Here is a 142,679-nt window from a genome sequence, read left to right on the forward strand (position 1 = left end):
ATCCTCCAGGTGGCCAGGCACTTCCAGGCCCTCGACCCCAAGCTCAAAGTGGTATGTTCGCGACCGCACCCACGGTTCCGCTGCGACACCCGACACGCGTCTCCGACCACCGCATTTACCGCGACCTCGAACATGGTCCATCGATACTTGTCCGGCGACGCCGTAAAAGCGTTGAGCTGTCGCCCACCGCGACTGCGACGGTCGCACGACGGCGGAGGTAGGTGCAGCAGACGCCCAATCGAAAGACACACCCCACCGGACTTTGAGGGCAATGTTTTGCCGCGCACACTCGTTGCAACCGCAAATCGTAATCGGCGAGCGGGTCGAGAGCCACGTGCGGTCCGTCGGGTTATGCTCGCGGCTTGGAGAAAAGGCCGGAAGGAGGGAGCGAAGACTTCCTTCCTCTCCCGTATCCCAGACGCTGTCCTCGGACTACTCCATGGAAAGCCACTCGAGGGACCACGAGAACTTCGCCAACGTTTCCCGCTCCCGCCATCGGCGCGCCAAGGCGCTGCTCAACTTCGAACGGCACGACGACGACGAACTGGGCTTCCGCAAGAATGACATCATCACGGTGTGTGGTGGCATAACGACGCGCTGCCTCTTCCCGACGAGTTCACCCGCTGTTTACGGGTGGCGTTCGTGGACCTGCTTCCCTGCAGAAAATGTGCATAACTGTGGTCCAGGCACGTAGCCAGGATTTTGATTCAGGCGGGGCCCACCCATGACAAAATGCTGTATGAGGGGGAGGGGGAGAGGAGGTCCCAGCAAAATGGAAGATTTCGGGAGGTGGGGGGGGGGGGCTTGGGTTCCGTGGGTTCCCCCTACGTGCCTGCTGTGGTCTGTGGCAGGTTATGAAAAGTGGGGCATGTCCCTCCCACAAAGCTGTCTGCTTGCCACGATTGGTGGTTTTCTCCTCCCCTACTTTCGCTCTGCTGAAGTGGAAAAGGTGGAGGGCTTTGTGGGGAGCAGCTTGTCCTGATTTTCTTAACCTGCAACAGACTATAGGCATCTTCGTTTTCGGGTTTTTGTACCTCGCAAAAATTTGGGATAAAATTTTATTGTTTACAGCCAGAATTAAAAAAAAATATATTTTCTTCCGTGTTTTTTTTTTTTTTTTTTAGTATAGGTTATTTGTAGTGCTGCAACTTTAATGCCTGCAGATGACTTTTACAGCCACAAGTGTCTCTTTTATGAACAAGGTGATTTTAGCTAGTGAATGTTTATCAGAAATTAGGGAGCTCCTTTCACAATCATCTGTACCTCAGTGCTATCGCTCGTATGCATGTCTCCAAGTGGGTGTAAAAGTGATGCTTGAAACTGCTTTTTCATGTTGGGAAGATTTTGAGTTCCACCTGATTTTGCTAAAACTTGTTGAAGGTCCAAATGCAGGTGAAAATCAGTTATTAACCAGAAACAAAAAACTTGACATAAAGCCATTCACCATGACTTATGACAGAGGTCGGCAACCTTTGCAGCAGCGGGCCGAGTTGTCTCAAAGCCAGCATGGCAGAAGCATGTGGCAAGTCACGAAGGGGGAGGGGGTGGCTTGCTGGCTGGCAGGGGGGGAGCAGACGAAGAAGACGCACAAAGGATGTGAAGACAATCTCTGCCCAATTGGAAGGGCTCCTTGTTCCTGTGTAACCCCGTTTGAGGTCAAACGGGGTTACACAGGTCAAAAGGGTCCTCGAGTCTACATGACGAAGCAGCAGGGAGGGGGGGAAGGGGGAAGAGAAGAGGAGAGGAGGGGGAGGGGGGGAGGGAGAGAGGGGGGGGCTTTTCTCGTGTAGTAGCGGCAGCCGCACGAAACTTCGTTACGGGCCATGGGTTGCCAACCCCTGACCTGTGACATTACAAAACCCATAAAGTCCATGTTTCTGAAATCAATCACGTAGTTTAACATTTTGGACAAAACCCCGAGACTGGGGGGAAAAACGACAACACAACACTTTGTGTTGTGTTGTCCTTTTTCCCCCCCAGTCTCGGGGTTTTGTCCAAAATGTTAAACCTTCACCAGCTTGTTTGCGCCCTAACTTTTTTAATCACGTAGTTCTTGACAGTCTCACACCGGTATCATGCCTCCGAGTATGGCCACCTAGTGTGGAGAGTTTGGCTATGTTTGTACTGCACAAACTGACTGCAAGTGAGGTGTGTTGCGGGTTAACAAGAGCGGGACAAGTGTACTGTTCATCATCATCATCAGATTATTTGTCACTATCAGTTTGTTATCATGTTTTTCCTTTCTTGGGTGTCACCGAGGGCATCCAACAAGCTACTCCCACAATGTGCTCCGTCCTCGTCTCCACTGGAGACGAAGAATCATGGCCAGCGGACAGCTGTGTGGGAGGGGCTTGCCTCGCTGTTCTTAACCTGCAATGGACTGTAAGAAGTCGTGGGCTCTTAATACCACTGCCCCGTCGGATTATTTCAGATCATCAGCCAGAAGGACGAGCATTGCTGGATCGGAGAACTCAACGGACTGCGCGGGTGGTTTCCGGCCAAGTTTGTGGACCTGCTGGACGAACGGAGCAAACAGGTGATTCCTCCGGCAACTTTTTCGGGAACCAGGGCTTCCTTGGGATCGGATATTGCGAGTCATCGCTCCAAACACAGCCTTCAATCATTCGACCAAAGCTGAAGTCGTGACCACTAGCTTCATTCTCACGGCTATTGCCGATTGGACGGCAAAGCGTTGGATGTCTCCGTGTTTACTGCACCTTTCGAAATCGGAATAAGACGGCGTGACGTCGGACATCGCATTGACTTGGACAACTGTGCCAGAAAGGCCCAGAGTGTGCGTGCGCAACTCGGTTAGCGTAAACACAACACCGGCGCTTTCTTTTTGTGTATGTTTTGCTCCGACGAGACTCCAACCGCGTTCCCCTGAACGATAGACACACTGTTTCTAAGCCAAGCCTGCACATCCACTATTTCACGGAGCACGTGGATGGTCAATCATAGCATCGACAATGGAAACGAGGTAACATCCGCACATGAAAATGCTATCTGTGCAAATTGCATTTTAGGGGCGAAGCTCCTTAGGGTCTAGCCTTGTTTGTCCGGCGTCCATGCTCACATTAATGCCATCCCATCTGTCTTCTTAAAAAAAGAAAAAATGTTTGCGCAGTCGACAGGATTCGAACCTGTGCGGAGAGACCCCAATGGATTTCTAGTCTATCGCCTTAACCACTCGGCCACGACTGCGGGACGAGTAGGGGGCTCTGAGATGTGGTAGTAACTCAAGAGCTGGGGATGTCATGGATAAACGTTGCATGTAGCCGCTCAACGTCTATACAGGAGAGGGCGCTGCGGTCAAATGCATATATAATCGCGTTAAACTTTTCATGCATTGGCTCAACGTTTATAGACGAGAGGGCGTTGCGGTCAAATGCGTATATCATCGCGTTAAACTTTGCATGCATTGGCTCAACGTTTATAGACGAGAGGGCGCTGCGGTCAAATGCGTATGTAATTGCGTTAAACTTTGCATGCATTGGCTCAACGTTTATAGAGGAGAGGGCGCTGCGGTCAAATGCGTATATAATTGCGTTAAACTTTGCATGCATTGGCTCAACGTTTATAGACGAGAGGGCGTTGCGGTCAAATGCGTATATCATCGCGTTAAACTTTGCATGCATTGGCTCAACGTTTATAGACGAGAGGGCGCTGCGGTCAAATGCGTATATAATTGCATTAAACTTTGCATGCATTGGCTCAACGTTTATAGACGAGAGGGCGCTGCAGTCAAATGTGTATATAACCACGTTCCATACCACACATTCTCTTTCTGACATGGACCGTTGACTTACACGGTGGAGATGCGCTCCCACAGCTTCTAGTGGATCCAAGCTGATCCGCTAGAAGAACCACTGGCTCTGCATTTCAGCGACCATAAAGCAGTAATAATGAAATCGAAACGCAACCCGGAACTCAGCACTACCTATGAGCAATAAAAAAAAATCAGCATCATCAGCACTACCTATGAACAATAAAATCAGTATCATCAGCGCCACCAGAGCTCAGCTTTGCCCCAATCAACATCATTCACCATGTGGAGATGCGGTAATTTTTTTGCGTAAAATGTTTTTCCAACCTCAGTATTCGTCACTCATTTTACATAGAATGTGGTCACATTTCACCATATATTGTTACATTTTATGACAGCCTTTGAGTTGTAGGAGGAAAACGGGAAAAGATGTGAATTGCTTGTTTGTTCTTGCTGTTTTGCTTTGTTTTTTTGTAAGACAGGTGCAAGAGCTAGCAAGTTTTTATTGCACAGACGAAAGTTCATTTCTGTTACTTGACCAGTGACTTGAGTGGACAACAGAACTGACACTCCCTTTTTTTCTTCTTCCAGTACTCCAGCGCAGGTGACGACTCAGTGACGGAAGCCGTCACGGACTTGGTCCGTGGAACGTAAGTTGCTCACTCTGATTGGCCGGTCTTTTATGTAGTCCAACTCAACATGGCGGCTTTTTTCTGGGAAGCTCGCCTCTTTCTGCTTTATCAGAGACAGTGCCTTTGTGTCTGATTGAGCCACAGCTTGCCCAATTGAACTTGAAAGAGTGTTCATTACCATGAAAATAAGTTTTTTTTTGTGCTCTTCTGAATCTTTTTAATCCTTGGTTAATCTCTCTTCTTTTCAGCCTGTGCCCTAGCCTGAAGGCTGTGCTGGAGTACGGCATGAAGCGCTCTACTATCCTGGGTGGGACATGTCACCCCTGGCTCTTCATCGAGGAGGTAAGCATGACGACCTTGGAATCACCTTCACAACTTTGGGGATAACTGAACCATCTTTTTTTAGAGCACAGCTCTTAGGCACTTGTTTCCGGCCTGAGCGGTGTCGCCGTCGCCATCGGCGTAACCGCACGTTGCATTCTAGGACGTTTCCCATAATGACGTCACATGTGACGAGTGACGTCCCGAAGGTCACGAGTGAAGGTCACAACCTTCCCAGTGACCTTTACAAGGCCTTCCTTGAGTGATGTCACGAGAAAGGATTAAGGGAGAGGAAGAAGGAAGGAGGAGAGCATACCCTCCTCTTGATACCTTCCCTGTCCTCCTCAAGGGCTGCGCTCTAATTCGGCATTACAGGATATTGTAAATGTCTTTCATTTTTTTATGCGAAGTTATGTATGTATCATATGGGTGTTTTGAAATCTAATGCGATTACCGTAAAATCCCCAGAGATGGCCCACCTAAAATCGAGAGAAAATTGTCCGGATGAAAACAAGGAGTAGGCTAACTTTCGGTGTGCGACCAAGGAATGTTGAGAGAAGTGCTATTTTTAGATTGTTATCGCAGCGAGGGGGCAATGAAGGAGATGACTGTACTTCCCAGTCAGCAATGTTCGCTTATATCCTGCCTTAGCTAACTATACGCATTTATGCCAAGGTAATCTATGATCCGAACACTGCGATTACTAGGAGTGGGCTATCTTTCGGTGTTTAAAAGAAAATAGCAAATCAAGCCAACAGTAGAAGTGGGTTACCTTTCGGGGGTGGGGCATCTCTCGGGATTTTATGGTGTGTATTTTCTTATTTTCTATATTTTTGTCCATTAGACTGTTTATTAGCATTTCTTTTTTTTTTTTCTTTCGTGCGTAATTCAATGATAAGGCAAAAATTATTGTTTATATGTCTTGTGTACCCTAGTTCTATATAAATATTGCTTCTCTATCTGCTGTAGTGTTACTAGCTTCTTTTTGTACGTGTTACGATGACGAGGCGGAATTACGATGTACGTATTTACCGTGGTTTCCCGCTATAATCCCGCCCCGAGATTTGCAGTTTTCGAAATCGGTAAATAATTGCGAAAATCTTCCGAAAGGTTGTTGTTAGTGCTGCACATACACGGAGCACATATGTTTCGGAGGTTTCCTCTTTATAATCCCGGAACATCCAGAATCTTGAAGGTCATTTAGTCTCATTGATGCGACTCTTCTAAACGACATTGAAGATACAGAGGCCATATTGCATGCTTTGTTTGTACATATGTAGCGATGTGACTGCGGCTTTTTTGCGCTGCGGACGTGAAGGTCATTGTGTCCCTTTCGACGAAGATGCTTCTTGTGGGGCCATCTGCGGGCCATCCAACGACATCCGTCGCCTCGTTCAACGTTGCGAAACGTCAAGGTGCTGTCGTCCTTTTTCAGGTTGCCAACAAAGAGGTTGAGAAGGACTTCAACTCCGTCTACTCTAGGCTCGTCCTCTGCAAGACGTACAGGTAACCAGACCTGTCAACTTGCCACCCTCTTTTCCAGTATATTTTTCCTAGCTTTGTTTGCGACCCCAGTGGCGGCTGAATTTGGTCATAAGTAGTCTTGTGCGAATAGTGTATTTTGAGTTCGAAGCGAATAGTGGTTTTGGCCGAATATTTTCGATTCGAATATCGAATAGTTTTTTCACGCCTTTCACTACCATAGCATAATGCTTAAAGGAAAACCCAGCTAAACTTGTGAAGGTTGTTCCACTTGTTCATTTATAAGCCGTTTAATTATCTATATTTATGAACTGTGACCTCATAAGGTCTGATGTCTTGGGATGGCAAGTAAACGACGATTTACATAAAATGAATCCATAGAGATGGCCAACTATACCCAATTGAGTGAATTTACAAATATTGCTATATAAAATATTCTGTCTTTAATCTTGAGTTAAAAAAGAAAGAACTGCACGTGATGGACGCGGGTTATAAGGGCATCTCTGTCTAACATCGTATACTCTTGCATAACAGTCAGTTTAATTTTGACATTTTTACTACGATGAATATTAGCATACACAAAGTTTCCATTTATTTTCATATACAATCGACACGCGTGCACTGTCCCGCTTTGAATGTATGCTTTTCTTCAAAGCACGCAATTGCGATTTTCATATGTTTCCAAGTGTTTATTGCAGCGGGTTACCCTGTTGAGTGCACTTCTTACCAAGCACCGGTGTAATGCAGAGAAGCAACACCCGCGAAGCTCGCTTCCGCGGGTATTACTTCTCTGCAGTGCACCAAAGCTCGGCAAGAAGCGCACTCTACGGGGCTAACCCGCCGCAATCAACATTTCGAAAAACGCAAATAGTGCAGTTCTTCTCAAAGCGAATACCGAATAGTGTATTATTCAAAATTATTATTCAAAATTTTGAATATTCACCCAACCCTACTCATAAGCTGTCAAAACTTTTGAACTTACAGTGACTACCGTAGGAAAGCAGAAGCAGTAAATTGGTTTCGGGATATGGGAAACTTCAAAGCATAAACTTGCGCGCATATCTCCGTGCACTACAGTCACACCCGTTTATAACGAACAGCAGGAAACGCTACGATCAGTTCGATATAGCAAAACCCATTTACAACAAACTTTCCTGATGTGTTCGTTGTAAGGCGAGAGCTTCTCTTTTTTTCTCATCTCTTCGCTTCTGCCTTGTAACGTTACAACGCGCTATAAAGATTTCTTTTTTCATGCATGCAGTTTTGTTTTCTTTTAGCTTTTTTTTTTTTTTTTTTTAATTGCTTTTCTTCGTGGGTAAACACTTTGGGATTAAAAGCTTTTTTCCTGTGCATGCGTGCAGAGTGTATTTTTTAGCTTTCTCCCCTTCTGAATTGCTTCTCTTCGCTCAATTTTGTTCGCAATTTGAGTTTTTGGAATTTTCTTTCTTTCCTACTTCTTTTTGGAAGAAAGGACAGGACGGAAGACGATTGTCTGCGCGTTCTTGGAAGCCTTCTTGGGGGTAAAAAGTTTGATCTAGTCAATATGTTGTTCGTTATAAAAAGTCCTTTTTACATGCATTTTTATTTAAATTTTTCGTGAGTTCGATATTGACAATAATTCGCTGTACGTGGGTTCGTTCTAAACGGGTTTCACTGTGCGTTCATCTCTCGGTACCTTCACTCTGAAACTCTACAAGTGAGCCCGAGCTATGCTTCGACTGCCGCAATTCGGCCGGCTCCGTGGCCGCGACCAGCCAATTTAAGGAAGTTGATTTTCGGTCCCGCCGGACGATGCAGAAACCGACGTGCAGCGGAAACGGTTATTCTCCAATAAAGACGAATTTGATTGTTCGACAACAACGAAAACCATTTAACTGTGGGATTCACGCCGACGTGCTCACGCTTCCGTTGCCCCTCGAATTATGCGCACAAAAACGATCTTAGCGCCGAAAAAAAAGAAACGTGCAAAGATACGATAGCGAGCGCACCTATAAAAGCATCCTTTTCTCGTAGGCTCGACGAAGACGGAAAAGTGCTGACACCTGAAGAAGTCTTGTACAGGGTCAGTAATGTCTGCTGTCATTTTCTTGTCTGGCTCAACAAAACCCCGACCGAATACAGTCTAAGCTCATTACAACAGACCTGGTTATAACAGACATTTGGATATAACATACCGATTTGTGAAGTTCGGTTGGTTTTCGTCTTCATGCCATTGACTCAACTTCATATCTGCATACAACATACTACTTTTACAACAGACCAAAATTTTGGTCAAAATCGAGGTCTGTTATAACGAGCTTAGACTGTACCGATAGGAATGACCGGACGCCACGAGCTGTCCCAGGGATCCAGCGCCGCAGTCGTATTACACGCGACACTGCGTCCCTCCCAAAGGTAGCGTGACGCTCGCGTAGCATTGGATTGGCTGGGATGGCTGGTGCTCTGCAGTCCATCATAGGTATAGCGGTCTGATGTTATTTCGTTGTCTTGATGCGGTTGGCAACTGGGGATGTATGCACGTAGGTATAAGCAGTGCACACTCTCGAATTACTTCGGACGTGTTTGGTTCGACTGCTGTTTCATATTGTCGAGCTTTTATTTATTGTGTGTGTGCTATCACCTAGAATTCCGTGTTTTCAATATATATACCGATGAACACCGAAAATTAACCTCCGAGCCGGTTTTTTCTCAATCGGTGAAAACCGAAAAACACCAAAATTAAGCCTTGAAAAAAAAAAAAAAAAAAAAAAAAAAGCCAGCTTTGAAAAAAAATATTTTTACACTACTTTTTTTTTTTTTTTCCCATTGATTTGGAACACAGTTGTTTACTGAACTGTTTTTGGGGTTGTTCTTTTCTATCGAAACCACATTCCTTGCCCCATTCCCTTTTCTTATCTTTACCAGCATTACTGGAGAAAATATTAGAATTTATGACTTATAAGTTATAATATTTTCTCCGGTAATTATACAGTCGCCTTACAACACAAGCCCGATAAACACCAATTTCGCCCCGGGCACTAAAATTAGACACCGATAAGCACGAAACCAAAGGGAAAAAAACAAACACCAATAACCCCCGAATTTGAAGAAAAATAAATATCAAAAACATGAAACCCTAGTTATGACGTATGTATTAATTCTCTCTCTTGCCGAGGCAACGGTTTGGATTGGACCGATCTCGATCGCTGTGTCTTTGTTCCGCAGTCGGTGCAGTCGGTCAACCTGACACACGACACCGCGCACGCGCAGATGGACGTCAAGCTACGCTCGCTGATCTGCATCGGGCTCAAGTAAGTCTTTTTCTGCGCCTCAAGTTGCAACGGCTCAGAAGGTGTGCCATCTGCATACCTTTGCGGCACTTATCACCCGATCACAAAATGCCGAGTCACCGGTCTGTGGATGCATGTGCGGTGGCCGATTTTTCACAAAAGAGAGCAAGTGCACACGCCAGTGGTGTAGGCAGGAAGGCGGTGTCGGAGCCAAAACCCTTCTCGAAATTATTCCCTACCCATAAAAGGATTGCCAGCTATGCCACTGGCGCATGCTTGGGACCCATTGCACAGCCCACTTAGGCAAAGATGGCAGCACGGAGAAAGTGACTGGCTGTAAAGTCCTGTAAGATTGCCCACCTAAAATTAAGCGAGAAGTGGTGAAAACTATGTGGTGGGCAATCTTTAAAGGGGCACTGACACCCCAAAGGTCGTATTTATTTTTATTGTCTAAAACGATGCAAGTTGCAGTCATAGACACGCAAAAAAAACCGCATCGCGAAAAAAAATTTTCCCGCGCGCGCGCGCCTTTTTATTTTTGGCGTTTGATTTTCCCGCCTCTCGCCTCCTCGCTTCTTTTGATCGGTGACGTCAAAAATCAGGAAATTTAGAAGCTTTGTAGGCGACATCTCTATAACATTTAATTACGGCAATCCTAAAACATGTTTTTTAATGCAATTGCGAACGCACTACGGCCCTTCTTTTTGAAATACCAAAAATCGGGAGTTCGTTGTGGTGCCGTCTCCTGGATTTGTATCCTCCAACGGAAAACAGGCGACACCGCTCAAAACCGGTCCGCCTCAACGCCGCCGCTCGCTCCTTTCCTCCTCGCTTTGGGTCGCCATGGCAACAGCCGGGAGTGGTGAAAGGAAGTCGACTCTCAGGTCTCCGCAATTTTTGACGTCAAGGCACCGGTGCCGATCGCGCGGGAACTTCGAATTCGGCATTTGGAAATTGTTTTTTTACTTCACAAATACTGAATTCCCAAATTTCAAATTTTGAGGGTAATGTCCCGGCATCGTTTTCAATCGTTTCGGATAATAAAAAAAATTATGATTTTGATGTGTCAGTGCCCCTTTAAGACGCGACAGCAAACTTTCACAAAACATTAGTGATAAACATTGGGGCACCCTCCACATACCAGATGAAACGGGAACCGATACCACAGATCGCGGTCATGGCGAATTTGCGTTCCGCTATGCGATAAACACGCGGAAATCACTGCAAACTTCCATGTCACTGGAACAGATACTGCAGATTGCAGGCGCAACAGATTTGCGCTTTATGGTGCAATAGACACGTGGGAACCCACTATGAACCCGCTTGTCACATGTACCAGTACCACAGATTGCGTGGTTAATGTATTTCTTGTCGGACATATTCGATGGGAATTGGGGGGTGAGCAATGTTTCTGAAGTTTTGTCTTATGGATATTCAGCCGAAAAAAAGAATGGGTGATCTCTCGTGGGCGGGCGATCGTATGGGGTTTTACGGTACTGGAATATGGTCTATAAGAGAATTGCGAAACCTCAACTTGGTGGTGTTAAAAAATTGCTTAAAGGTGACCATAGATCCATCTATGTGCTCCCGCATTTTGTGTGTTTTTTTTTTTATTTGAATAAATTAGGATGTCAGAGTAGAGTGTGCCTGTCATGCACATCTCTCTTCCTCACTCTTTGAGCTTTATGCAATAAGCCTCTTTTGAAACCTGGGGGAGTTATGAACATCAGAAAAAAAATGCCATCTCGATACTCATCTCACCGATAGATAGATACACAATCCAAAGAATATGGTGTCCGTAGAAAAAATAAAGAAGTGGACAGGCGGGGCATTACACTGCAAAAGTTGCAACTTTCAATTGTAGGCTTACTTGAAGTGCACACTTACATCTTCTCAGTGACATCACGAAAGAGTAGCAAGATTTGCTGTGATGGCCGGTTGCGAGTACATACATGCTCTTTGTAGGAGTGAGTTGGCAAGCGTTAGAAACAACGGCCTCGGCGAGCCAAATGTGGTGTCCGAACGAGACACGTGACAGTGCACCGCCAGAGTGCGTGCCGGCGAAAAACCGTCACGTCTCTCGCCCAGGCAACCGGTTGGCTCGCCGCAACTTATGTCGTCTGTTGTTTTAGTCCGAGATGGAGCATAGACGGGTCTAGATATATGCGACAAACTTCGTTGTGTTTTGTTTATTTGTTTTTTTTTCTCCAGTGAGCAAGTGCTGCACCTGTGGTTCGAGGTGCTCTGCTCGAGCCTGGCGGTGGTTCAGAAGTGGTACCACCCATGGTCGTTTGTCAACAGCCCCGGCTGGGTGCAGATCAAGTGCGAACTCAGGTGAGTGCGGCTTACAATCCTCGATTGACACGATTAATTTCACCGGCTAAAAGAAAGGAGCGGCGTAAAGCACGGGAGAGTTTTAAAAAATCGCCGAGAAGGGGAAAAAAAAATCCTTCAGCCTTTCCACCCTGGTGAAGAAGGAAGACCAGCGAAGCTGTACTATGGTGGGACGACCTCAAGGACGACACCTAGAAGATGACGTCTAAGACAACCTCAAGGACAACTTCTAGGACGACCTCGAGGACGACGTCTAGGACGACTTCCAGGACAACCTTTCGGACGACCTTAAGGACGACGTCTAGGACGATCTCATGGACGACTTCTAGGATGACTTCTAGGATGGCACCTAGAGAAGTTCAGCCATTCCACTCTGGTAAAAACCAGAGTGGAAAGGCTGGAAAGGTTGCCGCCATCTATGAGCAACGGCGGCAACCAGACAACCGGCTTGCCACCGTCGCTCATAGATGGCGGTAGCTGTCTAGAGTTTTGTGTCGAGATTTATTTGGTGACTGACACGAAACTGGGGAAACTAGCCCTTAACAGCTCCGCTGTAAAATGACACACACATTCATTCCACCAAATGCGATGAAATGCAGTAGCTTTACAGAAGCATCATTAGTGAAAACAGTTCGGAAAGGAAATGGTACGGTGATGAAGTGGTTGTAATATGCCATACACACATTGAGGACGACAACAAAGACAACCTCTAGGACGACCTCAAGGACGATATGTGGGATGACGTCAAGGACGGCGTGAAGATTGCTGTCGCAATATTTCGCAGGGGGCCGACTTCCTGCCGCCTTTACATCCTTGACACAAATTTGACCATGACATAAATTACGATAAGCAAATCCTACCCTACTATGCATCTCCCCCCTCTGTTGCGTAGGAACAGGGACTGCGTATTAATGCTGTCGCACAGTCATTGCATTTTAAAACGTGTCTAAACCAGATGACTTTCTTCTCTTTTTTTTTTTCATTATTGCAAGTTTGATTGATCGGTTTGAAGGACGTCCAAGTGATCCATCTCTTCCCCTTCCAGACTGTTGTCGCAGTTTGCCTTCAACCTGAACCCCAACTGGGAGCTGCCGGTCAAGCGGGAACCCTCCCAGCCGCTTCGCGAGGGAGTCCGGGACATGCTGGTCAAGCACCACCTCTTCTCCTGGGACCTCTGACGTGGCGACCCCGTCCTACCTCCGGCCGTTTTCCCCGTCTCGGCAGCCATCTCACGATACCCGGGCGTTGCCGTTCGATCCGCGTAAGAGTCCGTCTCGACGGGTGCAATTGTTCCCGTCAAAAAGATAAGTTTACCTCTGGCTAGCTCTCTTAGAATGCGACGGAAAGAACGGCGATTTTTTTTTCCCCGTTTCCGTGGGATGCGTTTAACAGACTGTCGACCTTGTGCGTCTTGGTGGCCATCTTGCTACACCCAGTCGTGCGTGGCATTGCCGGGCGGCTAAAGGCTCGACACTGTTTGATTCTCGTAAAAGTCCATCTTGATAGATATATTTATTTCTATTGGAAAGATGCAGTTGAGTTTGCCATCGACCAAGTCTTCCGAGATGCAACGGAAACAGAAATGCAGAGTTTTGTTTGATAGCTTCATCTTCTTTTCTTTTTTTTTGGCTCTGTGGGACAAGTTTGCCAACAAGGTGACCTCGCCTCGGAAGGTGAAGTTACGTTGAAATTATTCGTTGCTGTCTTTGCCAGTGTCTAAGTTGGTACACCAACTCTGCTCTTTATGACTTTACCAAAAACAAATTTATGCGCGATGATCATAGGGGTTCTAACTCGGCCACACACCGCTACCGTTACATGCGAAGAACTTTGGTATAAACTTCCGCTGCTAGCGAAAGCGAAAAATAGGCTAAAATTGAGTTGGGACCCATTTACCCAAACTTGGGAGATATCAACGTTTCTTTCTGGACCCGTTGAGCGATTCCTTACATGGTTTTTACAATTTGCAACGCTGTCACTAATACAAAACGAGGCGGGTATGTGCCCTCGCGAGATACGCAGTAAGGAAACGTTTCGCTCTACCAATCATAATGTCAGATTTGTTTTCGAAATTAATGAAAACACAGTTACAGATTTTAGCCACACATATGGACACTGAAAATTCTTTGGACTGTGTTCTAGTTGTAACAGATGCCTTTTGGAGAGCAAAAAAAGACCGCTCTATGCTTCAGACTGACTGAAATTCAAAACTCTAACCAAAGTTTAATAAAAACAAAATTCCCCGACGTCTCGGGACCACGCTGGTCACGAGGCGACTGTGGGTCGGGCGGAGGAGTGAGCCGTTTATGTAGGCCGGTTGTTTCGCAAGTGCATGCTGTACCTGGGAATAACGTTCTGTGGTGTTTTGAGAGAAGCGAAGAGTGCACGCCGACAGCTTTGATCGGCGCTCAAGGTCGCACCTGTGCCCCTAACTTCGACTTGATTACCACACAAATTTGCCCCCGAGCAAAGCTGCGCAGGGTGCTGGCAGGTCGGTTTTCCCACAGTGCAACCCTATCACGAGGCAAAGCCAGCCACCCCAAAGTACTGTGGAAAACTGAAAACTGGTCATCACATTGCGAGAAAGGCGCAAATATGCCGAGTCGTGCTCGGCTCCAGTCATGAAGCATCCCCAGATCTGTAGATGTTGTGATGGAGGGAATGTGGGAAACTGGTGCTGTCTTTTTTGCGATCTGCCGACATTCCTACAGGACATTCCTTTTGTGCCGTTTTGCAGGCCGAATTTACGGAAGTGTGTCTGTGCCAGTTTGGCCGCTAGTCTAGGCTAGAGTCGCGAAGTAAGCTAAGCTCAAGAGTGACGTCGCTTTGGTCATTCTGGTCATCGGCTAACGTGGGACACGAGTTTTCTTTCTTTCCTCGTATTGCATAGACCCAATGCAATGTCGACTCTTCGGAGCAACTGCATAAATCGGTTTCTTCACAGATTGCGACGCAATTTAGCACAGAGCTGTAATTAGATGGTTATCTTTTTTGTGAAAATATGGAAGGATGAGTTTACCAGTGTAAAAATTTACTAAAAACTCATCTTTTATCATATACCATAATATCCTTGAGAGATGGCCCATTCCCGAAAGGTGGCCCACCCCTACATTTTGCTTGATTTTATATATTTTTTTTAACACCGAAAGATAGCCCACTTCTAGTAATAGTACGTAGTGCTGGGATCCATGATGGCCTCGGCGCGTAAATGCGGCTGGTTAGCTACGGCGGAATATACCCGATCATTGATGATTGGGAAGCAGTCATCTTTGCTTCGTTGCCCCTTGCCACAATAACAAGCTTGGAAGGGAAGCATGACCTAAAAATATAATGGTTTCAACTTTTCTTGATTGTGCACCGAAAGTTAGCTCACCACATATTTTCACCCGATTTTCTCTCGATTTTAGGTGGGCTATTTCTCGGGATTTTACGGTAGGCTAAGTGCATAAAACCAACGAACAAAACAATGAACCGCTGGCATTTATTTTGGCAAAATGAAGGAAATAAAATTTAAGCAAAGTTTTGTTCCGTCTCCTTCCACCTGTTTTTGTGTCGCAATACTAAACGCCACATTGGCCCAAAATGCCATTTGACGACCTTGCAATAAAAAGGCTTAGCTGCATGCAATTCCATATGAAAAAAAAAAAATGTTTTTCTGTTCTTTATTTAAGCAAGTTTATGTTTTTATGCTTTCAGATGGTAGATGAATCACCTACAGGCATACTTAGAGAAACCGATTTATGTCCTCCCTTCAGAAAGACACTGCACCATTGGATCCACACTGTGGTCGAGGCAACAAAGAGACCAAAGCAACAATGCCGGATTCCCCCGGATTTCGGAACTGTGCCCCTCGCCAACATATATGAATCTCTAAGCATCAGAATGGCGGTATCCACGAGTTGACCAGTCAATGCAAATAAACTGACGACCGCTGCGGCAATGTTAGACATTAGGGAAAAGTTGGCGATACCCTTGAGCCGAGCTCGCGACTCTAGATTCGACATTTCAAGATCATCCGGCAGACGTGCTTTCATCTATCATTTGGTTGACACCTTAGTCAACTCGTTCGCTAGTCAAATCCCGTATGAATGTTCCTGGTTTGTGTTGACGTATGAAGTGCAATGTTCATGTTGGGTTTCAATTTTTTTTTTTACGGTGCATGTTCAAGAAGGAGTTGAGGAAGATCACTGAGAGAATGACACTGTATTGCCCATTTGTTTTTCTCTCTTTGACGGACATTTTCGTGGCGTGGGTTGTCTTTGCAAAGTTTTCACTATGGTTCACTTCAAAATGGCCACTGTTTGAGCACTGTTTTTATTATTTTTAAAGCAATCCTTTTTTTTTTTTTTGTTTAATGCCTTCACATAGTTGTTTCATTCATTTCATTCTGCCATATCATTCCAGGGATATGCATTCCTCTGGAGTGAATTGTGTTCAGACTTCCATTGTGATACCAATGCCAAGAAAAAACTGCCGTTTGGCAGCTGCCATTTTGTTCCATTGCACAGTTCACCCGGCGTCACCTGACTGGGAAACCACCAGTCATTGCCAGAAAACGATAAGCTACGAGCTTGTTTATTTAAATAGGTAATTAAGTATTTAAGGGATAAACCGTAGCTTTAAAAAGACAGTCGGGCGACTAGCAGGTGGCAACCAAACGCAGAACGCTTGGTTCCTTGCGAGCAGACGACGTAAAGCGGATGTTGGCACTACAGATTCATCTTTGCCTCTAGTGCCGGTTTGCAAATTATCCTCTTCATACACACGCAAACATGAAATAAAAAAGAAAATATGGGAGAAATAAAATCTTTATGCAGTTGTTACAAGTTGTGAGAACTGAGAGAGCTACAGTAGTTTGTTACAACACAAGATTTGCAGTAGGAGCTCTGCCTCTGGCACAAGCTTTCTGCCTTTGATGACACTTCATTATCTGGCGAGCGAGGAGTACACAAAGCTTCACCTGCGGATCATATGTTGCAACAGGCTCAAATACAATAACATTAAAGGACCTTCAGATTTGTTAAATCCGCGGCCAATTACGATTGGTTGCCAAATAATTGTCATATTCCAGGCATTGCAGACTGTCACGCAAGTCATTGAAACTAGTTCAAGCGTGGCAGGACTGTGCAGCTCGTATTCATTGTGTGTACTCATATAAGGTAGAAGACGTGCAAGATAGCGCATTACGAAGAGGGTATTTTTTGCATCGCATGCGCGCCAACATCGAGAGAGTATATTTTTGGAGATGTTGCGCAAACTCCGTTGACCTAACCGATCCCCGCGTGCACTTTGGGTCCTCTTGTCAAATACCTGTCTTCCTTCGTTGCAAGTGCATTTGAGTTCACCCCAATAAAGAGTTTATTTCACCCCAAAGGAACAAAAAATGTGAGTTCTCATTTGCTTCGCACCTTTCCGTCTGATGGGTTGTTTGCAAAGTACAAATGGATAATCGTCAAAAAAGGCGAAATACGCTCAAAGATGGGTGCTGACAATGTTGGTTGTGCCCCCCAAATATGGCAACAGTGGGAAGCGTGGCCATGGGAAATGGTGTACACATGTACAGAAACTTACTGGAAAAAAATGCAAACCTTGTGCCTCGTTTTTTTTTTTTTATATATAACAAGATGCACAACTAATTGGCACCTTTCTAATAAATTGTGGTGCAATTCGTTAAAAAAAATGATTTAAAGGGTTTCTTCAAAAAGGCAATGTTCCATTGCGTTCACCCGGTACTATGGTGTGCAAGTACTTTCACTTTGGGAAATGGGGAAAATAATGGACGTTTCTCTCACTTACCCGATTGACCACCAGAGGTTAAATAATATTTTCAAGATGCAGGGTAAAAACACCTAGCTTGTACGAAGCTCGATTCCAACAAAGTTCACGAGAAAATGGTTTCAATCTACACTGTCCAGGTGGCACATGTCGAGCCCCAATGTCCTGCATCTCTTCATGCGTGTGCGGTGGCTACAACAGCCGTGGTAATGGAATAATGGTGGGCACGTGGCACCTTTTATTGAACGAGGCTACAGTTCACCCTGCGCTTGCTATCCGAGCACTTCCAATTTGTTTAAGAATGTTCGTCGTAACAAACGCTAGTTTCACTTTGCGCCTAGTAGCACCCAGTAATTCTCTGTGCAAAGTGAGCTCTTTCGCAAACTTGACTGCGAAAGCATAGCAGTTTTGTGTAAAGTCAATTCTTGTGGGCATCCCCTGTATTTTCTCCCTGACCACGTCAGCGAGTAGCATCTTAACTAGATCTCGCAGATGTCTGCAGTAAAGACGGAAGGATAGGCACGTAACCCTAGCTCAGCAGTATGCTTGTTTGTACGAAGACGCGTGCGTAAGAGGCACTTTCTAAACCCTCATGCCCATGCCTTTGTCTTCACTGCAGGTGCTTGCGAGTATAGAAACTTTAGTTCCAAAGCTCGTAGCAGAGTCGACGTAGGCAGAAATTTTTTTCGAAGGGGGCGGTGCTGGGATGTCTATTATTTGGGGGTTGGGGGAGTATCTGCAAGGCTTTACACTTCAGTGCTGACCTGCTATTCGTCATTGCCGAGGGTAATGTTCGCCATGTGCTTTAATGCGCTTGGCGTGCGTGGGGAATCGTGCGGAGGAGTTTTTATTTGCCGTTCTTGCCATGCAATTTTTTCTTTTAATTTTTTTAGAGCGCAGCTCTTAGGCGCCTGTTTCCGGCTTGAGCGGCGTCACTGTCGCCGTAATCGCGTGGTGCATTATGGGTAAATTTCTCCGCTGAATCTAGCGGACTAAATTTAGCGAAAAAATTTCCCCGCTAGATCTAGCGGAAAAATTTCCCCGCTAAATCTAGCGGAAATATTTCCCCGCTGAATCTAGCGGAAAACTTTCCCCGCTGAATCTAGCGGAAAAATTTCCCCGCTAAATCTAGCGGAAAAATTTCCCCACTAAATTTAGCGAAAAAATTTCCCCGCTAGCGGAAAAATTTCTCCGCTGAATCTAGCGGAAACTTTCCCCGCTGAATCTAGCGGAAATATTTCCCCGCTAAATCTAGCGGAAAAATTTCCCCGCTGAATCTAGCGGAAACTTTTCCCGCTGAATCTAGCGGAAAAATTTCCCCGCGAAATCTAGCGGAAAAATTTCCCCACTAAATTTAGCGAAAAAATTTCCCCGCTAGATCTAGCGGAAAAATTTCCCCGCTAAATTTAGCGGAAATATTTCCCCGCTAAATCTAGCGGAAATATTTCCCCGCTAAATTTAGCGAAAAAATTTCCCCGCTAGATCTAGCGGAAAAATTTCCCCGCTAAATTTTGCAGAAAAATTTCCCCGCTGAATCTAGCGGAAACTTTCCCCGCTGAATCTAGCGGAAAAATTTCCCCGCTAAATTTAGCGGAAAAATTTCCCTGCTAAATCTAGCGGGAAAATTTCCCCGCTAAATCTAGCGGAAAAATTTCCCCGCGAAATCTAGCGGAAAAATTTCCCCACTAAATTTAGCGAAAAAATTTCCCCGCTAGATCTAGCGGAAAAATTTCCCCGCTAAATTTAGCGGAAATATTTCCCCGCTAAATCTAGCGGAAATATTTCCCCGCTAAATTTAGCGAAAAAATTTCCCCGCTAGATCTAGCGGAAAAATTTCCCCGCTAAATTTTGCGGAAAAATTTCCCCGCTGAATCTAGTGGAAACTTTCCCCGCTGAATCTAGCGGAAAAATTTCCCCGCTAAATTTAGCGGAAAAATTTCCCCGCTAAATCTAGCGGGAAAATTTCCCTGCTAAATCTAGCGGAAAAATTTCCCCGCTAAATCTAGCGGAAAAATTTCCCCACTAAATTTAACGAAAAAATTTCCCCGTTAGATCTAGCGGAAAAATTTCCCCGCTAAATCTAGCGGAAAAATTTCCCCGCTGAATTTAGCGGAAACTTTCCCCGCTGAATCTGGCGGAAAAATTTCCCCGCTAAATTTAGCGGAAAAATTTCCCCGCTAAATCTAGCGGGAAAATTTCCCCGCTAAATCTAGCGGAAAAATTTCCCCGCTAAATCTAGCGGAAAAATTTCCCCGCTAAATCTAGCGGAAAAATTTCCCCACTAAATTTAGCGAAAAAATTTCCCCGCTAGATCTAGCGGAAAAATTTCCCCGCTACATTTCCTTGCTGAATCTAGCGGAAACTTTCCCCGCTGAATCTAGCGGAAAAATTTCCCCGCTAAATTTAGCGGAAAAATTTCCCCGCTAAATCTAGCGGAAAAATTTCCCCACTAAATTTAGCGAAAAAATTTCCCCGCTAAATCTAGCGGAAAAATTTCCCCGCTAAATTTAGCGAAAAAATTTCCCCGCTAGATCTAGCGGAAAAATTTCCCCGCTAAATTTCCTTGCTGAATCTAGCGGAAACTTTCCCCGCTGAATCTAGCGGAAAGATTTCCCCACTAAATTTAGCGGAAAAATTTCCCCGCTAAATCTAGCGGAAAAATTTCCCCACTAAATTTAGCGAAAAAATTTCCCCGCTAAATCTAGCGTAAAAATTTCCCCGCTAAATTTATCGGAAAAATTTCCCCGCTAGATCTAGCGGAAAAATTTCCCCGCTAAATTTATCGGAAAAATTTCTCCGCTAGATCTAGCGGAAAAATTTCCGCGCTAAATCTAGCGGAAAAAATTTCCAGCTAAGTCTAGCGGGGGAATTTTGGTCACGTGACCGGGTGGGGGAGGGGGTCACGTGACTTGGGGAGTCACGTGACCCCTCCCCCTAGGTCACGTGACCCCCCTCCTGACCACGTGACCTCGGAGGAGGGTCAGTGACCCTTTCCCCTATGTCACGTGACCCCCCCCCCCCCCCCCCCCCCCGAGAACACGTGGCCCTCAGTAGCCTTCCCTCCTCCTCCTCAAGAGCTGCGCTCCAATTCGGCGTTACAGGGAGCTGTAAAAGGCTTTCACTTTTTTTTTTGAGAAGGGAGCAGTTGGTGTCAGACAAGGGAGTCTTTGGTGGGGAAGCGAAAGTCTGGCTTGGCCCCGCCGGAGGAGAGGAATGTATGTCCATGTGTCCTATTTCAAGATGGAAGTTGGACCCCGCCGCGGAGTGTTTTCCGACGGGAGATGCCCCAAGCGTCGGTCGCGGGCGTCTGTTGTCCGCATTATCTTACCACCGGGCTTTCTAAAGTATGCCTCGGTTTTGAACGCGTGCAATATTGTGAAATTTAGACATTGTCCCTCCCCTTGATTGCAGATTTGGGAGTTATTGACGTAAAAGGCGAGCAACTAGAATGCACGGCCATCTGTGGGAAGCTGGTCGCTTGGGACAATGCAGTGTAGAATCTAATAGAGTGCTCCATCTGTAGACGTTGACCGGCGGCTTCACCAAAGCCTTGACACTCGTTGTTTTGGCAGTTTTTTATCATTCATTGTCTCCGGTAAATAAGGAAGTTCTTCGCCAGTTCGCCCGTTTTTACCCTTTCTTCGACCAAAGCCGCTCTGCGCGACAATGGCCAGTATATTTATTTTTTTTTGTTCTTTCGCCGACAACGTACAACATTTAGTACGAAATAAATATCTATTTAAGCAAGCTGCACTTGTTACCACTTGTCTTTGAACCCACCAGAGTGCTGCTAGCCGTACACAAACACCTGCTCCGAGTTGCGGCTTTGACCGTGGGTGGCCAGAAGGCAATTTCCCTTCCCGTGATGCATCGCTTCAAGCCGAGTGAATAGCTCCCAATAATATGCTCCAATGTCAAAGAGAAACCCTCAATCGTTATCATAAACAAACTCATTTAGCGATGCAATCACTTTTTCGTCTTCACGCGATGTGTCGACAGAAGTTGGCATCTGCTCCAACAGCGTCGGTGGCTGCTCCATACCAATATTTGCCCGCTACAGAAGGTGAAATATCACTTCCATCACTTATACTGAAACAGTATAGCAGCATTGTGACCAACATGCAAAGTCATCTTGCATGTGCAGCAGATAAAGGATGAAGCTATCAAGCAGGCACCTCAAAACGTGCGCCTGGAGAGGCATGAATGCAACGTGCAGAAAAATTCACCAGCCGCGACTATTAACGGCGTCATTTTATTAGTCACATGACAGACACGAGACAACCCCAACCCACAACATCCTTGCCCCCTTCATTAGGAAGCATGAGCTCAGTCTGCCCTGCATTCCACAAGCACCGCGAGCGCAGCGGGAGAACGTACAGTCAGTTTTGCATTCTATACATGTTCACGCACACAAAGTAAAGGAAACAGTTTACCGACGACAATAAAGTAGCCCTTGGCCGTTATTTACAACGAAAAGTAAAATACGCAAACAAGAAGCGGGCGACTCGCCCGGCACCGCCCTGCCCCAGTGTTGAAGCCAAAGTCCGTAGCAGCGAGACAAAGATATGGCGGTGCCGCTCCCATGACAGAAGCAGCAAACGATAGAGAATCGGCTACCAAGTGCTACGGCAAACTCAACAGCAATTCGGTGCCACCAAGGTTTCGGCGACCTTGCGCAGAACGATTTGTCGAGGAGTGGAGAGCTTCGTTTAGATAGTGTGGTCTTCGAAACCTTTGTACTGCAAGGCTCTCCAATTGCACTAATTTGTTTAACATTAGGAAATGAGCTCGTTGTGCCAGCTGTCAAGTTCATTTTTACATGTCAAATCGTTGGTTCAACGTTGTTATGCAAAGCTTCGAAGACGCATACGACACTGGCCGTTTCGTCGACGGCAGTGCAGCCACAGTCGAAAGGTCGCCCAAAAAATGATGCGATTCAAACACGCTTAAAAAAAAACTTTACACATTCAAGACGTGCAAGCCAGTGTCTACAAGTATGCCAATCCGACATTGAAAAGTGCTAGAACGTTCAACAGAAGTGGAAAAAAAAAACTGAAGCTGCCATCTCCCGACCATGCGTAGCTAAAGCACAAGCATCTGCCGCCAGCTTGAGAAAGCTGGCAAGCGTTGATTTCCAAAACTGCACAACTTTATACCTTAACTGGTCAGTAAAATGGCTGCCCCACACTTCGGTAGGGGTCCCCGTGCCGCCTGCTACAATGTACACAAAAAGACCAACATGGGGGGGGGGGGGGGGGACACACTTGCACGTTGATGTAACAAGGCAGGTGTCACTAAGAGGAGTCTGTCAGTATTGTGAAGGCATAACGTAACCTTATCTCACAACCACCGAGAAGAGCCGAGGAGTTAAACGAGGGTGGCAACATGTTCTATAGTTTACACCGTCCACTACCGTACTTCCCCAAACCCTCCCGTGTGAAAGTATAAGCTAATTTCGGGGCTATTTCCGACGTGGTTGCCAACACTGAGGCGGTCGACGTGTCGTCCAAACACATCGTTCCTGTACGGCGTCTCTCCCAACCACAAAATATGCGCACCCACAGCGGCTGCCAGGAAAACTGCTGCGTGCTTTTGTGGCAGCCCCCAGAACGATCGTCGACGCGACAGCCTCTCGCGCTCAGAACCCATCATGGTGCCGAGCAGCGTTGCATCTCAAAAACCAAAAACCCGCCTAAGAAATCCCGAAATACCTCTAAAAACTGCTAAATTTAAGTCGCACGCCAGAAATGACCGTTTTTAACGCAATGTTCCAACGTTTGTCCGCCCCTTCCCACCCCTATATCGCAATGGCATTGCAAGCGTTATTCTCACCCACAATTTTGATGAGGGTAAGCAAAAATGATAACCCCATAACTCTATCTTACCACAGAAATTGATATTTACCATTGACAAAAGCTGAGATGGAGAATATTTTACACCGCCAGAAAACACGCTTATGCGACTCTAGATTGACGGAAATCCCGCCAACTGCAAGACAGCAATTTCTCCCACTGGGCAACTCCAAAAACTGCTAAATTCAGCGGTAAAAACGCGGGATTGGCAACACTGGTGCTCGAGGCACGTCCGCAGGGAACCCCGAAATGGCGGCACACTCTCGTCGACCGTACCCTCCCTCACTGTGCTACGGGAAGGTGTTGCAAGCACACTCCACGAGTCGTCCACCAATCGCTGAAAGATGTCACCGCGACAAGGTCACAATTGTAGACGTTAGAGATAAGTCGGGCCCATGCCCGCACAAGAAACTAAGAGTCGTGTTCTACAGACCGACTAAAAAGAAACTCGTCGTTGAATGTGTTCCCACGCCGTGGCCTGCCAAACAAAGGAATCCCCAGCCCGTGTTTCGTTTCCGCTTCCGCCCAGTCGAAGAAGCTCCAGAAACTAGTCCGACCTCCTTAGGTACAAAAGCACCACGCAAAGGCGCCAGTTCAGCGAGCATGTTTTTAGCAACTTTCTTGTATTTTCCCAGGCTTCTTGCATTTTTTTTTTTTTTTCCCACTAGAGTCAAAATATTTTGCATTGAGACAGCCCGATAAAAGTGGTTAAAGGGGCACCGACACCCCAAAAGTCATATTTTTTTTTTTTTTTTTTTGTCTAAAACGGTGTACCGGGTCCCGGTGGCAACAGCACGGAGTCATGAAAGAAAGTTGGCTCCGCGCCGGTGCGTCAACGCACCGGCGCGGATCGCGCAAAAACTTTGAATTCGGCATTTGGAAATTGTTTTTTTTTTTTTTACTTCACAAATACTGATTTCCCAAGTTTCGAATTTTGAGGGTAATGTCCCGGCATTGTTTTCAATTGTTTCAGATAATAAAAAAAAATTATTTTGATGTGTCAGTGCCCCTTTAAGCCGTCGGAATCCTATCTAATCCTCTCAAAATGGTAGCACCCGGAAAACATACCAGCACACTTGTGTGCGGCGCCCCCAAGGTTTTAGAAGGGCGCCAGCGAAGGGGACACAGATAAATTGGCTCTAAAACAGATGTGGCAACAAACGCAGTCCTGTCTTGCTACGAATATGTTTCTTGGCCGACATTTCCCAAAAAGAACGCGGGATAGACCTATTCTTGGCCAAGTCGTTGTCACCGAAGCCGTCGTCAATTATGTGATTCTTTAAGAGCTCGTGGTCCGCGAAAGGGTTCAACTCTAGAAACCAATCGCCGCTTGCGACGCAGTTTCCAACTCGAAACAAAAATATCCATTCGCAAATCGAAATTCCGCGGTTGCGAGCAACCGTCGTCAAACATAGAGGAACACCTGCAAAACCAACTTTAACAATAGCAAGAAAGAGGAAAGGCCGGTTGACGAAACGGAGTACGACGAAATGGGCCGAGGCCCCGCTGGTCGAAGATGGGACGAAACTGGGTCAGGGTCCGAAGTTGCGCATCCCGACGCGAGAGCGCGGAGTAGCCCCGCCTGCCTCGCATTCGGACGGCGTGCAGTTGGAAGATCACTCCACGCTGGCCACCCTCATCCTGCGGCCGATGCACACCCTGCAACAGACAAAGTCGGGTTGAGTCGACCACGACCCGCGTTTCCAGAGCTCTAAAAACCTCGTTCTAAATCATTCGGTTACAGCTACAATTATCTCGACTGAAATTTAATTAAGCCAAGCAAAGATCACGTTTTTACTAACGTAACTACAGTGTGATTCAAGGAGAGGTCAGGCTCTTTAAATCGACCGCAAAATTCGGTTTCTTAACCGATCGCGCTACTACTTTGTGCAGCGTTGCCCACAGATGGTCCATTTTTTTTGTAAAATTTGCAAAAAGCAAACTTACCTGAGGAAAATGTAAAGAAAGAAAAAGGCTTAGCTCCTATGTAAACTCAGCGAAGCCACCATTCTTCAAACAACACGGCGTCGTTTCGCACAAGAGACAAGAGATGGCGCAAGCGGTCGCAACGCCAACTGCCACCAATGAACGAGCGCACGACACCGAGAGCCGGCGTCTTTAGCAGACAAGGAACTGCAGTTCCTTGTTGTTATCGCGCCTGTTTTTGTTTCTGCGACTGTCGCCGCCTGTGGAACGCGCGCCGCTTTTGAGTCGAAAAGATTGTCTGCTAAAGACGCCGGCGCTCGGCGCCGTTTGCTCGTTCGTTGCGCCATCTCTTGTCTCCCGTGCGAAACGGCGCCGTGTTGTTTGAAGACCGGTGGTGTCACTGCGTTTCCATAGGAGCTAAGCCTTTTTTCTTTCTTTACTTTTTCCTCAGGTAAGTTCGCTCTTTGCAAATTTTACAAAAAAAAAATGCACCATTTGTGGGCAACGCTGCACAAAGTAGTAGCACGATAAATTGAGAAACCGAATTTTGCGGTCAATTTAAAGAGCCTGGCCTCTCCTTGAATCACCGTGTATATACTCGATTTCCGCCTCAAATAAAAGAAGTTTTGCGTCTTGTTCGTACATCATGCGAAATAGTTTTTTTACAACATTTGGTCGTCAGAAAAAGATGCAATGCTTTTCGTGGAAGATACAATGAAGTAAGGTAAAGCCCAGCCGAGCTATTCTTAAAACGTGTTCTTTCGTTCGGGGTTAACCCGAACAGAAAGAAAACGCCTTTGTAGTCGGATTGGTCGACGTTCGAGTCCATCTTACAACGAAAGGAATCCGGACATCACACCGATTCTCCGCACTACGGTGCCCTGCAACGTTTCTCCGACCATCCTGTCCTGTCGTGCAACGAAGGTGGTCCCAAGTAGCAATACAGTCGAACCCGGATATATTGAATTCAAAGGGGTTTGTAAAATAGTTCGACATAATTTGATATACAAAAATATGTTAAATTAAGCTCGAGTTGAAATTTCCTGGCGTCTCTGCTAACACTGAAGGTCGTGACAAACGGGAGCTTACCAAATAGACCATCCAAGAGCGGCTAAATACAGTAGAGCGTAGTTGGTGGAGACCGCAAATATTTCCGCGCTTACATGTGCGCCTGGCCGGGACCTCCACACAGCATAAATAACAAAACACAAATATAATTTAAAAAGAAAAAAAAAATGGAAAAGCAGGTTGCATAAAAAAAATCTCTTGATCCATAAAAAAAAGTTAAGCAAGCAACAAAAAAAAAGCTCACTAAATTCAGGCAGCAAAAAAAACAAAAACAGGGAAAGCAATAACCACAAAAGAAAAAGGTATACAAAGATAAGGCCTTCAAAGTGCGATTGCACAACCGTTGTTGTCAACACACTCATTGCCCAAAATACTTTTTTTTTTTTTTTGCTAATTTTATTTTGGGGTTAGGGAGTCGCACATCAGCAGCAGTGTTTGAGGAAAGGGCCCAGACTACCGTTCTGACAGCAGACACTCCCTGCTTCCTACGTGCATGCGCCTTTCTTGCTTTTGCTATCCTCCACTTTTTTTACAGTTCATTGTCTCTTTTTTCCACAACTGCTCTTTGGCTACCTATCTTCCTGTGTTTATGCTGGCTTGGCGGTCTGCCAGCCACGCAACGCACGCCACCGGTGCAACCGGATCGCGGGAAAAGCAACAGGTGGCCAGGCTTCGTTCGCTAAATTGAGTGTCCCCACCATGGAAATTGGACACATAAAGACAACGCTCCTATACTATTACACGGGATTTCCAAGGGGAAGTTTGGACCGTTTAATATAAACAATAATTCGAAATACCCGAGCGTGATATAACCGGGCTCGACTGTAAATGACGTCGGAAAAGCAAGGGTGCCACGCCGTCTGACGTCGCAATCCCAGTGGCTCACCCTGGAAGTTCCGCCAAAAAGCATGAGCAAACGCAAGTGTCGTCGCCGTCTTCGCAAGATGCCAATTCCTGGCTTCCAAAGCTTCAGCTTCTTCGACGTCATCAAATGGAAATGAAGGGACCACTTTAATCGCACCGGTAGGAAATGCATCCACATCAGCACGGTGCCGGAGAATTTTTTAGACTCACCCAATGCCCGCCCCGAGCAGGACGGAGAGCAGGTTGCTGAGCAGCAGCAGGGGGAAGATGTCGGCCAGGCGGATGATGCGGGATCCGCGGAGACTCAGCACGGGGCGCTTGCGGTTGGCCACCACCCCGGGATGCCGGAACTTCCAATCCCTGGAAGAGGGCGGGAACAAGGACCACGCTGGAGCACGCTAAAGGGACCCGCAGGTGAATTTTTGGTTCGCATTCGGGCACCGAAAGCTCGGTAAACTGTCGCACGACGTCGTTTCCCCGCTCTATCTAGCGGGCAAATTTGACGCCAGGTGGAATCGCTTACCCGCTAAATTTAGCCGATAAATTGGATAATACTCCACGACGCTCGTTCGCGACAACTTTCTCGTAGAAAGGGACGCGTAAAACACGTCTTGCGTTAAAACTTGTCACCGCATTTGTCGCTCTTTCCTTCCAGTTGTCTCTTCCTTACGTAACTTATTTGCGCTGTTTAAGTCAAGATGTCTATCCAACTCGCCCAGCAACTCATTTTGGTAAAATCCAGGCCGCTGATGCCTGGTCCCCAAAACTGGGAGCGCTCCCCCCAGTTTCTAAAAACTCTTCACCTCAATCGAGGGTTCCTAGGCAAGGGGAGGGGCTTCCGCTCCCTGAAACTTGGGGAAAATTCCCCGACAAAGTATTCCGGGAAGGGGGAGGTGCTCACTTGGGAGGCTGCTGGTCGGGGCGGCTGCTCCAGTCCCAGATCCAGTCCGTCGGAATCTGCTTCTCCTCCTGCTGACCAAACAACCGCCCACGAGGAAGCTGTCAACGGGCGCAACCTCGTTTTCCACGGACTAAAGGCCCCTCCACACGCTTGCATCTGCTTAGGATCGAGCTCTCGCAATCTCTTACGATGAGAAGACACGCTGGCACGCCGTCGTCGTCTACCAGACGACCCCAGAACTGTGCTTCGCTAGGGTAAAACTTTTGCAGCATTTGCAAGTTTTTTTTTTTTTGTTTTTTTTTTGTTATTTATGACGAATGGTTGTTTATAACATTGTCAAAATTTTTTCGAGCCAAGAAAGAAATAATGATGCACAAAAAAAGAATAGGAAATACTGTAAATGACCAAGTTTTCGTGGGGACCCAATTTTCGTGAATCGTCTACAATTCACGAAAAATACGTCCCGCGAACAATTCTGACAATATGTGAATGCTACGGAAGCTGCACTCGATTCACTAAAATTTGAGCCCGCAAAAATTAAGTCATTTATAGTATACGAAAATGCCTCTCTACAACTACCCGATAGGTGGTGTCGGCACGTTTTCTCGTCGTAAGAGGCATTAAGGTAAGGTATGTAATACCGTCATACAGAGGGCCTTTAGGGGTATATTGAATGAATAAATAAGGCACACAAGTCCTAAGCAGACGCAAGTGAGGGGAGCCAGCCTCAACACGCCAGTCGCATACCTTATTCAGGACAAAGGAGACCGTCTCATTTGATGGACTGTGCGGGCTTTTGGGGCTGCAACGTGAGAAAAAGGGGCACCACAGTCCGTTAGCGTGAACCTTTCTAAATGTCCTTCACTGCCGTACAAAGGAAATTCCAAAGCGGGCTGCGCATGCCAGTCACTTCAACGTGCAGGGCCTTACGACCGCAGACAATGAAAAGAAATCAGCATATAGACACTTTCAGCCAGCTGTGCATGGGCGCCGCCATAACCGACCTTCAGCTTTTGTTTCCTCTTATTCCGTTCGCTTCCCTTTATCATTCCGAAATCAAGACAGCTTATTGCCATTTTAAGTGTTACTGTGTCCTTGTCCCCAGCATAGGCCTTTGTGGAGGGTCGTCAACACCCGCTTCAGTGGCTCGGCATCTCGGTAAGACAAGAGAAGGTCGGTTATGGCGGCTCAATCTGGCGCGCGCTCTGAAAGCGTCTATTGGAAGCGACAGCTTGTTTTAAAAAGGCACTTGAGTGGATTCTGAGATTGTCCATTTACAGTGATGACTCAATCTACGAGCCCCAAGCATCCTAAAAAAACGAAATTACACTCGTGCGCGGCTGATTTCCTCATTAAAACTCTAATCAAAGATCGTCAAAAAAAAATAATTGGGGTGTGCGTACGGTATGTTTATACCAGCCTAGAACTTAATCTGCCTCAACAGCTGTACAGATGAGCAATTTAGCCAGTGCAGTACAACCGCTAGCCTGGGGTCTTTAACGTACACAATGCAATAGTGATACACTGCAGTCTGGTACAATGCTCATCCAGATCGAAACGAGCAGGGGTGGGGATTGAACCTGCAGGATCCCTGGGTTCTGCAGCGCGAGCTTTCGCTCCACGTGCTCCGAGCTGGTGTGGGCCAGCCCACTCGGCCACCCACCCCTCCAAAGATCGCGACAAGCCCCTCGTTCTGCGCCTTGGAGCAGACACCAGGTGGCGCCGTCGGACAGCGTTTTCAAACAATAAGTGCTGTATTACGTCTCTTACACCCAAAGCCAAAGATTTGACGTTTGCATCAAAACATAATGCTCAATGCGCCTAAAAAGAGCAGTAATAGTAACGTTCAGAATCTCCACGCAATTAACTATCTTCATTGGTCAAATTTTATGGATGTAGTGGGGACTTGAGGATGTCCCGCCTTGCCAGCTGCCCGAGGAAAAATATAGTGCCCGTGTATTTCTATTGCTGCGAGTTCATTAGGACATCTTGCCATCAAAAACAAGCTTCCACAAAAAGCACTCCAGTGCCCCTTTAAGCAGCTCAAAACTCCCCAAGCAGTGGCGGAGAAAATTTGCAGGCTACAACCGTGTTTCCTAAATGCTCAGATGTCTACCGCTATGTGAATGTCGATCCATTTCGCTCGCACCTGCACTAACTGCACATCTGCTAGCAAAAAGGAGCGCAAGACCCTTCACATTTCCTCTTGACAACCACCATTCTAAAGGCTCGTTCGTGCAGTTGCGTCAACTGCGTTGGGCTGCGTTGCGTCGCGCAGCACAGCGCCTGTTCATTGGCTCGTCGAAAGGGTCACCGTAGCAACAGCCGACTCGAGCACTCTTAGCGCAATGAAACGCAACTGTGTGAACAAGCCTTAAGGTACCAAGCACCAAACCGTCTGCTACCACACGGAGGCTTGTTACACAAACATTAGCATGCTACATTACGCACCCACTTCCACCGGAGACTTGCCAAAGAAAACACTAATTACCCTGGCGCAGCAGATAAATTTAGCCGACTTACGTCCCGCCAATTTTAGTAAGTATGCCGATTAATTGTTATTAACTAATACTGAATTAATTATAAGTAAGAAAATGTACGCTACCATCTACAACACACACAGCGTTTCTCAATTTAATCTGTACGATTAAGGTTTTTCTAGCTTCTCTCGTTTTAATGCGAAAGCATTAACTGTCTCATGGAGTGAAGTTGGCGAAAAATGGCACCTAAATTCTCATTGGCTGAGCGAAGCGGCACCTAAATTCCCATTGGCCCATTCCCAATAAAACACAAAGGGACGCATGCCTCGTCACGGAAGCTGGCGGGCACACTCAAGGTCAAAGCGGACATGCTTCAGAAATAAAACACAAAGAAAAGCACAGCAACGCAATGCTCCGTCACTGCAGCCGTTGTGAAGCCAGCAGGGTTCGCCACGCCTGCGCAGTGGGTGAGCGTGATGTCACCGCCAGAGCGCGAGTGCGATACCAAGACGTGACGCACTACTTGTAGAAATACGCTGCATGTAGGGATGCTTTGGCATTCCTACACGTAAGCAGTCTTAAGTTTCTCTACCGAATGTTTTTATTAGAGCAAGCCCCTTCAAAGGAGGTTGGGTGCAACTCTATGCAAAAGAGAGGGCTTTTAAAAGGTGAAACATGCAGCCAGATTTTAAACGCAGCTCGGTTCAAATGATGCAGCTGCGGCTTTCATGAGTCAGCGAACGCCTTGTATCCGGTTAGAGAAAAGAACACAAAAGCAGTCGCAACAAACACAGGTGTCGACTGTTGCCTGCTGTCCTTGCTTGCTTTTACTACCCTCCTAGATAATTGTTGAGAAACCAGATATGCGATGCAGGTGGCCAAGTGCTCTTCAAAATCTTTTATGTTCTTTATTCTTTTGCATCTTTCGGCCATTTTTAGCTCTCTCCAACCATAAAAAGACATAAAAAAAAAGAGTGCAAAAGAATGACGACAGACAAACGAAGTCAAAAGTACACGTTTGACCCTGCAAATGTTTGCTGTGCAAGAGCAGCACTACAAAGTAAACCTTTGCTGCTGTGCAAAACAAACCTTTGCTGAGGTGCTAAGCAAACGTGCGCTTTGCAGAGCAGCAAAAGGCATCACAATGCTTGTAAGACAGAAGTAATTACCAATCACAAAAAACTGTTTCGGTAAAAAAAAAAAAAAAATTGTTAAATTATGAATTTAGCAGCACTAGAAAAACTATGCATAACAGAGCCTCTCCAAAAATGTGCTCCAGGACCCGAATGATCTTCCTGCCTTCAACGGTGCTTCGGCAGCAAATGCACGGCCGAAGCTCGCATGTGCGCAACGCCAAAGCACCACCAAAGCAAGTCGAGTCGCAGAAAAGTCTAGAAAGCAGAATGCAATCACACTTTTAGAGGAGGACCCGAGGAATACTGGAGTTTTGTCACTCGATAAGAGCCGAACATAGCTCGTGCGTACCAAGTTTCACACCCATTTCACACAGTAGAGGTAAAAGCAAACCAGAGCCATTTAACGAGTTTGGCCAATGGGAGGGGCTCGTGGCCTGCTAGAACAACCAACCTTCACGACAACACGACATGGTGCGTCACGTTACAATAGACGATCGCGATTCGTTACGCATCGGCAACGCGAGATGGCGGAGGAAACGCACCATCTCCCAATTGCCAGGCCTCCAGCCGCAATTGCTAGCCCGGCGGCGCGGCTTTAAATCGAACAATATCGTGCCACCTCTCGCCGAATCGACGAGTGCCGGTCGTACCAGTGGCACCGTGCCCACAGCAGAGGTAAACGGTTGGGTGTCTACAGACAAAGAACTGCCTGGCTTAGACATTCAGTCTAAAGCAACAAAGGTGCAATAGCACACCGGTGCTCAGTTCCTACGCCACTGTCGGGCAAAGAGTATGCACGGGTGTGGAAAGCAATTAGGCAGTGCGCTTCCCTTCCACACTGCGAGGCGCTCTACCATGGCCATGCTGTGGCATGACCAAGGGCCTGTTCACACACTTGCAACCCCTTTTTGGACCGTGCACCTTAAAACCTCTTCTCTCACGACGAGAGGACGCGCTGACGCCATCTATTGGGTAATTGTGGAACACTTCCAGTGTTCGCACATTTCTTTTATTTTTGCACATCATTTTTTTCTTCTTTTTGGCTCAAAACATTTTTCACAATGTTATAAATTATCATTTCTCAAGGGACAGTATCTACATCCGACCTTGCAAACACCGCGAAACCTTCGCTCTAGCAAAATGAACTTCCGGGGTCACCTCACGGATGGCGCCAGTGTGCCAGTGAGTCCTCTCGTGCCGAGAGATTTGAAGAGGTTTTAAGGCACAAGGTGCTAAGAAAATGCGAGTGTGCGAACAGGCCTTAGCTCCGACGGGAGTGACCGAGGTTTGTGCAGGGTTCGCGCGCATCAAACTATATCACTGTAAAATGAGGTGAAACGGGGCGGGCCACACAAGAAATTACGCGGGCCTCCCGAACTTGCCCCGCGGAGACAGACGGCACGGACGAGGAGGGTGTGCTTACCTTCCGCTCCCGCGTGCCGAGGAGGCATTGGAGTCCCGCTGGGCCTCCAGCAGAAGCTTCTCCAGGATGTGGACGTTGCCGGAGAGAGGCGGCGTGGCACGGTCCGAGGACGACGCCCCGTAGTACAGCTCCACCCACGACTCTGAGAGAGAGGGGGACACCAGGCGTTGGAGAGAACTGCGTCACCTCGGTCCCTTCGGGCGCTCACAATCATAGTACTCTATCAATTGACCGATCTAGTGAACATAGTTGATTTGTCTGGACTAGAAACGGGGTAAGAGAGAGGGACACCAGGCATTGGAGAGAACCGCGTCACTTTCATGCAGGCGCTTGCAATCATAGTACTCAATCAATTGGCGGTTCTACTGAATATAGTTGATTTGTCTAGACCATAAATGGGGTATTGATCCTCTCAAATTCCCTGACTTTTCCAGGTTTCTCCCGAATATTTCGATTAAATTCCCAGGCTATTACGAAAAAAAGAAAAGGCACAAGGATGGGGGGTTGTAGTGACTGTTCGGGTTGTTCCCATTTAATCAGGTGAACCGTGTGGTGGCTTACGCTGCACAGTGATGCCTCGAGCAACTGTTACACTGCGCGGAAACCATACGCGCCACTGTGTGCCACGCGCTCCCACCTCGCTGTGTGTCACTGCACCACCCACGTCGGTCATTTTCACGACTTAACCGATTTCCTAGCTGACAATTTCTCTAACAAATCCTCCACTTTTCCAGATGCTCCAAAATTCCCCGACAGTTTCAGGTTTTCTGGGCTGGTAGACACCCTGATGAAAGATGTCAAGCAGGTGCTTTACGATTGATTGACTGACTGATCTGAACTAGCGAAAGCTGCTAAACATTAAAATTTTTAACCATAGAAAAGATTCCAAACCTTAGGAGGAACTGTATTATCTAGTGCGCTTCAAGTACTTGTAAATATACTGTTCGATTGATTGACTGATCAGGCAAACATGTTAGTAAAAAGCTCTTTTTTTTTTCTCATGCACAACTTTTTACAAAGGTGCATTTAGAAATAGTACTGGTCGACTACCCTACCATTGCGGAGCTGAAATTAATGAGTTTTGTTAGTTTACAACCACGAGTGTGCAGGTGAATCATCCCTAACAAACTAAATCAAGAAATAACTAAAACCTCAATACCGCAAAAGCCACAAAAAAAAAAAACAGTGAAACAAAAGAATTGAGGAAACATATATATAAAACACGAAAGAAAGTTGACATAGCACAGGAAGCCACCTGCAGAACGAAGGCAGACGCACTGGCGGATGTCGCATTCACACTTCATGACTAACGAGCCGAACGAGTGCACACAACGATCCGTTCCATACACCCGACTTCCTGCATCAAGGTCATCTAAAACCAGGGTGGAAAAAATATATACATTTTTTTATTAAACTAAATAAATCAGATTTATTTTATTTAAATCAATTTATTTGCTTCAATCACTATAGCTAGAAGAAAGGTAATTTTTTTATTACTAAATGTAGTTTTAAACATAGCAGGTTGATCGGTCAATCTGTCTGATCATTGAAAACAATGCCAAAAAGAAATTTAAAAGTGCAGTTATATTAAGTCTTTTATTGACCCTCTAATACTAGAACTAAAGCAGCTTGATTATTTAGTTAGTGAAAAAGCTTCATTGCTTTTTCTTTCGCGATCTGATTTGCTTGCACTATGACATTACTTTATTCGCTTTTTGTTTCTTTTTTTACATTCCGTTTTGCTTGCAATAGGATATTGCATAACTGATGAATGAAGTGGATTGGTAGAGAGAGAGCTCAATGCTCTGATGTGATCAGAAGAGCATTTCTTTTCACTTGTGTTCAGCATTATACAAATCTTTCTTGCTTGATGAGTATTTGATTTAAATGCACAGCAAATGTGCATAGATAGCATCAAATGAAAGACAAACTGCAAAGGAAAAATATTTCGGCCGATCATTTTGTGCGAGAGAGGTACGATTTAAATCATAAAAGTAAAGCCGGTGTGATCCAAATCACTACTTCAATCGTGATCAAAATCACAATTTGAATTATGATTTATATCATCTTTATTCTTATTCTCCACCCTGCTTGAAACCAAAAGGAACACTGGCCTCGCATAATAATATCAACTACCATGTGCATTTTATTTATCTACAGGGTACTGCAAGCTAATTTTGTAATCCAGGAATGGACGTAATATTTAACAGAACTAAAATAACAGATTATGCAATGTAACAAAACAGAGGGAGATGAAAAGTAAATATATAAAAAACAGGTTACACAAGACGTATTAAAATATGAGAGATTATAAGCTGCAACAAAAAGAGAGATGGAACAGGTGAAAAAAAAATATATAAAACAAGTTATATTGCTTCATGCAATCTGGAGATTGCACGAAGCAATATTAGGTAACCTTTTGAAGGAAAAAAAAACAAGAATTATAAATTCACCTGCTTCTCACGTCTGCATTGAAACTTGGTTTTCTGCTCAAACCGAAACAATGATTGACAGGTGCGGCAGCGAAGAGACAGTTTTAATTTCCAGGCAAAAATGTAACAAAAAAAACACTTCAAATTAAATGGGGGTATTTTACTGCCGAGCCAACAAAGGGCATCTGGCATACCTCAGCGGAGGACTACGGGTAAGGTATGCTTATTTGTATATGCAGACTGCTGCTTTTTACACACAAGCAGGGAAGTGCTTTTGTGCGACAGAACTGAACGTATGTTAACTGTATTAATGAACAAGTCTTCACCAAGAAAGTCGTAAACGTCGCGTTGAAAAGACCGCGACTTATTATTATTCAAACAAATATGTAGGGAACCCCGCAGATTAAGAAAGGGGGAAAAAAGTTGTTTTCAACGTACTCTGACACACCCACAAATAGTAATACTTTTTGTCGAAGCGATCAACAAACTAAAGCACAGCAGACACCTCCCATTCCATTTTTCAGTTCAGTGAAAACAAAATAAACGGAGTGTTTGAAAGCTTCCCCGTGTCTTGGGAAGTTGCCAGGTGCTGCACAAACACAAGTCCCCTCGCAGCTGCTCCATTTCCTTTCTTCTGAAGCTAAAAGAAATATCGGCTGAGTTTGCGACGAAAACACCTGGAAAGTGCTTCTTCTCACAAACTGGAATTACTCGCTCGGGCAGCAGCGATAAGGAACGCCTGGGACAGATACCCGAACAAAAAGAGAAGAGAGCGCGGTCTAAGTGCCTGCAAAACACGCGACCAGACGGAATGCACCCAAATTGCTTTCGCACGGCTTCTTGCAGGATGTCGTAGGTCCTTGCATACCGCCAAGTCGTAAATGCCTTACCTTTAATTGCCTTAGTTTGCGTGCAGCCAAACACATTCGAAACAAGCTTTTTGCCTGTGCCAGCCCTTTTTGTAGTGTCGCTAGTTCGTTCTAATAGCACTCCAATCTACATTAGATTTAGCAATGCGAAGTTCCTAGTTAACATGGTGATTATACTATTTGAAACATTAAACTTCATATTAGAATTTTAATATTAATTGTGACATTGGAGTTCTAAGTTAGAGGTCTAATATGAATGCACACTAAAATCCTTTTCTTGAATTAGAATTTCAATGGGCACTATAACTGACACATCTAACCAACACTAGTACTGACATCATCGACTCTAATGAGCATCAGAGTTTGTTTTACCTAACACTAAAACTGACATTAGAATGACAATTAAAATCTATATTCTGGCATTTTAGTTAGAGCTCGCGTTCAGTATCATGTCAATTCTAATCGACACCTCAACTGATTTTACGCACAATCGAAAGTCATTTATAATGGTGAGACACTCAAATTCAATGTCAACTAGAATGTCTTTGTAACGTTACAATCAGTATGTCGAGCGACATTATCCAAATTCTGGTTTGATTAAGGATCTGCAATGTCCAAATTACACAAAACTGGGAACAGAAAAAAAAAAAAAAAAGGGTGGTGCAAAAGATGGTTGCTTGACCATTTTTAGCGTGCCCTTTTATTGGACGATTGTGGCACCTCTCCCCCTTTGAGCTCTCTTCCCCTCCAGCCAACTCTCCAAACCCCGGATAAGACAGCCTTCTGGACGAAGCTCTGGCATCGCCCTCTCGTGGCCTCCAGCCGCCCCTGACGAGGAGGTCGCAACTCCACGCGACTCAGATTCCAGGGCCCCTTTCTCTCTTGGAAGCGAAAGCGTAGGGGTACGATTCCCATCCCCGAGGCCTACGCTTCCCTGCGCCTGGAGATTACACCCACAGCAGTCGCACACCGCTCCTACATCCTACAAAAGATGCAGACACGGTGACAGAGTCTATCCGAAAATATGCCTCTTCGAAGCATGTTTGCTTAAAGGGAAGCTACGGAGCTTCTTGGAAAAAATGAGTTAGAAGTGAATTCTAGTGTATTTTTACCCGGTGAACCCGAATACCCAAACCATTTGCTGCGTAACTATTGGTAAACGCGAGAAAAACGCGAAAGACAGTCGCTGTCCGTGACGTCATCGACGGCTCTTTTGGCTGCCCAAGGCTAGGGGGGCGGGGCTTCAGCCCTATTTTGAAATTGCTCTTGTGGCTCTCCGGCGCGTCGCATTGAAATATAATTTTGATATCTGTTATTCTAAAGCCCAAATGAACGCAATTCATGTGTTTTTTCTCAAATGTAGAAGTGCCCCATCTTCCCTTTAATGCATACGTATGCTTTGAGCATGTCTGTATGACCAATGTGGCAGGCCACCGTACAAGGAAGAAATGTGCCTCGGAAAGTGTCCGCGGGCCTTTTTTGTATGATGTATTGGCACTGTGACCGGGGCTTAAAAAAACACTGAACCTAGGAAAAAAACATTTTTATTTGTCTACCTGGTTAGGACGAGCAAGTTTTAAAATAAATGTTTGCCAAAAAGAAAAAAAATTTTTCCCCATTATTTAGGCTACAAATTGGATTTTTCTGTTTGCGGGTGAAACCGGAATTGCACCTTGTTTCACTTTATGCGCAAGTGAAGCTAAAGCTACGAGTATGAGCATGTTGCCCCATACGATGCTTGTACTGCGCAAGGACACGTGCTCGGCAGGGACGCCGAAAGCACGGAGCTCAATTCCAAATAAGGAAGGCTAAGTGTCTGATGAAGCAAATTATTATCAAAAGCATTACAACACGCGCAGCAATTACTGGAACCGCGAAACTCCAGCGCAACATGTCGCTCTTGCAGCAAGCAAAGTCGGCTTCACGGCGCAACAGGCCGGCCGCGTATTGCTGTGAAATACAACTCGGCAGAGAGTTGTACTTTTCCCTTGTTTCAGGCGAGCGCAAATCCTGGAAAAAGTACACTTTCGGCGGGAACATATAGACAAAAAATTGCTAACTTGGAACAAACATGTCAGTCAACCCGTAAAGCACGGTCAGTCATCATCGCCCATGGTTCAGCGGCAGAATGACAGATGTCGCCGGCGACGCAAGACTAGGAACCGAGACGCTGTTCCAAGAATGAGTGAAGGAAGGCGGCAGTGGAAGCGGCAGAGCGTGCCAAGAGGCGCGTCACACACCACGACACGCGGGGCATGCCGCCAAATGCACGAGCGATGTCTTACGGACCCAGCAGTTACATAGTAACCACTGCGTCGCAAACCTAATTACGGTGCATGGATTTCTGTCCACGCTTGCATATGCCACCCCCACACGCAAACGTGCCTCCAAGAAAAAAAAAAAAAAAAAAGCCCCCTTCTTGGCATTGCAAAAATAAACTATGTGTGCCCGAACGCTCAGTCTCCGGCCAATTGTAGCCGGGGGGGAAGGGGGGGGGGCATTGAGAATAGAGGAGTTGTTGCGAATTAAAGGGGTGCCTTCAGATAAACAAGGGGGGCTGTAGGGAAATCTGTAGCACTAGCGTCCAGACCCCGCAGTCACAAGTTTCAGGACTAACCGTTAGCTCATTAAAAAGTTATGAAGGATTTTTTAATATATTAAATGGGGTTTTCAATGGCTGGTGACATTCATCTCCACATATTTGTGGGCTTTATTATCATCCTATTTCCAACTGAAAAATTTTAGAAAATCTCTTATAACTTTGCAACGCAAAGCCAAATATATTCTTTTTCATCAAATTTACTACTCAGCTCTGCTCTGTACTGTACTGTACTGCTCTAAAAGATCGGCCTTGCACTGACCACCAATTGTCAGAAATCATCCCTGTCGCAACAATGCCCACATGGAGTATTTTTATTTCCAAAATGTCATTTGAACGGAACCGCCTTCCCATGTCTTTAGTGTCTATAGACCTTTTCATTAGGGTCATAGCAGAGAGGGTAAAAGAGAAAAAAATGCACTCCCCCTCTCACCCCACATGTCGTCCGCTCCGCCAAGTGGGCTGTAGCTAGCGTCCGGCTGGCGTGCAAACTCTGTTTAAAATCACGTCATTTTGGAACTTTCAAGCGCAGATGCGCAGATTTTGGTATGCCAGTTGTCGTGTAGTCAAGCTCGACGCTGACGCAACTTGCACCGAGCCGTGCATCTGCGCTGTGATCGCATGCAGACTGCGTGCATACTGTCACACGCCGAATGTGATAACCAACCTTTTTTTTTTTTTTGTTAACCCTTGATCGCTCATGTTTTTACTGTATTTTTGTACTAGACTGGTTCATATCCTATAATGTGACTCTTTTGTTTCTTTCCCTTTCGCTCCGTAATGGCTCCACAGGCCCGGAGGGTATAGAAAAAATAATAATAAAATTAAACTAAAACAACAGTTCTGAAACTATGGCATCTGGTTCAAACCACTAGCACCGAGACCGGACGTCTGGCAATGCATACTTTATTTGTGTGATGAAAACAACACTGTACATGTTTTTCAGGGACGCTGTATGTTTGTTTTCTATGGGTTCGTTCTTGCACGGTAAATGTTTGCAGATGTCACTGTTGTCTATGGATTTGTCGGTGGTTATTGTTGTTTTCACCATGGAAGCATATGTACTTTGTACTATTGTATAATTTCTTGCATTATTTTTTTTTTATTTTTCTGCACTGTTTTGTATATGAGAGGGATGATGATGATGATACTGTGGACCAGTCAAGCTGCTTGGACAGCCTTTTCTTTTTTACCCATGGAGAATAGAAGGGTAGGAGAGGGCATGACGTCGGCCGCGTAGCCTTCACAAGCCATGCTCCCTCGACGCCTCGCCTCTTTCTCATTTTCCTCCTTACTCTCCTCACTTACCATGCCAACGTGACCACATCACGTGACCATAGCTAGCCTTCGTCTTGCTATGGGGTACTAGAATACACCACAGTCTAGCCTTCAATCTGATAAAACCTACCGGACGGAGCGCGCGCAAGCCTGCAAGGAGTCCTACAATCAACCATCCATCTCACACGTGACATGTCACGCGCACCAATCGCCAGAGAGATCTGCGGTCACGCTGGGCACAAAATCGTTTAAACTTTTTATGACTAGGCTTCACCAATATTGCAACGTGCCCCCTCCTAGTACTTCTAACCTCCTTGTTTTTACCTCAGCGCCGAGGTTCCCACCGTACTTCCACGGCGAACGCGGAGCACAAGTTCATCTGCTTCTTGCAGTGGGCTTGCGATGACGTCAGAACGCCGAGCTCTTATTGGCCGATTAAAAAAAAAAAATAGTCGGAAGAGCTCAAGACATCTAGCATTCAGGCCTACCCACTATCCTTTCAATCAGAGCCAATCAGAGCTCGGGGTATTTCTGACGTCACCGCAACTGACGGTGACGTCAGTTGCAGTGACGTCACCGTCAGTTGCGCTCCTGGGCGAGAAGCAGACGACTTGCTCTTCTAATCTGAATGGCCCCCGGGCGCGTGCAGACGCAGACGACACGGGTTCCGCGTTGGCCAATGCGGCCCTCTTCGCGTGCAGGGGCGAGGGCACCCCCGCGCCTTGCAAGAGGCAGAGCGCGGTGTCGCGATCCGCCCCTTGCGACACTGCCCTCGGGCCGCCGTGCGAGCGAAGTGTCACGCGGTGACGCGATCTCGGCGCGTGACAGTATGCACGCAGTCTGCATGCGATCACAGCGCAGATGCACGGCTCGGTGCAAGTTGCGTCAGCGTCGAGCTTGACTCATACGGCTGGAAACGGAAGCTAACGCGACGGCTCAACCAAGCTCAACGCGGACGCCGTCGCCTTCCTTGTTGCCAAGCTGCACCTTCCTTCATCCCTTCCGACAAACGCACGCACAGAAACAGTTTGAATTAGCCGCCAATGTTTGCATCTTCGACTTGATCCAAATAGGAAACCGAAACTTTGGAAACGCGTTTCTAATGGCCGCGTCTTTACTGATAACTAAAAAGGACGCAGTTACCAGGGCGGCAAATTCAAATTTTGTCTTAATTTTCCGGACGCCATAAATATTCTTAGAAAGGTCTTATTTCGCTGTCTTCGGTGATATGCTCTAGCAGGCTAGCAGGTACACCTGCGTAAGGGTTCTAACCTTTCTGTCTAGCCTCGCACGCTGCCAAATGGGAAAAACGAAACTGTGCAAATAAAAATTAGTATTATTATCTGGTATGAAAATCGTATCTCAACTACCGGGGCGCCATTTTCCGCGCGATGCGTAGCTTTTCGGGGAAAAAGCTCGGACATGCTGTTCATGCATTTAAATATCCCGTAAATAATACTACGCAATGTTTCCTTTTATATATATATATATAATGCGCCGCATTTGAAAGAAACCGCCGCCCCCCGAGCGAAAGCAGACAAGGCCTGCGTATGACGTCATCGTTATAGGCGGCGCTACGTGGGTCCACTAGCGATGTTTGCGGGTGAACGGCGCAGGCGTTGTTTCTTAGCTGGTTTTAGACCAGCCCCGAAAATGAGCGCTGATAACAAACACCACCTAGAGAGAAGGCCTCCTCATGGCCTCCTCTCCCTCTATGAAACGTCATCAGAGTCGGATGGCGCTAACTCGGCTATTGGGCCTGAGACCGACCTTCGACGCGCTGATTGGACGCGAGCCCCAGCCGAACACTGACGCAGCATTCGTGCCCACTCTCACGCCTCGGCCGATCTACGGTGACGCGTGCGGAGGCCTTCTATCTAGGCGGTGTTGCCGAGACGCGCGTGATCGATAAAGGACCGCCAAACAGGTGTACGCCTCACTTGTTGCCTTTATTTTGAAACATATACGCGGGTCCCAATCTTATCTCCTCGTGGTACAACGTTATCAGCGGTCTCACTCATCAGGCGATTCGGCGGAGATAGGCGCACAAACACGGGCACCTGGCTATCTAGATAAGCGAGCCAAACGACAATCGCTGTTCTCACCAGTCTCCCGAAAGTGTGATAAAGCGCGCTGATGCCCCCAACAAAACATCCCGCTCCGCCGCACTTTGCAGGTGACGTTCTCAGGAAAAACGGCTTGCAAGATGACTCCCGAACAACTTGCCAAAACATCCATTCGAGGCGTCTCCGTACGTATCTCTAAAAATACAAAACGCTCGTTGTCACGTCGAAAATAAACCATAGCTGCGCGAAGCAGTTCTTACGAAATGTAATAGACAAACACAAATTGTTTTTTTGTTGTTGTTGTTGTTGTTTTTTTGTCTGGGGGGGGGGGGGGGGGGGGGGGGTGCGCGCTTGAGGCGCGCAAAAAAGCATATGGGGTGCAGGCGAGCTGGTGAATATTAACCATGTTGACAGGACGACGTCGTCCTGTGTCTTTTCTGTCCCTTCTACGTTTTGATGTTTCTTCTCTACCCTAGTCTCAGGATCATTCGACATGGCTAATTAAGTGGTCTTAAATTCTCCAAGTATCTTAATTCATCCATAAAATGATAGGTGTAGTGGCGTAACAACGGGGTGAACATTCCTAGATTGCCTTTTACAAGCTGTTGCTTTTTTTGTTTGTTTTTTTAGTAGTACGTTCACGGATGTATCTGAAGTGCAGGCGCGAGCATTTCAAGCGCTTTCGACACTGTAGTCTCGAAACGATCTGTCTTGGCTGTGGGACGTCTAGACGAAGTGCGGCGGAGACAACCTCGCGGTCAATGCTCCCGATTGCGTTCAATTGACTGGACTTAGGGGCTTTGCCCTCCGGCAAAACAACTTGGCTGCAAAAACGGCTCACTCCTAGGGCCCGGTCACACACTTGCGTTTGCTTACGACCGAGTTCTTGCGATCTCCTGCGACGAGAGAACACACTGGCGCCATCTACGAGCTGACCCTGCAACTGCGTTTCACTGAAACGAAGGCTGCACTTGCGAGATCAAATGTACGTACCGTACTATCTATGACAAATTGTCGTTTATAGCATTGTCAAACGTTTTTCCAGCCAAGAAAAAAAGAATAATGCGCGAAAAAAGACAAAAATATACAGAAATGCCGAATGTTCCACGGCTATCCGATAGATGGCGCCAGTGTGTTCTCTTGTCGTAAGCAGTCGTAAGTGTGTGAACATGCCTTTAGTCAGTCTCCAGTACTGATAAACAAACAAAAAGAAATGTCGGGTAACACAGTCACGAGTGCGACGCAACATCCGCGCACTTGTTTCCTTCCCACTGCCACAAATGAAAAGGCAGCTGGCTGACGAAGTGAGCGGGGACAGCAGTCTACCACAGGTGCCGAGGGATCTGCATGCCATGGTCTTGCAAAAAGCGCAAGAGAACGACGGCCTGTCGATCATTTTCTGCTATGAATCCCTGAGAATTGCGAAAGACAGGAAGGCATTTTCGTGATACTGCGAAGCTGGCTTCGCCGATTCGAAATGACTGTTGTCACATCAAGAAAAACAAAGGCTGACTTCTGCGCATGACTCACACGCTTCGCGAAATAGTGCTTACTATACTTAGTAATCGCAAAAAAAAAGGACGGTTTATTATGTTTGAAAACTGTACATTTTGGTCGGGAATTTTGATCCATGTCCCTCTCGTTCTGCTCACGTGACAAGCGTGAAAACCTCGAACAGGCAACAGACCTCGTGAAAGTACACGAAATTTCACCAGTTCCTCTAACAGGTTTAAGCTGCGCTAGTTGGTTCATACTTCAGGTAAGGCCAGCTGAACTAGAAGAAACATACATACACTAAGAAAAGACCATACACACCACTGAACTAACAACTACACGAAATGCCTGTCGCCTGTCGCCCTCACCAAAAGTAGTGTTCCACAGAAACGTACTCCAGGAAATTACTTTTTAAATGGAATTTGATTACAAATACCTAGCTACACGAATGCTCTTTTTCTTTTTTTTCTTTTTTTTTTTGTTGTTTCATTGCCTCGCGTTTATATTATGGCAGGGTGTGTTCCCCAAACTAGTTACCCTTCCTGCTTCTGACCTGGAGTGTGTTTAAATAACGAATATATAAAATAATAATTAGATTATGTGGCTCCAAAAGTAGTTAGTTACTATTAGACCGTACTGCCACACAAAAAGTAATAATTACAATTATGCGTTACTTTTGGAGAGTAATGTAATTTCGCCATTCAACTTGAGCGATATCCGTCTTATTGTACTTCTCCACAAATGGATGCATTATGCAGTGCTTTACATTCGTCTCATTCGGCGCTTATTTCTTTTATAAACTCTGTATATTGTAGCATAGGAAGCCGAGGTCTAACTAATAAAAAAATCTGGCTTTTTTTTTTTTTTTTTTAGTTTGCTAGATTACTAAGGTTGTTGGAGCACTGCTATATCCATGTCAGACGCGCAAAACGAAGCTTTGTTCGCCCCTCAGTAGTTGTAACTGAAATGCAATGTTTTAATTACCAACAATCTAGTTTTAGATCAAATTAAATAAGTGGCAAATGCAAATCACTGCGCAAGTATTCAAATTAGAGTGATTAAGTAAGAATACATCCAACGAGCCGCCGAGCCAATCAATGACGCGTCGACGACCGCAGCACCCGCGAGTGAATCACTCAAAAAAACACGACAGGGGTAGCGTTTCCAGTTCGCTAACCTTTCGATCGAAACCCCTACCCCGCAGAGAGCGCGCGCGCCAAGAAACGGCGACTACGACGCAGTGCAACCAACCAAGAAACCACGCACGAGCCAATCCCGAATTGGAGATTAGCCGCGGAGAGGGATTAACTATTAAAGAAGAAAGAGAGCTGCATTCTTAACGACCGACTGGAGAAGACGGCATGAAGATAGCAGAAGAGGCACTTGACTACATTCCAAAATGTAGTCAATATTATACTTCCACAGGTTTGCTGGGTCTCGCGGCGACGAAACGCTTGTTGCCCAATGATTTACGCGATTAACGCATAAACATACAATTTTAAAAATACTGGCGCCTTTAAATTTACGGTTAAAGGTTGAGCGTGTTGGTACATACTTGTAAATATATCAGCTTGAACTTCAGAAAAATGCTTAAAACACGAAGAAAGAAAGGGCAGGAGAGAACAAACAGCTGTTTGTCCTCTCCTGGCCTTCCTTTCTTCGTGTTTAAGTACTTTTCTAAAGTTCGAGCTGATATATTTACAAGCCTTTAGATTTGTTTTGCAGCAAGCGAATGGCAATCGTAAACTGCGATTCACATATAACTTCAATTGTTTTAGCTTTTTCAACATTTCACAGCAATGCAAGATTACGTGGAGTTCGTGCATCAGCTACATTCCGTACATTGCAAGACCGACGGTCGACATACGCAGAAAAACAAATGACAAAATAGCAGACGACAGCACTTGGTGGTTTTCTGGCGGATCAAAGCAGCTGGAACAAGAGCCGATTCAGCACCGAACAGGTGGCCCCAAAAGTTGTGAAAAAGGCTATGGCTGTGTGGCTGTGACGCATTTATCTCTTTACAGAGAGTTAAAATAATGATGACAAAGCCAACCTAGACACGGGTTACCGGAATCAGACAGACTAGTTGGCAGCAGCTGGTCACAAAAACGGGGAAGGAGTTAATTTCCAAGTTTACTCCGTTCTCTAGGGGAGTTACGTATGCCAAGATGGGTCTAAACGGAGTAAAGCTAGAGTAAGAAAAAGAAAAAGGAGTAAAACAGGAGACGTTCGTGATCATAATAATTCTAACAAAATGGAGATCAACACATGCCACACAAGTACACGCAGACAGCAAAACAGCCCGATACCACAACAAAACGCGAGGCAAATGTGATAAAAACAAAGTAGAAAGGAACTTTATTAAAAGGCGCAACGGACGAGAACGGAATAGATAGCCAGCGCTACGCGAAAGAACCAGCTGCGAGCCGTCTTTATGTTGAGTTTCTTTTTTAGAGGCGGCCAACTCTACGCGCCAATAACGAAGATAAAACGAAAAGAAAAGGCAAGCGCCACAAACTGCGTTTTGGCGGCCTTCGGCAACCGCGGAGCGAGAGAACGCGCGAAGCGACAACGACCGCGCAGGGCCAAAGCGAATCAAAACACACGAGCTGAAACGAGGAGGCAACTGACTCAGCCCTGTTGGCCCTATGAACCCACATCAAAGGAGAAAAAAACTAGGGGGGCGTATGAAGCAACGCGCTCCTGGGAAACGCAAACACGGCGCCATAAAAGTAGTCGTCAGCAAGATGTCGCACCACGAGCCCCCACGCCACAAAAGCGCGCGCGAATAAAAATAAAAAAAGGGAAACCAGAGCTCAGCTGTGCATAATGTAAACAAACTGACGGCTCGGCTTAGCTGGTACACCACATTCCGATGGAAACTTTAGTCGCCCCCGCGGGCTGTCACGTATTACCGCATTCTCCGTGTCAGCTTCAGCAGCGAAAATTATGGCAGCATAATTAAAACAAAGGAGTGACCGCGAGGCTAATGAGCGATTAATTAACGGGATGAGATAATGACGGAAACGAACTCGACTGTAATAAAATTACGAGGGTTTAAAGGGGCAATAAAAAAAAAGATAAAGAAAAAACGTTGAGTCGTTTACCGTTCAGACAGTCGTCGTTGACGATCTGCTGTGGCGTGCCCGACATGGCCCCGAAGTTCGGCGGCACGTAGGCAACGTGCACCAAGTGCAGTCCCAGGAAACGTGAGCGGCTGGGCAGGGGCGCTAGCGGAGGCTTCGTAGGCGGCCTCGAATGCTGCTGCGTTGTTCTGCGGCCCCGCTTTTTCCCCGACGCCTCGCTGGTCTTGTCACGACAAGTTCCTGGGCGAACTCAACAACGCGCAAGGAGCCGCGTCGGTGGCGTAGTGAGCTGTCGGATGGGTTCGCATGGAGAGCGGAGCCTCCCTTCTAAAGACAACAATGGAGAAACGGTTTCGGAGAAAAGGACCCCGAAGGAAAACAGCAGTGCAACACCTCGCTCTCGACGTTCCGATGGGCCCACAACGCTAACAAGAGCATATGATGCGCGGCGGCACGGCGCAGCGAACAGCAACACAGAGCGATCACCCGATAAAACGTCAGCGTCGCCAGCGAGCGTTTGTTTTGGAACGGGTGGCGCCGCCACGCGCCACTTCGCGGAGAAGTCGCTCGAGCACTTTGAGCGGATATAGTCAAGCCGAGTCAAGCCCGTCAAAAAAAAATTTGACGACGCAAGTCACAAGCGGCTCTTCGCTACTGCTTTGACCATGTTTTGACCAGTGGTTTTTGACTTTTGACGATTTCGCCGACAACCATGGCTACTATCGATCTGCAGACGAGGTGGTCTTGAATACTGGTCTTGGAGAATCCATGATAAGAGTAGTCTATGGAAGAAGCAACGCACTCGGAAGATATGATTCGTTTAAATTAAAACAAATGGTCAACGACAAAGTGCCTCAATGTAATTACAACATATTTTGTACTACTTGTGAGAAATAAATGTCAGGTATATTTTCACTCAGGAGCATAAAATTTGAAGTGCTCTGTCATCACTATCATCAATCTTGAAACCCATTGCGTCGTGAGGTTACGGTTCTGGTTTCGGTTTCGGCTGAGTGTGCTTTGTCCCGTGTGATTTTAGGTTATCGTGAACAAACTCATCACCGTTCAAAAGCCTACGTGGCTTAGCTCACGACAACTTCGCTAGCCCAATCCGCTCGGTATTTCCGAGTACGTGCGCAGACGCATGTGCAGGCAATCCGCGCACCTATTTGACGACGTTATCGGCTGCCAAGAATAGCCGGCGAGTTTCCAGCGCCTATATCAGCGACCCCGGCCAGTTCGTCAGTGCGACAACATCACCTCGAAGGACGCGTGAAAATATAGCAGCCCAAACAAAAACACCAACGAACGTGCCAGAAAGGCGAAAAAATAACACGTTATCGCTAATCTGGTTGAAACGAGTAGCGAGGGTGATCCGATGTCACACTTATTGGATAATATGAAAAACGGCAAAGGGGGGGGGGGGGGGGGCGTCGCTTCCTTCGGTCGACGTAAAAAAGAATATGTGCCAACAAGTGTATCGTCGGTAAAGTAGACAAAACATATCTATTTTTTTAGCTACAGCGGTGCAATTTCATTGTTGTTTCCAGCTGGTCCGTCCACTGTCGAACAGTATCCCAGAAAACATAACCGAATTTTAGAGTCGCCATAATTTTTGGTCTGGTAAAAGTACTTGAATTAAAAGTGTCAGCCTCGCAATCTCCCCATCCCAGTAAATTGTTTGAGACAAGCACCGAGACACCTGCAAGCTCGCCTAAAACAAAAAACAACAAAAAAACAGTTTTTTTTTTTTTTTTTGTGGACAGTCGCACATAACCTGAGTTTGGTGCATTGCCCTATTAACGAAAATTAAAAAAAAAGTACATTATAGGATAGCGTGCCGGTGGGCCAAGGATCCCAAATGCTACTGCATTTATACAGATTCCTTTGGTAGAAACTAGAGAGAAGATATAGTTTCTTTAGGTGTGGTACTGTTAGATACTTTATTTCGTCTGAACAGTTGAGCATGCATTTGTCCAGTTGACCCAGGTTATTAACAATAGCAAGTGCCACCTAGGCACAGTAAAGACCCTCGATGCATTTGTCTTACAACCTACAGACAAATTAATGCGAGGGTGCATGCCCCGTGCTTTCCTTGGAGGCACAGCACTAAACCAATGATATCAAGCCGCCATATTGTTCTTTCAGCACTCGTTTGTGGCACGTATCTCGCCCGTTCGCCCGGTGCTTGCAAGAAACACGGAGCAGGACTTTCAAGGCACAGACAGAGCCAGCACCATCTCTAGGCCACTTCTGGAAACCTCCACTACTCTAGCATGGCCGTGACACCAGCCTTCCACCAGATACGCGCAATGCCCTTTCGCACGTATACTATCAGCAGCCACATGATCCGCCTGTTCCCATAAGCAGCCTCGTTCGTACGAGCATATGTTTACTCTCGCATATATGGAGTCATCATCGAGGTCGACCGACGTTTCCGCCATTTCTCCCCAGCGGGCACATTCTCGTATTTGTATGTGCATACGTCCACATCTACTTACTCCTGCGAACAAGACTTGTGCCTATCTGCAAGCTCACACTCGCATCTACAAGGTGTTTCTAAGCGCTATTGGGAAGTAAGAAAAGTTAGTATAAATACACCAGTGAACTGAGTGCAATGAAACTTTTCACAGAGGTGTCCTTGGGTGGTTTTGGGAAGAAAAAATAAATAAGCAAAAATTATTTTTCCTATGCACAGGGAGGAAAATGGCAAAAACCTTCTAACAGTTGCTGCTATAATCGCAGATGCCACAACATAAAGCAAAAACGTGAAAGCTTCTTTGAGTTGAATATCCGAAAGCAGATTCGAGCGTATGGGGCATATGCACCTGCGAGTGGCAGTGTTGACCACACAGCTTTTGCCGTCACCCTCCCTGTGCACAGAAAAAAAGACAGCGTTGTGAAAAGTTTAGTATTGTACGAATGTTCGAATAGTAGCTTCGAATAATACGCTATTCGATATTTGCCTCGAGAACAAATGCGATACTCTTACTTTTCGAAGTATTCGTCGCTGCGGGTTTAGCGCCGTCGAGTGCGCTTTTCGCCGAGCACCTGAGTACTGCGGGGAAACAATACCCGCGGATGTCGTGGGCATTGCTTTCCCGCAGTGCACAGCTGCTCAGTGAGAAGCACACTCACTGGGGCCACCCCACATCGATTATGCAAGCGTATATGTTAGGGTGCGATCTCTTGACAGCCCGCGTTTATCACACGTGCTTAATATTTTTTTTCTGTTAAATTTGAAATAGAAGGAAGAATATTTGCGTATAGCAAAAAGATTTACAAACCCCCTCGATTAAGATAGCTGCAATAAATCTGCCGTTCACGTGCCACAGTTCATACGTACGGTCATATTGAAATTAACAGCCTAGAAGTGGACAAGCAGAAGGCTGGAAACAATCTCCACGAGTTCAGCTGAATCTTAGTTCAGGCATGGTGCGTGGTAGAGAAAGACTGCGAGAAACTATTCCATATTTGATTTGAAAATATTCTGCCAAAACCACTACTCGCTTCGAAGTCAAGAACCGCTATTCGCACATGCCTAGAAAAGTTTCGATGCACTCCATTCATCATTTTATTTATATGAATTCTTTTTTTACTCCAGAATAGTGCTCAGACATGTATGTGCTCATATTCATCCATTCATTGTCATAAGCTATTTGTATGTGCATACCGCATGGGAAGCTTTCAGGAGCAGTACTGCCCTGGACAGTTGATTCCTGCCTGATATCGTCCACACCCCAGTTGACTGTACATTCGTATTCAAGTATAAATAACCGACGGCCCTGAGACCACTCCGCATCTGCACACTTCACCACGCAACAGATTTTCTGTTCCAAAACAAGTGTGTGCAAATCAAACAGGTGGGAAGCCTATACCTACAAAAGAGAAAACAGTGCACATGTTGCGGAATACTTGGCAAAACATGCCAAGAAAGCTCGTTTAAAGCCAGTAAAACGTGTCAATAAAATGAGAACGAACTCGACGACGGCAAAACCACTGCATCGCAAACCCGTAATATTTAAGGTGTCCTTTATATACAAAGAATTTGGGGAAAGCTGGAAAAGGCTGCATCTCAGATTGCCAGGCAGCAGAAACGCCCTGTGGCATCTCGCGTTAAAGTTTGAACATGCACAACTCGCCGCTAGTGTTGTCTGGAAGTATGAGCGACTTCTGCAAAGACTGCACATACACACAGCTAGGGAAGAAATATCACTTTGGTCGAACAATTCACGCAAAGGGGCTTATGTCGAGCAACAGTGTTCCCAGACTCACAGGCATGTCTGTTGTCTAGTGTGCATAATGCTCTCGTCCCACTAGAATGACAAATGACAACTACCGACACCTACAAGTCTCAGGCCCATGCTGCATGCACGCGACGGTATCTTTGGCAGGCTTGCAATCTCTTGAGGCTTGTGACGTAAGCGTGAGAGATTGCGAGTCAGCCAACAGTACCTTCACATGCCCATTACACCTGCTTGAGGCTCGTCAATGTCGGTCGTGGCTGCTTGTTGCTCTAGTGGGACTAGGGCATAACGAAGGTGCAACTTGAAAGGAACGACCAAGAAGTAGGCCGCAAGAAAGCGCACGCATAAAATAAGATAATGGCAGAGCCAAGAGCTGACAGACCTTTACATGAACCGGTACCATCTTACCCATGCCACTGCTTGTTAGAGTCACATGGACGCGCAGTGACCTCGCAAGTTTGAAAACGGTCGCACGTCTCCAACTGCCCGACGGAACTAGCACAGCGGTGCAGCGTACGAAGGTCCCGATTCAGCAGACGGCCGTCACAACTTCGCAGAAGACCAACATAAAAAGTGCTCTCTCATAAAGTTCTAGCAGTTCATCCAGCAAACCACTTCAAGAGGCATTTGTGTAGTAGGCTACGTAGCAGATGGCAACATGGCAGACGGCTACGTAGCAGACGGCTACATAGCAGACAGCTACATAGCAGACGGCTACATAGCAAACGATTAAATAGCAGACGGCTACGTAGCAGGCGGCTACATAACAGACAGCTACGTAACAGAAAGCAGCATAGCAGACGGCTACATAGCAGATGTCTTCATAGCAGACGGCTACATAACAGACGGCAGTATAGCAGACGGCTACACAGCAGACGGCTACACAGCAGACGGCTACAGAGCAGACAGCTACACAGCAGACGGCTACCTAGCAGACGGTTACCTAGCAGACGGCTACCTAGCAGACAGCTAAGTAGAAGATGGCTGCAAAGCAGACAAGATGGCTGCAGAGCAGACAGCTACATAATTGGACTTTGTAGCCCGTAGCCACAGTCCACAATGGTCTAGAAAATGACAGCCGAGCAGGTAAATGGCACACCCACTGCACAAGCTCTCCGGAAGCCAAAGAAAAATAAAAGAGCAGAAAGAGCCCGTTCCAAATATGGATGTGCCTTCAAACCCAGACTCTGTTCACACACTCCATAAAGTCTGCTTGGAACTTGAGACTAATGCGGACATTTCTTCGGCAGCACATCAGAGAGCACACACCATCACCCACCGAATTCCCCCGCGGTTCTCTCAAACCAAACGAGACATCTCAAAGGGAAGTGCAACGGCGGCCATGTCAAAACAATGCCGTCGTCTGCAACGGGGGCTATGAACTGCGAATTGGAACACCTAGCAAAGCCGTCAGGTCGGACTAGGGCCGGGACAGTGCTCCGACAGACGTTGCAACTGCGACACGAGCCTCTGCTGCCTCTCCATGTGCGCTTCATACAAAAGGCAGTTGATCTGGTGGTAGTGCGGGTTTTCGGATGAATTCAGGATGCTGGGTCGGTTGAGACGTGAGGATCCCGCCGCCGTGTTGTCTGCAGACGATCCCGCTGATGAACTTGTCTGCTCGAGGAAAAGGAAAGCGTCTGCTTCAGAAAACGCTGTCGATTGTAGAAACCACGAGCAAAAGACACTGAAGCATCGCATTTCGGAATTCCTAGTTTACTCCGAGGGAAACTGAACAAATACCACAGAAATCACATATTTACTGAGAAATACAAGCAAGTCTAAACTCAAACCAGAGGATTAGCGCGGAGGACTGCGACATCAGTGCGGGAGTTACTTTCTACTAGTATGCACTTAAAGTTTCAATGCATTTTTCCTGTTCCAGTAGGCATAATTAGTATGTTTAATTTATTCCATCAATTTTTGTCACGAATATGTGCCTTGGATGGCACAGAACTTGGCAAATATTTTCGATTCTATGTTGCCATCACACATACGTAACTAAGCAAAAGAGAGTTGAAGAAGCTTCAAATACCCAATTCTCAGCCAATAATTTTTGTAAAAAAAAAAAAAAAAACATGTTGTGCCACATTTTTTTTTTTTTTTTGGACAGCTTGGACCTTGTAGATTGTATTTCAGTTAAACACTTGGCAAATCACAAATACCTTGCTCGTGTTTCTTTGTTAATAGTAACACCACTAACCTTACACAACTCTAAAATTTACCTGCTTGCCTCTCAATACGACTACTACCATAAAATCCCATAACGGCGCTCCTCCCACGAAAGATCGCCCATCCCCTTTTTCTGGCTATATATGTATAACATAAAAATTCCAAAACATGTCCCCCCCCCCCCCCCCCAGTCCTGGCAAACATAGTGAGATGTCCATGCGAGTCTGCTGCGTCTGCAATCTGTGGGATTCGTTCCCGTGACATGCGAGTTCGTAGCGGGTTCCCATGTTTCCTGTCCGTGACCTGCACATGCGATATCGGTTCGCGTGACATACTAGTTGTCCCAGCATGCTTATTGCACCGCAAGACGCAAATCTGATGTGTCCGCGATTTGCAGCATCGGTTCCCATGACATGCGAGTTTGCGACAGGGTCCCTCGTGCCCTTCGCACCATGCAAAGCGAATCTGCTGCGTCCGCAATCCACTATGTATTTTACCGTGACACAGGAGTTTGTAGCAAATTCCCACGTGTTCATATATCGCATCATGAAACGCAAATTTGCCGTGTCCGCGTTGGGCGGTATCAGTTCCCGTTTCACGTAGTTTGTAGCGGATGGCCCGGTGTTTTCTCATTTTCTTTTATAAAGTTTTGTTGTCGCAACCCTAAAGATAGCCCTCCCCATTTTTTTCACCATTTATTTAATTTAATTTAATTTATTTTACCCTCAAAGCTGGGGGGGAAAAAGAATACAAAGAAAGATCGTAGCAAAAAAGTAAAAAACACTTGGCACAGAAAACAGGATGTGACAGATCACGCACACTTATACATAAAGTTCGAAGTTTTCGGTTTAAACCGATAAAAACCGATAAAAATATGCCGAATCCATTTTCGGAAATTCGGTTTTAACCGAAAAAGGTCAGTTTTTATGTTCGGCATGTTCGATTTAAACCAATAAAAGTTTGTCGAATCCTTTTTCTAAAATTGAGTTTTAATCGGAAAAGGTCACTTTGACCTTCCGATTAACCTCTGACCTTCCGAAAGTGTAACAACAGTGTCTATCGAAACGTGTCCGAATTTATGGGATACACGGATGGCATCAATCACAAAGTTTTGGTTTAATGTGCACATCATCAATTGGAACGTGAAGTCCGAAATGCCCCATGACTTCGCCATGTACGAGCGTGTTTTCAAACTCGTTGTAAGGAAGAGTGACTTGATGCAAGCTCTGCATGTTCTGTTGTGCTTCAAAACGTTGCACCGTGTCTCTTTCGGCGGACAGAAATGGTTGATTGGCCGATTTTGACTCGGGCAGCGCTTCATCTCCTGAGCCTGCCAGTGTCCAGTGTTAGTGCTGAAAGGGCATTCTCGAAGCTCAGGGTCATATTAACAGGAAAGAAAGAGTGCGGATCAAGGAGGAGAACCTGGGAAAGTACATGTGTGTGTACTATAATGAGATCACGCAATCCTGGTGTACAGAAGATGAAGTTCCTTGTTTTTTGGGCATAGGCTTCATATCGAACTTGTTTGTACTTCCGTGTTTTTTTCTTGTCTCTTTTACAGTTGCACACATTTGCCAAATGAAGTGTTCATTTCTTTTTCAATGTATCTGTGCTGTTATTCTTTGAGTGATCACAAATATCAGAGCTACAAGGATCATTTTATCCGGTGTCCGTTGGTGTTTATTTTATATTCACCGAAAAAAAGCCGATAAACGTTTGTAGGCATAAATATACGCCGAAAAAAACAAAATTGAATTAATAAACACCAAAAAAAGGACGCCAAATTTTGAAGAAATAGAAACCGAAAACGCGGAACACGTACATAACAGCTACACGCCAAAAGAGCAAATGAAATCAAAAGGACTTAAAGGGACACTGACACCCCCCAAAATTTTTTTTTAATTTTTTGCCAGGCGCTTCGTTATGGTGTCGGAGGACTACCCAATCAATATTTTGCAACAGAGTAGCGTATTTTTTTAATAAAGCCAAAAGACGCAACTGCTCGAAATCGAAACCGAAACCCGACGGAGGTCGGAGAAGTGGAGAGAAGAGTGTGTGTGGCGGAAGTCACGTGGCTACACCCGACCGTGTTCTTTTTTTTTTTTTTTTTTTTGTTCTCCTTCCCGGTAGCAGACGACATGCGGCGTATGGGAACTGGTCGCCGTGGGATTCTTTTGCAGTTATGTATGTTCCGCTCGTTGTTCTGTACTCCAAGATGAGTTGTTTTGTACATTGAGGAGTTGGAGATGAGTAGTGAGTGCCCGAGGTGGATTTTGATCGGCTCCGAAAAGAATACACCCAAGATGTTGCGTGAAGAGCTGGCTCACATGTCCCGCGCCCGAAACAGAAGTGGCATTGTGCGACAGAGTTTCCGAAAGATCAACGGGATCGGGACCAATGGCTGGCTGCAATTCCTGCAGACCATTTACGGGCACCTCGGAAAGCGGGCGCTACCTGATTTTTATGCTCCTTGCATTTTGTGGAAAGTGATTACATTGAGTTCGCAGGTGTCAAAAAGGAAATCTCATACCATCTAATTCAGCGACGTGTCGTCCACAACATTTGTTTCTTATATTGTTTTTTTCTTTCTTCAGTAATAATTGTAAAAAAAAAAAAGAAATGTAGACATCAGAGAATATTTGAAAAAAAAAAAAAAAAAGTTTGACGGGGGATCGAACCCGGTCCTACCGCGTGTCATGGAGACGTCTTCCCCACTGCGCTACTGGGGCACATCGAAACTGGGGTATCTTTTTCCTTAGTAATAATTCAGCCGATAAACTGTAAGTGGGAAAGTTTGCTGCCGATTTTCCTCTAGCAAAAGCACTCCCGGGTCGAAGTCGGGATGCACCACGCATTGGCGACATTCTCACCTAGTAAAGCAATCGTACGCGTGCAGATTCAAGTCGAAGTAGACACGTCGCGCTTGACGTTTGCGCGAGCGATGTCTTCAGCCACAAGAAGGGAGCGACGGCTCGGCGACGTCTTCGTGCAAATCGGCTTGGTGGTCGGGCGTGTCGTACGGGATGAATACTAATTCTTTTGACCAGTCCCTAATTTCTCTTTTAAAGGCAGACAAAATTCGCCGGTACCGCGAACGACAGTTCTGAAATAGAGGCCCCACGCCCGTCGTCCGCTGCCATCGCCGTCCCTGCGAGTCCCACGATACGCGAAACGACGCACGCTCAGAATGCTTCCGGTTGTCTGTGGAACTTTTTTTTTCAATCAACGTATTTGCAGCTTTTTAGAAGCCACAAAAAATGCGTTTCATATTTTTTTCTATTTTTAATATTGAGTGTGTGCTATCAGTGACCCACGACTTTGATTAAATTTGGTGGTCGCATCGATACCTTAGAAAACGGCCCGTGACCGCGAGAAAGAGAGTGAGCGAGACTCGAACCGGCCAGTTCTTGATCGGCGGTTTTCGGGCGGAAAGAAACCGAATTTCGAGCCGCAAATTCTGTTCTGGGTAGTTGAGCTCTCATATGTCACGTACAACTAAAAACCTCGGCGAGCATAAATACCCTGTCAGTGTCCCTTTAAATAATTCCACACATGCACTCCTAAACTGTGTACAATCTTGTATGCATTTTCAGGGAACTCATTCCATTCATAAGGGTAGACTGAGTTTATGCTGGTGGTCGTGCTGAGGAAAGATTCGATGCGGAGGAGGTAAAAGTTCCCTTTTAAGGTATGGATTATAATAATGCATTCGGTGGATAAAAGTTTGCTGTGATACTTTGCACCTATTGCACAAGCGAATAAATGAATCATCCCTCAAATTAAAACTCTCTTTATTTTGGGTGGGCGTCCTCATGGGATTCTACGGTAGTCTAGTTTATAAGTATTGTAACCCTCAACAGAAAATTTCTTTCCAAAACTGCCTCATTTCTTACTGTTAGCTTACAAAAGACTACCCACTGATTAGCAATTTCAAGTATCAAAATAGAAAAGCAAAAGCATACATACATCATTATCTTCTTGACCGGCCTCATTTCCATTCACCCTAATTGCCAAAAAAGAAAAAGAAAAAAAATAGCCAGTTAGTTTATCAGTAAAAGACCACCACCACAAATTTGTTGAGTGCCAGCGAAAGCAATCACCAGCGCTCAGCAATCACCAGCGCTCACCGTATCCTCAAACTGTTGATTCTCTTCGAAATCGGCATGAAATCACAGCCATCTTCTTCGCAAGTCCTCTGCCTTTTCCGCCTGAAAAAGAGACGCGACGTCAAATGCAATACTGACAATACCGCCTGCACGTACTGATTCAATGGGACGCAAAGTGATGTCTAGAGCGATCTTACTATGCCCTGCTTCATTGGAAGTGCACGCAAAGCTAATGCAGCAAGCACGAGCATGTTGCCTCGAATACTTCATTCACTTCAAAAGCGTGCATGCATAGCAGGCTTGCTGAAAGCGTCAAGCCCACTCTTTTAGCTTGTCCTTCGCTAGCATGTATGGTAAAATAGAGTATAAACTCGACAAAGAAAAAATGTCTGCCTTTCAGTAGCAAAGATTCCTCGAAATTCACCCTCAAAAAGGTACAAATTTTGAGGTCGGGGAAATATAAAAAGACTGAAAAATAAAAGTCCCCTTGTCCACTCCCGCGGTTAGGCACCGCAGACTTAAAGGGACACTGACAACCCCCAAAATTTTTGTTTTGATTTTTTGCCAGGCGATTTATTATGGTGTCAGAAGACTACCCAATCAATATTTTATAAAATATTTTAAAAAAGGACCACATATATGTTTAATGAAGTACAAAAACGCAACTGCTCGGAACCGAAACCGAAACTGGACTGGGGAGGAAGAAGAAATGTAGAGGAGGAGAGGTTTGGCAGGAGTCACGTGGCAGTGCAACTTTTTTTTTTTTTCTTCAATCAACATATTTGCAGTTTTTTTAAAAGCCACAAAAAATGGGTATCATATTTCTTTTTTAAAATAAATACAAACAGTGGAGCAAGTGCCAGATGGATAGATACGGCTGAACCCTTTGAAACGGGTGGCAGCTTGCGCCACCTAGTGCTATTCTGAGCCTGCAGAACCTCCAGTGTAACTCGATGGTACTTCTCCAACACGATAATCACCATAGGTGCTTTCTGCCGGAGCATTATCTTAACTCTTGACTTCATGAGGCGCGACACTTGCCCTTTTGGTAAAGGCACACGCTTGAATTGATGCTCTTCATAAACAGAGGACCATTAGTGAACGCGTGGAAACGAACGCATGCAGAACTGAACATTGTCATGTGCAGTGCAGAGTGATCTCGCTGCATGTTTTCCGTTCCTATTTTATCTTTTATCGTTATACAATGCACTGATAACGCAGAAGTCAGAGAGCTAGTGGATTATTAGAGGATGACGTCTCTTATAGGGAAATTGAGATGAAATGACCGAGCGGCATCTGTCAATCAAATGGTGCAACTTTTGAGGCTGCACGATCAGTGGCCATGATGCCACTAATTCCTATGAAGGAACGGCACTAATACATCAACGCTCTCGCAGCCAGTTTCTCAAGAGCACAGCGGAAAGACATTGCATTGCAATACAATACAATACAATACAATCTGCTGCAAAAAAATACAGTATTTTGATTACTGCCAGAATCCACCGCTATGAGGCACCGTAGGTATTGTTCAGCCGCAGTTCCATTCTTTATACTTCGTTTGATTGTGACTGTACTTGTTCGTTCTGCTGCACATACTTCCTCTTCTGTATTAGTTTAACATTAAATTGTGGTACTCCGAAGCAAGCAACAAGCAAACAAGCAACTAACCACAGCCCCAGAGAAATTAATAACATAGCAAGGCAGTTCTTGCTATGTTCTCCCCAGACTGGTCTGCTGTATTGCGTGTTTAGCTCTTGATTTCCTACGTCACAGAAGCTTCCACCAAAGGCCGCTGTCAGACCGCGTCGCCACTGAAGCTCTGTTGTCCTTGAGGTAACGTTCGCCAATTCATTTACAACCCAGTGAAAGATATCGCCTAAAAACGAGACTTCGACGGCGCTTTGTGAAATGTCTCTACTTTAAATTCCCATGATCATATGCACACAAAATTACTTCGGTATAATTATAATGAATGAATAAATAAATAAATAAACAGTGATCAAACTGCGCTGTTCTTGGCGTTTCCGTTGGTTCTAAACGGCTAGACGAAATGGCCCCTTATTTCGATTTCTTATTTTGTATTTCGCCCTTTAAGCTCGACCCCGCGCACGAAGAACCTGTCTGGCTAGAAACGACGAAAGAAATGCAAAAAGAATGCGAGTTGCCAGTGTGCCAGTTTGCGTTCTTCTCAAAACCGAAAACGCCTCGCACTTCGCTTTATTCTGTGCCGATTTTATCAAAAGCGCTCCATTAGAAACTGATTTTAGAGTTGGAGATTGACTCACGAGTTTTCGGTGAGCGTCATCACGCGAAACGGAAGGCTGGACTAGGGTGACAAATAACGTTGACGTTAAAAATTCACGCTAGCCACTCATTCTACGGCAAAAACTGCAGGCAGACATTTTTTTCTTCGGGAACGCGATTGTCTCGCCACCTAGGATCGAGTGAGCCAACCAATATTTTTGGGTGCGTTCGTTTGATTTTTTCGCTCTTGCGTTCCAGCTTCAGCGTAGACTTGTATTGTCAAAGTCGAACAAAAATAGGTATATGACGTTATCATTTTACACAACTTTTGTTTGCAATACAAGGGTAGCCGCAAGTTACCTCGGGTAGATTGCAATGTCACCCCGTGAGTTATAAATAAGTTCACAAAAAAGTAAACATTATAATGTGTCATAAATATCTGGTCAATGTTTTAAGCGGTTGTAACTTTCTGGAGACTGATTTTGACTAGTGCTCGCCTGCCCACAATACGAATGTGCGGTGTTTAATTTCACTTTCGTACTGTTGTCATGGTTACTGGAATTGTTTACGACTTGACGACCGCTTCGTCACTTTGTGCGTTCGGTATTTTACGAACTTTGAGATTACGTTCGCCTCTCGTCCAATGAGAAAAGAGGAGAGAAAAAACTTGACAGACGGGACACAGCCAGACGACGAGACGGTCCTCCGAATAATCCTCAAAATGATAAGATAAAATACAAGCGGTGGCGTGACTTGACATCTGCGATCGCACATGCCCCAAAGGCAAAAAGCTATTCAAGGTCATCGTCCGTTCGAAGCGGTCGTCTGCTAGCGTGCCCGCCACATTTCTGGCCGTTAATTCGATCAGGGGACGGTGATACTCTAGTTCTAGTCCAGGTCGTGGCGATTGCTAGACTACTTGACGATGAATCCGCACGCGAAGTACCAGACACCGCTGTCGGCCCGTTATGCCAGCCCTGAAATGGCTTTTCTTTGGAGTGACCAGAAGAAATTTTCGACATGGAGGAAACTTTGGATCTACCTTGCTAAGGCTGAAAAGGTGGGGCTTCCTTTTGTCTCTTTGGATTCTTCTAATTCGTAAAAGCAAAGATTGCGCACTGAAACATAAAAGCGCGCATATACATATTAAAAAAAAAAAAAAAAAAAAATACATTTACGCGTTTTGCGTGACATCAAAATTACGAAGCATTTAAAAATCACCTGCGGCCTGCGCGAAATTAAAGTTGTACCTAAAAGTCACCTGCAGCTGGCGTAACTGATGTAAAAATATTGTAATTAAAAAAATTAATTGTGTTTCCATTGCGTACAGGATTTTTTTATTATTACTATTTGTTTCAGTTTGTTGATTGCCAGCATTGTCAACCTGTGGCTTTACTTACATTTGTGAGCCACTATCCTAACGAAAGATGCACAGATTGACCTGACGAACAAGAGTGCGTAAATTGAAATGAGACATATCAAAGCGAAGATGCAAAGGCGTCGCGCCATGCTGGTGGTCATTAGTACTCGTCCTCGGCGAGGAAAACAAATGATTTCTACAGAAGGTACGCGCTCAGTGTCAGGACTACAACAATGGCGGATGGTGCAACATCGATCCGTGTACATGCATTTAATCAAAGTTTTGCACTTTGACGATTTACATGCCCACAGCCTGTTGCAGGTTAAGATAAAAGCAAGACAAGCCCCTCCCGTAAAGATCTCTGCTGGCCACGGTTGGTGGTTTCCTCCTCTCTAGCATTCGCTCTGCTAAAGTGGAAAGAGTGGAGGGCCTCGTGGGAGGAGCGTAACCTGCATTTCTTAACCTGCTACAGACTATAGATTGTTACACGACATCCAGTGATACATATATTTGCTCAGTGCTCTTTGGCAAAGGCTAGATCTTAGGCATAATGCCTCCGTGCACCCAGAGCGTCGTCTCGACGTCCTGTCACGAGACACACTCGCATCTGCACGGCACGACCTTAGAGGCACGCACCCTCGGCTCTGTTCCGCACAGTCTCTGGGCATCCTAATCACGGACGACCAGATCCAGGAGATGGAGGCTCACGTGGACACCGTCGACTTTGCAGCGGCCGCCGAGGAGGAGCGTCACACGCGCCACGACGTGATGGCGCACGTGCACGTCTTCGCCAAGCAGTGCCCCAAGGCCGCCCCCATCATCCATTTGGGGGCCACCTCTTGCTACGTCGGAGACAACACGGTGCGTCGGGCCGTGCTTCCGTAACCGTGCGGTCATGCCAACAGTTGGCTCGCCTGATTTACCTGCATCAGCTTGCACCGGTGCAGAAAAGTGTAGGGCAGTGTGCTTTCGGTTGCATTTGGGATAATTAAGATAAGAGCACCTACTTCACAAAACAGAAAAAACAATTTCATTAATGAAACTGTTTTTTCTGTTGTGTCAAGTCAGTGCTCTTATTTTAATTATGACGTCTCCCGGCTTTTGGAGTATTGTTGCATTTTGAGATAGGATGCACTCGTAAATCGAGTACAGCGGCGTGCAGCCGGTGCAGGAGGTATCAGTAAATCGAACTCGGCAGGTTGTGCGAATGCTGGCTTGGCCTATATACAGCGTGTACCAAAAAAAATATAAAAATATTTAGTGTTTTTCTTTACGGGAAAAATAAACTATGCTTTACCAAACGCTTGTTCTTTACCCAAACGTAGTGTTAGCGGTTTAAACCAGATGCCAGAGTTTCAGAACCAACCATTATTCGATTCAAGAGTTATAAAACGATTTTCGGAAAACTTCATTTGGAAAATGGGGTTCGTTCTTAGTAGCAGACGCCATTCAGCTCCATGTATTCAAGGGCTCCATCAGCCGCCATCTTCCCGTCGAAAATTAAAAAAAAAAAACGCTTCTAACTTTTGCATTAGATAACGGTTAGTTCTGCAACTTTGGCATCTGGTTCCGATCGCTAACGCTACATTTGGGCGAAGAATGAGCGTTCTGCGATGCATGGTTTATTTTTGCCGTGAGAGAAACCCTGTAGATGTTCTTGGGGACACCCTCTACTTCATGTCACCATAACTTAGCAAATGCTACGGCCCCCTCGAGCCTGACGGAAGCGAAGCACGTGACAGGTGACAGTCTTTATTTACCGAAAGGGCAAGAGCGTGACCCAAACGGTTGGAGAAGCGGGGAAGGAGGAACTCCCCTCTTACCCTCTGTTGTATGTCCCAGGCATGTCCTTTGTCCCTCTTGATGCCTGTCACTCAAAATTCGTACAAAAGCCCCTTTCCTTCCTTTTCCGCCAGTGGCTTTGACGGTACTATGTGATACTAGTGAGGTAGAGTATAGGCATGGTGCCTCTTTCCAACATGCTGAATGACTCACTGGGTCTGTAGCCTTCACAGTTTGCAAAGTTATGGGGAGATTAAGTATAGCAACATCCTCATTCAACTTATATGGTCCCTTTACAACAATGTGACACTTACTGAAAAGCTCATGTCAAATATCCATTGTGCCAGTATAGGTAGTTATCGAGAGAATATATATTTTATGGGGCAAGTATGGTACAAGTGTCTAGTTGACCTTAGTACCTGAATAGACTCGCTGTTTTAATACCAGTATTAAGGAGGGTCTTAATTGATGACAGAAGTTCTAAATGACGATGACTGCTCCAACATCATTTGTTTTTGCAGGACCTGATTCTCCTGAAGGAAGCGATCACCATCCTTCTTCCTAAGGTAACAATTGAATCCTTTCTTTACTGCATACTAAAGCGATGCAATTGAACCTCGTGCAACAAAGATGGCATTAACTGTGCCACATGAAGTTGACATTGCGGCAGAAAATTTGAGGTAATTTTAGTTATTGCACTGGAATTTGGACAGACCATTCTTGAACTATATTTACCGGCATCCCTCCACAGAGTTTGTTCTTCAAACATCCGGAGCTCTTACACAGCGGCACATATGCAGTCGCTGAAGCTGGGAGATGGCACAAAGCGAGCTCCGACAGACTGAAACAAATCGGATACTTCACGGCTCAAATTCTAGCCATGGCGTAGAATAAGCGTATGTGCATGCAGAATGTTTTTTAGGTTTCCCTTCCCTCCCGAAACAGCAGCACCTGATGGTATAAGTACCATTCCGTCGGCATAACTGGGCTAGAAAGGGGAAGCAATCGGAAGTGGAGATGGGTGCATATACAGATATCTTTAGAAGATTCATATCTTCAGTAACAGTCTCTGTGCTCCTGTATGCTGTAGTCGTGTTTCTCCATATCGTCTGGTACAGCGCTCCTATCCTGTGTCTCGATGCAGTTGGCAAGGTGCATTCAGCGGCTGTCCAAGTTCGCGACAGAATATGCCAACCTTCCGACCCTGGGGTTCACCCACTTCCAGTGAGTTCCAACTTCCATTTTGCAGTGTCAGAAGCCCACTCTGAAAGATGTCTTGTAGACCTGTTTCGCTTGTTTCCTGGATGTCTTGGATAGACAGTCTGCATTTTGCACAGGTGTCTTGGGAACACAATCCCCTTGTGTTACAAGTATATTGTAGACATGGTCTGCATGTTTCCTAGGTGCCTTGTAGACATGGTCCCCACTTCCTCTGGATGTCTTGCAGATGCAGTTGCCATTTTGCCTGGGGCTCTTGGAGAGACAGTCCCCTTGTGTTACAGATTGCCTTGTAGACATGGCGAGCGTGTCCTTTAGAATTCTTGTAGACACGGCCCCATGTCTACAAGACGTGGTTCCTGATGTCCCCTGGATGTCTCATGGACATAACTCCCATGTCTCCTGGACGTCTTGTAGATTGTGGTTCTCCTTGGGGCCACTGCCTTTGGGGGTACCACGTTCGCGGCGAGACGCTCTACCGCGAAGCGGGTTCGTACTCGCGTGGCATGCTGCTCGTTGAGCGCAAACAGACACCAGTCACGTTGGTAACGGTGATAAACTGTTTATTTACAATGAAACAAAATAACAACAAAACAGCGGCTATAAACTGGTGAACGCCGTCGGTGTGGAGATCGCCCACGGCCGAACGGTCGTTCACAAAGGTACAAAGGACGGGATAAACGCTCACCGGTGCGCCGGAAGGGTCCCCGTTGTCGCCGCCGCCGAATCCCAGGAAGAAGAGGAGAAGCGAGACTCCTGTCCGCTGGTTTTAAGATAACGGCGGGGGCGAAGTGGCCAATCAAGGAGCGACACGTCGATCTCCTTTGTGCGGGGGTTCGTCACGGAAATCGCCCCAAGGGGGAGAGGAGGAAGCCACTCACAGTGGTAAGCGGCGCCACCTCTCGCTACGTCGGCGCGGCCGCCACGGCGTGCCAAAACGCTGACGCGACAGAATGTTGAGGGATCACAATCCCCACACTCCCCCCTCCTTAGCCAATAGTCACCCGCAAACGGGTGGACCAACACAAACACACAAGACTAAAATAATAAAAAAAAAAGAAAAAAGGCCGCTGCAACTACACGGGAAACAACAGCCCGGCTCATAGGTTCATGGTCCAAAAGTTCGTACAGCGGTCCCTCACCAGCGGTACAGCTCCCCCAGCTGCAGTCGGTCGGCTGCGTCATTCCTTGACGGTCGCGCACGTGGCGGGTCACCTCCTGAGCGCCCAGGCCGGGGTAGGGCGTCGAGCCCAAAGTGACGAATGTCCCACGGCAGCATTCCGAACGCCCAGGCGTCGGACTTGAAGGAGAATACCTGGAGTTGCACGCACTCCGGAGCCATCCACCGCACTGGGAGGGCGCCCTTGGGCTTCTGGTGGTACACGTCCGTCTCGGGGTTCCAGTGCTCCTGGAGAGTGCGAAGTCGGCGACCTTGTAGCAGCCGTGTTCATCGACGAGCACGTTGCGGGCGGCCAGGTCCCGGTAGATTGTCCCTCGACTGCCGAGGTAGTTCGCCCAGCCCTGCTGGGCGAACTGCGCCAGGTCCCTGGGGCCCTTGGGACTTGTCACGGGACGAATGGGAACAGCTGGTCCCTGGTCGGCGAGCTTTCCGACCGCGGCGCGGGTCCCGAAGATGATGAGCCGGCAGTCCCTGACCGGATGACGATCCGGACGGCCCACGAAAACGACGGGTTGCTGGTTTGGTCCGCGGCCGGCTGGGGTAGCGGGGCCGCCTGACGAGTCACGCGCAGCTCTGGTCCCTGGACGCCGCTGAACTGCCGTAGCCAGGAGACAGCAGCTCCCGAACGACGCGAAGCAAAGGCTGGAGGTCCTCTTCGTAGGTGCGGAACGCACTGCGCTAGAATGACCACTTGGTCTCCGACCGCTTGTGACGACGCTCGCACCGCGCTCTTGCGTTGACATGTGGCCCACGTGAGCGTAGGTGGCAATAACTGACCAGTGGCAGTTACGCGTACCCTTTCCCTCGGAAGCCGTGTTTGGGGGGATTCCCCTACGGGTTCATCCGGGAGCGAACGCTGAGGTGACGTATCTAGGTCACTGCTTGCCAGTAAACAATGGTGTCTGGCGCGTTCGCGAAGGCAGCAGGTGTATTGTGCTTTGCACTTCCCTTAATGTGACATTTCGCCACTTAATGGGGCTGCCTCTACGAAAACTTCGGATAATAGTTCCTCCGTCTACGCAGATTGTAGCGAGACGCCTGTTGTTCATCGTCGGCGTTATCTCGCGCTGCGGGTGCATGTTTTTGCGGGGGCTGAGTTTGCTCGTTGGCCCCGTTTTCCCTCTCATGGTAGGGTTTCAGATCGCACACATGTACCGGCCCACCGACTTTTCTTGATTGCAAGTTTGTCAGCTTGTACACGAGTGGGGAGAGAAGTTCCTGCACTCGGTACGGGCCACACCACTTCGGAGCCAAAGCTGCCGAGAAGCCTTTGCTGGCATCGCTCAGAGCATGGTTGCGTCTGAGGACGAGATCGCCCACTTTGTAGCGGAGGTCTCGATGCGAGCGGTCGTACTGGGCTTTTTGTTTCGCTCGCGCTACCCCGAGATTGCCACGCGCCTCTGAGAAGGCTTCCATCATCCGAGTTTGTAGCTGCCGCGCGTGGTCCGTTTGCGTCGGCTGCGCGTTGTCCACCCCGGCTCTCGCCCCTAGGACACGGTCCATGGGGTTCGGAAGCTCTCTCCCGAATGTGAGGAAAGCGGGGGTGAAGCCCGTCGAACGGTTGAGAGTGGTCCGAAGTGCGAACCCGATCTCGGGGATAGATGTGTCCCAGTCACGGTGCCTTTCCGCGAAGGCGGCCAGCATTGGTTTGATGTTTCTGTTGCATCGCTCCGTGATGTTCGACTGCGGGTGGTACGGCGTGGTTGTTCTGTGCTTTATGCCAAGGGCCTTGCACGCGTCCACGAATACCTTCCCGACGAAGTAGCTCGCTCGATCAGTCAAAAGAGCTTCGGGGAACCCAAAACGGGTGAAAACCTCCATGAGCTTCTCCGTGATCGCTCGGGCTGTCAGCTTACGGAGTGGAAAAAGTTCCGTCCATTTGCTGAAGTGGTCAGTTACAACCAGCAAATACTGGTGTCCTTTAGGGCTCCTCGGTAGGGGGCCGACCACGTCGCAGGCTGCCAGAGACCATGATTGCTGGCTCGGAATCGGTTGCATTAGGCCCGGGGGTTTGCCGCCTCTTGGTTTGAAGCTTTGGCAAGAGTGGCAGGTGCGGGCATAACGGAAAACGTCCCGTTTCATGCCCGGCCAGGTGGCGATGCGACATAACTTTGAGTAAGTCTTGGAGCCGCTCGCGTGTCCGGCCAAGTGCGAGTCGTGATAGTATCGCAAAACTGCGTTTCTCAGACTGCGGGGTACCACTACCTTGAACGCCTCGTCGGAGTCGTTCTCGGAGGGTATGTACCTCAGCAAGAGCCCGTCATTGCTCAGCAGATATGAATCCTCCGTGCCCGCACCAATACCAGATACGTCCCGGCACTCGGCGCCTACTACAATACCAGTAGTGTTGCGCCCGGCGGTCGCACCGCCCGCCTCCACGGCGTCCGACTCTTCTGCGAGTCCTTCGATCACCTTTCGACAAAACGGATCATTCTGCTGAGCTTTCAGAAGCTCTTCTTTGCTGAACACGATTCCCACTGCGCTCACTGCGTCTAGGTGGTTGATCGTCTCGTCCGGGGTGGTCAGATCAGCTGCCTCCCTTTGGGACTGAGTCACGGCTTCGCCTGGCACTGTGAGTGTCGTTGGCTCGGCCTGGGTCTTTGCGGAAATCTGTGTGCAGTCTACGGGGGCTCGTGACAATGCGTCCGCCACCACGTTTGTGCTGCCTTTCCGGTACCGCACGACGTAGTCGTATTTTTGCAGCATCAAAGCCCATCTTGCCAAGCGACCAGCGGGTTCGCGAAGTCGGGAGAGCCATATTAGGCTTTGGTGATCTGTTTCGATCACGAAAGTGGTCCCGTCGACATAAATGTCGAAACGCCGGAGTGCAAAGACGATGGCCAAGCACTCTTGTTCGCATGTGCTGTAGTTCCTTTCAGCTGGCGTCAACGAGCGGCTGGCGAAGGCCACCGGTCGGAGTACACCTTCGTGCTGTTGGAGCAGGACCGCGCCCAAGCCAAGATTGCTGGCATCTGTTTGGATCAGAAAGGGCTTGTTCAAGTCGGGTAGCTTGAGTTCAGCTGTGTCCGCGAGCGCTCGGGAGGTGCGGCGGAAGGCCGCTTCCTGCTCGGGACCCCAGCTCCAACTCACGGACTTTCGCAATAGGCGTGTCAGGGGTGCTTGAAGCGTCGCGCAGTTTGGGATGAATTGGCGATAGAAGTTCACCATTCCCAGGTAGCGACGGAGGGAGCTCACGTCGGTCGGCGCAGGAAACTCCAGGATTGCCTGTAGTTTGTCGGGATGTGGCGCAAGGCGCCCGCGATCAAGTTCGAACCCGAGCAAGGCGATGCGGGTTTCGGCTATTTGAGCCTTTTCGGGGTTCAGGGTCATTCCCGCGGCTTTTAGCCGGTCGAGTACGTCCTCGAGATGACGTAGGTGATCTTCGAAGGTGTTGGAGTAGACGACAATGTCGTCGAGATAGGCCATTGCGTGTTTCCATTTGGCTTCTCCCAGTACTCGGTCGATCAATCGCTGGAACGTCATAGGCGCTCCGCACAGACCGAAGGGCATTCGTGTGAATTCGAAAAGCCCGCGGTGACAACAGAAGGCTGTTTTTGCCTCGTCACCTGGCTCCATCCGAACCTGGAGGTAGCCTCGGCTAGCGTCCAGGGTGGTGAAGTACCGCGCACTGCCCAAGTTGGACAGAATCGAGTCGATGCTCGGTAGCGGGTAGGCGTCCTTTCGTGTGACGTCGTTCAGACGGCGGTAGTCCACGCAAAGACGTGAGCTGCCGTCTTTCTTCGGGACCAGCACCACGGGGAATGCCCAGGGGCTGTTAGATCGCCGGACAACTCCGGTGTCGATCATTTCGTCCAGGGCACGGTCGATGGCTTTTCGTTTAGCCAAGCTTACGGGTCGCGCGTTCTGCCTTCTTGGCAGTTCGTCGCCCGTGTCAATGCGATGTCGCACTTCGTTTGTGCAGCCCGGTCGGTCCGTGAACATTGCGTCATAGCGGCGCAACAACGACGACAGTCGGGCTTTTTCTCGCCCTGACACGCTGCATGATTGCGTGAGCAGTGGGTGCGTCATTTCCCCAATGGGGGCGGCGCTCGCTGCCATCGGCGCTGGACTCGGTGTCTTGGGGTGAATGACCCGGTTTAGGGAGTCCCTCGCTTCCTCTCGACGGCTCGTCGCGTGCGCCAATGGTGGCGTTGGCGGTACGGCCGGGGGTTCGCAGAAGGGTTTCAGGGGTGCAAACGTGCCCTCCCGATAGCCTGCGCTGCTGACGTCGATTACAATGCCTGTTTTGGCAAGGAAGTCTCTGCCCAAAATAATGGGCACCGATAGGCCAGGGAGATGAACGAAGCGTTGTCGTCTTACTCGATTCTCCCATCTCGCGACCAGCCGCGCGGTACCAGCCGAAAGGGCGGTTCCGCAGGCTAGGCGAAAGGCAGTGTTGCATTCTCGGAGTCGGACAGAATTCTGTCGGAGGTGAGTCAACACTTCGTCGCCGAACATCGAAGCGCTTGCTCCGGTGTCGAGGAGTGCCTTGAATGGCTTGCCGGCGATCGTCACAGAAATGAACGGGGCCGGCGTACCGGTCGGGAAGCCTATTCTGTAGGCAGTCGGTAAAAGAGTAGCCATGGGACCCTCTGATTCTTTGTTAGCCACCGGTCCGTCCGTCCAAGGGCCGTTTACCGGTGGCTTTGCTCGTTTCCCGCACGGTGCGATTCCGTGTTCGGCCGCTCCGGGCACTGGCGAGCGAGATGACCGGGGCGATTGCACCGAAAACATCTTCTGTCGTCGCCTCGCTGGGGGTTCCGCCGTGCTTTTTGGTTTTCGCTGGCTCTGTCGTAGCGTGCATCGGCTCGCTGAGATTGAGGGATCCTCGTTTCCTCCTGCCTCGCTGCCTCGTTGGGGCGCGAGTCGGTGGTTCTGAACTGCGGCGTCGGCCGGCTTGTTCGTCTACCGTAGGAGTACGGGTCGAGCGCACGATCTGAGATTGCGTACGTGTCTCGGCCCCGATCTTCCGCATAGTTTGCGGAATCGTAGCGCCTCGGTGCTCGGGATGGCGTGTCCCCGCTCCACGCGCAGCGCGGTTCGAGGGCCGCTGACGCTGGAGGCGGAGGCCGGTACGCACGGGCAGCGAGAATGTCACCCTGAAGGCGCCGGGCCTCGGAGGCGAGCTCGTTCAGGTCGCGGAAACGGCTGCCTCGAAGATACGCAGCGAAAGTCGGATGGCTTTGGCGTATGACGCGTTCCACTCGCTCTGCATTGGGAGCTGAGGGTTCTGCGAGCTCGAAGAGCTCTTGCATGGCTCGTACGAACTCCAGCAGGGACTCGTCCGGATGCTGGGTTCGCTGTTCGAGCTCCCGCCGCATCCTTCTCTCGTAGTCGGCGGGAAGGAATTCGCGGCGGAACGCCTCTCGGAACTGATCGAGCGTTCCGGGTTGGTCACCGACAAGTCGGAACCAGCGGGCGGCTTCGTCGACGAGCGCGATTGGCAGAATGCGCTCAAGTATTTCGCTATCGGACATTCCCATCGCGCGTTGGTACTTCCGTAAATCGTCAAGGAAGTCCGTAGCGCTCGCTTTGTCTGCGTAACCCCGATAAGTCGGGACGGGAATTCGGACCGGAGGTCGTTGGGCCTGTGGTGCGAGTGTTGTCGTTCGCAACGCACCTGTCAGACTCTCAATCACACGTGCCGCGTTTTCGAGCAAGGTGTGATGAGGCGCCGCAGCGGTTTCTCCGTGGGGAGACCGGTAGGCCTCGCTTTGTGCCGGCGGCGGAACACGTGCGTTCGGGGAAGATCCGGGAGCGATGGCGCCCGTCCCCAATGGCGTCGGAACCACGCTCGGCTCCAGGAGTGCGTCGTAGGGCGCTTCACGTTGGAGGGTTGGCATTTCGGCTTCCCGTTGAAATGGGGGCCGCGCGAATGCGTCGGCCGCGGTCGCCAGCGTGAGCAAATCCGAGAAGTCGGTCTGCATTGTCACGGTAAGCGCTGGTTGCGCGAGGACTCGTCACTCGGCGGCAGTCGCCACACAGACGTACCAGGGTTCTGGTCGTCAGCCCTTTTGTTGGGCGCCAAATTGTGGTTCTCCTTGGGGCCACTGCCTTTGGGGGTACCACGTTCGCGGCGAGACGCTCTACCGCGAAGCGGGTTCGTACTCGCGTGGCATGCTGCTCGTTGAGCGCAAACAGACACCAGTCACGTTGGTAACGGTGATAAACTGTTTATTTACAATGAAACAAAATAACAACAAAACAGCGGCTATAAACTGGTGAACGCCGTCGGTGTGGAGATCGCCCACGGCCGAACGGTCGTTCACAAAGGTACAAAGGACGGGATAAACGCTCACCGGTGCGCCGGAAGGGTCCCCGTTGTCGCCGCCGCCGAATCCCAGGAAGAAGAGGAGAAGCGAGACTCCTGTCCGCTGGTTTTAAGATAACGGCGGGGGCGAAGTGGCCAATCAAGGAGCGACACGTCGATCTCCTTTGTGCGGGGGTTCGTCACGGAAATCGCCCCAAGGGGGAGAGGAGGAAGCCACTCACAGTGGTAAGCGGCGCCACCTCTCGCTACGTCGGCGCGGCCGCCACGGCGTGCCAAAACGCTGACGCGACAGAATGTTGAGGGATCACAATCCCCACAAGATATGGCATCCATGTTTCCTGGATGTATTCTGTGGCACAGCCCAGATGTTGCACAGATGTCTTGCAGGCATCGTCCCCACGTCCCCTGAATTTCTTGAATGACACACTTCCCTTGTGTTACAGAGGCCTTGCAGACATTGTCAGCATGTCCTTTAGATTTCTTGTGGACATGGTCCCAAGTACTACAAGACGTGGTCCCCAATGTCCTCTGGATGTCTCGTAATGGTCCCCATGTCTCCTGGATGTCTTGTAGATATGGTTTTTATGTTCCCTGGATGTCTCGTAGACATGGTCCACACATTGCTCAGATGTCTCGCAGCCATGGTCCCCATGTCTCCTGAATTTGTTGGACATACTCCCCTCGTCACTGCAGGTGTCTCATTGACATGGTGCCCACATCGCGCAGGTGTCTCGTAGACTTGGGTGGCCATGTGTCTAGAGGTGATAGAGGGAACTGCCTCTCTAACTGCCTTGTGATACTGACTGTGTGACACAGGCCTGCACAGCTGACGACTGTCGGGAAGCGTGCCTGCTTGTGGGTTCAGGACCTCCTGATGGACCTGGAAAACCTGGAGCGGGCACGGGACAACCTGCGCTTCCGGGGCGTCAAAGGCACCACGGGCACGCAGGCCAGCTTCCTGCAGCTCTTTGAGGGAGACCATGCCAAGGTGCAGAGGCTGGACCAACTTGTTACCAAGATGGCCGGATTCAACAGGTCAGAGGGCCGGCAGGTGACCACGGGCCAGCCGGAGTATGGTGCCTGGAACACGTCTCTGGCTGCCTTGTTTACCGTGCCCCAAAGAGTGGTCCTTCAGTTTCCACCCGATGGCGTCATTGAAGTGTTATGCTGTCGCATACTGTCGCATGATGAAGTGTTACGCTGTCGCATGATGTCCCAGACTTGATGTCTGGGACATCTCGTAGTGGCAAGACTTGGCCGACATGGATATTGTAGTGGAACGTGTCAATCGTAGGTGATGTCCTATGATGGGTCGTACGCATAGGCAAGCAATGCGATCGCAGTATCTTCAGAGCAAACTTGTGCTTTAGGGCTGCAGTGCTAAGGGTCCTGAGGACAACTGCCGTACGTGCCAGTTTTGATTTGAATGGCTGCTGTTTCATCGGCATGTTCTGGTACGGTCACTGTACTGCGTGACGCATGTGGAAGGAGCCAGCTAACACCCACAAGTTGTGCGCGGTGGTATTGAAGGTAGAGGTGCGCTGGTGCAGCTCTGAAAAACACACTCCCTAAAGTGACTAGCATGTTCCCACACGCAGCAGAGAATATCTGGGACTGAGTTAGCACTTGTTCCGTAACAAGGTTGCTGCTTCTCTAGGGCCCTTCATTTCTGGGTTTTATATTTTTCAAAGATTGGGGGTAAAAATCGGGCAGCATGTTCCAAGCTCGCTGGTTTGTCTAGAAATTATTACGAAATTTGTTCTTTTTCAAAATGAAGTACAATTTGCAATAAAAACATTGATTGGCTTTAGGACGTGTAATATTTTATTTATGCACACGAGCCAACAATGTTCAAAAGCCAGGATTAAAATGTATAGTAGTCGTGTGCAAATAGTGGATTTTGATTTTGAAGCGAATTCAAAGTGAATAGTGGTTGGTGGCCGAATTTTTTCTAATTCAAATGTCGAATAAGGTCTTTCAATGCTGCTGCACCAAGCCTTCAATTACTGTTGCACCATGCTCACAACGAAAACCCAGCTGAACTCGTGAAGGTTGTTCGCAAGCTTCCACTTGTCCATTTATAAGCTAATTTTTTATCTAACTGCCCCACTTTGAAAGTGTGCTTTTCTCCCAAGCATGCAATCGCGATATTCATACTTTTCCAAGCGTTGATCGCGGCGGGTTACCCCGTTGAGTGCGCTTCCTGCTGAGCACCGGTACACTGCAGAGAAGCAACACCCGCGGAGCTCGTTTTCGCGGCTGTTGCTTCTCTGCATTGCACCCGTGCTCGACAAGAAGTGCACTCAACGAGGCTAACCCTCGATCAACACTTGGAAAAATATAAATATCGCAGTTAATCTCGAAGCAAATGTCGAATAGTGTATTATTCGAAACTACTATTCGAAATTTCGAATGTTTGCACAGCACAAAAATGTAGTACAGGAGCTCACTTGGTCGTTTAAATTTTTCATAAATAATTCTTGACCAAGCTTCCTTCGCGAAAATAACTTCTTTTCAGAAAGCATCATTCGAATAGCTTTCGCTTTGCTGCTTGCTTGCTCAGTTTTCAAGAGGTTTTGCGAATGAGCTCCTTTTTCTTACGACAACGTGCGTGAAAACGTGAAATCCACTTTCCAAATTAGGGGAGAAATCGAGTTTAACCCCATTTTCAAAAACCATCTTCGAGGTGTAAATATCGAGAAATATAGGGTTTTACGCGAAAACGAAGGACCCTATGCATATACAAATTTTCGTAATCGTACGACTTTTTGGGTGCCAATAAAATGTTTAGTCTCTCTCTCTTTAGTTCTGAAAACAGACTGAGTTTGTGCTGCACAAATGCCCTTACTGCAAATCTAAATTGGGAAATAAAGATGGCGGCAGCGCGCAAATTCGGCTTTTGCCCGTGGAGCTGAAGGGTCGTGCAAGCGCCGTCTCCTCTCTTTCTTCCCCAGGTCCTTTGTGATCTGTGGCCAAACCTACACTCGCAAGGTGGACATTGACTGTCTCTCGGCTGTGGCCAGCCTTGGAGCGTCCGTGCACAAGGTACGGCTTCCCACACTTTTCTACTGACGTCTGCCATGGGAGGACGATTTGAAAGTCTTGGCTTGCCCTCCTGAAAAACGTCCCGTCTAGCTCCCCTTTTTCCTCGCGGTGTCTACCAACCTGGAAAACCTGGAATTGTTGGGGAATTTCAAAGAATCTGAAAAAGTCGGGGAATTGTTGGGGAAAATGGTCGACGTGGACAACACACTGACTTGCAACGAAGCGGGGGGGCGTGGCGTGCGGTGACGTGGATGGCCGTCATTCACAGCGAGTAACAGTTGTCCGACCGCATCGCTCGACGGTGTAATCCACCACCCGATTCATTGAATTAAACAGGAACGGCCCAAACAGCTGCCACGTCCCCACCCTCCGCATTTTCTTCTTTCGTAATGGTCGGGGAATTTGATCGAAATCTTTGGGGGTAAAACCCGGGAAAGTGGGGAATTTGAGAGGCGATTGGGCAGACATCCATCTCTGCCCTGGCAGATCTGCACTGACCTGCGGCTGCTGGCCCACATGAAGGAAGTGGAGGAGCCCTTTGAACGCACCCAGATTGGCTCCTCGGCCATGCCGTACAAGCGCAACCCCATGCGCTCGGAGCGCTGCTGCTCCCTGGCGCGCCACCTCATGGCCCTGGTGGCAGATCCCTTGGCCACCCACGCCACCCAGTGGATGGAGCGCACCCTCGACGACAGTGCCAACAGGTGCGGGCGGTTTTTCTGTGGCAACAGTGTGCGGCTTGCACCGGCACCACATCGGTGGCCGTTCTGGCGGTTTTGCAGCCAATCGCATACCTTCTGCACCGTTGGTCTTGCACCGCCGAATTTATTCTCTGCGGCAAGACCATAGATGTCACGTGTTGAAAAGTTCTTGAAATCAAGTGCCAAGTACCAGCACATGTTTCTCGAGTAGATTAAGCGCAGCGATGTACAGAGTGCGACGCAGTTAGCATGAACGAACGATTGCCGGTCTTTGCTGCTTTTCTGTCGCAGTTGAGGCAGCGTCATTAAAGCTACTGGTCTGGTAAAAGATGCTCATTTGGAGCACCACCCTCAACGATGCGATGCCTGCCAATGCACCTTTAAAGTAAAATTACAAAAAGTGCCGACGTCGCGTTTTCGCTAACAGTGTCGCACTGCGTACGCGGGTGCATTGAGTACTGCAGCATATGTTGAGCATGAAGTAAGTAAGCATCCAAGTATTTTGAGCCTAACACATTAAATAGTGCACCATATAGTTTATCTGCAAAATACTCAAAATCGTGCACAATTCGTACCAAGCTTACATACTAGCTTAAGCAAGAAGGACATTGAGTACCTTTCCCACAAAGCCTTCCATTCTTTCCATTCTAGCAAAGCAGGAGCTGGAGAGGAGGATACCACCAATTGTGCCAAGCAGAGAGCTTTATGGGAGGGGCTTGCCCCACTATTCTAAACCTGCAACAAACTTTACCCCTATCAAATACTAGTACTAGTAGATAGTGGCATCACTAGGGTCAGCAGCACCCTGGGCAGGCCTCCCCCTACCCCCTTGTGACACCACTGCTAGTAGAATGCACTTCAAGGTGTATCCAAACGGCAGTCGAATTCGGGCACAACCATTAAGAGCACGCACCCGTGCGGTCTCCCTGGTCAACTCTCGACCAACTTTTTGGACCATCTGCGGTGCAGGCGCATCAGCCTGGCGGAGGCGTTCCTGGGCGCAGACGCGGTGCTCAACACCCTGCAGAATATCTCCGAGGGCCTGGTGGTCTACCCCGAGGTGATCGAGGCGCACATCCGCCAGGAACTGCCCTTCATGGCCACCGAGAACGTCATCATGGAGATGGTCAAGGCCGGAGGGAACCGACAGGTGGGTGCATGGGGCCTTCTCAATGTCCGCGAGGAGGCGCTCCGACCCCAGGGGGGTAAAGGCAGAAGCGGAATGCAGCAGATTGTAAACGCTGACATCGGTTATTCCGAGAGAAAGAACGAGAACGACGGAAGGCTGGAGAAAGGAAGCAGACAATAGCTCGGGTTCGTTTTGCCGCCATGAGTTGAGGTCGTTCCGAGTGCTCAAGAAGTCGTTAATTTGTATACAATGCGCTAAGCCGGTGTTTTTGATCCAAATAAGGCGAGAAAAACGTTAGATACAGGCCTCGCAAGTGATCTTTTTCTCCTCTGTGCATATCAAAGCGTCGAAGGCAATATGGTCCCATTGGGACCACCGATAACTGCGTCTATGCTTCGCCGTTCCGAAGAGGCCGAAATGCACGGAACATTTCTCTCTAGAATGTTACATTAACTCTATGTCCGACATCCCTCCCAAGAAGATATCATCATCATCATCATCATCATATACGGCGTGTTCCTGAGCGCTGTTCGAGTGTAAAAAGTTCACATAAACAAATCAGTAAACCGAGTGTAATGAAACTTGTCGCAAAAATGGCTTTAGGTAGTGGATTGATCGTACTCAAATTTCGTGAGTGTGGATTTCAGGGAACACAATTTATTCATAAAAAATCCAGTTTCTCTCCATGCACAGGGAGGAAAATGAAAAAAATTAACCGCCGGGTCGATGGCACCACTTGTTCGGATCTGGCTGGATCTGCTTTCAGGTAAAGAAGCTTTCACGTTTTTGCTCACGTTGTGCCATCTGTGAGCAAGACCATTAACCAGATGGTATATACCGTTTTCCTCTTGCACATAGGAGGAAAGTGGATATTTTTTTATTCAATATTTTTCCCTAAAAGTTACACTCGGGAAATTTCAGTATGATAAACGCACAGTTGTCTAAAGACAACGGTGTGAAATGTTTCATTGCACTCAGTTTATTGGTTTGTTTATACAATATATTTTTTACACTCAGAAACATCCTGTGCACACAAAGCTGCGTTATAATATACCACGCCCAGAAAACGCAAACAAGATGTGGAAACGCGAATCTGCTGCGTCGGCCACTTTCAGTATTCTTTTCCGTGACACAGGAGTTTGTAGCGAATTCCCGCGTGTCTATCGCATCGTGAAACGCGAATTTGCCGTGTCCGCAATCTCCGATACCAGTTCCCGCGTCACGTGGTTTGTAGCGGGTGCCCCGCCGCTTATCATTGATTTTTGATAAAGTTTTGCTGCGGCATCCCCAAAGATAGCCCACCTCATGTTTTTCACCATTTCTCAACTCATTTTGGGTGGGCGTCCTTATGGGATTTTACGGTAGACGGGACACAGCGTAACTTCCAACGGTCTACTTTTCTGTTCTCGTCCACCATTTTCTTGGCATAGTGCTTCGTAAGAAATAACTAAAGCTTCGTGTAGAAACTCCGAGACAGACTCGCTGGTCAAATTTTAATTTACGAAAATTGGAGATATAGCAAAAATAAAATCCGAAAGCCTCCGAATGTTCGGAATAAAATAAACTTAAAAATACTCCCTCCGAATTTCATGAAAAATTAACTGGGAAAACGCGGAATCCCACGAACAACCAACTAGCCATCTTAATACAACTGGGTTTCTAAGAGCCCTCATCTGGAGTATGCCCCCATGTGAAGTGTGCTTCCAGTTAACTCAAAGATGCAAATCGTCCAGTCATGCGTAACCGTGCACCGAAGACTCTCTTGTACATGAATTATTGTTTACGTCCATAGGCTCGTGCTGTCGGTCGAGAGAGAAATGGCTGTTCCTCGAGTTTAGGTTTCAGAACCCCTGGTCTAGCTTAGAGAAGGCCAAGTATAGACCAACACACCGTTTGCAGACGAGTGTTTGCCCAAGGCACGTGTGGACATCACACGTACGCAAAACTACAAAGTGTTTTTGAGCGCTATTTGGGTGTAGAATAAGTTTGTATACATAAACCAATGAACCGAGTGCAATGAAACTTTTCACAAAGGTGTGTTTAGGTTGTGCATTTATGATACCCAAATTTGACAAATGTAGGTTTCAGAAAAACATTTTAAGCCTAGAAAAAACATTTTTCCTTACGCACAGGAAGGAAAACGGCAAAAACCCGTCTCGTTGACACTGCTACTTACAGATGGCACCACTTAAGCAAAGACGTGAAAGTTCTTTTCAGATGAATTCCTGAAAGCAGATCTGTCAGGTTCAAGCGTGTCTGTGGTACCCTACCTGCGAGTAGCAGCAGTTGCATGAAAAAGAGAATCACGTTTTTTCAGGCCTAAATTTTTTTTCCTATAACCTAAACTTTTAAGATTTGAGTATGATAAATCCACCACCTAAAGACATCTTTTTGTGAAAAGTTTCATTGTACTCCATTCATTGGCTTATTTGTAAGAAAAACTTTTTACGCCTAGATAGAGCTCGAGAACACGTAAGTTTGCGTGAGGTGAGGCGTCCGGTGTGCATGCGCCGCGTCGACAGCGGCGCCATCGCACTGGCACGACGTCGGAGAGTGGAGTTGATGCTTAAATTGACACTGCCTCGGGGCTTTGTCATCGACGTAGGGCACGAGGGAGCCACAACCTCGCGTGTTCCTCCGCAGGACTGCCACGAAAAGGTCCGCGTGCTGTCCCACGAGGCGGCAGCCCAGGTGAAAGAGAAGGGGATGCCCAACGACCTGGTGGAGCGTATCCGCGCCGACTCCTACTTCGCCCCGATCCACGTCCGCCTGGACTCGCTCCTCGAGCCTTCTTCCTTCATCGGCAGGGCGCCCGAACAGGTGCGCCACTTTGTGCTCGGTGTCGCATGTTTCCCCGTGTCGCTAGTGACTAAAATGCTCATGTTGCCCATGTTTGCATCAGTGTACATATCGCCCGTGTCACATTGTGTCATGTTATTCTACATCACATTTATTACAAATAACGTGTTCTTTGTCACACATTATTTTGTGTCACATGTTGCATTGTGTCACAAGTGGCTAAAATACTCCGTTGCCTGTGTCACAAGTTGCTTCAACTCACGTGGTTCCATGTCGCATGCTGTTCCATGTCACACGTTGCCCCACGTTCCATGCTCAGTGTCGGGCAATATTCTACGCCACGTTTCGCATAACATGTTGTTCCCCATCGCGAGTTACTCCAACTCGCATGTTGCATGTTGTTTGCTATCTGCCACACGTTGCTTCGTGCCATGTGTTGCTTTGCATCACACGCTGCTTTGTGTCATGGGGAATTTCTTCGGTAGATTTGGAGCGATCCAAAAGCGTTCCATGCTTGCGCATTTACTGCGGTAAATGCGAGCACGCGCGAGACACCAGCCGAAAAGCGTTCCAAAACCACTCCAAATCCACCAGGAGAATTCCCCATCAGATATTGCCTCAGGTCCCATATTTCCTTTCCTTAAATGAACTTTTGGCATGTGAATTAGGTTGCACCTCTTTCGTTGAACAGGACCATGCTGCCTGACCTCTGTTATGCTTTCTGAATATAATTCTAGCGTTTAGTGGTACCACAATGAAGCCACCATGTTACCAGTGCCCAACGGTGCTTCACATCGACTGGCATAACATTAACAAGGCTTTGCAGTGCCATAGTGGTAGCAAGGTGCCCTTACAATGTCATGGATAAACACTATCGCAATGTCACAGTCTAACCATAGCAACAAAATAGCTCCGATGTCCTTTTAGGCTTTCAGCTGACCATCCTCTGGAATACAGCGCATCCGCCCATTCCCAGATATCTAAGATCTGAGAAAATATGCACAGTACATTTATACGTAAAATTGATGACCGAACAGTGCCCATCCCCCATTTTTTTGCGATTGTCTCTAAATTTTGAATGGACGCTTGCCCGATATCTTATGGTAGGTGTGTGCTCTTTTTTTGACACCAAGCTACCTGTTGTTGCTGCTGCTGCAATCTTTTGCTAACATACGAATATACCTGTTTGTCGTTTTGTACAGGTCAAGGAGTTTGTGGAGAATGAAGTGACTCCTGCGTTGGAGCCCTACAAGGCCAATCTGGCTGGAGAGTCCAAGATTCACCTTTGAGGGCCACCAAGGCACTCCACGCGCCACACAGCAAACCCCGCCCCCAGAGCGCAGATGCTATATTTTTCTAATACGCTCGCCACCACGAGCACTGCCACTCTTGGCGGGAAGATTTGTTACTACGTTATATATTTTGAAATAAAAGAAAACTATGAACGGTGTTGGGTGTGAAAGTCAAACCGTGGCCTCTTTACAATGCTAGACGAAAGCAGCAAAGCAGGTAAAACAAAATGGTGCGATTAAGATGAACTACTCTGATGCAATTTATAGGTAGAAGCAATACTTAAAAAGTTTGTGTATCGAAAACTATGGTGGCCTTAACTTGTATAAATCTTTTATACCTCTGTCAGACGGGCTCCTAAAATACCATTTAAGCCAAATGACACTCGGTACAAGTCGGTGCCACACAGCAACTCAAATGACATTTGAACTAAATGGCATTTATTTAGCCAAAGTGCCATACGAGTTGTCGTATTGCACCGACTACATCGCATTTAAACTGAATGTCATTTAGCGTAAACCACATTTTAGGTGGCTGTCTGACAAAGGTGTTAGCGTGATGACGGACTATTTCGTTTCGAGGCACTTGTTCCTTTTTTTCTCTGGGGCACTGTCCACCTGCACACCCTCAATTGCAAAATTTCTTTCATTTGACATATAGTTTGTTCAGTGGCACTTTGAAAATTTAAAAAAATATTAAGCCTGTTCTAATATACAACATTCTTGCATTATGGTACTTTGATATGCTTCTGCAACTACATACTACTATGCGTTCCCATAGAACTGCTATCAACTATACCACAGATGTCAGTGCCCACGGTTAGCAGGTGACATCAGTCATTCTCTGTCGTACTGCGATTACTATGACCGAATCTCAAGCATAGGTGTCAGCATTGTGTGGGACGGTGTGCCTCGCAAGCTTACATTTTAAAAAGATGGATAATTGTACATCTTTCAGAGCATTCACTTAACTTATTAATCAAACCACCCAGGTATTTTTAATTAAACATAAAATACTCCTTTTCACTATTGTGCAACTCGCAATGTATGGGATGCAAGCATGTTTCAGCTTCAACACATCTGCTTCAGTTCAGCAAACTGCAGTGGCCCCAATTGATCTATTAAATTTCTTGTCGGTTCGATGCTCGACAAAGAATGATCCTGATCGCAGCTTGCTATTCAGCCCATGCACGGCACGCCAATGTCTATGAATAAAAGCAGCTATCCAAGCATGCAGACACACACATAGGAATTTGAGGTTACAATTTTACTTCCTCTTTTATTTGGAGGGCATGCTCCCATTTATACATACAAAAATTTAGGCACCGGAGTGGTTGCGACAAATCTGTACACTCTCAAAAGACAAAAAAAAAAATTATCTTTACGTAATCGCCAAATGTGTCTTGTCGTGAATGCTGGAATGTCAAAGCAGATTCGGTGGAGGGTCTACTTTGTAAAGTGTAGCATTGAAATTTAAAAAAAAAAAATGGCAGTCAACCATTTACAAATATTACCAAACAATATTACTAATAGCATTTTCCATGCATGAGAAAAGTACAGGTTTTGCACAGCTTGACTTTCGCTCTTCGAAATAGTCACCTGCGAGAGATTTGAGTGCAGGCACCGGTATGCAGGCAACAGGGCGCGCCCAACTGCCGATTAGGCGGACGATCGCTTCCAGAGGATGACCATGCCCTGCGCATCACTGGACGCGAGCAGCGACTCGTCATAGTTGAAGCAGACGTCGAGGACTGCCGCCGAGTGGCCCTGGAGCTTGTTGACCAGCGGCTTTGCCCGCTCCACGTCAAAGAAGTTGACGCACTGGTCCTCGCTGCCCGTCACTGCACAGGCGGCCGCGACACACACAACATTTCCACTACCGATTGGAAAAACCATGACTGCCTACAGTTTGGGGTCAAGGGTGACGGGTTCAGGGTGATGGGTCAGGCACGACGGGTCAGAGGCAGTGGGTCAAGTGTTATGGGTTAGGAGTGCGAGGCCTAGGGCAACAGGTTTGGGGTGATGGGTTTATGGCAATGGGTTCAGGGCGTTGTTTCAGGCACGACAAGTCGGAGGATGTGTTAGTGGCGACGGGTCAGAAATAACTGGTCAGGGTGACGGGTAAGGGGCGATGGGCCAGGGGTGACGGGCCAGGGGCACGGTGTAAAAGATATTAAAGTGTGAACACCGCATGCGTTCCAGCTGCCGGATAAAGTCCTCTGCTCGCCTTGCTTGCAAGCGGCGACGCCAGATGGCTTGTCGATATGCAGCTAATGGCAGCCTGCCACGGGCTCAGTTTCCCATGCTTCTCTATGCTTGTTTTAGTCGTTTTCTGGATGCACTGTATCACGTGGAAATCAGCACTTGCACTATGTGTGTTGCTTAGACACTGCTTGTCCTTGAGGCTAGTTTCATGCCTCAGTGGTGGCGATACGTTTTATTAAGATGTTGAAACAAAGAGATTTCTGGCGTGACGTTCAAGCCAGCATTCGTCAAGGTCAGAGCAGATGCTCCGACTGGAAAGAGTACGTGTCCGATGGCAGAGACGTTTTCAACTTTGACTATGTTGGCATGCCAAGAGGACTTTATCTGGTTGATCGCGTTGCAGTGTTCGCTGTGTTGTGTTCCCTCACCTATAAATATCTTGCACCGTGATCAAGAATAATGGGTCAGGGGTGACGGTTCGGGTGACATGTCAGGAGCGACAGGTCAGGGGTGATGTGTCACGGGTGATGAATTAAAGTAAAGTTATAAACTTAAGGGATTCACTAGTGTTTATAATCTTAAGCACCAGTCAACCAAGTGGAAAAATACTTCTGCAGATACTCCGGTCTGGACACCGTCTCAACTGATGGGAGATCTCTAATGCTGACTATCACAGCGTTCTCTTTGCAGTTAAGTTCAGCACTCGAATCTGGGCCTTGACACATGCACGCCAAGATGTCTTTGCAGCAGAACAAAGGAAGGGCGTGAACCCACCTACGCAGGCACCCTGGCGGAAGGACATGATGGGGCAGAAGGAGCTACGGACGGGGGTGCGGCCACGGTGCTTCACGTTGAACTTGCGTTTGAGCAGCAGGCTGCCATCTGCACCCTGGACGCTGGAATCGGACAAAGACGGGGCCCCGTCTCAACTTTCTTTTCTCGTTCCTCTGCAAACCGGCTCTATGTGCTAGAGCAGAACTTCCCCACAGTTTGTTTCTCGCAACGCTGTGAAAAGGCGGGAGTGTTTTACGGTCCAGTTACCTGTACAGGACGAGGGCATTGGCGAGCCCGCAGTTGGCAAGCAGGGACGGGTTCCTGGCCTCGCGGCTTGCCCAGTGGCGGGCCGACAGACACGTGATGGGGCACTGGTCCCACACCAGCAGGCTGCGTCGTAGAGAGAACGTCGCGTGCCACTTGGTAGCGTCGCCCTACCGATATATCTATATCTACTTCCGCTAGGGCCTGGACCAACACAAAAGCCCAGGCACGGCACCTAGACCGGGATGGGCGACATTCATTGGCCCCGGCCTATCCAGGTACCTCCGGCTGGGCCGGGCTGGGGTCGGGTGAGACTTAAAGTCAATGGGCCCAGGCCGGGTTGGGCTTCAGAAATAGGCATGTGTAGTTCTCTAACACACTCTACCATATTAAAGTTTACATTCTGCAACAATGTAGTTTACGAGAGTTTCCATTTGGGGGTGGGCTAACCACGTTGAAGACAATATGCAGAAGATGCCTCCACTGCGCTTCTCTCACAATGTTGTTTGGTGGAGCTGTCAAATTCCAGCAATAAATGAAGATGCATCACAGTGTCCCTGAGCTAACGTATAGTCGGCTCTGCACCTACGAGCTTAAGTTTGTAAAAATGGTGGCTTCTGTAACTAGGCGTGTAATTCGGAACTAACAGCGAGCAAACGACCTCTGGGAATGTGGAGGCTAATATGAAAACCTTACTTTTTAAGCTAAACCTCCGTGAACGCAGAGGGTCAAGCAAACTAAAAGCCAAGTACAAAATGCACCCGACGCATAAGCAGCTTTGCGTGAGTGAACCGTTGTGTACTGTGTCCGGGAAATTGCGGTAAAGGACGCGACACCGGAAAACGCAAGATTCAGCTCACCGTTTCCCCTTGGTCAGCTTTCCGGTGGCGAGGTCGAACAGGTAGGACACAATGTAACCCTGCAAAGTCATGTGACGTGCCGTGTCAACTAAACTCTCTGAATCCTGAGAAAGTCGCGCCAAAGTCCCCGTATTGTTGCCATTTTGGTCCGTAAAACGAGCAGTTTCTTCTGGATTTTTCCATTCTAGATTCCCGGGGACAGATTACTTTATAAAGAAGTTTCTTGTGTACCGAGACTTTGTTATGCACACACCGGCGAAACAAGCGCACATCTTTGCACCGCCACTACATGTGGCGTCGGTGCCTGGAGGTATTGAAAAATAATTTTCCCGTCAATATGCGAGAAAAATGTAATTGAAAGAGATCTATGGAGTTAAAAACTTGCCAGGGCCAACAGCGGGCAGTGATGCAGACGAACAAATCGAGCAGCAGGGTGCGTTTGGCGTACATATTGATAGATGGCGTCGGGAGCAGAGTCGGAAGGTGTAGTCGACCAGTCAAAGAAAGTAGACGACATGCAGACGAAATCCGTCGAGAGAAAGAATGCCGCCGTTATGTAACCGCTTTTTTTTTTCAACTTCAGGTCTTGCTTTTATTGTTTGCATTTATTTTAAACCAAAGGTACTTTACAAAAACATTGTGTTCTTTTTAGTAAATCACGGTCGTCACAAGCAGTCTCAATAAGGTGGTAGTGCCATCTATCAATACGTGCGCCAAACGGGCCTTGCCGCTCGACTGGCCGTCTGCATCGCCACCCGCCGTTAACCCTGGCAAGTTTTTGGCCCTATTTTATACAAAAAATTACACCATCTTCCCGAGGGGAACCATGGGGTGATGCGGAGCATCGCGGATCGTTATTAACGGTGTTATTATCGGTCTTAGTAACGTTGTTGAACTTCACGGTCCTGAACCTCAGGTTCCGCTGCTCGACCTTCACGAACCAACGCGGCTTCCCGTTCTCGAAGGTCGGGTTCCGCCGCTCGCTTCGTACGTTTACGTTGAACTTTACGGTCCCGAACCTCAGGTTCTGCTGCTCGACGTTCTCGAACCGCCGCTGCTTCACGTTGTCGTAGTTCAGCATCCGCCGCTCGACGTTGAGGAATGGACGCCGCTTCTCGTTGCCGTAGTTCAGGGTCTGCCGCTCGCTTCAAGCGTTTGCGCTCAGCGTCGTGTCCCTTCGCTGCGCAGCTTTGTCTTCAGTGGACGTAACGTTGCTGTTAGTTTGTGGGGTGGTGCTGACGCTTGCTTGCGCCAACCCACTAACTGACGGGACTGTTGCTTCCATCACACTTCATCGGAAGAACGGAGTGAAGTGGAGTCAACAGCGGGTGATTTGAACAGCGCGCTACCGCTGCTTATATTCACACTTGAAGGAGAGGAGACTAGAGGAGGAGAGTTGCGCGCGCGGTGTGAGTAGAAGCGAACGCACGCGAGGTGCACGCAGCTGGTAGAGAGAGAGAACGAAGAGAGTAACGCGCAGCTGTTGGAGACAGGAAAGGAGGAGAGTTGCGCATGCGTAGTGTGAGTGCGGACTACGACTCCGCGGGACATAGACCCGAGCAAGAGATGCTCCGCATCTAAAAGGGAGCTATGCTTTGTAATTTTACAAGAAAAAAACGGACTTGTGAAATACACCTTCGACGAGAAGTTTAGATTGCTTCATGCAGGCATCAACTTTTACGGTCTATTTTAGATCGAGCCTGGTGACTTCAGACACCAGGCTCTGTGGTTCAAACATCAACCGAATGTTCACCGTCTCAAGGTATCGTTTTGTTCATTTCGGGACCGTCTGGCCAGAGGGACCGTCTGGCCAGAGAAAAAGAAGTAGTTGAAAAGAAAAAGGAGTGCGAGCTTCAAAACAAACAAACAAACAATTATATTTTTATAGGTTATGAAGGTGAACTGCTTCTTCGAAGCGTATCTCCATTGTCTGAAATACAGTCGAGTGCGGTTTGTGCGAGCACGTCCCCCGTTTCCCGACTTACCCTGTCGTCTCCCGCCCAGAGAAGCTTCCCCGTGGGGTCGAAGGTCATGCAGAGCACGCAGCCCGTCGTCTGACTGCTCCCACCCTGGAGGAGAGTACGGCATAAAAGCGACAGCTTAGACAAAGCACACGGCTGCCGCAGATAGACGAGCAATTGTTCGAGTAGCTCATGTTAGCAAGCTCGACTTCTCCACTACCTACCGCAATCCCTCCGTTACCTCAAACTGCGCTTCTCTTTGTACTGACAGTATGGGGTCTGATAGCGAAAATGAAACCCTGTTTTTTGGCTCGCACTAATAAACTGTGCATCATAAAAAGCCTAAACCACCTATATGGGAATGTAATACTAAAGGTGGCGATGGCATGTGGGCTTCAGAACAGCCCATTACCTAAATAAAAAAAATTGTAAAAGTTATTTACGAGTTGACGTCAAAATAGACCTAGTATTCATCAAACCGAGAATCGGGTTTTGTGGGTACCTGTAGCATTTTTGTTTGTTTGTTTCAAGACAATTTTGTTTTCTAGAACAGACTTGCCTTCAGGTAGATTCCGGTGGAGACGTTCAACACCTGCACAAGGCCCTTGATGTTTCCGGTCTTCAAGGTGGCATAAAGGTCAAGGCCGTCCAAGGTCGTAAGTGCACCAGTGACTTGGTACTGTTGCCATATTGTACGACACTCAAGCACAGCTGCCAGGAAAATTAATTTTTTAAAGCAGTCTTTCAGGTTGAACAAACGTCCCGCCTAGATATGCAGTCTCCGACCATGCAGAATATAGTCTGAGCATGTGCCAAGGCACTCAGTGTAGGTCTTTTGTACTGTAGGTTCGCGGAATCACACAAATCAATTTCCAAACCGTGTTTGTTGTAACTTTCCATGAAGATGCAACAGGGTGGTAAATTAATGTTTTAAACGCATTCAGCATTTTTCGGTCAAGATGACCTGACAAGCCATTTTCTCACAAACTATCTCAAATAAATATTCGATGAAACAGAATAAAAATAATGTAGTCCCAAATTTTCTGTCCAATAAATACTGAACAGTTAAGCAGCCTTTAGCTTTGTTTCTCGCAAAACTACTACCTCTTCTTTGCACGACAAAACAACAATTTCCAATTAAACTCTTGAACCAGGCAATCTTACAATTTCAAAGATAAAAAGCACATATCTATACGTGTCAGCTATCAAAACATGATTGCCCTTAGATAATTTGCGTCTTTTGCGGCGATCGCAGATTCAGGAAGGAAACGTTTCGGAACCTGGTAGGACCTTTGTCAGTTCAGCTGAAAAGACAAAGGACCTGCCAAGTTCTGGAACGTTTCCTCCCTGATTTTGCAATCGCCACAGAAGACCCGAACTACCTAAGGGCAATCATGTTTAGATATAATTACTCGAAAGCGCTCCTTTTTCGTACCAAGTTAGTTCATTGCATACGTATCAGCTAAACGCACGTCTGTGGAAACTTGTAAAGCACCTCGTAAAAGAGTTGGCGTATGTGTACGGATACTACTAAGCCAACAGCACATTAACACAACTTGGCACTTCCTTTGCAGATCAACGACGGCCAGCCAATAAAAAACAAAGGTGCTGCAGGGTGGAAGGATACGACGACCATGTTGTTGTTGGCTGGCTGGAAAAGGCAGGACAAGATGGCTGCCCCCCCGGGGTCCGGCACCGTGCGGACGCAGCCTCCGGACGTAGCATCCCACAGCTTGACCGTCCCGTCCAGGGAGCTGGACACCAGCAGGTCGTTGGACAGGGACCACTCAAAGGCTGAAGAGGAGCAGACGACGGCACGGGCCAGATGAACGGCCTTCGCTCCTTTCTTTTTTTTCTTGCAAGTTGTTAGGCAACGTTCCATCATTAGTTGAGTATACACTATATGACCTTTTCAAAATTCAGTCTGGCAACTTTGATCACTATAACCGTCTCGGCGTATGGCATCTATGTCAAACTAATGACGGCCCTCTTGAGGCTGATGAAGGAAGGAGTTCAAGGTGCCACCGAGCAGAGGATGTACGAGGCATGTACGTCCAAGACGTCAGTAAACGACACGACGCACTAATTAGATCGACTGCATATGTGTTTGTTTTGGACTGTCGACCGATCCATCTCTTGGTGCACATCGTCTCTAAAGCCTTTTGATGGCGGAAATTTAGTTGAGAGGCTTATGGTTCACCATTTTGTACCGGTTAAATATTATGTTTACACCGTCGAAACTGAAACAAATGAAAAATTACGAGGCGATTGGAGAACCGATTCTCACCTGCCACTGACGCGCGAAAGTACAGTGCCTGATGAAATAGTTTCATAACCTCCATTACCTAGTTGGACGAAAGTGAGACTGCTTTTTGTGCCACTAGATGTGGAAAGGGTCACATGCTGGAGGCCAGACATTCCAACGCCCTGTCATTCTTATTCTGTCAGAGACTGTAGTACAGGGTGAACTCGATGGTGCGTTCACCCCTTGAAGCAAGCATAAATCAGTTTCTCAACAGATTGTGACATGATTCAGTGTAGAAGCGTAATTGAACAGTGAACTTGTTTAGTAAAAACATAGAGGGATGAGTTAACTCGAGTACAAATTTATAAAGAAAAAAACATCTTTCCCCTATAAGGTAGGCAGTAAGCCTAGCCTGCACGAAACCATTAAATGACACGGTGCTACGTGCTCGGCATTTCGTAAAGCCCGACAAGCGGGGCCGCGAAGCTCGATTCTGATTGGTTAACGGGGGAGGTCACGTGACCAGAGTGGTGGGCGAGGAGGAATCCCACCACCTGTGCGCACTGAGGGAGAGGAGCTTGGAAAAATGGAAGGCTCTGGAAGGTCGCCAGGTTTATCGGCCCTGCGATCGTGAAACTCAAAGTATCGCTAAACGTTTGCGATAGTAAAACATTTCACGTATGCAACTGCCTAGCAATTTGCCATACATTTTGGCAAACTAAAGAGGTTAGAATGTAAGCCAATTATAGTTTTCTCTTCCACTCAGCTTTCTGTCGTAATAAAATTTTTCAATGGCACACAACGTGGCTTGATAATTTCACGAAAAGAACGCTTAACTAAACAAGCGTCCATAGAGAAAAATAAGTTTTTTTTTTTTTCTTTTGACTTAGGCAAGCTCATTTTTCCGTACTTTGGAAGAATATGTCATCGGATCCAAGCCGTACAATATGGGTGTGCACGCCTACAAATTCCACGATGTATCCAAGAAACGTCGGACGAACACTCACCAGACACCCCGGCGCGGTGCCCCTTGAGGTGGAAGAGGACACGTGGAGGGTCCAGGCGGCAGACGGAGAGGCTACCGTCCATCGAGCAGCAGGCCAGCAAGTGCTTCTCGTTGTTGGCAAACTTCACGCAAGTCACTGTGGCGCAAATTAAAAAAAAACGAAAGTCGGTGACTTTTCTAAGGCACAAACAAGCTCTGTACACTTAAAAAGACACTGAACCCACTGAACCCAGGAAAATGTTCCTTTTTTTTTACGTTAAAAGAGGAATGTCTCCAAATAAATGTTTGTCCAAAAAAAATGTTTTTTGCTAGGTTTAGTGTTTCTTTAAGGCCGGTTCCCACACTTGAGACTGTTTATAACCGAGTGCCTAAACACCCCTTGGGACCTCTTACGACAAAAAAAACACTGGCAGCATTTATACATGAAATGCTTGGCAGTCCTGTATATTTCTTTATTTTCCCATCAAGGTTTTTTTGTTTTTTTTTTTGGCTCAAAAAACTTTTGAGAATGTTATGAACAACCATCTCTCATAGACAGTATGTTTTATCTTGCAAATTCCGCAAAACCTTTCCTTTAAGTAAAATGCAGTTCCAAGGCCACCGCACAGATGGCGCCAGTGTGGCAATGTGTTACCTGGTTGTAAAAGATGACATGAATTCCGTCCTAAGCAAAAGCAAGTGTGTGAACGGGACTTTCTGTGTCGTGTTGAACATTCAGGTTCGAGTACTGTCCTACAGTCACTTGGCCAAATCCAAGTAACTCATTCTTTTTATTTCTGAACAAATTATTGGTCCACTCATTTCCTGCGTTGCAGAACAGGCACGAAAAAGCATGGCGTCACTATCGCCTTAATTTCCTTAGATCACGGGTTGCAAACTGGCCCTGGCTCCAGGGCCGAATTTAGCCGACTACCAAAAGAGAAATAAAAAAAAACATATTGAGGCTTAATGCATCGAAGAGCTAGGGCTAGGAGCAGAAAATCGCTCAAGGTTCACATTTTTTACCGTGCTCTTTCTGCAGCTTGAAAGCTCACCGTTTTGCCAAAAATGTCATTGGCACTCCAACATTTTTTTTTCTTTCTTGCAATTGGTGTGGGTTTACGATTAATGAAATTGAAAATGACACGGTCCCGTGAATTACGTTAGCACCACCGTCGTTGGATTGCATAAAAAGCCTCGGCTCCCTTAAAAAACTTTTAAGTTCAACACTCCTCAAGAAGAGCTTCTTGTTTGGTGGTTCATCACCTTCCTTGCTATTTTGGTAGAGGTACAGTAAAACCAGCATCCAGCTGTTTCTTCACTGGTCGCCAAGCATACCATCCAAAACACTTCTAACTAGGGCTAAAAGTAAGCTAGGAAGAAATAGTAACCTTCTTCTTGGTTGTCCCCCCCCACCCAAGTAAAACAACTTCAAAGCTAGTACTGCCACATTCCTTCCCCTCAAATCGTGCGTGGTAAAACAAACGAGGCAGAGAACGATCGGCAGGAAGCAGACGACTTGCCGGCGTCGCCGTGCTGGTCGAAGATGTGGTGGACACCCGCAAAGGCGTAGTTCTCCGAGATGCTCGTTCCCCCCACAATGGCCCTGCAAAGGCGGGAAAGAGTTGTCGGGGCTTTTCCCTCCCAAAGTACCAGCGGACGGTTGGTACAATTTTGCGAAAGACGCGACGCTTCGCAGACGCACCTGCTCGCGTCGGCGGCGTACGTCGGAACGAGGCCTTCGTCGGCTACGGACGGCCGCCGGTTCGAAGTGGGGCCTTTGCGACAGCTCTCGCCACTGGCTTGCAGACGGCTCTCGGCGGAATCGGACGTCTGCAAATGAGAGGTTCCGTACGGGCCACGAAAAATGCGGCAGACAACCGGGTGATGTGCGTGACTTACGAGGTGTCTCGCAAAACAATTTACGGTGCTTTCTTTACTGAAAAAAATTAACTATGCATTGCCGAACGCTCATTCTCCGCCCAAATGTAATGCTAGCAGTCAGAACTAACTAGCTTGTAAAAAATTTATAGTTGATTTTCTGAACTTTTTTAAGGGGCAAATGGCAGCAGACGGAGCAGTCGATTACGTGGAGTTGAATGGCGCCAGTTACAAAAAATAGGCCCTATTTTACCATCAAAATGTTCATAAAATCACTTGAAATGTTTAGATAACGGTTAGTTGTGGAACTGACATCTGGTGTAAACCGCCAGCGCTACATTTGGGCGGAGGCGGAGCGTTCGGCGACGGGTTGTTTATTTTACGGTGAAAAAAACACTGTAAATATTTTTTGGAACATGCGGTACTGTGAAAAACTTTGTGGTGGGTTTGCGCATTTTGCATAAAAACAGAATTGCGGAGAACGACTGCAAACGAGTTGCCTACAGCGATCGTGCGTGCGGTTCGTGGAAAGGTGCATCACCGATTCATAATCGTGAAATTTTATACCCGAGAAATCTTTTACGTAAAAGCGGTGAGAACAGCGTGTCACTTACATCCTCCCAAAGCAAATGTTTTGTCTGTGTGCAGACGTCGTTATGTGGTAAAGTTTGCTTGCGCGTGTTTTGAGAGACAAATCGAAAAACAAGTATACACCATTTTCATTTAGAAAAATTATACAATTTAGTCTTTTTTAAGCTCAAGATCGTCGATGGTGCATTCATGCGGACCTGCTTTTGAGTGACGTTTACTATTTTCATGGCCCTTTCCCTCTTTCCTAACAACTGCACAAACTTTCATGCTCACTCCATTTCCAATGTCTCACATCCTACAATTACGCACATTTAATTAAATGGCGTAATTGTTTTCACCTCAGTAATTAAATAGAGGTGAAAATGAGTATAGAGCTATCTAAGAAATAAAAAAGTGCCGAGTCACCTCGAGGGTCACCCTGCTGTTGCTCCGACCGCCCATGCTCCTGCTGCGGTTGCTTCTGTTTCAAAAACAAGAATAATTCACAAAATCTTACGAGTTACAACAACAAGAATGCAACCTACTGCCGGGCGACGCACATCAATGTGATGCCAAATTTTTTGGTTGCGAAGATCTGCTTACGACCAGGCGCATTTCAACCTCTCGCGATCTCTTACGACGAGAGAACACCCTGGCGCCATCTATCAGGTAGCCGTGGATCACTTGCAGCTTTCGTATATTTACTTATTTTTCTGCGCACCATTCTTTCTTTTTTGGCTGGACAAACATTGGACAATGTCGTAAATGACCATTTCTCGTAGAGAGCACAAACGTTTCATCTCGCAAATACCGCAAAAACTTCGCGCTAATGAAATTCAGTTCCAGGGTCACCTCACGGGTGGCGCCAGTGTCTTCTCTCGTCGTAAGAGGTCGCGAGAGATTGGTCCTCAACAAGAGTGTGTGAATGGGTGTTTCCAGGATGATGCATTTCAATGTGCTCGTGAATTATTCGGCCGGGCAGAGCTGTTTCCTTGTGACGCAGATTCCCATTTACCGTGAACGTGCAACCATCATACTTTGTACTTTGTGCTTCATTCTTCGGCACGCCTTGCTTTTCTTGAGCGCTCAGCGATTACTGTAGCACAAGACGATTAACATTAGATGCATGCCATCAAAATATTGGTGTGGCAGATTAACTGGGTAAGGAATTAAATATAAAAACTAAAACTCTTCTATAGCTAAAAAAAAAAAAAAAAAGTTTTTTTATTTGAATAATTAAGAAAAATGGTGTTTGTGTTGCGACGTTCATTTTTTGGAGGCAAAGAAACAATAGTGGTGTAGGAAAGACAGTGTGGTGGTACCGGCATCTCGGTCCTGTCAAAATTAATGGCTCAGTGTCCAAAATGCTGCCCTTAGAGGAGCACTGTAATGGCTCTTGAAATTGTCTTTTTATCCCACACTAAAAAAAAAAAAAAAAAAGCCCCATGCATGTTTTTTTTTTTTTTAATCTTTAACCAGACGTTGTGGCATGCTCCTTTTTGCGAGCTATATCTGAGAAGAGGGGTATGTCAGGATGTTTGCCAGCATTTTTAATTAAAAAAAAAAAGGCCATGCATGATCGAAATATTTTATTTCATAGGACACTTGGGGTACAAAGACGTAGTTTGTCGCCGTGAGAAGAATAACTCAAAATCCATTTTAGAGCTCCCTTAAATTTTACAAGAGACAGCCACCTTTAGACACCCGTAGTACTAGTTCTTAAATGGGCATTAAACCACTTTCTGTGATAGTCCATTTATGGTCATAATTCAGAGTATGGGCTCTAGGCATCCTAAAGAACTAGACGTTACATTCATGCTTAGTTCGACGTGAGCGCGTTGGTAAAGTTAAATAAAACTTTGTTTTATTTTGCATTCATGCATGGCCAATTTCTTTTATTGAAATCGGTATCAAAAGTCTGACTACCTTGGAATTATCAGACACCACAAGGCGCCGTCGCACGAGAAAGGGCAGGGCTCTGGATGGATGGATGAGTATGGCTGAGCCCTTTGGATTGGGCGGTAGCTTACGCCACCTAGCCATTTTGTTTTACCATTTCAGCTTAGAATATTTAAATGTGAAATCTATATTCACTCCGCACTGCAAAGAAAGTGAGGCTATAAAACCCCATTTCCATCAGTTAATAAGAAAATACCTAGTTTTCTCTCGCTTTCTGCCACCATTCACTAATATTTGCTTGGTAATCTCTACAGTCTTGAAATCCACTCTCCCTTCGCTGTCTCTAAAACCCAATGACTTTATTAAATCCATGTTGTCTTCGATAGGCATAGGGTGAAGCCCTTTACAGTAAAGTATCAAGTGCTCAGCCGTCTCGTCCTCCTCTCCACAAGCAGTGCACAATGTATCCATTTCCTGGTACTTCACTCTGTATGTTCTGGTTCGCAGAACACCCGTCCTCGCCTCAAACAACGATGAGCTTCCCCTAGAATTGTCATAAATGCTTTCTTTGGAAATAACTGTTTTGTTTAATCTATAGCTTTCCAGAGCCGTCTTTGTCTGCATTCCCTCTAGCCACCGATCTCTTTCTGTGGCCTTAACTTTCTTCTTAACTGAGACTTGCTCTTCCGTATCTTCGCTATAGCCCAAAAACTTTCCTCTTAATTTCCTAGTGCGCTGTCTCCACTTTGTGTCCACACTCCTCACGTATAAATAGCTGAAAACCTTTTGTGCCCATTGCTCCCCATCCATTTGCCTCAACCTATCCTCAAATTCTATCTTGCTCACCGCTTCCCTGCATTCCTCATCCAACGTCGCCATCTGGTGTCAATCTTTTGACACCAACTTTAATAGAGAAATCAGCCATGCGTGAAGCTAATGTTTGGCTTTTTAGAAGAGCCCATAGATTGAGTTATGACCCTAAATGAACAATTGCAGAAAGTGGTTTAGTGCCCCTTAAGTTGTCTACAAGATATCTTTCAAGATGTTTTGTAGACCAAATCTGATGGTGCATTAGGGGAGCAAATAGACAGCTAGATATGACATTCCATGCTGAGATTTTAAAGCCTTATTAGGCCATTTATGGAAGTCTGATGTATCTACATGTCTTCCAAAATATCAAAAATGCTGAGATGCCTACGAGAGGTCTTTAAAGGTGTCTTGTAGCTAGGGTGCATAGCTGAACTACGCAGAGCGCAAGTTCGTCTGCTTCTTTTGCAAGGATTACGGTGACGTCAGAGTGCCGAGCTCTGATTGAAGGATAGTGGGTAGAGCTCAAAGCAAGCTGGCTTTACGTCTACCCACTATCCTTCAATCAGAGCCAATCAGAGCTCGACGTCCTTATGACGTCACCACAACCCCTGCAAACGAAGCAGACGAACTTCCGCTCCGCATAGGATGTCTGTAGTGATGAACCTGGCCAAATCGCTTACAAGAGAGCCTGCACATCTAGCCAAGGCGTCCTTAAGACAACAAATAGATGTGCCGCTGTTCAGTGATCACTGGTCATGTAAATCTGCAAATCCATGTGATATAGTAAAAGAAAAAAGGGAAAAAAAACTTACGACTGCTCGAGAGCCAAGCCATATCTTTGAGCCAAGAGTTGACTCCGCAGACGCAGGTATTGCTTGCGGAAGGTCACACATTCGTGCTAAAGCCATAAACAAAATACAAAACAAAAATATACAAAATACATACAGCTAGGGTTATTTTGCCGTTTTTAGTGGCAAAATATTTTTCACGCTTTGGGCCTGAAAGCTTCACAACACAACACACTCAGACAACCATCCAAAAGCTATCCAATCGAAGTTTAATAGAGGAGCAAGGTTTTTAACATCACACAAACGTGCAAATGCAAATACCTCAGCTTTCTGTGATTCCCGAAGTAGCTGACTTCGCCTCCTGATGTAGAGTGTTCCTGCGAAAGAGGCGTAAAATCAAATACAATATTTGCAGAGATCGAACAGCTGATGAAAACACTCACTGAAGTTGGGATCATTTGGCGATCTGTAGGCATTGTATCTGGCGTCCAGCGCTAAAACTTGCTGCCATACCGCAGTGGCCATGCAACCCTAAGACGATCACACGATGAAATAAAAAAACCGCACTTGCCTCGACACGGCACAAACCCAGTGTTTATTTACACTCGGAACTCTGACTGGTTCAAGTGGGCGCAGGCGGGGCAGGCCGGTAGGGGTGCTGCTTACACAGAAAAACAAATAAAATAAATAACATCAAATGTGAAGGAAAAACAATGTCCCTAGATTCCCTGCGCCATCCCTAAAGCCTGAAAAGCAGACCAACAGTCTGCTTTTCAGGCCGAATCTCGCTTCAAGCTATTTGAATTCACAATTATTATAAGGATAATGTGTTTTGCTATATATGTGTTTATATATGTGCTATATGTGTGTTTTGCTATATTTGTTTTCGACTTTCAGCACCTTTGGACCCCACACAGACTGATTTGGAGAATTTGGATTGACAGCAAGGGCAGTTGAGCACAACAAAGTAAAGCACGTAGGTGTCGAAACAAAAATACACCACAAACTATTTCGGTACAATTAGGCAAGACACAACTAAGATCAAACTAAGTATACAAGTTTCAATGGGCGCGTTCAGTAGCGCCTCCCTTGCCTCCGAACGGAGTGATTCGAGTCGGAGTCATCGGAGCGCCTACTGAACGGCAAAAAAACCCGCTGCTCCAAACCTGCTTCTACGCAATTTCCGCTTCCTCCCCTGTGCCAGACACCGGCGACTAGAGAGAACTTCGGCGCGCACTTTATTGGATGAAATTTGGTGACGTCACGACCAATAGGAGCACGGAAACAGACGCGGTCTCCTCAACCCTCAACGCCCGGACGCCCGGAGAAACCGGAGAAACATCGGAAACATCGTGCCTGACGAACCGTCGTCGAACGAAAGGTGAGTGGTTTAAGTTTTCCTGTGATGTGATCTCTATGTGTGTTCGTTCCACGCGTCCGAGCTCTTTCTTCGTTTCAGATCTAATTGGCGCCGCTGCGTACATTGTTTGAGCCTGCGTTCACGATTAAAACAACCATCGCAGAAAGCTGAAAGCCCGCCGAAGAACGGCTGACTTGCGAGCTAAACCTAATTCAACAAAACCATTTGATCCGACAGAATAATGTGCTTGATCTTACATTTCATGTCCACAAAGAACTGCGCTGTCTGTCTTCGTTCCTGCATGTTTTATTCTTTCGTGTTTTTCAAATCTTTACCAACCCGCGTCCAATCGAATGCCCCGATCACAACAAATAGTTGGTCGTGCTCCGATGGCCCTTATCATCAGCCGGTAAGGCAGTTACGTTTTTCGTTTCTACATTTTGACCCAAGTAACGTCATATTCTCAAACTGTGAAATTCTATCACCACCTCTAGTTTCTCATTCTGGTGCACCGTGCACTTGCAGCTTCCTGCACCCCTGCGAGGTTTCCTGCGGTCGTACCCTGTATATTATGGATTTCTCGCCGCACGCGAGTGCTCTCGAAGGCGTGCTATACACTCTGTAACATAGGCTGTGTGCAGAAAAGGCACAGGCCCGAGCACAAAAGCGCCCTTTTTGCACGAGCAGCCGTGCAAAAAGAACATTCTGCGGAGCTACGCACTCGCACCCGTGCCTCTGCTGCACACAACTTATTAATAACCGAGCCGTTCTCGTTTTTGTTTTGCATATTACTGTGAAAGAAGTGTCATTGTTGTTTTCTTCTCAAACAAAATTCAGGCGCTAGACAAAAGCAAACAGATACGAGTCTGCACATTCACACCCTTTTCTCCCTTGTGCGACAGGTTATAGCTGGTTGCGATTCAACACCGTTTCTTTTGAAGCTGATGGGCACCACAAGGCGTGAAAGAGGTGACTTGCAGCTTTGCCAAGGCAGCAGCAAAACACTACAAGCCTTCGCATTAACTGGCTAGCCAGTGCCGCTCTGTTCTGAACAGCACTGCGTGCCGTGCAGAGGGTTTGTGCAAGCTCGCTGGGTGGCGACGCTAGCCACGGTAAGTGCATCCTATGCAGCTTTCTTTTAGGGATATATGTGGCTTGCAGGCCATGTCGTGCATGTGCCACCCGAGGGACAGCAGTGCCAGTGGCAAGGCTGTGCTGATGGTAATCACCACTGCACTGTGTTTTCATTCAATAACTACTGAAAAGGAACCAAGTACTTCCGAGAGAGTCTCGGTTGTGCTTTGATGAACTCCAGGTCGCTTATGGACTTGATGTCTGTGTTAACAATGCAACGAGACTTCTTTTTAGTTTGGGGCGTTGCAGTAGAGAAAGATGCAAAATAGTGTAATGCTTGCATTAGTTGCCTAAATTAATGGCGGGAATAACTGACCTACATTTCCACCGACAGCATTTCTCAGAGGAATAGCCTGGACTAGATAGCTCGCTGCACTATGTCCTTCCTCCTTAGCCTGTACAACTCGGCGTCTTTTCCTGATTGTCTTATGTGGCTGCTTTTGTGTTTGCCTAGGCACTCGGTTGAAATAGTGAAAGCTGTCTGCATCGCACATAACTGCCATGAAATCCAGTGTGGACGTAGCTGGGGTAGCTCCCAATATGGCTTCTCTAGCTCGACACAAGTAATGTTCCTACCACTGTCGTGTATGATGCCAATCCAAGATTGAAATATACTTGTGCGTTTCATTGCTGTGACGTCAAGCAGGCACATAGTCAGAATTTTGTTTTGGGGGCGGCAGCGGCGGGGCGGGTCGGGCCGGGCTTCATGAACCCCCTCTAGTTACGTGCTTGCGTCACGGGACGGGACAGTCTCACGGTTCGAGCGGCTGTGTAGAAAGGAACTATGCCCAGCATTTGTTTCGTGCTGCTGGGTGGGATTTGGGGCGACCTTCCAAAGCATTCTTTTGACACCATGAAACTGTTTGTGATCAGTTGTGAACAAAGTCTACAGCCATAAGAGTGAACCTTTGCCTTCGCATGACGTCTCAATTTCAATGTTGCCAGTAGAGCTTTTCACTTTGAAAAGCACAATGATGACCAAAATTGTAAATTCTGTAACTTTGCGAAAAAAAGCTATTTCGGCCAGATATTTCGGTTACTATTTCAGCGATGTTTGTTGATGTGTTTAGCAAGTTTTTAGGCAAATCGGGGACAATGACGAAAATGCTGGAGTACCCCTTTAAAACATGGAGTGCACGTAGTACACAATGGAGAAGTTGCTCGCCAATCATTCTCTTAGAAGTGTGAGTTGAGCCCCTTTGAGGCAGTTTACTGCCGCAGCGTGCACTTTAATCCGCCCGAGAAGGGAAAACGAGATGAATGACGAGTAGGATATCTTTGTTCCAAGGCTTCTTGAGACAGGAAAGGCTAGGGAACCAGTATTGTTGCTTCTTACTACCCGGTACGAGACTCAAACCCGACATGCAAGGAAGTCGAAAGGCCTCTTCATGTGCCCTCTTTCTGCTTCCTTGTGGCTTGAGTTTTAGCTGTGTCTACAATTCACACTTGCCTGCATGCCTACTCTTTTGGTTTCTTTTTTGTTCACTGTGTTACTGAAGTTTTCTGTCGTTGCTGTCCCAGAAATGCTTTCTGGATGCACAGAAATACAAGGTGCTCGACGCCTGCAGTTTATTGGTATTGCTTTTCCTGGTACCACGGCATGAAGGAGGTGGCCTCTCTCCCTTCCAAGCAGCTGCGACACTACAAGCACTGGGTTACAACTGCAGCTAGCCCATGGGTACCGTTCTGCATCCTGCACTGCATGTAGTTCCGAGAGCCATGTGAAAAGGCAGGTGTGACCTTTTTAGGCACTGTCACTTTGTTTTGTGTATTTTCTGCCGTTTTTTCGGGGCAACTTCTTTTTAAGATTCAAATATTAGAAAACAGACTCAAGTGAGAGAGGGGTTTTTCTGAGAAGACTGGCTTTTTTGCTAAACCATTGGGACTGGTATTATATCTATAGAGTTCATGTACACCTTACGTTATGTACTTTTTCTTTAGTTTTATTTTACTTGGTACTTATACTTCCATGTTACACGACAGCCACTAAAAAATTAAGAAAAAAAAAAAATGTTGACTTGTCGGTTTTTTTGTTTTGTTTTTTTGCAATATGTTGGAAGAGTCAATGATGTGGTCGGTCATTCATGTTATTTTTTCTACACGCATGTCCAGCCTATGTTTACATAAAGCCCCAATTGCCTCTTAGCAACGGAAATAATCTGTGCGACAGACTAGGCGGCAGCATTGTGGACGGAAACTGGCCTGATTATATCTGCCATGTTTAGAAACTACATTTGATGTCAGGTTATGAATTCAGTGGCAAATTCCCCCCAAAAGAATCTACGTCACTGCCAGCCAATCGCTGCCGTCAGTTGTCGTGACGTCACGTCCAGCAAAGAAACTGCAAACTAGTTTTTTTGTTTTTTTTAATGGCAGGCCTCTGCTGTTGATGCCACATAGCACGTCAACACTCAAGCAATTCTTCCGCTCTTGACCTCTCCGGTTTCACCTTGCCAAGTCGTGACGGTGTCTGCTTTTGTTTGCGGTATTTCCCATGTGTCGACGTGAGAAGGCAGCGGTTGTATCGCCAAGGAAGTAGCAATCAATCTGTGCATTTGCTCCAGCGGCACAGTGTTACAAACAGGACTCTTTCACCAAGGGCAAAGTCTAACGACCAGCCCTACAGTTGCCAGCATCGTGCAGCCGTGAATGCGTAACTTGTCTGAACGCTTTTATGCTTTCGTCTGTGTACAGTGGCAAAATGACTCGCTGAATGCGAAATGCCGTACAGCAAACTACAGTAGAGTCTCATTAATTCAAACTCCAGGAAGTCACAGATTTTAGTTTGAATTATCAGAAATTCATCTAAATATGATACTAGACAGCATTATGATTCGTTACATGGATAGCTACTCATACAAAGCAGATTTTTGCCAGTTTCCTCTACATAGGCCTAATTATAAGCAAGTACAGGCATAACACATTCGTGAAAGAGCTGTGACATTGAGTTTATTCATCCGGCAAAAAATTTGTCGATTGTGGACTGGACTGTTTTGTCAGCACATACGATCTCAAAATAAAATTTTCAATACCAGCCAACGCAAGTAGCTCTTTACGGGACTCTTCCTTTGCAGACAGAAACTTCCGGAGCTGAGCGATGTGCTCAAAGCTATGGCTGTGACAGTTGGTAGCAAGTCATCCCTTTCTTCATCGTCATCTTCACTCTCACTGCTGCACTGTGCTGGCATTACTTCCTGTACTATGTCCTCTAATGAGTCATCACGACAAACACACACATCATCGTCAAGACTACCATATTCCGCCTGCTCGGCGTTCACATTATGTGGTTCAAGGCCAGAAAGCACGATTCCAGTGAGCTGGTCCTCATCCTCGATGTCGTCTTGGTCATCATTGCTAGTCTTGAAGCACATAATGTGAACGCTGTTTTCCGCTAATGTGTGCCCGCTTGAGCCCCGTTGAGTGTGCTTCTTTATGAGCACCGGTGCACTGCGGAGAAACAACACTCGTGAAATCACGCTCCGCAGGCATCGCTTCTCTGCGGTGCACCGGTGCTCGAACAGAAGCACACTCAACGGGGCCGCGAGTACAAAAGTATGAATTAAAGGAGTCATGAAATGCTTTTCCAACTTTTTCCTGTTTAGCTTTCCTCTTCAACTCATAAATCGCGCATTCTACCAAGCAGTTCAAGAAGATGGAAACGGGGCAGTCCCCTCTTGCTCGGACTCTCGTTTGAGTACCGGGACACAGCCATTGTCCCCCTAGAAGATTAGCCCGTCGCTCAAAATTCAGACAAAAGTTGCTTTCCCCACCTCAATCACCCCGAAGCTGACAGTGCTGCGGAAGCTACGTGCTCGTCGGGCCAGCCACATTTCTGCCACAAGATCACGCTCTCCCGCGCATACCCATGCGCAGAGAATGAGGCCAGGTGATGAAAGGGAGGCGGCTGATTGTCTGGCAAGCACGTAGCTTCCACCACAATGTCAGCTTAGGGGTGAAGGGATTAAGTGAGGTCCGGTGCCGTGTGACGTGCATTTGGACCTGGTGACGCGCTGGGGGGGGCTTTGCAACGCGCTACGGGGACCGCGGATGTATCACAGTGAAAAGGCAGAGAGCTTACGAAGGGAAGGAGTTACGAAATAGTCCCTTGTGTTTTCGAATTTTCGTACCGAAAGTCAGGCATTTAACTTTCTACCTTTTTTCTTTTGGCCAACTGAATGATGTGTTATTAGTAAAATCCCAATATAAATTGATTTATTCCAGCCAAAATTTGTTCCATGGGCCCTTTAAGCAAAAACGCCGTTTGAATTAAGTGGCTTATAAATACATTAAAAACATAGCGGGACAACCAAAATTTTCAAGTCTGTTTGAATTAACCGGAAGTACGAGATATCAGTTTGAATTATCACAAACCTATTGTATTAATTACTTTCTGCAGCAACTTAGCGCTTAAAATTGCAATAAAGTGATTTTTAGGCTAAATTCATTTTTCTGGACTGCTCGATTATTCTGAACTTTGTGCGACCCCTTCATGTTCCGAAATATTGGTCAGTGACCGTAAAACTTAAACACAATGGTTACACACCACAGGTCCCGAGGACCATGACATCAATGAGCTGGCTTTCACCTTGTCCCAGGCAGCAGCGGAACACTATGGGTGGGACCCTGGGTCGACGCACCGGCCGGCTCATGGATGCCGTCGTGTACCCTGCACGGCACTGCGTGTGGCTTAACTGGCCAAGCAGAGGGTCATCGGATGACTTTTATGAGGCGTCGCTAGCTATTGTAAGTATATTTTTTGACACTCATGTCTGGTGATGTACTTTGGTGCTGTACAACTGAACACATTTGCTGGCAGTTCAGTCTTGCCAATTAGGCCACTTTGAAACGGAACACATTTAGTGGTGGCTGGGTTAGGTTTCCTGGCTCGGCAATCTTGTAGCAGTGTCTAGACTCGGCACAAACCTTTTTTTACTTCACTGTCAGCGCTAGTGTAATCTCTGCAATGCTGTCAAAGCAACTTCTGCACGCGAACAAGATGCAAGACGAAGCCACATGCTCGTGCCCAGTGTACGACTACATGTATACATGGGCACTCGTGCCCATGTGTACCTACTCGAAATGTGGAGCGAGTTCGTTTTGGCCGACACTCCATGCGTTGATATTTGCGTAGTATATATTTTTTTTTTGTTATAAATGGCAGGTCTTGGCTGTTGATGCCACGGAGCACGTTGCCATTTGAAGCAATAGACCCTTTGCAAAACTCCCAAAAGGCTTCGTGCACCGCGCGATGAATAATGGGAGCCCTCGGTACGCTCCTCCCGCTACCACGTGATTACATGGCATACGCGAGCAGGTGCAGGTTACCACGGCAACAACTTTTGAACAGCCGAGTCGGGCGAGCGACAAGCCACCGGCTGCCCCTTTCTCATTTCTCTCCTTCGTCGAAACGCTTCGTCGAAACGCTTCGTTGAAACCTGCCACAGTTGCGGCGCTCCATCACTCAATTTTTGCGGACTATATTACGTTATGGACAGCACAAGGAAACCCCGGACAAATCGAAGAAACTCTTCAACGGGGCTGTGATGCAGTCGAAATCTACACCTCCACAATAGGACTCACCTTATCTCCCTCCAAAACTCAACTACTGGTCACATCCTCCAAGAGAGGACCTGACCCCGACCGAAAACTCATCAAAATCAAGCTACGGGACAAGGGAATTCAACAAGTTGATCAAATCAAAATTCTAGGAGTAGTATTCCAATTCAACGGTAAACCAGAAGGATCACTCAACCGCCTTCACGCCCAAATCAATCAGATCGCACATCTGATACAACGGACCACATATCACAGAACCGGACTCAAAGAGCATAATCTACTCCATATCATTGACGCCTTCGTCATATCTCGTCTCCTATACACACTACCGTACCTCACGACAACATGTACCCAAATCACTTAAATGTAAACGTTGTACCCAAATCAGAAAGCTCGAAACCAGTCTCCGTAAACTGTATCGACTCGCCTTGGGAGTGCCGCGCTACACGTCCAGCGAACGCCTTCTCAACACGGGAACTTTCAACATCATTACAGAGCGCATACAAATGCACAAAGATGGGTAGATATTACGACTCTACCTCAAACTAAGGGCAAACAATTTTGCAGACACTAGATATCAGCACGGACTCACTTCCCCCAGTCCCCATACCTCCCCCTCCGTGGAAAAGCGCCAACCCAAATGTTACAGTAGAACCACTACCGAAAAACATGAACCCCCACAACAACCCTGAGACACGAAAACTCCGCGCCAAAGCCCACAAAAAGCGAATATGCTACCTACATGAGACAAATCACGATATGTATTTTGCTGATGCCAGTCACCAGGTCACGCATATAGCTTTCGTTAAAGGGCAACTCCGCTCAATTTTGAAAAATTTAGGCTTATATGCGATTCCATTTCACAAAGCACTACTAAACAGCTCTACGTCTTCGGATTCGCGAAATGTGGAATATTATTTGTGTAATCCTAATTTAAACAACAGCTGATACCGAAACCGAAACTTCGGTTGCGTCAGGCAACATTGGTCTCACGTCGTCAGAGTCATGGCCACGTCACGTCGAATCACATGGTCTTGTGACGCTTGCGGGGGCGAGGGACAGGACACGCGACGCGGGCAGGTTGCTTCGCATGGCGTGGACGGTGATGGCCCGGGGGAGAGGGGGAAGGGGAGAAGACGAAAGAGAAGGGGAGCGGAGAAACAGACTGATGAGCACGCAGGGCAATGCAAACTAGCACATCCACGTGGACGCTGTTCAGCCAACACCGGGAGGAGAAACTCATGACATCATCGTTCAATTTTGCTCTGAGAAGTAAAAACAAACGAAACGTGAGAATGATGTAGCCATAGTGGCTCATTGTCGGCTACTTGAACTCCGTGGCATTGACTGCACTGATGATTGCGCCTCCCGCCGCATGCTAGAGTTGGCAGATTTCGGCCACTTGGCTCACTTGAAGGTTTGCTGGCCAGTTTAATAAATATATAGACGGAATTAGATCGTAATATTTGACATGGGGTCTTCCTATTCGCGTCTCCAGCTCGACGCTCGCCCTCCCGCGGCGGAAACGGGAAGCGCTCTAGTGAGGGTCCCCCGATTCTCCTGCTCAGCGGGCATGGCGGAACTGCTCGCGATCATGGCTCGCGAAATGTCGTTTCCGAATGCAAACAACACTCTTCACTGTCCCAACGTAGTGCTCCAGCCGGTATGGGATTGTGCCTTACTGGAGAGTTTTAGTACTGCGCATAGAAGCAAACGCAAGCGGTGTGCGTTTGCGTTAGAGTTGCGTGCCCCACGTTGTGCGTGCGCCTCATCGGCTTGCGCCATCCAAGACCACAATTTCGGACTCCACGCACGCGCAGTGTGGAACGCGCAAAGCTAACGCAAACACACAGGGCTTGAGTTCGCTCGTATACGCAATATTAAAACTCACTACTGTTTCACCGGCTTCCAACGCCAACGAAACCTGCTGCAGTGAGCAGACGTGCAAGCAGGTAGGCGTTCCTTCGAACTGGAAACGCTGAGATTGGCAAAACGATGGCGAGCAAATACAAAAGTAAATAAATGTTATGAAAAAACTAGTAATTAAAAAAAAGGCTTTTTTTTTTACTTTTGGGCATTTGGTTTGGAAGTAAATTGGCGGCGACTTTGGACGTTTCGCCGATTGTGAAAAGTCACGACTTTGATAGCACAATATACTTTACCCACAATTAATGTAATTTTACATGGATTTCTCACATTAGCTAGAATGTTTTCATTGATTTTAGACTATTTTTATTTTATTTGTAATTAAAATGCAGCAATTGGAACCAGTGATGATAATTAGCAAACTTTTCATTGTCATATTTCTTCGCGCGTTTAAAATTAGATCATAAGCAAAAAATTATATTAGAGCTTGAATAATTACTTATTCAAATATGCGAATTTTAATATTATTATTATAATACAAATCGCGGCAATGTATGCCTCTAATTAACGCGAAGATCACGACAATACTCCATTTAACCATAATAGTCTTTCCAGAAAGGTATAATTCTGTTTTCTTTTTAGCGTATGAAAAACTCTTACATAGTTATCAAGATAGACAAACAGCTAAACGCTGGATGTAATATGAAGTCCTACGCGTCACGCGGTGCTATAAAAACACACACTCACACTTCAGCTGTCTGACTCGGATTTCGTCTTGGGTTGTTGCAGTGAGAGCAGCGTTTATTAGTTTATGCGCTTCGTGGACATATTGTAAAATATGGAATTATTCTCTTATTCTTGTGCTGGGATAATTGTCATTATTTCCCATGACAATTATCTGAGCGAGAAAAAGGCAGCGAGAACGCACAGATATCAGCACTGATTTTTTCAATAACGACGAATATGAGCCTGGATCGAACAGTATGTCACAAAATAAAGTTTCCGCAAACAACTTTTCTAAGTAAATAATTACGATGTGAGACATCTTGAGTCATGAAAGAATCCGAGATTAAGACATCTGTCGAGAAATTAAATCCAAAATAGAGGTATGTTTCGGTTTAGCTCCAAAATTAAAACGAGCATCCTTCCGTAATTAATACGCTAAACACCGTTCTTGTTTTCGGGTTAAAGAGTTGACCTACGCTCGTAAAACATTAGCTTCCTCTAATTACCAGAAATCATTTTTGTCGCTCAGTAAAGTCAGCACACTAGACAGGCTCAACAGCGGCGCGCATCTCTGACCCTCACTAAACCCGCCATCTTGGAAAATGAGTGGCGCCACCTATAGTTAGTTGGAGTCGCGAATATGATACTGAAGAGAGCTACATAGTTTTCTAAATATCGAAAATGAAGCGGAGTTGCCCTTTAACACACGCACTAATACACATTGCTCCGAAACCTTCACAAAACCTTTAACGATCGACGATTTGGAAGAATACGAAACTACACCGACAACACCTTACACTTAAAACGGATAACCTAGTCTGTGAAATACATGTCCGCTACCTGGACAAAAAGTTCCGCCTCGTATGGACGCCTGGCCACCAAGGCGTGGAGGGTAATGAGACAGCCCATCGTCTCACGCTCGAAAACTCCCCGGGTCCCGTCTCGTCATGGCCAGCTATCTACTCGGTAGGCGCAACAAGGAACGCTCGCAGAGCCTGCGGAAGTCGAGGTTAAAAGAGCAATGTGAAGAGCGGACCATTTACCCTCACCCTCCAAAGACCATGTCTAGGCAACAATCCTCCCTCGTCAGGCAAGCCCAGACCAACTCTCTTCCATTGCACTACATCTTCCACCACATCTACAAACGACCAGACTCCCCCACCTGCCCAAAATGCGGAGAATACCCTTCTATCCCCCATACCTACTGGTCTCGTAACCCACCCACCCTTCCCCCAACCCTCTCACACATCATTTCTTGGGAGGAATGGCTGGCTCTACCCATGGGCATTGACATACCCACCGCACTAGAAGCACTAATTGATCACTCCAGTCCCCTTGCGGAATCCATCCGCGAGACGTGCGCCGGACGGACCGTCCGGACCAAGACGTAGGCCCTTACACAAAGTAAAGTTTTGCTTGCTTGCTTGCTTGTGGTGCAAAATAAGTGGATTCGGTGACACTTCAGTTACGACGAATAACGTATTCAAATAAGCTCACCTGTCGTAATGCCTTTACGCTGTTACAGATACAGTACGCCGCCAAACGGCTTGGCGGATGGGCGGGATGGCTGCAACGGCTGCTGGCGGTAGCTGCCGGGACACGTGGGCAGTCGCAAAGGAGAAAGTCGTGATCTGTACCGAGGGTTCCCGAAATTCCCTGATGGGCGGGATGGCTGCAACAACTGCTGGCGGTAGCTGCCGGGACACGTGGGCAGTCGCAAGGAGAAAGTGCGTGATCTGTACCAAGGATTCCCGAAATTCCCTGCCGTCGTGGCGCTGTACGTTTTGCAAGGGATCGATTCTTCCGCTCTTGGCCTCCGGTTTTACCTTGTAAAGTCGTGACAGTGTCTGCTTTATTTTTTTGCGGTATTTCCCGTGTGTCGACGTGTGCGGTATTTCCCGTGTGCCGAAATATTTTTTAAACTGACGTTCGCTCAAGTGAGAGTTTACTGTATACTCGACTACTGTGCGTTGCCCCAGAGCCGTAAATGTAGAGAGTTTGGCCATTCGTTGGGAAGTATAGGAGACAAATGAAGAGGCGCCATTGGTCGAAAGCGGACTGGGCGTGTTCCAGGGCGTCTTCAGAAATTTGAATGTGACCAACCAGAAGCCGGAAATAATACCCTGGCATGGCGGTGGTCGCGAGAAACAAACCTGATAACTGCATTGGAGTAACTCTCAACGGCTGAAAATATGGTACATGCGATGTTTCAATCACGTTAATCCAAAAAGATGGTGGAAGAGTGCGACTAGCGGAAAGATCGATATAATCCTTACGCCAAGCACCCAGGGCCGGGAATCTGCCGTCCGAACGGTCACACTCTGTTCGTGCAAAACAGAGTTGTGCGGCGCATTCGTTTCTTAATCTTTCTGCATGATCATGATCAAAACAACACGTGCACCCTATTTTCAACCACAAAGAGTTACTACACTTCACTCTTATGCGCTTATTAAAACCATATACGAACATAGACTTTTGATCAGAACTGTTTGCCGCTACCACCGCTAGGGGATTCTTTTCGGCTTCTGGTTGGTCAAGAGAGCATGCCAAGCCCTCTTTCCGACTCTGCCGCACGCCCTGACTGCCAGCGCCTCCCATTGACCAAACTCTCTACATATACGGCTCTGCGTTGCCCTACATGTTTGGATAACGTACTGTTTCTGTTCACCTGGTAGGCACTTTCATTCTCTACATACACCATAGGTTGAAAATGCCCTGAATCATGGATCAAGCCTTGCAAGATGGAACTTCTCTCTAGGCCCAGCGCCTGGATCAAGTGTTGTCCCCCACCCCCTCAGGCCTTTCCGTCATATAAATTGTTGGTATTTCTTAAGAAAATGCGCATAGCCTGCCGACCACATCTTACATTCCAATTGTTAGTTTGAACCCGAGGGGGACCAAAACATTGTACGAGTTTAAATTACCGGAAGTTTCCTTTCTAGAAACATATAGGATGGGACCTGCATGTTAGCTTGAATTATTTGCGAGTTTGAATTAAGAGGGCTTGGACTAATGAGATTCCACTGTACAAAGAGTGTGGTTAATCCAAGGTTCAGATTACTCTGAAATATGTCGGGTGATTACTGAAAGGTTAAGATACAAAAATTTTGGTAGAAAGGAAATTAATCTCCTCAGTTTTTAATTTTTCTCGCCACTTTAACTGCTAGGCACGCTATGTCTGAAGTTTTTCAGAAGATCATGGCATCGGTCTTCGCCCATTTACACTTGGAAAGAAATGCTACCGGCAATAAGGGCTACGAAGTTTTCTTTGTGTTTGAAATTATGTACGCTAGTGTGTATCACTTGTTTCTCTTGTGCTACCTTTGCGCAAGCTTGCCGGCGTGCTCGCTTTGGCGAGTGAGGAAGAGCTAAACTCAATTGGACGTGGTGTGCTATCTTTTACACAAACTCGGTATTCCTATAGACCTTTTCATCTCGGCAGTTACCTGACTGGTAACTGCCGCATTGACACACATGGTGCCATAGAATGGCTTTAGTTTGGTTGGTTTTTGGTTTCAGTGGGCTCGCGGCTGTGTTATGTGCGATAAGAGACAAACCCGCCAATCGAAGTCTTGTCTTCTAGACAAGACTTCGATTGCCGGGTACCCCTTCATGGATTTGTGTAGACAGATGTTATTTGTTTGAACATGTACTAGTGATTCAAAACTATCAATACTATTGATAGTTTTTGCACCATTAGAGCGAACACAGATGCCGCACCGCCGCTCACCTCCCTTCCTCCTCTCCGCCCAAACTCCCGTCTTCATCATCACTGAAAACTGAACCAAGTTGGGATGGTAAGTGCTTGGGCTAGTTGGTGTCCCATTTGAAAAAAAGAAGAGAGCGACGCAAACTAGTGTCGCTAGACTATCGATAGTAAACAGTTGACAGTACTATCGATAGGTTTACGATAGTCGACTATCGATAGTACTATCCATAGCTTTTCGACAGTCGACTATTGATAGTAGTGTCTAGTTTTTCGATAGTCGACTATCGATAGTTTTTTTGCTATCGTGTCAGATTTCTGGCTACTTTCGCTACTATTGATAGTTTTGCATCACTAACAGGTACGCTCTTTCAGTGGCGTCGAGGGTAAATCCGGCATCGACATCGCTGCACCCGAGCGATTTCCATGATGATGGTCTCTTTTCAGCGTCGTGCATTATGTGCCTCGGGCACTTTTGCCAGGCACTCAAGTTTTCCTCGACACGTTTTTCACCCCGGGAGGCAACCCTGTGTGTCTAAATAAATTATTTGTAGTTTATTTAAATTCATAAATAGGTCAAACAAATGTTTCTACTACAATCATGATTCCCCCAAATAATCAAAAGTAACTTTTGGATTCGTTATGAAGGCAGAGCACGATGCTTTCAAGAAAGTGACTACTTGCATTGTCCATATTTGCAGTCTTCTTTAAGATCGTAAATGTGTAAATATACCTTGTGTTTCTTATTGCACAACTAACACTTAAGCAAATTTCCAGTGTCATAAATAATTGGCCTCTCAACCCTTGTCCGTCTTGGGGACCTCTCCATACTCTATATGCGCCAGTGCTAACGCAGATTCCTTTCCCCGACGGTGCATATATAAAATAATGTGCAGAAGTTGCACGCATAACAATGGCATGCAGTTAGGTAGTAAATATAAGTATCAGACAACACTTCACAAAGCAAGACAAAAAAAAAAAAAAAAAATTGGGGCTCCTATTCACACTGTAAAGACAGTTAGTTGGCCAGCGAAGCTGTGGTATCACTGCAACGATTGCCCACTGCACTATACCAAAACGTTTTTTGTAAAGACCCTTTTCTTTGCAAATGCCACCAGGCGGTGCTCCAGTTTGACGTCCCAGCGAACTTCCGATTCACAGAAAGAATGAACAAAACCCACCTTGAGACAACTGCCTGAAATGTCGATGAAATGTTTAACCACCAATTCTTCAGGTGAATGCCAAAAAAAAAAACGAAGAAATGGGAGATGCTGTAAACGACTTATTTTTTGCGGGCTCAATATTTCGCAATTCACGTTAAAGCTGAAGTTTTGGAATAATTCGCGGGTTCTAATTTTCGCGATGCGGTGGAATCTCAATATAAATTCCAATGTATTTACGTTTTACCAGAATCGTTCGCGTGACCTATTTTTTTACGAAATGTAGGCGGTTTGCAAAATTGTAAGTCCTTTACAGTATGTTAATAAGTTTAGAATATTTTGTAAACAAACTTTCCTCCTCCAAGACATTAAATTGTACAGCCGAATGCCCTCATTAAATCTCCAACCTTGTTGTCCGTGTAGCATTTATACTTTCTAGCATGGGTGACATAAGCAAGCTCGACAGACTTGTAAAGACTGTGCGATCAGAAGTCGCTTGGGACGCAAGCAGCAATTCATGTTTGTAAACAGCGAAAGGGCCTATGTGAAAGACTGTATGGTGCCGTTACCATGGCAACTTATGAAACCGCAATTTTTACCGAGAGACGCATGCGGGGAGCACTATGTGTTTCGCATTGTGCACGCCTAATCTATCATGTGGTTCCAACACTTGTGGTTTTCTTATTGAAAAATACAAGCGTCAAAACTACACGATAGAAGACAAGGAGCGCACAATGCTTTTCTGTCCACTACTGTTCTGTTGACAGACACAAAAGAAAACTTACCAACGAGTCAGATACAGCTTCGCTGTAAAATTGCGGTAAAACTCAACGAAAAAACGAATGCAACGTGTTGGCGAAGGGGAGGGAGGAGCGACGATTTGAAGCCACCTTATGGCGGCTATGTGACATGATTTCAAGATGGCAGCACCCATGTGACGGGGTGAAAAAAATCTATAGAATTTTAGAAATAAATTGAAGGGATGCCATACAACCACTTGCAGGGGGGATTGAATAGCTTGGGAGCCCAAGCTACTGTTGCATTGGTAGGAGACTACATTTGGAAGATGGAGTGGCGGTAGCTGGCTTCAATCGCTGTGTTGGCATGTGCATCTGTTGACATTTGGTGACCATAGCAAGCAGAATTTATTGTCCAGGAGGAGACTGGTGTGGCGAGATCAGGTGCATGCTTGCGCTCTTTTGCAGTGCTTTTCAATAAGGCCGCAGGACATGAACATAGAGTAGAGTTCTCAATAAGGACAATGTGGATGGCTGATATTTTCCAGCACCTAATATTTTGACAAGCCTTGCATGAAAAAAATTTTTTTTTCTTACCTGGAACATGGTGCTGAAGTATCAAACTGCCTCTGATGTTGTGAATGAAAAAAGATGCCACCAGAACATCTCTGTGCTAATAGTCGCCGACAAGATGAGAAACGCAGGGCATTTCTTAGCGCCCAGCCTCCAGCAAGCACTTGTCGCCTTTTCTCATGCTCTGTCTGCGTGTGCATTCTGGAGGCTCGCAAGACGCCAAAGCATTGCCGAATGTAGGAGGCTCCTCCCTGCAATTCTTGTTGTCCTACATTTAGTCCTCCAGGTCAGTACAAAAACATACAAGTCTATTCAACACCCGAACACGATTTGGGCGATATGTTAGATATAGTCCCTAACTGAATGAGAACGTCTGGGCGTGTCTTACAAATGCCCGGGCTTGAAGCATTGCCAAAAGTAGGAAGCTTCTCCCTACCGTCCTCATCTTGCGAGTTGCTAGAGTTATTAAACCATTTTAAATGTGGCAATGCTACACCATACAATAACGGTTTTTACAAAAGCAATTTCTGGTTGATCTTATCAAAAGCTTGCTATAAATCGAAATAAATATCGACTTGCTTCCAAGAAAGAAGAAATGGCACCGTGTATTCAAGTGTGCAGAAACTAATTTCTAAATCGGGATATGCATGCTTCAATGATGGGGCAAACAAAATCGGTGCTGTTTTTAACAATAAAAGAAGATAAATCTGGACCCAAAAAAGCCTAGCTTTAATTTCTTTATTGCTTTCAACATTTCGGTGTCAACTTCCTTGATTGCTGAAATGTTAGTCAATATTACTGAAGAAAAAAGATGTGCTTTTATTGACCAACGTGTGAACGTTGTAAAAACACTTTTTGCAAACAGCAGATCTCCAACAATATCTGGACCCGCTTGGCAATGGTAGCAATGTGTGTACATATGTTCTTAGATCTAGGTCAGTTGACAAGCTTCGGAAAACGCCCGACGCCTTTTAGCGGTGCATCCGCTTAATGGCACCTGCTACACGATCGGCCCGTCATATGGTCATATGGACAGATCCGGTGAAACATTGGATGCACATTACCTGCGGCGGAAAGTGACTTTATTACAATAACACAATACCTTACAATAAACATAAGGTCTTCACAATACTTAATGCAAAAAGGGCGTCGTTCAAAAAATGTTCTCTGTTGACCATGGAGGCATTGACGCTGTGGCGCTAGGAATGTTATCTACCTATACCTGCTTGCATGCCAGCAACAGAGAACTGTTTTCGAATGCTGCTTTTCTGTGGAGCTTGTCAACTGATACATCTAAGAATGTTGCCATGTAGGGCCTGAGTGGAGGCACCTATTTTCTCAAGCACCAGTTTAGAAACCCCCATTTTATTCAATCCTTTCAAAAAGACACACAGTTTAGAGAAAATGGCAACAAACTTGCTTTTCGCAAATTCAGGAAAACGCAATTCACCGAACTCGACTGCTTGCTCTGCCTTGGCCGACGGTAAAGCCGAGCCAGTCAGCGAATCGCTCGCTTGGGCGGCCAGCACATTCAGAATATGATGGACATGTTTTGTGCATGTCACAACCCTGCCATTTTTGCAATTACATTCTGCCTGGTTTACAGCCTAAGAGAGAAGAGAGAGCTCGAAGCATAGGCAAACACGCCTCAGTGAATCGCGCTAGCATTTAGGGGCTTCCAGATTTGCTTATGCCAATTGAATAGATTCACTAAATGGCCATCCTTTTTCAATAACTGATGTTGCTGTAAACTGAGCTTCTATAAAATGGTCCCGCTCTCGAAAACATGCTTCTATGGAATTGTCTTCGGTCAATTGTCGTAGACCTCTGCACGAGTGAAACTGAGCAGTAGTTGTAGGTGCAGCACATTCTGTAAGCATAAAATAAAGGCACACAGCCAAACAACGCACCTCAGTGATGCCTAGCAGACCACTAAACAAATAAATATTTAACACGGGGTACTATTCTGTTTCATACCTCCAACATTACCGTCCCGCTTCGGCTCGTCAGTATACTTCGTTTCAGCTTCGGTTTAGAGGCAGTCAAAGCTACAAGCGCCAGCTCCGGGCTTTCAGCATCCCTGCCAAGCATGCGCGCTCGTGCAGTGAAGCACTGTTCTGGGCCACATGCTCGCGCTTGTAGCATTGTTGACAGCTGCCCCGCAAGGATGCTTTCCGGACATGCGGAAACATCTCAATACAAGCACTATCCACCCCTGCTTAACCACATGTTCTTTATGAACATAACTCGGCTTCCTAGCAATATTTTAGAACGCCATAAGTTAAAGAATATTTTCAAACAGTAAAAGCCTAGCTCATCTTGCAATTGCGCAACATAAACAGAACAGTGCAGGTAGAGCTGCATGGCCACTTTCTACTTGTCCGGATTCATACAAAATGTGATTGTCGTTAGCAAACTTTTAGGTAATGAAAACAGGAAAATGAACAAGAGTGTGTGATGGGTTTGGAAGGGAAAGAAACGTGGACAAAAGGCAAACACAAGCAATTTAGAACAAACGAGTCGACCCACCCAGCTAATGCTTCTTGACGAACAATCTCAACCTTAAATACTACTTTCTATACAAATACAAGATACCCAGGATATTAAGAGATAAATAGTCACCAAAATTAACGTACCGATTGGGCAGTGCTGTTCGTAAATCAAGTAAATCGCCGAAGTCACAGCACGTTCACGAAACAAAACAGCCATCTTGGAAAAATAAAAATAGTGATGGTGATAGCGATGTGTGTTCTGTAAAAACTTCGAGGACAAATGTAGTCAATGTTTTTTCTTTAAATTTATGTATAGCACCTGGAAACGCTTTGGAAAACATACTTTACCTAGAAAAACTTCATTAAAATCATGGTGACAAAATAGTCTAAAGTTTAGGCATTTAGACGTGTTGAAATACACTTGGCAATGTCTACGTGGAGTGCAAGTTCGTCCGTTTCTTTTGCAGGGGTTGTGGTGATGTCAGAATGCAGAGCTCTGATTGGAGGATAGTGGATAGACCTGAAGGCAGCTAGCATTGTGTACCCACCATCCTTCAATCAGAGCTTGGCACTTCGACGTCACTACAACCCCTGCAAAAAAAAGCAGAACCTGCACTCCGCATAAACCTTTTCTCAGTAATTAAATGCAAACAGAACAGACCTGAGAACCCTTCTTGCTGATAGCCTTTCCTTGAAAGTGTGAATGGTCAAAAGTCAATGCCATGATAAGCTGAAATACTTCGGGCATAGCATGCTAAGGTGGCAAGAAAAATTAAACGGGGATAGCTATCTTCTTTTCATCAAACTTGTCGGAGCTTCATCTTTTGCATAATTACTTTCGTATAAAGAAGACAAAGTCTGGCAGCATGTGAGACGGTGAGCTGGCTGGGCCACGCGTGAGGGTCCGAGATGCGCATGACTGGCAGATACGCTTAAGGTTCGATAAAGGACTCACGGGTATTGGTTTGTGGCCCCGGGCTTTGACCTTTCTCTCGCCTCGGAACACGACATGGTGGCAGCAGTGGGATACTGAACAATCCTCCATCGTTTCTCGGGACCTGAGAAGCCGCACCAAACTCTGCAGTTCGACCGAACGGCCAGCAAAGAAGATTCGAGCCGCTGCTAGATCTACGCCATGACTAGCAACGCAGACGGTTCGGGGGCTTCAATCTCCCAGGCCAGCAGAGGACCTTCCTTCTTCAACCCCTTTGCGGTCGAGCTACCGGAGAAGCTGGATTTCAGGAATCCGAGCGACTGGAAGGACTGGAAGGCGATGGATCATTCAGTGGGACCGCTACCGGATCATCTCGGGGCTTCATCTCTGTGACGCTTCAACTCAGGTGAAAACCTTCATCTAAGCGATGGGCAGAGGATGTCCTTTCTTCGCTCGAGATGACACAAGAGGAGCTGAACGACTACGACATAGTCAAAGCTAAGTTCGACACACACTTCATTCCGCGGGTGGACGTCATCTTTGAGAAAGCAAAGTTTAATTCTAGAAAGCAAGAGCTGGACGAGCCTGTGGAGCTCTTTATCACGGCATTGCAAAGATTGGCGGATACCTGTGACTACGGCCCTTTACGGGACGAGCTCATATAGGACCGCATTGTCGTCGGACTCCTGGACAGGAAACTAAGCGAGAAACTCCAGCTCGATGCTAAGCTTACAATGCAGCGCGCGACTACGGCAGCTTGATCATCAAACGGTAAAGCGCCAACAGACTGAGCTACGCAGCACAAAGACAGACGGCGACGTTCTTGAAGAACTCAGAAGACAGCCGAAAACAAAAAGCGAGAACAAGGACTTTCGACGTCCGAACATGTTGCCTCTTTAAGCCCTGTCTAATAATTCGCCATGGACGTGCCGATGGTGTGGCAGTTCACGGAAACACGCCAAGTCTCAATGTGCCGCAAAAGACAAGAAGTGCAACGCCTGCGAAAAGCTAGGCCACTTTGAGAGAGTCTGTTTTTCCAAACACACTCGAGAAAATTTCAGTATACAAGAGCACAGACAAGGACTGAATGACGTCTTCCTCGGCGAGTTGGTACACTCAAGCAACGGGCAATGTACCAGGGGAAGCCTGGTACATTACATCCAAAGTAAACAACCAAGACATCACATTCAAGGTGGACACGGGGGCGGACGTCACAGCTATCCCTCCCAATATGTGCGACGCGACAACGTTTGCAACTTTGCAGACAACAGGGACGGATCTTTATGGAGCAGGCCACACTCCGCTGAACATGCTAGGCAAGTTCACAGCGACGGTAACGTGGAATGGGCGCACTACTAGAGAAATCATCTATGTGTCCGACCAGCTAAAACACCCACTGCTGGGGCAGCCTGCAATTGAAGCCCTTCAGGTGCTACCTAGCTTGAACAAAGTCAAAGCCGAAAGCAAGCCGGAGTATGACCACCTCCGTAAAAAATACCCCTTGTTTTTCCAAGGACTGGGGAAAATGAATGTGGAGTAGAAGATCGCGCTTCACCCTGATGCGAGACCATTCGCAATCGCATACCCGAGACGGGTACCTCTACCTCTGCTACCCAGCACTCAACAGGAATTGCAACGGATGCAAGACATGGACGTTATTGAGAGTCGACCATGCCGCAGCATGGTGCGCACCCATGGTGGTGGCTAAAAAGCAAGACAGTTCTCTTCGTATCTGCGTGGACTATACACAGCTAAGCCCGCAACTGGTGCCGGAGCGGATCATCATGCCAACCGTAGAGGAGAGCTTGGCAAGACTCGCCGGGGCGACGGTATTCAGCAAACTAGATGCCAATGCCGACTACTGGCAAGCACCACTAGCCCCAGAGTCAAAGGAACTGACGACTTTTATCACACCAGTGGGACGGTTTCAATTCAAAAGACTCCCGTTTGGCATTGCGACAGCGCCCGAAGCCTTTCAGCGGGAGATGCTAAGGATCCTAGAGGGAATCCCAGGACAAGTATGTCATATGGATGACATCTTAGTTTTCAGTCGTGACAAAAGGGAACACAACAAAAATCTTGAGCTGGTACTCCGCCGCCTCCACGACTCCGGAGTGACCCTGAACACCTCAAAGTGTGAGTTCTCCAGGAAGAGCATCAGGTTTTTGGGCCACCTTCTGGACAGCAGGGGCATTGCGGCAGACCCCGAGAAAACGGAAGCGATCGTCCAGATGTCGGCACCTGGAAGCTTGGCAGACCTGCGATCATTCTTGGGGATGGTCAACCACCTTGGGAAATTTCTTCCCGACATAGCCGAGAAAACCAAGCCACTTCGAGATCTGCTACACGAGGATGCTAGCTGGCTCTGGAGCGAGCCTCAGGAAGAAGCATTCCTTAACATCAAAGATCTCCTATGCAAGACTCCTGTGCTCACACTCTATAAACCGGATGCACAACTTACATTGTCGACGGATGCGTCTTCGTTTGCACCGGGGGCGGTTCTGCTCCAAGAGGAAAACGGCTAAAGACGACCAGTGGTATACGCATCGAGAGCCACGACACAAATGGAGCAGAGATACGCCCAAGTTGAAAAGGAGGCTTTGGCCATCGTATGGGCCTGTGAACATTTCCGGACCTACTTGGTAGGAAAGGGATTCCACATCGAAACAGACCACGAGCCTCTGGTGCCACTGTTCACAACGAAACGTCTTGACGAAATGACACCAAGGCTACAGCGTCTGAGGATGCGCATCTTTGAGTATGACTTTGCGATATCCCACGTACCGGGCAAAGAGATGTTCACTGCGGATGTCTTCTCCAGGAAACCCCTACCGACCACACGCCAGTCTACAGACTCAAGGCACACCGTGGAGATCAGTGAAACGTTGGTTCACGAGTATGAAATGCTAACAGTGGAGCTCCTTCCAGCCTCTACCTCATTTTTGTCCGGACTGAAGGCAGAGCTTTCCAAAGACCCAACCACATCAAGGGTTATGGAATACTGCGAAAAACAATGGCCGGCAAGGAACAAACTTCCTCCGAACTTAAGCAAATTCGCAAGTCTCGCCGCAGACCTTTCGGTTGCGCAGGAATTACTAATGCGTAACGTTACTAATGCGTAACGACCGGCTGGTGATCCCGCCTAGTCTGCAAGGAGAAGTCTTGGAGCGATTGCACAGCGGCCATCAGGGTGTTGTCCGATGCCGGGCAAGAGCCATAGAGTCCGTCTGGTGACGTGGCTTAAGCACGAAAATACATGACTATGTGAGTCGCCGTCCTACCTGTCAGCAATATAGACGACCACATACAGAACCCCTTCTTCAGACTCCACTACCCGATCGTCCCTGGCAGGAAATTGGAACGGACCTTTTCCAGTTCAGGGGGAAGAAGTATATAGTCATCGTCGACTACTACTCGAAGTTCTTCAAACTTGAAGAAATACCTCGAACAACCACAGAGGACATTATCAAGGTTTTCAGCCAGAACTTCGCTAGACAGTTGCCCAGAAGTCATCCGCTCCAACAACGGTCCCCAGTTTGGCTCAACCAAGTTCCGGTGATTCGCCAGAGAGTGGGGAGTCGAACTGTTTGCTTCAAGCCCGTATTATCCCCAGAGTAACGGAGAAGCGGAGAGAGCGGTGCAGACTGCGAAGAAAACCTTGAATTCAGCACAAGCTCTTCTGGCCCACCGAACCATCCCTGGGCCCAAAGGGTTTTCCCCTGCCGAACTTTTGATGGGGCAGAAGTTACGCTCCACTCTTCCAACGGCGCCCCGTACCTCTCTGGCAACACTCCAGGAGGTATCGGCAATGATACAGGAAACGGAAGACAAGATAGGCGTCTAACTATAATAGGCGCCACCGTACAAGAAATGGCAGGGAGCTACACCCACATGCAGCAGTGTGGATTCACGCGGGAGCGGCCGGACCACCTTGGTCTTACCTTGTAGAAACCGACCAAGGAACGATACGACGCACAAGGCACCATCTCCAGCCCGCGATTCCCGACAGCGACAGCCAGCAGGCCGGTTAACGGGAGAACGATCCTCAAGCAACCATAAGACGAAGTGGGAGAATTTCACGACCACCGGAACGCTATGGACAATGAGGCTGAAAGGGGGAGGCGTCGTATAAAGAAGACGAAGTCTGGCGGCATGTGAGACGATGAGCTGGCTGGGCCATGCGTGAGGGTCTGAGATGCGCGTGACTGGCAGATACACTTAAGGTTCGGTAAAGGACTCACGGGTGTTGGTTTGCGGCTCCAGGCTTTGACCTTCCTCTCGCCTCGGAACACGACAATTACCTTCTCGCATGTTTCACAGTAATCTGTGGAATGGATTTACCACACTCTTTTTGTGACGTGTACCAGTAGGTGTGCACTGTCATGAGAAAAAAATTTAATTTATTTAATTACGACAGGGAGCCACGAGAGGGGAAGATGGCAAGTCCCGATCCACCAAAAGGGACAGGGCATAAGAGTGAAGTCTTGCAAGGCTTGGTCCATGATTCAGGACGGTTTGAAACCTATGATGAATGAAGAGAACAAAGGAGTCCATCAGGTCAACAGGAACAATATCTGACCTAAACATGCAGGGCAATGAAGAGCAGGGGCGAATTTATAGGTCAGGCTGGGTGGGGTGGAGAGGGGAGAAGGGGGAGTTTGCAAGGAGATATTTATTTCACGGGCAAAATGCAGCCCAGATGTGTTTTGTTGACCTAATATTTGTTATGTCACCAAAAACTAATAATTTCTTCCTAAGAAAAGCTGGGGTATGTTGATTTTTCATTAAGAAAAAGTTAACCTGAAAAAGAAACAACCCCCCTCCTTTAAAAAAAAAAAAAAAAATATCTGCTAATGATGCAGAGCATTTGAGTATGCACCAAAACACTGAGGGAGAGGGGGAGACGAGAATGTGTGTGGACGTCAGAACACAGAGCTCTGGTTGGAATGACTAGTGGGTAGACCTAAAGGTAGTATACGGCTAGCAGTTCAAGAGGAGGAAGAAAGAACTCCCCTCTTGCTCACAGTGCTTGGACCCTTATTTTTGTACCCGCACATCACCACTCTTCCCTTGGAAAATTAGCCCCTTGATGCTCTTCGCTCAACATTCGGACGAAATTTGCCAATCCCCCCCCCACTCCGGCCTGTGGCTTCTACAGTACTACGCACAAATATCCTCCGTGCACCCCTAAACTGACAGTGCTGTGGAAACTATGTGCTCCTTGGGCCAGTCGCACTTGAGAATCTTTTGCCACATGATCACGCTCCCTCGCTTATAGCCACATTCGCAGAATGGGGTCAGGTGATGGACAGGGGGGGCGGGCGAGGTTTGTCAACTAACGTCCCAACTTTTCACCCCCGCACGGATTGCGACAGATCTCGCGGTAGCTGACGTTTGTTCTGAACCTATCTTTATCCGCTGATGTAATTCAACGTCTGTCTTTTGGGGGGAATTTGCCACTGAATTCATAACCTGACATCAAATGTAGTTTCTAAACATGGCAGATATAATCAGGCCAGTTTCCGTCCACAATGCTGCCGCCTAGTCTGTCGCACAGATTATTTCCGTTGCTAAGAGGCAATTGGGGCTTTATGTAAACATAGGCTGGACATGCGTGTAGAAAAAATAACATGAATGACCGACCACATCATTGACTCTTCCAACATACTGCAAAAAAACAAAACAAAAAAACCGACAAGTCAACATTTTTTTTGTTTTTTCTTAATTTTTTAGTGGCTGTCGTGTAACATGGAAGTATAAGTACCAAGTAAAATAAAACTAAAGAAAAAGTACATAACGTAAGGTGTACATGAACTCTATAGATATAATACCAGCCCCAATGGTTTAGCAAAGAAGCCAGTCTTCTCAGAAAAACCCCTCTCTCACTTGAGTCCGTTTTCTAATATTTGAATCTTAAAAAGAAGTAGCCCCGAAAAAGCAGCAGAAAATGCACAAAACAAAGTGACAGTGCCTCAAAAGGTCACACCTGCCTTTTCACATGGCTCTCGGAACTACATGTAGTGCAGGATGCAGAACGGTACCCATGGGCTAGCTGCAGTTGTAACCCAGTGCTTATAGTATATCGCAGCTGCTTGGAAGGGAGAGAGGCCACCTCCTTCATGCCGTGGTACCGGGAAAAGCAATACCAATTAGCCGCAGGCGTCGAGCACATTGTATTTCTGTGCATCCACAAAGCAATTCTGGGACAGCAACGACAGAAAACTTCAGTAACACGGTGAACAAAAAAGAGACCAAAAGAACTGCAGTAGGGTGGAAAGTTGGGCTAGTTGGTAGTTATTCATCTTTGTTTTAAAAGTGCACAAAAGACGAGGGCAGAGTAAGAAACACAAACACAAACGAAAACGCTCGTCCGTCGTTTGTGTTTCTTACTCTGTCCTCGTCTTTTGTGCGCTTTTAAAACCAAGAGACCAAAAGAGTAGGCATGCAGGCGAGCGTGAATTGTAGACACAGCTAAAACTCAAGTCACAAGGAAGCAGAAAGAGGGCACTTCAAGAGGCCTTTTGACTTCCCTGCTTGTCGGGTTTGAGTCTCGTACCGGGTAGTAAGAAGCAACAATACTGGTTCCCTAGCCTTTCCTGTCTCAAGAAGCCTTGGAACAAAGATATCCTACTCGTCATTCATTTTGTTTTCTCTTCTTGGGGGGATTACAGAGCACGCTGCGGCAGTAAACTGCCTCGAAGGGGCTCAACTCACACTTCTAAGAGAATGATTGGCAAGCAATTTCTCCATTGTGTACTATGTGCACTCCATGTTTTAAAGGGGATAACTCCGTTGATTTTTTGGTAGACTTCGATTTGGCTGGAAATTTGCAGACCGCATCAATAAGCCTTTTTTAACTGATAACCAAAATATTAAAAAAAATATATATATATTTCCGTGAAGTTATTTAACTTTCAAGTTATGCCGGCCGGGACGGTTCCAGGAGGCAACACTCTACTGGCATCAATGAAAAATCCCTATTTTTCCCTACCCACGTACATCACGGATGTGCAGGCGGACGAGCGACTCGGGCAGCCGCGAAGTGGCTTTCCGAACGCCAGCGATCGAGGTAATTTTTTCGCAGCTTCAAGGTTGAAAGTTTCTTTGCAATCTGTGCTCCGCTATAGATTATAGAAACAGTGCCGGGAAAAAGCTTCTTTTTTGCCCTTGTTTTCGTGGGAGAAAAAAAAAAAGTGTTCCCCAGCAGCAATGGAGGCCAGCCATGTCAAGGAGCTTTTGCGCGAGCTGTGTGGCGAGAGAACTAGTGTCACATGAAACATTTTCACTTTTGCTCGAAATACTTTATAGCCGCGTGCTGCGAGTTGAGTATCCTTCAGCAGCTGGAACAGCTTCAAGAGTGGCAAGCGCAAACTCAAGCCGGCTGTGACCATTACAACATCCGTCCAAAGAGGAGCGCTAAGAACCGAGAAAAATAGTACAGAATCTAGCACTATTCGCCTCGAGATCGAACCGTGTCGCCACCGTGCGGCCGAAATCGGAAACGCGCGAAAGCGGGGATACCGCCGTGCGTCGTCTGCTACGGTCACGCTCAGAAGCATGAATCTTGACGACGCAAGCCCGTTTCAGGCTGAGTTTGACATTCATTATTAAATGTTTTATGTTTTTTTTGCCGTTTCTTCTTACTAAAGGTTGTGTTGTATCATTTCCCATGGATAAAAATTCAGCAAAGCGATTATTATTAAGTCGGAAGCTTCCATAATCTTAGTGTGTTGGTTTGTATACAATCGCTGGTCCCATATATTTTTGTTATCTCGCACAAACCGTGGCTTTCATAAAGCACTGAATCTTGAGTGGGTCTGTGGTTGGAGTAGAAAATTAACCAGGCTGATCGCTATCCTTTAATAGACTAATCAATCAATGAATCCGTATGTTGATTTTTCGCCTGTCATAATGCGTGAAAGAGGTTAAAACTACACATTTTTTTACTGGTTTTACTATGCCATAAATGGCATATTGCATTCCCATTCTAAACTTTACATTGTGAGTCCTACATAAATATGAACGCGGGAATTAAGCCTTTTAAAATGAAGTATTTTTTTAGTTATTATTTATATTTAAACAGTGTAATCACCCTCGGCGAAATGACAAGCACGCTGAAGTGGTTCACCGTGCAAGGCTGTGCCACAAAAGAAATAAAGACGTAAAAAATATTAAAGCAGGCATTTTTTACTCCTTGTTGACTTTCTCCAGCACAAGATTCCAATTATCCGGCAAAAAAAAAAATGCAATTAAAGCATTACTTGAATAATCTGAAAGTTAATCGATGAACTGCCCAGTCCCGATATACGTTAGGTGAGGGCGGAGGGTGATCGGAAAGTCTCGTGAAGGTCGCTAGCCCTCATCAGTAAAAGAGTATCGCTGCGGCCGATGCTGTCTTTGTCGTGGTGCGCGTCGTTTGTTTGAGTTGCAAAGTCTACTGTGTTTGAATACAAGATTATGTAGGAGCAGAGGCTCGGTAAATCACACTCTACATATTTATTTACAATATTTACACTGTCCTTTTTGACTACCTCATCGAGGGGCCCTTCGCCGTTCAAGCGCTAGATCGCTGCCGAGAGCTGCCGCTACAATTATACAGCCAGAAATTTATAGTATTAGCCTCTTGACATCCGCGGCCCTCACCAAGAAAATTGAAGCGGGTGAACCCACACTACCGAGAAAAGCATTTAATAGCAGGAACATTGCTGCGTTGCTCGGTTACACTTGTTTATTACAGTCACGGCAGATAGATTAGAAGAGTTTGTTTCACTTGTTTCAGCTGTCCTGTCAACCGTGCAGTTTGCAGAATTTAACTGGAAGAGACTCTCTCTCCTCATCGCAACGCAGTAGATTTGTTCAGACTCCAAAAAAACTTACACACACTATCGCACAGTAAAAGGGCAGAGGAACTAAATAGCATGGTAATTTTCAATACGGCGCTAACTTATCTTCATTCTAAATATGCATATTGCTGCAAAAGCTATAGAAGTTAAAAAATCATAGAAGCTGCGATTTCACAGCTTCTATGATTATGTTTTCTGGGTTGGAATTTATTATTGCTTTTAATTCCCACGTTGATGAACCGATACATCCACTTTAAAAGAAACAAATATTTAACAAATATTCCAGTTCAGCTGGAGACAGGCATCAGTCGTGGTGATCCATGCTTTCCAACGTCTGCGTAGAGCAGACGACGCACCCACAGAAGCGATTATATAAATTTAGGCCGCACGTTGGCAAAACGATTCGATCTTCACTGAAGCACCGAACAGTACTGCATCCTTTTCCGCAAGAATTGTTTTCCCACCTATAGTATGCGACAAAATAAACGCAATAATCTACGCCGTCTCGCGCGCGAGCGTGGAGAGCCTATGGGGCGGCCGTTCTCGTATCCCCGCTTTGATGATGATGATAGCGCGACCGTAGCGCCACCTCTAGGTCGATCTCGAGGCCAATAGTCAACATTTTGCAAAGTCACATTTGTTACTCCCAATTAGTTCAGAATTTTTTTTTTTTTTTTTAATTTTTTAGAAACACTATATTTGTTTGGGACGTCGAATCTAGCTCGGGCGACTCTAGGAGTTTCACTCACGCAGCCAATATGTTGAAAACGAGAAGAGAAACGTATAAATGAAGTTCCAGTCTGAGTTTAGACATGACTTTTGACATATTGCTATTCCTGTCTGCTATTACAGAAGTCCATGGATCAGGTGTTGAGCTCCATTAAAGGGGTAGGAAAACGAAATTCCAGCGCTCATTTTCTAACTTGCACCCTAACCTCAAAAACACCAGTCTTCCGTTGAAAGGCACAAGAAAACTAATTTTCAAGCTAAATAAACAATCTTTCAATGTGCACCTCGTGGATGCATGCGGAGCCTATTTGGGAGGTAATCTAGCGACAATGGGAAACTTGCTACGTAGTCGTGACATAGCAGATTCTTTCGGAGCAGCGCCGCTCTTTGGCATTTCAACGTTTTCCTTCTAGCTTTCCTCCTAGCTCAACTCACAAATCGCGCATTGTACCAAACAATCCAAGAAGACTGAAAGGAAGGACTCCCCTCTTTCTCGGACCCTCGTTCGTGCAACCGGACACATCCATTGTCCCCCTAGAAGATTAGCCCGTCGCTCAAAACTCGAACAAAAGTTGCTTTCCCCACAACGTTCAGCCCTAAGCTGACAGTGTTGTGGAAGCTATGTGCTCCTTGGGCCAGCCACATGCTCGTCGCTCCACGGGTACTTCGAACGGCTTGGTTGTTACGCGCTGACACTACTAACACCACCATAACGCTGACAACGCCACCAAGGGCAAAGCTCATAACCACGCCAGCCTTGCTATGTCACCAATGCGGGGAATCTTTTTTTTTCTGTTTTTGTTTGCGTCGGATATCCCACGACGCATCGCGCTCTCCGTTCACTTCTCTTTGAGTGCTTGCTCGAGTGCACAGTTTGGAACAAAAAATATAGCCAGTCGTTCAAAATACAAACGTGCGATTATCATTTACGGTTATTATCTGTCATGCTTGACTCATTTCCGAACGAAATTTGAATATTTCGATTTTTGTTTTTGTACCCCTTTAATATACGATAGATCCTTGCCTGGTTTGTCAAATGGTTGGCGTGCAACATTCGCTGCAGAAGAAGTGATGAAAATGTCTAATTTATTATATTGCAAAGAAATTTTATATAGAGCTGAAAAGTTTTTTTTTTTTTTTTTAATTATGAAAATATTAATGTTGTTAAGGGGAGGCATGCAAATTTACAACTGATGAAAACTGTGCCAAATGAACTTAACTTAAAAAAAATTTACATAGAATTACCCCCTTCCCTATTTTGAATTAAAAGATTTATAATGTCTTTCTGTACCTCACGCACTATTGTATCTTCAAGCAAATATTCTTTATTTGGAGATGAACAGTGTATTTGTGTATTTTATATGCATTTCCCTGCACCTTGATGTTTGGCTTGGTGGTTGCGAAGTTCTTTTAATCGTCATTTTAACACAATCGTCATGACCAGTAACCTGCCATCTGATCTACACGAACGCAGTTCATTCCATTCTATACTTTTCATTATTTACGATAATCACAGTCTATATGTCTTAGGTCCCAGCCCAGCATGCACATGTTCATCGCTTTGGAAGGCAAGCAATGTATGTGCCACACGCATGAACGCTGAAAATGGCATCGACCAGAAGCGCTTTTCAGAAAATGTTTACAGATCTTTTGCTAAATTACTTAAGCACCAAGGAGCATATTCATGCCACAAGAGTAGTCACACGTGCTGACGCCTGCAACAGTAACTTTTCAAAAGAAAATCTAAAACAAATGGCACATTCCTTCAGGTCATATGAGCGTGTGGGGCATCTGTACCCACATTCCGAGCAATTTCCGCGGTGCTTTGGCAATTCACAAAAAATTTATTGCGTGACTCTTCGACCTGTTTTCACCAGCCACCTTCTAATAAAAAAAGAATCGATTTACCAGCGATATCACGAAACTAGTGAGGCGCGGCTTGAGCGTAGCGAGTTGCAAAAGTGGTTTTATGAAATTCCAATTGCTCCCGTTTTTTTTTTTACGTTCTTATAGTTATGCACATAGACCAAGGCCATACTTTGTGCAAATATATATAATTATCAACTTTAAACAGCACGAATGCCCAGATTTTTTTGCTGTTAGACGCGAGAAAGGCGGGCGCGAGTGTACCCGATTGCCGGCCGCACGCCTTGCTGCACAAAGTGACGTGACGCTTGGGCGGCGGGGAAAACTGGGGAAAAACTAGGGAGAATGATGTTTCGGTTAACTAGAGTGAATCTGGGAGAATGCGATAGCATTTCGGAATCAGGAAGCCATCCGCATTCAGATTATGCCCTTGAATTAGGTAGCTCGAAAAGTCGGAGTTCTCCTTTAAAGGGGTACCCGGCATTTTCTTCATTGTCCCCGATTTGCCTAAAACCTTGCTTAACACACCAACGAACATCGCTAAAATAGTAACCCAAATATTTGGCCAAAATAACTTTTTTTCGCGAAGTTACAGAATTTACAATTAGGGTCATCATCGTGTTTTTCAAAGTGAAAAGCTCTACTGGCAACATTGAAATAGTTACATCATGGGAAGGCAGGGGTTCATTCACTCTTTGGGCTGTAGACTTTGCTCTCAACTGACCACAAACAGTTTCATGGCGTTAAGAGAATGTTTTGGAAGGTTGCTCCAGCTCCCGCGCAGCACGAAACAAATGCTCGGCATAGTTCATTTCTAGACAGCCCACTCGAACCGCAAGCCTGCCATCCCGTGACGCAGGCACGTAGGCAGGGGGGGGGCCATGGGACCTGGGCCCCACCCCGAAATCTTCCATTTTGCTGGGACCTCCTCTCCCCCTCCCCCTCATACAGCACTTTGTCATAAACAGGCCCCCCCCCCCCCCCCCTCGAAACAAAATCCTGGTTATGTGCCTTCCATGATGTCACGGCAATGAAAAGCACAAGTATACCGTAAAATACCGCGCACATCCGCCCATTCCACATTAAGCGCCCATTACCAAATTTGTGAGATCTGAGGAAATACGTACAGTACATTTATATGTAAAATTGATGACCGGACAAGCGCCCATCCCCCATTTTTTTGCAATTATCTCCAAAGTTGGAGTAGGCGCTTGCCCAGTATTTTACGGTATTTGAATCTTGGTTTTGGCGTCATTTTCATTTGCCAATTTCATAATAAATATTTTGAGTTTCGTGATAGCAAATAGCATACCGGAAAGAGTAAAAGATGGCGATTTTGAAAATGTGGTTAGGTGGGGTTGCCCAAAAAATCGCTGGATTTTTTAAGCAGGTCTTTTTTCTGCGAACACGACAGTGGTAGGAACATTACTTGTGTCGAGCTAGGGAAGCCATATTGGGGGCTACCCCAGCTACGTCCACACTGGCTTTCATGGCAGTTATGTGCAATGCAGACAGCTTTCACTATTTCAACCGAGTGCCTAGGCAAACACAAAAGCAGCCACATAAGACAATCAGGAAAAGACGCCGAGTTGTTCAGGCTAAGGAGGAAGGACATAGTGCAGCGAGCTATCTAGTCCAGGCTATTCCTCTGAGAAATGCAGTCGGTGGAAATGTAGGTCAGTTATTCCCGCCATTAATTTAGGTAACTAATGCAAGCATTACACTATTTTGCATCTTTCTCTACTGCAACGCTAGTCATCCGCAGCAGAAACAATGCCCCAAGCTAAAAAGAAGTCTCGTTGCATTGTTAACACAGACATCAAGTCCATTAGGAAAGGCCAGCTGTGCCATCCACCTGTACATAAGCGAGCTGGAGTTCATCAAAGCACAACCGAGACTCTCTCGGAAGTACTTGGTTCCTTTTCAGTAGTTATTGAATGAAAACACAGTGCAGTGGTGATTACCATCAGCACAGCCTTGCCACTGCTGTCCCTCGGGTGGCACATGCACGACATGGCCTGCAAGCCACATATATCCCTAAAAGAAAGCTGCATAGGATGCACTTACCGTGGCTAGCGTCGCCACCCAGCGAGCTTGCACAAACCCTCTGCACGGCACGCAGAGCTGTTCAGAACAGAGCGGCACTGGCTAGCCAGTTAATGCGAAGGCTTGTAGTGTTTTGCTGCTGCCTTGGCAAAGCTGAAAGTCACCTCTTTCACGCCTTGTGGTGCCCATCAGCTTCAAAAGAAACGGTGTTGAATCGCGACCAGCTATAACCTGTCGCACAAGGGAGAAAAGGGTGTGAATGTGCAGACTCCTATCTGTTTGCTTTTGTCTAGCGCGTGAGTTTTGTTTGAGAAGAAAACAACAATGACACTTCTTTCACAGTAATATGCAAAACAAAAACGAGAACGGCTCGGTTATTAATAAGTTGTGTGCAGCAGAGGCACGGGTGCGAGTGCGTAGCTCCGCAGAATGTTCTTTTTGCACGGCTGCTCGTACAAAAAGGGCGCTTTTGTGCTCGGGCCTGTGCCTTTTCTGCACACAGCCTATGTTACAGAGTGTATAGCACGCCTTCGAGAGCACTCGCGTGCGGCGAGAAATCCATAATATACAGGGTACGATCGCAGGAAACCTCGCAGGGGTGCAGGAAGCTGCAAGTGCACGGTGCACCAGAATGTGAAACTAGAGGTGGTGATAGAATTTCAGTTTGAGAATATGACGTTACTTGGGTCAAAATACAGAAACGAAAAACGTAACTGCCTTACCGGCTGATGATAAGGGCCATCGGAGTACGACCAACTATTTGTTGTGATCGGGGCATTCGATTGGACGCGGGTTGGTAAAGATTTGAAAAACACGAAAGAATAAAACATGTAGGGACGAAGACAGACAGCGCAGTTCTTTGTTGACATGAAATGTAAGATCAAGCACATTATTCTGTCGGATCAAATGGTTTTGTTGAATTAGGTTTAGCTCGCAAGTCAGCCGTTCTTCGGCGGGCTTTCAGCTTTCTGCGATGGTTGTTTTAATCGTGAACGCAGGCTCAAACAATGTACGCAGCGGCGCCAAATAGATCTGAAACGAAGAAAGAGCTCGGACGCGTGGAACGAACACACATAGAGATCACATCACAGGAAAACTTAAACCACTCACCTTTCGTTCGACGACGGTTCGTCAGGCACGATGTTTCCGATGTTTCTCCGGTTTCTCCGAGCGTTGAGGCAAAAAACAGGCGGCTTTGGTTGAGGAGACCGCGTCTGTTTCCGTGCTCCTATTGGTCGTGACGTCACCAAATTTCATCCAATAAAGTGCGCGCCGAAGTTCTCTCTAGTCGCCGGTTGCCAGACGGTCTCCGAACTGGAAGCAGACGATGGCGAGCACGATCGCTTTTATTTGACGCCAGTATTGAAGTCTTTACAAGGTCGTTGCAGAAAAAACGGGTGATTGTACACATCAGCGCTGCTGTTCGAAGCGATGCAACGCGATCGAGCCCTTCGCTTGGCGGTGCAAAGGCAGCTACTGTTATAAAAGCCGACAAAAAACGTCGTCAGCACACGTAAAATATAGAGCTCGGCGAATCTACGCCGCCGGTTGCGATACTTTTATACGGCCATACGTTTGTTTTGCCCTTCGTAACGAACTCGTATGCACACGGGAAGTTCGGCCGCGCTCGGCGTTCAAGGTTTTGTCGGCCGAAGCGAGCCTCAGCCAACGTGCACCCCGATTTAGCTACGCAAACAAAACATTAATCGGTATCATGCTCTGCGTGAGTGTCCAACCGGCTTCCAAAGTCGCGGTCATACCCTGCCTTGCTCTATTGAGCGCGGACAGGACTATCGTCAATATTACCGAGTTTCCGTGCAACGGCGATCAAGACACGGCGTCAAATGAACGTTTACGTTGTTTATTAGCATATTCAAACCAAGCAAAATACGGTCCAATGCATTTTCTGAAGGAGCCTTACCTCAAAAAGAAATTCGGACGCGTTATTCGTCTTACCTTGAGCACTTTTCATTAACAAAAGCGAGCAAACTGCACACCCGCGACAGAACCAAGCAGCTTATCCCGCCATTTTGTTTGTTTTTGTTCTCTTTTAGCGCCGGAAATCGTCACCAGTCAGGAAATGACGTCATTTTAGCTCCTTTGACTCTACGTGCACCGTCTCCGGACTCGGTGCTTCGGAGCTTGACTCCGAAGCCCCGGAGTTACGTGCACCGGAAGTGACTTTTGGCCGTCCAGTGGAAGGAGTCAGTGACTCCTTGACTCCGGGGCCGCTACTGAACGCGCCCAATGTGTGATTCAGAAGGAATAACAAATATCCAAATCGTTGGACTTGGACTGCTACCACCACTACCGACCAATTACAATTTTTGAAGAAAACAACCTAGGGAGATTTCGGCGTCAAAACTAGGGACAGCCTTGCGTCGGCCGCCATTTTATTTCTATATATGGCCGCCATATTGTCCCCCGCCCAGTGGATCTGACCGTGGTGTGAAGTGTCGGGTGTGATTTTTTTTCTCGGCTTGGGGGAAGCAGCCTAGGCTTACAGAATTCCCCTCAAAGTGGCAGCGTACAGTTAACCCAGCGGGCCGATATGCAAGCAATAAAGTGTGTCGTCGTCGGCGACGGGTGAGTCCTCCGAGAAGAAGCGAGGCACCGTTCGGTGCCGCATAACCTGCCGTCCGGAAAGATGCCTGTTCCGTTCTGTGCATCCTCTCTGTTTTTGGGCGTAGAGGCACGTTTAAATGGGCCATTTAACCAATTACCATTACTGATTGACTCGAAACCGATTCGAACCGTCTTGATGCCGGCCTTCGCCCTCTTTAAACTCGCTCCGAAGTACGGAGAAACAGTCCGCATGTTCTCGCCGGAAAAACGCTCTTCGACCGCTATTTTTTCTTTACATATAAATCGGAACTGGAGCTTGTTGTCTCAGATGTGATCAGCCTAAAGGGTGGGAAAGACCTTATAGTAGAAGACTGAATTGTATTTCGTCGTTCTTTAGAGGTGTGTGTGCGCCCAAACTAAGAACTTTTTTTTCTATTTTTTTTTTTTTTATTTTTGATTCTATGGGCTGCCCACACACATACACATTTGGCGATATTCTGTGGGGCACCTCACGCCTACGAACATCTTTCTTGGTTTGTGTATATTTTTTGGTTCGGTTCCGGCGCTGTCGAAATACTGATTGGGAAATTTCGGTGACATTAGAAAGATCGCGAGCTTAGTTATTTATTTTTATTTTTGTTAATTTTTGTGTGAATGGAATGTGGTGGTCCTCTGGTGTGTGTGTGTGTGTGTCAACGTATCGGTTGCGATACAAGGAAATTCAAACAAGAATTTGCACGTGGAAAGGAGTGATTCGTTGTGTGGGTGATGCTTATCTGTTCCATATCGCAGCCGAAGATAGCGTGACTTCACTTCTTTTTCTGTTTTTGTTTACGGTTCGGATTATCTGGTTGGCGTGTCCGAGTTCGTTCGTAATGTATGTAAATTTTCATGGTGGTTCGTTGGGAATGAATAAAAAAGGGAAGGTCTTATGGCGAAGGCTTCGAGGGAAGTTGCACGAGGAATGAATCACGGAGGAAACTTTTTGCCACTCGGGAATTTGCAGCTCACTTCAAAGTGATACCTAATAGAATTCTAATAATACAACTTTGGTACTTTCCTTATTCTTGGTCTGTGACACTGGAAAAAATATTCTCACATAATTTTGGTAAACATTCAAATTCAATCTTTTGCCAAAGTTGGGCTAATGAATGAAACCTATTTCGACATCCTCTAGTGACATTTATTTCCAACATTCAAAAACACCTTTGATCCGTGCTTTTATGATGTGGCACAAGTTTGTAGCCAAAAATTGGACAGCGAGTCACTAGCACAAATACTCTCTTGACATAATCATGTGCTGTCGTTTGTCATCTGTAATCATGCACTAAACATTCATGTCAGACCAACTATGATCTGAATGTCGGTGTAATCATCAGGTGACTGGAAAGTGTGCCACATTTGAATGGAGAATGTTTTTTTGGTCCCGGGGTAATTCTGAAAAGAGGTGTAACGTCACTCTTGGCCTTTGGCTCTGTGACTTCTCGGTGTCGCGCAACAGAATTACTTTTCGTGACCTAACATTTTGCGACGCAGTGATGGCACATGGCCTTCTGACTCCCATGGACGGATTCTCTGGTCACAGAAACTTGGCATGAGCCCAAGCATGTTTTTAGAGTTTTTTTTTTCTCCTTTTTCAAATGCTTGTGACGTCCTCCCAATGGCAGACAACATGTATTGGTCGACTCACTTAGAGCAAAGCTTCACATATTGTTTTCGTACATCATACTTGCAGCAGTTATCATCAGCATTGGCCATCCATTCAGTTTTTTATTTCAGTTTTCTGCTCACAAGTTGTATTCCTCTGGGCCTAGGTTTCGTCTTGTTGGCGCATATTGAGCGTAGAGAAAGTTTGCGGCGGGATCACTCATTCACGACGTCAAGCTTTCGTGCTGCTTTCTGGAGGATTCGGGGTGGTGACTTCACCTTTTGTTCGCCGTCGATTTTGCATTTGTCGGTGACTGCGCATACGCCGATCCATCCTCCCTTACGCGTAATCCACGGAAACAGATCCACAAAGGTGCACTGCCTACTTAAACCACAAACTGTCGCAAACGAGAACGGCTAAATCGAATTAATTCGGTGACCCGCGCAAGCTTGAGTTCCACTCCCGTCACTAACGCAAACCTCGAGCGCAGTGTCGAGACTCCGTAGCCTTTTCGACGACATTTTGATTCCCGCTGTGCTTTCCGACTACAAAGCCATAGTCGCAGCTGCTCGTACATCATTCAGAAGACGCGGTGTTCACTGCAAATACGATGACGGAATTGTGTGCAGACAAGCCTAGAGAATGTTCGAAGCGTGTTCGCTTCATACGTATGTGTGCTTCGAACATACTGCAGACAGTTTTTGTACGACCAATGCTACACAAGCCTTGGACTGTGTTTCTAGTTCGCTTTTCGTGTCATGACCTTGGCTTAACAGGTCGAAGATATCTCAGAGTGGAAGATTAACCTGGGGCAGGACCTGGTCAAAGGAACTCTGCAAGAACAATTTAGAGCCAATCCCACGGGCATCGAAGCCAGCAAGAACCACCTGTTGCGAGCAATTCAGTGCCGACAAGAAAAGAAACCCCGCGCTTGCGGCGGCGGCACAGCACGTGGTTGGGTCCGTCAACCCAGTTGTCTCCGGGGGGGGCGGTGAAGAGGCTGCGCTAATCTCGGCTCGTGCCCTCCTTCCGGTTCGAAGAGGCCCCCAAGTGGGCCCTTTTCCCCCAAATATAACCCCAAGGACGCTGGATTGTGAGGCGGACTTCCCTCTCCCCCTCCTGCTTTGGTTCGATTCAAAGTAAACGGCCCTCAATTACATCTCCCTCCCTCCCCCAGTCCTCTGGGCGTTGTGGTTGCATCTGTCGTCTGCGTCTGTCGCCCAGTTCATTGTGGAAGAGGTTCGATTGTTAGGTGTCCTCCTTGCCTTTGGAGCAACGCCAAGTTTACGCTTGAGCTGCGTTTTCAAACTTCCTGTGGGGGGAGATGGGGGGGGGGGACTGCTGCTGGCTACAGAAAGAAGAGATTGTGTAGAATGGTTGCCACTGCATTGCTTTCGAAAGCAGATGGGATAAGGCAGACGACTGTCACTGACACAAGGACAAGTTTGCGTTGGTTGTGGGTACCTCACTATTCATCTCTGGCTTTTTACGTTTTATTTCATATTCATTTCGTAGTGTCTGTAGTTTGTTGCAGGCTAAGAAAAGTGGAACAAGTCCCTCCCACAGAGCTCTCTGATCGTTGTGGTCGGCAGTTTTCTCGTCTCCAGCGTTTTCCCTGCCAAAGTGTGATGAGTACACTGCAATTCTTTACCTGGAACAGACTACAGAAACTCTGAGGCTATAATAAACAGATAAATAAGTACCCTTTGGCACATACCGCTGTTTCGTGACAAATGACGTTACAATAGGTCTTTCTGGCTCGTGCAGAGTGGCTTATCCGGTTGTTCTTTTCGAGTGTTCTGGGCTTTTAAGCCAGTGATCTTTTCTGGGTAGCCAGTCACATCCTGGGGCTTCATTAACCCACTTCTTTTTAAGAGTACATCACCCTGTCATGGTACTAGTGCCCAGCTTTCGTGGGATCTTTTTTCGATTCTCTCGAGTTTTTTGGGGGGAACCCACACTTTGTCAAACCTTGCCTCTTACTAGCATGTCTGTCCACACTATAGTCGCTGTATGTTGCCAGAGTATCGCATTCAATAGCATCCGCTATTACTGTTCAATTTAAGCTTTGATCGGCCATTTTGACACCGAAACGTGTACAGTGGAAGGGGTTTCAGGGTTGCCGACCCCCGTCTCGCAAGCGTGCGTGCCGCGAATTACCGCCGAAGTTAAGACGCGTCCAGATTGGGACGCGCTACCTGAAATCACCGTTGAGACACGGTTGCATAAAAGCAATATTGTACCACAAAACCTTGGAAACTAAAATTTTATGAAAACATCACGCTCCTATCATTTTGTACTAATCTCCAATAAAATTTCCTACAAAAAAAGCTTTTTCCGCTTCTTTTTACGCAAGAGCATCCTTTCTAAAACCTCATGGTGACCGCAGTAAAAAAAAGTAAGATTGAGCCGCCATTTTGGCACCTCCCCCCTGGGGTTTCGGTACTCTGGGAACATTCAACTCCCAAAAGAAAACTTTTTTTTTTTTTTTTAGTGCTTACATCAAGCATTTTGTCACAAAAAAGAAGAAAATATTACACTAACCATGAAAAAAAAGAAAAAACTCAATATTTACGTTGTGAGGAACCTTTAGAGTTTCGGAACGATTTACAAACGTGCGTCTTTTTCAGCACGCCAACCCCGTAATAGAAACGCGTCTTGGAATCGCTCAAATGACGCTCGCAACATAAATATTGCACTTAAAAGTTGTTTTTGTGACACGTGCTCTATTCAAAGAAAATAACGTCTTGGGGAGTTCAGTGTCTCCTTAATGTGTCACGTGACTCGATGCAATGCTTTAGCGGCACGACACTTGTTGCGCACGGCTCACCGATTTGGGTTCCAATCAACTTTGAACCTAGCACAATCTTATCGTAATGTCTGCTTTTCAATTACGTATAGATTTCACATTGAAACTCGTTTTATTGGAGGTGGAGCAGGTAAACCCAGTGTATGCAAGCAAGTCAACCTCTCTCTCTCTGTGGGCAATTTTGGGGTCCGAATGCTCCATTTAATGGTGGCCGGATAGAACGAAAGCTTGGATTCGGACACTTAGAACAATCCAACGTCTCCACACAAATAATTTTGGTCAAATATATGAGGCACCCGCGCAGAAACATTCTGTAGTTGCAGCAGAACGTTTTGTTGGCCGAGGACTGTATTGCGGCACTGCTTGTTTTTCTCTCCCTTCTGCCTCATTGCGACCACGAGGGCAACAGAGCCTGTCAACTCGATGACAGGTGTCACTCTAGTCCAGGGAGTGACGGCAGTGATGAAACGAACCTGCAATGCTTTCTGGGGAAGCAAGAAAGAATGTGGATCAATAGCGGGAGAGAGAATGCATTTTGAACATTCATTGTTTTTTTTACGCTGAGGAAATCAGCAAAGTCTTAAGTTGGGCTAGCTGGTGATCGGTGAGCAAACAAACACCATTCAAAAGGACAGGAAGGATGGAACACAGGAAAGGACAGAACCGAAGGAAGGAACAGCGCGTGTTTGTCCTGTGTTGTTTCCTTTTGTCCTGCCCCTTCGAGCACTATTTTTCATCATGTTTCATTGAAATTGAATCCAATACTTTTTTCACAAGTTGACTCCGCTGTTGTCTATCTATGTTTCTCACGTGTTTTCCTGTTGATTTATTGTTCCCGAAATGCCGGGGGTAATTTGTTTTGCAGAGATCCAAATTAACATCTCTGGGAAAGCTAGCTTTTGTTCATATAGAAACTGAACAAAGATTAATTTAAGTATAGAACAGCGTGTAGACCTATGTGCCCTACGCCAACAAACCACAAGGTCTGCCAAAACAGTTTCCTCGGCGTCTTATCGAAAAGTAAAACGCAACTTCTAGGGCTTCACAAATCTCGTGTACCCTAGAATCTGACTCCGTGAACTTGTGGTGTGGGGTTTGTTTTGATTTGTAAGTGCCATTCTCATACCAAGGTCAAATCGAAATGTTTGTAACGTAAAGTTGCTTCAAGAGAGTAGCCCTTTAGCACTACTTGTCAGCTACAGGTTGTTGCCATCGGCTGGTAAAATCGTAGAACTTCTCGGAAAGTTTGGAAGATCCTGTCACCTCTTTCTAAGTGTGCGGTCAGTGACCGAAAGTGATTTACCGAGCGAAGAATCGAGAGGTTGTTCCAGTCGCATTGCGTGGCTAACGTGCTTGATTCCGCACCTCCCTTGCAGTGCCGTCGGTAAGACATGCCTCCTGATCAGCTACACAACCAACGCCTTTCCCGGCGAGTACATCCCCACTGTGTGAGTATGGCCTCAAAGAATGCTTCCACTGCACGTGCGCGCTCGGGCTGTGGGCCTCGGGTTTTAGAAGAGCACGGCGTTCTCTGTTATTTATTTATTTACAATATACTGAGGACCATTGCAGTCCGGAGCAGGATAGGACAATTACGAGGAAGAAATAAAATTTCACTGGTCTGCCACCGACGCGCAGACAGAAAACAGAAGAGGTTGTGTGGTCTGCCTCCGAAGAGAGTGCAGTCAGCTAGGTCTTCTTAAAAATGTATATATGTACAAGGGGTGCCCTAAAAAACATTTGGCAGGTTTTTTTTTTTTTTTTTTTTTTTGCCGAATGCTCGTTTTCTGCCCACTTGTAGAAATCGTAGTTCGAACCAGATGCCAAGGTTCCAGAACTAACTGTTGTCTAATTAGAAAGTAATTTTTCTTAAATTTTCAATGTGAAAACAGTGGCCTACGGAGCTTTTGAGTACATGGAGCTGGATGGCACCAGTTACCAAGAGCGGGTCCCATTTTCTCCTTTCAAATTTTCGGAAAATCACTTATGACAAGTGAATAAAATAACGGTTAGTTCTGAAACCTTGGTGTCCGGTTCGGACCGGTAGTGCTACATTTAGGCAGAGTACAGGCGTTGGTGATGCGTCGTCTATTTTTTGCAACGAGGAAAACCCCGTATATTTTTTGGGGGATATGCGGTGTATGCACGTGTAGAGAGGCCTGCGTGGAGAAGGTGAGCGCTTTCCGGAGGTCACGTCGCTCCCTCCGGTGTCCAGGTTCGACAACTACTCGGCCAACGTGATGGTGGACGGCAAGCCCATCAACTTGGGCCTCTGGGACACGGCCGGCCAAGAGGACTACGACCGGCTCAGGCCACTCTCGTATCCGCAGACGGTACGTCTCCCTTTCTCGCTCCGGTCGACTACGAGAAAGTCGCCTGCATCGATCCCTGGAGTGGAGAGCGATCTGGCTGACGTCGCCGAGACGCGGACGTCGGTCGGAATGCATGGCTTCTGTCGATACCACCTACAGAGTGTGTTTGAGTGCTCTTTGGTATAGAAATATTTTTACGCCCAATTAGCCCAAAAACTGAATTGCTGCGACGCTTCCACTCTTTTATGGCACAATGTGAAGGAAAAGCGTGCGAGCTTCTTTGGGGTAAATGCCCGGAACCAGATCCACCATGTCCGAGCGTGTACGGTGCCACGCGTGAGTAGCAGCATCAACCATATAGTTTTTGCTGTTTCCCTCCCTGTGCATAGAAAAAGAAAAACTGGCTTTTCCAGGCTTAATTTCTTTTTTTTTTTTATAAAACCTACATTTATGAAATGCGAGTATGATAAGTGCACCACCTAAAGGCACCTTTGAAAAAAGTTTCAATGCCCTTTTAATCGGTTTATTTAGACTAACTTTTGACGCCCGAATAGCACTTGGACACACCCCGTAGAATAGTGCCCGTGCACGACGTCATCTTTGGTGAATTCCCAACCCGCCCCGTGCGGCAAACGAGCTGAAGCTCGACGAGCGTCGTTGCAAGACGCGTCTGTCTTGGCGACGCAAGACATTGCGGAACGCACCGGCGGCGACACCGACGCAAGCTAGGTGGCGCTTAGAGGATCAGCTAGTGACGACGTTTTGGGGGAAAAGACGCGGGTGGTGCCTCCTAGGTGGTATACTGCTTCTATACTTTATTCGCCCCTAAGCCGACGGCACAGTAGAAACTGTGTGCTCGTTGGACTGGTCGTACGTCATATCTCTCGCCATGTGGTCACTTTTCACCCATACCCACGCACTGAGTGCCAAGACGGGTTACAAAAGGGAGGTGGTCGATTGGTTCGGCGAGCGCGTAACTTTCAACGCACCGTTGGCTCGAGGGCGAACAGAGTACAGAGACGAGTTTCCAAAGCGATCTTGCTCCGGTCGGCGCTGCGTCGCTTTAAAATGCCGGTTAGAGCCGAGCACCGCGCACTCTTCGCTCGTTCTGAGCTGCGACGGAAAGTTGTCTCTGAGCCCTGGATCTGCATTGATAGTTGAGGCTGCCTCTGCTTGCAGACCAGTTGTGTGCCAGGTTTGACAAAAGTGCCGAATTCTGCCATTTCGAGCAGAGATGCACTCTTTGAGTGAAAAACTCGTATTCTGGACCGCTACGTGGTACGTGGCTCGGCGTCCTGAACCGGCAGCCTTAATACGTGACGAGATGTCGCCCCCTCGAGCAACAAACGACTTCCTCGTCGAAGCGAGAATATGTGGCTGTTACGGCTGGTGGTAGCCATTTTGAGTAAGCGACGAAAGACGCTCTGAACATTAATTTCTAAAACCTAAATATCAATCTTTATTCAATCTTTATTCTAGCCATACGTAAAATCTGATTCGCATGTGTACTTTTGTTTACTTCGTCGCAGTACTTGAATTTGTGCGGGAGTTTCTATTTATAGTCAGTTACAGGTTAAGAAAAGTTTTCCAGAGAAAGGACGGCTGCGCAGGAGAAAGCCAACAGAATGCTGGAGGGGAGGGCAGGAAACCTCGCCCTTCCCTCAGCGTTCTGTCTGCTTCCTCCTCCCCAGCCTTCCTTTTCCTAAAACTTTTCTTAACCTGGAACTGACTATAGTAATGTTCTTTAAGTGACCGGCTCGGCATTCGTTCGGCAGTCGAGAGACTCATGGTGACGGGATGTTTGCTGCATTCTTTTCCAGGACGTCTTTCTCATCTGCTTCTCCCTGGTGAACCCGGCTTCCTTTGAGAACGTCAGAGCCAAGGTGAGTTGCGGTGATCTTTACTCAGATCTGTCCACAAACAGCGCACAAGAAAGCGAGATCGTTCGAACTAACCAAAATGGCCGTTACTCGGCAGGTGCAAGATACTCGTGAACAACGATTTTCAGTTACACTCACTCGCAGCTTAAAAAGCGCGGGGGTGTAATTACTGTGCATCTCGTTACCGCACCGCAGCCAGTGATAATAATCGGTGACTTTTGGTGCGCCTGCACACACTCTACTTTAAGTTTCGATCTACCCCTTACATTTCCCATCTTGGCCGTCGAATCCGTTTTTACCCGAGAGCAACATATTGTCGCTTGCTAATGCCCGTCGACGGCACATGGAAAGTTTTGTTTAGGGGACTTCCGTCTCGGTTTGTTTCTCGTCGTTCCAGAAAGGCCCACGTCGTTCGACCTCGCACCGCATGGCGAGCACCAAGAGCTCAAAATTGTTAATGAACCGATTTAGCGATAAACTAAATAAGAAAGTCCAGTTTCGATTAAAAAGAATATTGGTCGAGGCCGAACAGGGCGACCCCAGTGTGTGAAGGCCGGGGTGCCACTTTGTATACGGTACCGCGTTTCGGAAAGCACAACTCGAGGAAAATATCCTAAATCGGAGGCACATAGACAACGGTTAACTTCGAGCCCATAGATCGGTGCGTCTTTGATAAATAAATATACTTCTCTTCTCTTCTTTTCCTTTATTATTCCTTTGTTATTCTTTTTTTAAATACACAATCGTTGCTTGGACCCATAGCCGTGGAGGCTAGTCGCGGGTCCAACATTAGAAATAACCTTTACAATGCGGCAGGCAAACAAAACAAATGTACGCACACATCAAAGTATTCACAAAACGACATACATACTAATTGAAAAAAAATATATAGGGCATGATATTGAACTTATTCATTGGCTCGCAATTTAAGTAAATACTTCTTTAAGGATGGCAATATATTGTGTTTACATTTGATGTCGGTAGGGATATCATTCCATACCAGGGCACCGTTGAATTCAATAAGCCTTTCTCCATAAACATTTCGACAAGATGGCAAATTAAACAGATTATTTGTTGCAGCTCTCGTATTCCGTAATGGTAATTTAAATATCTGTAATGGGAGTGGGTCGTTCGTTTTTATTATTTTAAAGACTGTTTCAGCTATTTTTAAGTTGTATAGAGCACGCTCCAGACTTCATAGAGCACGCTACAGTTTTAACGCACAATTTGTTTCCTTGGTCGTTTTCTATGAGAAAATTGTCAGTCACGAAGGACCGTCGGAAACTAGCGTTACACAATCCAGTTTCCCCGCTATATTTTGCGGAAAAGTTGATGTCGCGTGACCTCTGCACCGTTCTAGCTTCCCCATTAAATTTAGCTGGGAAAGCACTGTAGGGGGTGGGGGAGGGAAGAGGAGGGGGCTGAGAGGGATAGACATTGAAGGGATGGAGGGGAAAGGGAGGAGAAAAAGAAGAAAAAATTGAAAAAGAAATACAAGAGTAATGAATAAAAATAAAATAAGTGTGCGTACAGGGACGTCGAGATAAATCCAGGGAATTCACCATATCCAGGTAAACATACCGAGGAAAACATAAAATGAATATCGATCGTTTTCTGTGCTTTGCTCGGTCTGCCGTCGCGTCTTCTTGGCTGACAGATTATCTGAACCTCTTAACAATGCTGTAAACTTGTTTCTTCTTTTACCCATATCGCACAATGATTTCCTTGCGTAACTTTTCGATGCGAGACAATTAAAATATTGCTGTCCTCCGGTCGTACTCTCTAATCATTTTCGAGCAAGTCGCAAATTGTTTATTGTGCGATGGTCCGCTGTCGGATCACGTGTACGCGGAAGCTCAATACAGTTGGTTAGTTTCCCTGTATTCATGAGAGACG

At 46.7% G+C, this 142,679-nt stretch overlaps 6 protein-coding genes and 1 long non-coding RNA gene across 8 annotated transcripts in view; 4 read left to right on the plus strand and 3 right to left on the minus strand.

Annotated features, from left to right (window-relative positions):
• The window catches only part of LOC8023169 (small G protein signaling modulator 3 homolog), a gene marked incomplete at its 5' end in the record, with an annotated part of 33,312 nt that extends 16,131 nt beyond the window's left edge, over positions 1–17,181 (plus strand). The window contains 10 exon segments of the mRNA XM_042286127.1: positions 1–51; positions 419–574; positions 2,432–2,536; positions 4,358–4,416; positions 4,647–4,740; positions 6,155–6,225; positions 8,215–8,263; positions 9,406–9,491; positions 11,682–11,804; positions 12,850–17,181. The exon segment at positions 1–51 is cut by the window's left edge and continues 147 nt beyond it. Coding sequence (XP_042142061.1) covers positions 1–51; positions 419–574; positions 2,432–2,536; positions 4,358–4,416; positions 4,647–4,740; positions 6,155–6,225; positions 8,215–8,263; positions 9,406–9,491; positions 11,682–11,804; positions 12,850–12,982 — 927 coding nt within the window.
• Positions 17,182–21,794: 4,613 nt separating this feature from the next.
• LOC8023167 (BCL2/adenovirus E1B 19 kDa protein-interacting protein 3) lies at positions 21,795–47,584 on the minus strand. 2 transcript variants are annotated; one of them, XM_029988509.3, is made up of 6 exons: positions 47,078–47,584; positions 33,230–33,371; positions 28,938–28,992; positions 28,191–28,258; positions 27,500–27,649; positions 21,795–25,090 (listed from the first exon to the last, which is right to left on the minus strand). In XM_029988509.3, the coding sequence occupies exons 1-6, from the start codon at positions 47,121–47,123 to the stop codon at positions 25,048–25,050; spliced, it is 504 nt and encodes a 167-aa protein (XP_029844369.1). In that variant the 5' UTR covers positions 47,124–47,584; the 3' UTR covers positions 21,795–25,047. The 2 variants fall into 2 exon arrangements, with proteins under 2 accessions (XP_029844369.1, XP_029844368.1); XM_029988508.3 differs by having other exon boundaries at positions 28,191–28,261; positions 47,078–47,575.
• Positions 47,585–48,962: 1,378 nt separating this feature from the next.
• On the minus strand, positions 48,963–60,036 carry LOC8023166. The gene is made up of 4 exons (XM_029988511.4): positions 59,867–60,036; positions 57,603–57,683; positions 57,442–57,478; positions 48,963–52,920 (listed from the first exon to the last, which is right to left on the minus strand). The coding sequence occupies exons 1-4, from the start codon at positions 59,884–59,886 to the stop codon at positions 52,714–52,716; spliced, it is 345 nt and encodes a 114-aa protein (XP_029844371.2). The 5' UTR covers positions 59,887–60,036; the 3' UTR covers positions 48,963–52,713.
• A 325-nt stretch (positions 60,037–60,361) lies between these two features.
• Positions 60,362–80,759, plus strand: LOC8023165 (adenylosuccinate lyase). Its single transcript, XM_002399313.4, has 10 exons — positions 60,362–60,885; positions 61,843–62,046; positions 63,489–63,533; positions 64,112–64,191; positions 72,453–72,671; positions 74,591–74,681; positions 75,168–75,385; positions 76,352–76,532; positions 79,155–79,331; positions 80,513–80,759. The coding sequence occupies exons 1-10, from the start codon at positions 60,751–60,753 to the stop codon at positions 80,597–80,599; spliced, it is 1,437 nt and encodes a 478-aa protein (XP_002399354.2). The 5' UTR covers positions 60,362–60,750; the 3' UTR covers positions 80,600–80,759.
• Positions 80,760–81,858: 1,099 nt separating this feature from the next.
• LOC8023164 (WD repeat-containing protein 13) lies at positions 81,859–96,582 on the minus strand. Its single transcript, XM_029988514.4, has 14 exons — positions 96,285–96,582; positions 96,163–96,218; positions 95,866–95,951; positions 92,771–92,825; positions 91,599–91,726; positions 91,417–91,499; positions 89,916–90,050; positions 88,291–88,457; positions 87,223–87,282; positions 86,688–86,771; positions 84,703–84,761; positions 83,846–83,968; positions 83,579–83,700; positions 81,859–82,440 (listed from the first exon to the last, which is right to left on the minus strand). Exons 1-14 carry the CDS (start codon positions 96,364–96,366, stop codon positions 82,259–82,261), a joined length of 1,422 nt encoding a protein of 473 aa, XP_029844374.2. The 5' UTR covers positions 96,367–96,582; the 3' UTR covers positions 81,859–82,258.
• A 6,441-nt stretch (positions 96,583–103,023) lies between these two features.
• LOC120837955 lies at positions 103,024–108,263 on the plus strand. The gene is made up of 2 exons (XR_005715016.2): positions 103,024–103,078; positions 108,009–108,263. It is a non-coding gene; the product is annotated as an uncharacterized LOC120837955 (long non-coding RNA).
• A 23,688-nt stretch (positions 108,264–131,951) lies between these two features.
• The window catches only part of LOC8023163 (ras-related protein Rac1), a 14,946-nt gene continuing 4,218 nt past the window's right edge, over positions 131,952–142,679 (plus strand). Inside the window, exons 1-4 of the mRNA XM_029988515.4 lie at positions 131,952–132,155; positions 137,968–138,039; positions 138,807–138,924; positions 140,724–140,786. Coding sequence (XP_029844375.1) covers positions 132,121–132,155; positions 137,968–138,039; positions 138,807–138,924; positions 140,724–140,786 — 288 coding nt within the window. The 5' untranslated portion in view covers positions 131,952–132,120. The remainder of the gene's footprint in view (positions 132,156–137,967; positions 138,040–138,806; positions 138,925–140,723; positions 140,787–142,679) is intronic.

The sequence above is a fragment of the Ixodes scapularis genome, unplaced genomic scaffold, assembly GCF_016920785.2.
Source record: "Ixodes scapularis isolate PalLabHiFi unplaced genomic scaffold, ASM1692078v2 PGA_scaffold6__148_contigs__length_123643588, whole genome shotgun sequence".
In the NCBI taxonomy this organism is placed as follows: domain Eukaryota; kingdom Metazoa; phylum Arthropoda; class Arachnida; order Ixodida; family Ixodidae; genus Ixodes; species Ixodes scapularis.

Coding starts and splice junctions, on each gene's coding strand:
- LOC8023167 (XM_029988508.3), bottom strand. CDS start 47,123: ATGTCGGGCACGCCACAGCAGATCGTCAACGACGACTGTCTGAACG. Junction 33,372..47,077: donor CAACGACGACTGTCTGAACG/GTAAACGACTCA, acceptor CCTCTCTCTCAG/AGTCGTGGGTGGAGCTGTAC. Junction 28,262..28,937: donor TCTCCTTTGTCCTGAATAAG/GTATGCGACTGG, acceptor TTGTTTGGTCAG/CAGGAGGAGAAGCAGATTCC.
- LOC8023166 (XM_029988511.4), bottom strand. CDS start 59,886: ATGACGCTCACCGAAAACTC. Junction 57,684..59,866: donor ATGACGCTCACCGAAAACTC/GTGAGTCAATCT, acceptor TCTCTTTTTCAG/GCGGAAAAGGCAGAGGACTT. Junction 52,921..57,441: donor CCGGTCAAGAAGATAATGAT/GTATGTATGCTT, acceptor TTCCTCGAGCAG/ACAAGTTCATCAGCGGGATC.
- LOC8023165 (XM_002399313.4), top strand. CDS start 60,751: ATGAATCCGCACGCGAAGTACCAGACACCGCTGTCGGCCCGTTATGCC. Junction 60,886..61,842: donor ACCTTGCTAAGGCTGAAAAG/GTGGGGCTTCCT, acceptor TGTTCCGCACAG/TCTCTGGGCATCCTAATCAC. Junction 64,192..72,452: donor CTGGGGTTCACCCACTTCCA/GTGAGTTCCAAC, acceptor TGTGTGACACAG/GCCTGCACAGCTGACGACTG.
- LOC8023164 (XM_029988514.4), bottom strand. CDS start 96,366: ATGGCCACTGCGGTATGGCAGCAAGTTTTAGCGCTGGACGCCAGATAC. Junction 92,826..95,865: donor GGCTTGGCTCTCGAGCAGTC/GTAAGTTTTTTT, acceptor TTTTTGAAACAG/AAGCAACCGCAGCAGGAGCA. Junction 87,283..88,290: donor CCAACAACAACATGGTCGTC/GTATCCTTCCAC, acceptor GCCACCTTGAAG/ACCGGAAACATCAAGGGCCT.